The sequence below is a fragment of the Gopherus evgoodei genome, chromosome 7 (assembly GCF_007399415.2).
Source record: "Gopherus evgoodei ecotype Sinaloan lineage chromosome 7, rGopEvg1_v1.p, whole genome shotgun sequence".
NCBI classification, from domain to species: domain Eukaryota; kingdom Metazoa; phylum Chordata; order Testudines; family Testudinidae; genus Gopherus; species Gopherus evgoodei.
The window spans coordinates 59,115,213-59,227,274 of record NC_044328.1 but is presented as its reverse complement, the minus strand read 5'-3'; the positions used below and the strand labels follow the sequence as shown (position 1 = coordinate 59,227,274).

The following is a 112,062-nucleotide window of genomic DNA, read 5'->3' as shown; positions in this document are numbered from 1 at the left end:
AGCAACTTAGCTTCATGGGGGGCCCTATGTCATAGAGCCCTGGGCCATTGACCTGCTTGCTACCCCCTAATGCCGGCCCTGGCTTTTATATGCATAAAACCAGTTGTTGTGGCATAGGTGGGACCTTGTGTTTTTATCACATGTTGTGGGGGGGAAAGGGGCTCAGAAAGAAAAAGGTTGAGAACATCTGTGCTGTCGTACAGAAATGCTGATGTTATGTTGCAACTTTAGATTGTAATGTGTGTTTGATATGTGGTGTTTATCCTAAAGTCAAAGCTGCTGGTGCAGTGCTGAGAATCTCAGTTTTCATTTCAGATAAAAGTAAGTTTCTAGCCCTTGTGGGGAAATGAGTTTACAAATGTGACCCAAGAAAAGGCTCACAGCCGAGAACCTAAATACAAAGCAGGGTCTGACTTGCAATTTTTGAACACTTTGGGTCGGTAATATCAGCAAGAGCAGCAGAGTTGTGTAATTCTGTCTAGGAAGAAAAACTGGCAGATTTCTTTGCCCAGTGGCTTTAGGCTTTAAAGGCTATTTAAGGAATATTCCAAAGACCATTTGTATATTTCAAAACTGGCTGGTAGCTGTCATTCTCACCTGCATTCAGAGTTCTGGGTAAAATAGCCTTGATGTTTATCTATGTGCAATGCTCTCTGAATCTAGCCTGTGCCTCAGCCATTGTGCAGAGATTCGGGGGGCGGGGGGCAATAGTTGTGTATAATTTACCCCCATCTCAGGAGCATTTTACACTCACTTGGCAGAGATGTAAATGATTAAATAAGACCAGGGCTAGTAGAGAATCAGGCCTCTTCTGCATGTAGCTGCATCTGAAAATTAAAGCCAAAGAAACAGATTTAGAGGGGCTACGAGAGGCCTGGGCCAGGAAAAGGGAGAGAACTAGAGCAGTCTGGATTACAACATTCAGTACAAGTAGCCCAGCAACGCAATATTTGCTCACCAATCCCAACAATGTAACATTCAGAAGTGCAATTGTCTTCTGAAGGTTTTGCAAATGAATAAAAAAGTTCAGATTTATAATCCACTTGAGCTTTAGATTATTGCCAAACACATCCAGGTTGCAAAAGAGAGATCGGCCTAAATAGGGCCCTCGATCTGCTCAGCAGGCTGGCTTAGTGCTGAGCCACACTGCCGGGAGGCAGTTTTGCCCAGGAAAAGTGGCTGCTAAACCTTAACACTCACAAACTGCACCCACTCTTCACTTTTGAGAGGTTTCTTCCTTGGTGCAAAGTACATACCATCGCGGGTGTATTGCCTGGCTTTATGGGCAGAGGAGTAAACTTCTTCTAAAAGGGCACAGTTAGCAAATATCTACACTGGGCTTATTCTCTACTTTAGATGCCAGGATCATGCTGGTGAAAGCAGCTGGAGTAAAGCTAAGCACTCATGAGGCGACTTTAATCATAAGTGTAACGCTCTCTACAAGAAACTTAATTCTGTAGCAATATCTAACAATGCCATGTTCCAAGTTTCCCCTTGTTGATGTCCCCTGGTGAGACATGTCTCTTTCTTCACGTTTCATTCCCTGTAACAAATCCAAAGATTATAGCCTATTATGTAGACTGAACACAGCAATCTGTTTAGCTTTGAGTAATATGGAGGATTAGCCTTGGAGAGAGCAGTTGGCATGCCAGGCTGCAGGTGTGGAAGGACTCTGAGGACGCATGCTGACCAGAGATAGAGAAGAGAGAGGAAAGTGGCGTACCAGATTATTAGCTGGGAAAGTAGGTACCTGATCACTTTACAGGCTAATATGTGGCTATTGCTCTAGCACAAACTTTGGGGAACTCCATGGGGCCTAACACAATCATCTAGAAGGGCTGATTGTTTCATTATTAGTTTTAGGAACAGCTGTGCCTGTTTTCACCAATAGATACTCCCCCTGGCAGTTCCTCTAAGTGCCAGGGCCTGACAGGAAGTGTTGAGCCAGCAGGAAGGGCTCAGGATTTAGGTTGGACTGTGGGAGCAAGCCATGCTGGTCTCGTCCAGCCTGGCAGGGAGCTGCAGTGGGTCAAGCAGAAAGATGAGTCCCAGGTCAGGTTTTTATTGTGGAATACCTCCCTCAAATTTTAATGAGGGTAACATTTATACAGATCAAACGTGTCAATCATCTGTTTAATACTTCACAGCATTTCAGTCTCAGAATGTTAGCATCTGTGAACCAGCATACAACAACATGCAATAGTAATGTTTTCTACTCACCTATTTCAATGCGTCACCTTAGCTTGCCCTGTCTTCAGATTGAATAGCATCAGCATGGGAAATGTCAAAGTCGAGTACATACCTGTTTTTTCCATTTATGTTGCACTGAAAATAGTTATAGAGTGACCTTTTAATGTTACAGCTTTCTGTATACTGGTCTGTATTTAAATCTGATTCACTTAAGGTGTGTCCTTTATAAACTCCTTCGAGTAAACTTGATAGTAGAATCCTCTGTAAGGAGAGCTGAGTGCTGGAGATGTGGACATTGTTCTGAGAGGGCCTTGGGGCTATTTTAGGTATAACTTCGTGTGACAGATTTACATACACGTGTGGCACTGTGTGACTAAGAAAAAACTGTTTTAAAACTGTAGAAATGAGGAAATGGTGGAGGATCTATAAAAGAAACTAGATGCTTTACTGTGGCATGGTGAATTTAATGGATACAGATACACTGAAGTACTAGGGCCCCTGAACAATTAAGCGGTTTAATTTACAGACCACAGTAGTAGTAATAATAATAATAAAAAAAGTGTAAGAAGCACAAAAAGCATCATTACACTGGTGTTTTCATAGCTATAAATAACAGATCTTAGTAATTTCAAGGCTGTTTATTTTTATAGCTAAACTGCATTTTAGCTTTTTCTTCAATCCCTTCCTCTCAGAGATTGCCTTACTGAAACATAATTAAATAAAACATAAATAGTGTACATAATGACAGAAAACAAGTAGGAATGGTACAAGTAAAACATGCTTAATAAAGCAGTTACTCAAAAAGCAGTAAACATTCTTCCAGACATAAACCTCAATAGAGTTTTTACCTTCTTGCTAATTTCTGTTCTTATGCTTTTACAAACACTTAACACAGCAAATTACAGTTGCAAAAGTAACTTTTAATAAAGAAGACCATTTTCAGTTATCAAAAAAATTGAAGTATCAGAGGAGTAGCCGTGTTAGTCTGGATCTGTAAAAGCAGCAGAGTCCTATGGCACCTTATAGACTAACAGACATATTTGAGCATGAGCTTTCGTGGGTGAATACCCACTTCGTCAGATGCATGTCCAACGAAATGGGTATTCACCCACGAAAGCTCAACACTGAGACTGAATCTCATGTATATTAGTTTAAAAAATAATATTTTATATTCGAATAGCAACACTGCAGGACTCTCAGTGATGCAGGAAACATACTCAACTAATGCTAAAATGTTTGGTCTAGGCTGTATCTGCCTCAAATACAGGTCATCTACCAACAACAACAACAAAAAAAAAACAATGAGTCACCAGGATGATCAGCTGTCTTAATCACATATGGGTGAGGCAGGAGACTTGCACTGAAAAAAAAAATTAAAATAAAGAGCTTTGATATGGGCTGATATTTGGTACATGCTTAGCATACAGAAACAGTAATGTCATAGGTCAGAAGGAGGACTAGAGAGCCCTTTGAGCTCACAGCTACCTGACGAGTGTGACAACTGTGCAGCTGATAATCTGTGCAATGGTGTTCTTTAATGCTCACTGCTTGTGTACTTTGGTTTTGAACAGACCTATACTGATTTTACTGCCTGCAGTATGGCATTCCTTTACGTTGATGAGCCAATGTTAATTTGTTGCTTCATGGCCCTCTGCATTGGTGTTTAGCACTGCAGTAAATAGTGATATGTAGTTATAGATAATAGAAAAATGGGTATGTATTACATTTCTTATTCATGCCACCATATGCTAGTGCTCTGTGTTTCTCTGGGAGAGTTATGCTTTCCTGCCCCAAGCAAACAGAAAGAAAAGTCTGTGTGATTATAATTAACAAAATATACTGCTGTGGAATAGCTTTGATTTTTATGCTGTAAGGAATTTTGGAGGCCCATTTATCTTGTTTTTAATGGGCCTGGTAATTATGCCAACACAAAAAGGTCCAGATAGCGATTTGAAAGAATACATACTGCAGCACTAGCTATTAGGCAGCCTTGTCTCCCTCCCTGAACATAGGTGGCTGCATTTCTCAGAATGAATGTGATTATGACCTTGTGAACAACTAATGTTGGCAAAGTTGGTTTCTCACAGTTAATAGAGGGGAATATTTGAGTGTAATTTTCTTGAAGGTTTGGACCAGAAAAGGTTGGATAGTTTATAATACCTACCTCTGTGCCCCACATTCAGCCCTGCTCCCCTCCACCACGCTCCCCAGGAGGGAGTTGCCTTCAGATCCTGGAGGGGGTCAGTGTCAAAGAACTACTGCTTGCCCCCTTGAGTTATCCAGCTGGTGTGAAACTTTGAAGGCTAACAATCCTGTTAACTCCTCTGTCCACGGATGCTCACAGTAACCCATTAGGCACTAGAATAGGCTTATACTAGCACTTTTGTTAGTAATACTTATGTCACTCAGGGGTGTGAAGAAACATCCCCTTGACCAACATAAGTTACACCAAGAGAAGTGCTGGTGTGGACAGCGCTGTGTTAGCGGGAGACACTCTCCCACCAGCATAGCTACTGCCACTCATTGGGGGTGGTTGAATTATGCCGGGAGAGCTCTCTCCCTCTGTCACAGAGCAACTACATGGGAGACCTTAGAGCAGCACAGCTGTAGCGGTACAGCTGTGCTGCTGTAAGGTCTCTAGTGTAGACATAGGCTGAGTGTGCCTATGTGGAAAAGCAAAATCTTTTTAAAATAGCATTTTAATTTGATTCCCTCTAAAAGGCTATTGAGTACCAGGCACTCTGGTGGGGTAAACCTCAAATGTTTCATATTCTGGCGTGAGGATCTAAGCCCTGGTTTGATCGCTATCTGGGAGCAAAAAAGCATTGTGTCCATCTTAAGAAAAGCTTTTCTTTTTCCAGCTGGCTGTATCGTGGGAAGCCCTGGACAAATGCCCCCAAATTTGGATCACTGGCTGTATCTCATGGCCCCATAAGGCTCACTAAATTTCAAAGCAGTCCAAGTAACTGCATAGATATTTAGAGAGCTTAGAAGAGTTGAGCTTTAAACAGAAAGCTGGTCTTAGCCTTATTTCTACTGTAAAAACTACAAGAGACTCAGACTTACACCTGCTGCTGCACACTTGACAGCTATTATTCTTGTTTTTGCAAAGCCATGGGGCTGAAGTCAATAGATGCCATTGCAATCCATGTACTCATCCATAACATGTAAACAATGGCCAGTTAGACATATAATTGGCCACTTGTACATACAAGTGGTTGATTTGTATAGGCATTCTCAGTAAATGTGCCCCCAATTTAGTGTGTGGACTATTAAGCACTGAATTGAAATACAAGGGATCATATCCTATTGGCAGCTATTAATAATCATTTATAGTTTCTCTTTCCTGATTATGAAAACCTCATAAGCTTCAAAACTACAAATGAAATCAGTATAAATGATGCAGGAACTGATCCCCCTGGAATAATGAAATTAATTATCATATTAGTTAACTAGTTAATTAGTTGCTGTCTGCTATTATTAGGTTTCTAAGGGTTTTTTAATAATCTCTGTTATGTTAAGCAAACCAAGAAATGTAGTATGTTTCAATAAGCTATCTCAAAGCTACTTCTGGAGTTGTACTGGCCTCATGCAATAACCAAGATACCCTAATTCTCTGTGTTTTCTTTCTACTTCTCTGAATCTTCATCTTGTCTTTATCTGGTAGATGAGCTCTGGGGCATTTTAATCAGCTAACTTAAAAAGAAAACATTCTGCAGAGTTAAAATAAAATAGCCCACAGCTAATTTTTATAGTTGTAGCTGACACAGCCTACGCTACAGCATCTCCAGTGCAGCAATATAAGGAAAAATGTACTCATCAGCTAGACATCATCTGTCATTCTATTAAGGGATCCTTGTGGCACCATAAACCATAAGTGCAATATTCAGACATTGGGCCTTCTGCTCCAGATGATGACAATTTTGGGAAAAATCTCAGCCCCATTGAAGTCAATGACAAAATTCCCATTGACTTCAGTGGAGCCAGGATAATGTCCAGGAGGTTTTACCATTGATTTTAAAGGATAATAGGAATGGACCCTTTCTTTAGGGATGCTGCTGGATCTTTTTTTTTTTTCCTTCCATCATCTAAATATATGATTTTTTTAAAAAATCTCTCTACTTATGCTTCATGTCTTCCTCTTTTCAGTTTCCCCTCCATTTGCTTTTCACCTTCCTACTCATGGATATAAGGGGACACTTTCAAAGGCACAAAGGGCAGTTTAGGCACCCAGCTCCCACTGAAAGTTTGGAACCAAACTCTTATTTGTGCCTTGTGACTTTGAAAATTTTACCCTTGATCCTTTTCTATTGTCCAGATTCACAGATGAGAATTTAAACTCGATTTACCACCTGAAAAGTATATCATGATAATTTGGTGATAAATTTGCTGACATCACTTACAATGTGCACTTCTTTCTTCTCACATCTAACACTTCTGAATGGTAAGAGGCTGAATATGATCCCGACATAACATTAGGATTGTTTACAAATCCAAATGAAATGTTTCTTATGCTTTCCTGGCCTACTAGCATCTTATTCCCTGAGTCATTTTGTATTCAGCACAGAAACTTTCTATTAAAAATAGGGAATGTTCTAAAAAATAAGCCAGGACTTTGTTCTCTGTAATTCCTGTGGATATTTCCTTCTGAAAGAAAAAAAAAGGCAAGTAGATGATAAAAAATAGTCGCTATAGCAAGTACCATTTGAAATGCAGTGGTTTGAGAGGCATGAAAAGAAATGCTTCAGTTAGGTAGTGGCAAGATTGCACTCCAAGTAATGAGCCTAAATATATGGTTATTTGGCACTAATTTTCCCGACTGTGGGATTCTGATTCTCAATTAGCGCATTTTATTATCTGGATGGAAGTCCTTGCAATAACAATTAGCAAAATTATGAGGTAATATTTGGTGAGGGGCTAAGGAGACCTGGTACAATAAGCATTGGAAATAAATCCACTTATATTTAGGATGGGCCATATTTCCTTTTCTTTTGAAAGGATTCCCTTAATTATTTTTAACTTATTAATATACCCCCTTTCCAACTATGAAATGAAGCTAGCTTTATTTTTGTTGTAACTGCCCCTTGTATATTGTCTCAATTAGGAGATCACTAACTTAGACTAAAACTTTCAACCCCACAATCAACCATCAATGGAAATACAAGTAGTTTTGCATCTGGTGGGAATTTGCATGCACACCTCTGCATGGTAATCCTTTCAAAGGGTATGGCAGGTGGAGCAGCTGGAGGCAAGGCAATTAAGTGATAAAATTGTGACCACTGAAAATTTCATTTCACAAAATGATATGGTCCATTTTTTCAGAAGCCAAAAAGTCAATATTTCACAGCTGGCTGACTGTGCAAATCCTAGAAAATCATTTGCTTTGGCAACATTCATATGTTGCACTTGTTTGTGTGTAGTCAGGATTCTCAACTGTGGCCAGAAAGTGCTCAGTGAAACCCATGCGAAGGATGTGTGTGCATGTGTAAAAAATGCTGGCTTTTGCACTGCCCCAATCCCCTGGGCTGGCTGCCTGACAGGTCACTCCTAAGTGACAACTTAGAGGAACCTAGTAAGTTACTCCAGCTGTCCATAGACCCCAAGGGCCAGTACAGCAGCTAGGGATCAGTAAGAGATGGAAACCCTGGCCACAATCCTTATGCCAGCTCTATGCTGTTGCTAGACCCTTGCTATAACAGGGCGGCCTGCCATTTTAAGGGTTGGCAGGCCTTCGACCAGTCAGCCCCTGTTCATTTAGCCCTGCCCTGCTACGTCTTTGCAGGGTGTGAGACTTAAAGAGAGATTGGGTTCTGACTGGGGAGAAGAGTAGACAGGCTACCCAATGTGAGATAAAAAGCTGGGTTTGTGCTAGCCTGAGGAGCAGGGAAATCTGTGGGCATGTCTACACTCCATACTTTTTACTACATCCAGGATCTGACTCAGGTATAAGGCCAAAGCCCCTTTTCTGTTCACACACAAATCAATCTGACTTGGGTCCTAGGACTCTGCTAGAGGGGTGCATCAGAGACTGAGTCCTGCTGTGACTCAGGTCCAAGCCCTGTTATTTTGTGGTGTGGCTGCAACTCAAGCCACAAACCCAAGTCAGAAGGTCTGCCTAGTACAGTACAGATGTGTTAGCACAGCTGTAAGACCCAGCTCCAGCAATTGTAAACCCAGGTTTACAATGCAGTGTGGACTCTCAAGCATGGGCTTGGAACCACTGAGTCCACAAGCCTGGGCTTAGTGTGCAGTGTAAACACACCTGGGAAACCAAAGCCTGAATCCAGGAAAAAGCCTAGCCAGGAGGAAGCTGGTGAGCCAGGTTTGGGGAGATGTATAAAGACTTGAGCCCAAGAGGAGCCTGAGGCCTGTGGGCTGGACTAGAACCAGGGAGGAGGACTGAGGGAGGAAAGCCCAGCAGTTAAGGGCTGGCTGTAAGGAGAGCAGAAAGGCTGCTCCAATGTGAGGCAAGAAGCTGGCCTCAAGCTTGGAACTGGCTGAGGGCTATGGCCTGCCAGAGGACCTTGGTAGGATAGTAGACCTGATCTGGACGGTTGGGTTGATTGGAGCCCAAGAACCAGTGAATAGACCATGTTGCTCCTGGGAGCCTGCCAATAAGGAGGGGGGCTGATGGTTGAGCCCAGTGGGGCTGAAAACTGTCTTGTTTTGATATTGGTTTTGGGCTCAAAGAAGTTGAATGTTTTAAAGAGGCTCTGCCAGGGGGCCAAGTCACCTCTATGGCTGCAGCTGGCTGAAGATAGTTCTGGGGAAACTGTAAGCAGGAGGGCTGCGAAGCCAGGTATTTCTGTGAGGGAGTGCTCTCAGACAGAAAGTCTGTTACCCGCCTCTAGTAGGGTCATCTTTCCATAGCCGGTTAGGTCAGGGTTAGGGCTAGAATCCAGCAGGGGTGCAGTGGCCACACTGCACTCAAGGAACTGAGTCAATATCTATACTTGCAATGTTAATCACAGTGCCATCTGGAGTTGTATCCTCCATGGAGAATAACATTATAGGCTGGGTTAAACCTTTTTGAAACTGATGAGGTTAACAGCTGCACTTCATTCAGGTTAAATGAAAGAGACTCTAGGGGGCCTAAACCCAAAACACAAGTGCATGTCACAGCCCTAAACTAAGATATATGCAAGTCTGCCCAGAAAATAGAACTATGTGGGTAGAGTTTTGCTAGCTATTGTTTTTGGGTAGAGGTGGGGTAGGGAGAGCAAGATAGACAGCACACAAACAGACACAGAAGGAGCAGAAAGCCAGACAAAAGACTGACCAAGTACTGAGTGTGTGGTCCTGCAAAAACCTAGAGAAAGTGTTGTTGGGGCTGGGGCTGGCAAAAAGAGGTTTGGAGCTGTGAGCCCCTGTTTGGTTCATCCTGTGATCAGGGAAATAAGGCTTTGCACATTCTCATAAGTAAACAAGATCGTATCAAAGGTGCCAGATTCCATAATCAATTTCTCCTAGTAACTGAAACAACCTGCAAGACCCTGAATTTTTGGTTAGCCACTCAAGCCAACACAAATTGTAATTGCAAAGTGTTTCAGACTCAAATACAAGATAGATACAAGGCTTTCATGTGTTTATTAGTCAGAATCCATAAACTGACTGTGCATAGGCATTGCAACAGAAACAGCATATATTAACTGCTAAAACAGACCAATTAGCTATCTTGTATAGCATTCATTCTCTAGAAATTCCCTTGCCAACTGAAAATCGATACACCTATTTCATCTTAATTTTCAGCTTATAACATCAATAACCACCTCAGCACAGGATATTTTTGGGGAATTCTTTCTCTGATGAGGCCCCTTGATGGAAATTGTAAAGTAGTTTCTCTTTGCTATGATAATCAGGCTTGAACAGCAAGTTGGTGAGCTTATTTTACCATATAATTCATATTTACACAATGCACTTTCAATGTTCCCCGGCTCTTGGATTTCACACACACACAAAAAAACTATTGACAATGCCTTTGGACATACATTGTACCATACACTACTGCAGTATCATGGGCCCATTTTCCTCTGCAATAAGCAACCCAAGGGACTGGTGTAATGGCCTAAAAGGGCCAATTACCATCTGTGGAGTTGATTATCCTTATTTTAAACTGACAACAAATGCCAGGTGGTTATTTATGGGGCAAAATATGAAGCACAAACACACAGTCTCAGGCAGTCTTGCCCAGTGCCTGTTCAAGCATAAATTGATGGCTTCCCTAGATAAGATGAAGAGGGACTCTGTAAAGATCAGCTCCTTGGAAGTATAATCTGTTGGGACACTTCTGTGATTACTGGTATGCAGTGTTTTCCCTTAAAAGGGCAGCATTTACCCAGTTATGATAATTGAGATGCCATAGGTCATTTCCCCTGTTTGTAATAATTAGTATCTCCAATACTGCTGTGTGGCAATGCATAGCAATTACGAGCTATTAAAGATAGTCAGGGAGGCTCAAAAATGGCTTGGTTTCAGATTCAATTTAATTCAAACCATCAACCATGGGGGGCAGGATTCGGAGGAAAAATAATCTCATGTCTAAATTGCTCTGTTTTGTCAGTCTATCAAGTTCATTGCCAGGCCACTGCTGTAATCAATGATCACACATAATTAAGGTGAGGTAGTGGGTGTGAAGATTAACAATGGCTGTGGTTGGGGATTTTTGCCCACCTTACATTTTTTAACCACAGGGAGGTGATTATTTCATTGTCCTTCAGTTATGTAACCGGAATGAAAGAACATGAAGTTACAGTTCCTCTTTTAAAATGTGTTGCCATGTATTCTGCCCAGTTTCCTAGGAACACTTATGTATTTAAGTGTTGTTACTGGATTCTTTCTTCTGTAGCTGTTGATAGGTTTATTTAAACACCACTTTCAGAAGAAATCATTCGGGAATTCAAATACATTCCTAGCTACCCTGCAGTGCCAGGTAAACATAAGCCTCCACAATTATTGGTCAGGTAAAGGCTTTGGGGGTTATTATGCTTGAATCATAAGCAGTGAGAACAGTATGCAGCCATCTGACTGACTGAACTATATGTTCTTTTTCTTCCACAATAGTTTTTTAGCTTGATCTTTACTTGAAATTTCATTATATACTAAAACTTTACATGTCTGCAATTGTGGGAAACATCCATTGTTAAACATTTGATACATGGAATTATATGATGTATTTTACAGAAATGAGTCCTGCCTGCTTTTGAACCCACAAAAGCAAGGAAAATTCTAAGTTATAGTCAACCTAATTGTGCTTAGGAATAGCAACTAATATGGTTTGTAAAGTTATCTTTTTATTTTTAAGAGCCCCAAAAGAAGGCTACATGTTAAAATCTACCATACAGAGACTGAGTGGAGTAAGCAAAGGATGAAGCTATTACCTTAAGTCTAAATTCACATAGGGATATTTTTGTTAACCATCGATGTTATTTTAATGCACCTTACTGTAATTAATTTCCTTTGTTTTTTAACATACAGCATGGAACAAAATGCTCCAGATAAAATATATTTGACTGGCAAATTACCTGCCTTTCCTACATCATATCAGTCAGAAGGAGAACTATTTCTAAATTTTTTGCTGAATGTTTGGAAGTAGGAAGAGTTGGAGTTGAATCCCTGCTGTAGTTTTGATTCCAAGTCAAGCCAACACCAAAAATGGCTTTTTTTTCCAGTCAGAAGGAGCCAAATCATTGTGAAAATAGCTACTCACAAGATGGACTGAAAATACCAGGCTATAGTTTCTAAACTCAATTTAAACATTATTAATATTTATCATGATAATCTAACCACTGTTCTCCAAGGCTGCCCCAGTGGGCTCATTACAAAAGGACAGAATTCAGCTCTGAAGCTTGATTCAGAACTCCAGAAGTGAAGCTTGGTTGTCAGGGAAAGAGGACTGAATACCGTTTGTCACTTTTTCCCTGCTTGTGTGGACTGATGTCCAAAGTTCTGAGCCTGTTCTATAGAAGTCAGGGGGTACGTCTACACAGCAATTTAAGCCTAGGGTTAGTTGGACTCAAGTCAGCTGACCCATGTCAGAGAACCCTGGGCTTGAGCATCTACTCTGCATTTTAACCCTAGATTAAGGATTTTCAGAGCATTCAGCAACCCCTTCCACATTGTGCACTTCCCTCAGTGAGTCCACCCAGGTGGGGCTTCTGGGGAACCCAGAGGGCCCTGCACCCCAACTCTGCAGTCAGATGTGACTCTCAGGCACCCGGTAAAACAGAATGAAATTGGAATCAAAACTACAGCAGAGGTTCTGGTCATGGTTTATTAGTCGACAGGAACACAGCATGGAACGGAGCTTGCTATTACAGAAGTCAGTGACTTTCAGCCAAGTCCATTTTGAGAGTCCTGGGCCAGAAACCCTGGACTCCCCCTCTTCCAGTCCCACTATGCAGACTGCCAGCTTCCAATTACCTGTCCTCTGACACAACCTGTTGCTCCTCCTCCTCCTTTTCTTTGTCTCGCTTCCCGGGCAACAGGTGTCACATAGTTGCATCCCTCTCCTGGGTCTCAGGTTACATAGGTGTAAACAGCTGGGAAGCCTCACCTGCCTCAGGGGCCTCAGCAAAATCATGCACCCAATTCTCACTACTGAAGTATTGGTGCAGTACACTGGGAAACTGAGGTATACATAGTATTAGTACAGGACAGTAAGACTCCCATGCAACATAAAAAGATGAATAAAATCACACTTTGTCACATCTCTCTCTCCTACAAGACCGAACTGAGTGGGGCCACTTTAGTCAGTGGCCTGGGGAAGTTCCAGTCCCCCTCTCCTCTTGACATGAAGGTGGTCCATGTTATAATCCTGAAACTAGAGACTCCACCTCAGGATCTTGGCACTGGCCCCTTTCATCTGGAGTCGCCACGTCTGCGCGAATGATCAGTGTACACAATGAAGCGCCACCCAAATACATATGACTGCAGCTTTTTAAGGGCCCACACCATGGCCAGGCATTCCTTTTCTACGGCTGCATAGTTCTGCTCCCGGGGCAGCAGATTCCTGCTCAGATGCACGATAGGGTGTTTCTCCCCATTTCCATCAACCTGCATTAGCACCACACCCAGCCCTGTGTCTGAGGCATCGGCGAACACCATAAAGGGCTTCCATTTGCACTAGAGTGCAATAGACTACATCACAGATTGTCTGCATAGAGAGGACTAAACAAGTGGCCTGAAGGAACTCTGGGATATAATCCAGTCCAGAGGACTTCTAGGACCCAAGTCAAGCTAGGGCTGCATACACACAGGAAAGCAATAGGGTTCAGACCCTAGGTCCCAGCTTAACACAGGCTTGGAACCTCCAGCACCACAGGGTCCTGGGATCCTAGGTCCAAGCCCTAGGTTAACACAGTTGGTGTGTGGACGCAAGGGAGTTTAAGCTTGAGCGCTCTCATTGCTGTGTAGACGTACCCAAAGGATGCATCTCCGGTCCCCAAAAGCTAACGTCTGCCATGGTCCTGTGGTAAGTTTAAAGAGCCCATAAAAGAAGAAAAAACTCCCCACACAGAAATTGTCATGGAAAAATGTCTAGATATAAAGAATGAGAGTGACTGAAGAGACTATGAATAATGAGGCATTCAGTTATCATGATGCCACATGTGAACGTGGATGACTACACAGAGAATCATGTTGTGAGTAAGGTTTGATTGAGCTGGGAAACAAATTGGGATCTGAGGTAAAACTTACGGAAGTCAATAGGAGTCTTTCTATGGACTTCAGTGGCCTTTGGATCAGGTCTGAGATGTCATCCAAATATCACTAGCAGGAGCCAAAATGGCATAGATACTGCATGTGTGAGAATACACTCCATAAGAGCCTCTCTGAAATATGGATGGTACCACTGGCACCACCATCACTTCTGAAAAAAGGGAGTCTGCAAGAGTCTTATAAAGAAGAGTGATAAAGGGAACTTTAGCAAGTGATCAGTGTGTATGCTGTACATATACACCGTATTTGAAGAAGTGCTGGCCCACCAGTTGGATTTTTTGCAAGGTAGCTAGCTTTATAAATTAATCTATCATTTACTTTGTTTAGTACCAAGTAGTACATTTGACATCTATGCAAGTAATGTCCACCAAACTAACTCTCATATTGCCTCTGGAGGAACAAATTAATTTATTCTTTGCAAAGATGTCGCCTTTGAACATGTTCCATGTGTGACACAGGTTTAGATTAATGATCCATTACAGGAATTATTTCCCAGGTCAAAATCTTCTAGGTCATTCTGCGTTCAGTTGCTCCATCTATCTTACTGTGACTCACTGAGACAATGAACCACTTTTGTCATGCAGTATCCAGGCTACTTGAATTTGAGAGTTTAATGTGTGACTTCAAGGAAATAAGAAAGCAGGAAAAATATGTAATTCAAAAGCAAAGGACAAGTAGCTCTTCTGTTAATAAAGTTATATATTTCCTACTGCAGAGAAAACACTACCTTTTTCCACAGAAGCTGGAAAATCCTTATGCTGATTTTTTTTTTTTGGTTGATATAATTGGCATTTGTTTTTCCTAGAAGAGCAAATAGATGAAAAGGGCTGAATTTTCTAAGAGTGTCTAATTGCTTGAAGATTTTAATTTTTATGGTGTAACTGAAATGTTATGAAGTTTATTTTTATAAGTGCGATACTATGATAGAATACACCCCTACATGGTGTTTAGTAATCTTTGTATAAAGTATGCCTTTTAACGTATCTTTTGAAAACTCATAATTTGCTGGTCAGTACTGTTCTAGTAAAATATGTGGGGCAACAGTGTATGTGAAGTTATAATATTCCCCTGCATGGTGGTGATAACACATGTTCCAAACCCTGCAGCCCTGCCCAAACAGAAATTGGCAAACGGGTCTGCCCTAAACAAAGGAATATGTGCTCTACTTAATTTGCATATAAGCAGTAAACAGCATCATCATGCAGGAAGGGAAGACAAAAGAAGTTCAAACAGGTAAAAAAAAATGTCAGGGAATAGCCTTCCACATAGACTCTTTGGATCCTGGTTCTCAGCTGGAAATGTTTGTCAAGAGGGGGACTGAAACTATAAAATGGAGGGACAAACCCCCAAGACACTCCTCTCTCTCTCTTTCTCTCTTTTGTATTCACTGCACTCAAAGAGGCAAAGGAAACAGGCGCTGGACTCTGAAGGGAGTCAAACTTTTTTCTCTTAATCTAATATAGTTTGTCAGACATCAGTAAACGTTTTATCCTTATTTTTCTTGTACTATAATCATTTCTAATTTTGTCACCTCATTACTTGCACTTACTTAAAATCTATCTTTGTAGTTAATAAACATGTGTTACTCTTTTATCTAATCTAGCATGTTCAAGTTGATGTATCAAGGCAACTCTATTTGGGGTTACAAGTTGTGTGCATATTATTCCCTTTAAAGAAATAACAGACTTAATATATTCATACTGTTGAGGACAGGGCTGGGCAGGTCAGGAAGTACATTTCTGGAGGAAAAAATGAGACTGGAAGTGTGTTGGGGTCACTCTGTGGTAATCTTTAAGGTTGGTAAGAGCCAAGATGTGGCTGGCTGGAGGCAGCACACACACAGACATAGCTGGGAGACATTTACATGCTGGACACTATTTGTAAGCTGCAAGGAATTGTAAAGAGCACCACACATTACAGGGCAGGGGTAACACAGATAATCATTGGTCTGGATTGTACCCTGGTATGTCACAAATACGATGTCTGGTCACGAACAACAGCAAAGAGTCCTGTGGCACCTTATAGACTAACAGACGTATTGGAGCATGAGCTTTCATGGGTGAATACCCACTCCGTCGGATGCAACAGATGATCATAAATAGAATTTTTTTAAGTTCTATATAGTGATTTTTCTATTGTATCAAATGCTAAGTCAGTTTCTCAGGCCAGAGAGTAAATAGCAATGCATACTTCAAGGCCTCATCTAAACACCAAAGTTGTTCTGCTTTGACCCTACCAGTACATTTAACGTGGAATGATCCCTCCCAGTTTGGATGCAGTAATAGTGGTATAAAGGTGCCTTAACAGTGTAGCTTATTTCCACATAAGAAGAGGAATAAGGTATACCATCATGAGACATGACAGATGTTGTGCTGGTAAACTATGGCAGTAGAAGATCATACCCCTAAGCAAAATAGTTATACCAGAACAATACATGTGTATAGATCAGGCCAAGGGGCTTTAGGAAACAGGGCGAGAAAAATAAGGTGGCAACTGTTTCAGTTGGGAATGTCTGTTCCCAAGGAATTACTGGTTTCAAACCTATGAAAGAAATGGCTTTGGGGTTTAAAAACCATTTCAGACAGTTGTTAGATTACAAACTATAGGCCTGATTTTCTTCAGAGGTTCTGAGCACCCACAGCGCCTATGAAGTCAACTGAAGCAGTGAGTGCTCAGCACCTTTGTATATCAGACCCTTAGAGAAATTTTGTCAATTTTCCTGAATTACAACTAGGTGAGAAGGATTGCTTTTTATTATTATTAGCAGCCAGACTCTGTATTGTGCAGTACTGGAAAAATCTGACCCCCTCCTCCTATGGAGCTGTTGTACCATAATGGACTGTCCTTGTAACGAAGAACCCCTTTGGTCGGTGTAGGTAGTGTCTACACGGAAGTGCCACAGCTGCACATCTGCAGCTGTGCCTCTGTAGTTTTTTAAGTGTACACATGCCCTAGACCTCTTCTAGGCCTGCTAGATACAAGGATAGTCTCTCACATTTCAGCAAAACTGTAAAAGAGCCAATAAACTCTGTATTTCTGGGTAAAGAAACACACAAATTCAGGAAACTTTCAAACATTGGAGGTCATTATGGTTCACTGTTTGCTATTCTTTCCCCCTGGCACATTTCACTTAAATGGAGGTTTGTTGCACAGGTAGATTGCAAGTCTCTGTTACCTTGATTGTTTCTCTGTTTTTTAGTGATTGACCTAGTTGCTACCTGAAGTTTTTTTTTAAATGATTGTTTGGTGGCTATAGTGGTTTTGACACACAAACTCTATTATATGGGGAAATAATCTGAATCTAAAGTAAGGGTTATAAAGATGTACACAGATCAGATTTCTATTTCTTGTGTATTCTGACTTGTATATGGTTTGTGCTATACTGAAAATCAAAATACTATATATTACTAATATTATAGTAGCGCCTGGAATACCTAACCTAGATTGGGGACCTGTTGTGCCAGGTACTGTATGTACACATAGTAAGACAGTAGTCATGCCGTGATCTCTTCAGGCCAAGGACAGACAAGTCAGCCAAAGGATGGGAGAAAGAAAGTAGTATTAACATAATTTTTCTGTGCCTTAGTTTTCCATCTTTAAAATGAAGTGCCTTGCCCAGGTTATCAGTGGAAGTCTTTAGCAGAGCCTGAAATGGAACCTACACCTTATGAGTTCTGGTCCATTGCCTTAAAAACAACACCTGGGCCTTAGTGATCATTACCTGTAGGTCTCAAAGGGTTTTACAAAGGAAATCAATATCATTATTCCCCTTTTATAGCTGGGGGAAACTGAGGCACAGAGAAGGGGAAGTGATTTGCCCAACACCACCCATCAGACCACTAGCATAGCTGGAACTAGTGTCCTGTGTTCGTGAGTCCCAGTCCGGTGTGCTACCACTAGGCCACACACTCCCTCCCTTAGCTACCTGCCCATCCTTCCTTGTAATCTTTTGAACAATAACAAGGTTTATTTAGAAATGAGATGAAAGTTCCATGAAAACTTTGTATTCTTTGAATTAACTCCAAAAACATCTTTAGAGATTACCTGTTCTGCTTGAGTTTTTTTTCTCCATTAAAACATAACTTATTACTACAATTGAGGAAACCAGCTTCTCACAGTTCCTGAAATTTTTCTAAATATTTGTGTAACAAATTAAGTGTGTGAACAAAACAAAAAAGAATCATTCAAATTATACTTATCAAGCCTCCACTTTGGTATGCAGGTGTGTGTTATCAAATAGCATATTATATAAATGAGACTTTTGAGGACTTTTTTTTCATTCTACTTCAGAGAAGAAGGGTGAGTGAACTCTTTATAAAACAACAAAGAACTTCACTTAGGCCATGCTGCATTTTCTATTATATTTTCAAATGCTTTTCTATATTTACCTTTATTGTTACTATTCTAGTCTACTCATATTAGTGATTTCATCAGATATGGAGTTGCTTGAAAAATGCTGGGGTTTTAAGAATGAGGAGAGAGAGAAAGAGCAAGAATTAGGGTATCGCTACACTGCAATTGGGACACAACATGTAGGTGTACCAGAGCTAGCTTTGAGCCAGCCAGCTCACTGAAAACAGCACTGTAACCACAGGGCCATGGGCAGTGGCATTGACTCGGTAAATGTCCGGGTTTATTTTGGTGGGTGGAAAGACAGGGAAAAAGCATTCAGTAGATTAATGCTTTGAATTTCGTTCCTCCATGTGGTTTGCTTCAGAACTAAAACAGAACTCAAAACACAATGCCACCTCTGAGTTTAGAAAACAATATATCACTAATCCCCAAACAAAACTTTTCATTTGAATAAACAGTTTACTGTTGTAGATTTAGAACTATTACCCTATAAATATTTCATTTAATAATTGGGCCACACCATTTGTAAGCCATACACTCAACTTCATCCTTTTCTCCTGTTTTGGGATTTTTTTTAACTTTTGAATACTTCTGAAATGTATTCAATACAGATTTACATTTTCTTCCCATTTTAGTGTGTCAAATCTTGAAAGCATTAACTTCTAACAGCTTGAAATGTGTACGTGGTGGGTGAGATTCATCAGGATACTCAGATGCACAGGCACTTTAGAGCTTGCGTGCATGTCTGCTTGTTTATTGAGTGTATCCTCTAGACTAATACATAGCCTTACTTCAACAGGCAGGTTTGCGTATACACACCGACTAATGTATTATCATAATATATGTATCTCATGCTATGTATTGTATTTTCCTAATAAAACAAGTTATTTTTATATATTTGAATTATACAAAAGTAGGATGAAAAATCAGAAAAAAATAAATCATACTTTTTGTAAAACCAAAAATATTTTGGTAAAAATCAGTTGAAAACTAAGGGACTTAGCCACACATAGAATGATAATCAATCCGGCTTGCAAGTTAATGTTTGGAATGATGCATTTTTCAAAACTGCCGTGTAATATATTGCATTTGATTTACACGCACCAAATTAAGAAAAAAAAGCATGATTTATGACCATTGCCAGCAAATGACTAATTGATCTTATCTCTCAGGATTGGGTCATTTTAGGGATGCTTCCATAACCTCAATTTTAAATGGAGAGGAGGTGGGGGACAAAACTTGAAAGATTTAATCCCAAATTGAAGACTTCATTCAAGGTCAAATTTGAATCTAACAATGACCACTTCTTCATTATTTCCAGTTAGCATAAATCAGCTCCTATTTTTCTCAGTGCAGAGTTGCATGGTAAATACAATTTGCTTTTGTAGCTGGCCTGAACAATGCTGTCACTCCAGTCACTTCACATATTTGCAGCAGCGGTTTTTTTTCTGGTGACGTGTCATGCTGAGGAGAAGTGTGCAGGAACTCCTGGAATCCCTGGCACCCCAGGAGCCAATGGACTGCCTGGAAGAGATGGAAGAGATGGTATGAAAGGAGACCCAGGCCCACCAGGTATGGTCAGTGGTTATCTCTCCTTTTAAATGGATGTATTGCTGTGTTGACTAATATGCTTAGTAAACTAGATGGTTTATCACCTGTTTCCTTGAGTCAGATGAAATAAAGAAATGGTGAGTTCTATTTAATCCACAGGGTGAAGTCAGTAAATACAGTGAATTTCTGCTGAGAGTGAAATTTGTTCTGTAGTTCCAACTTGTAGTGAACTTCTGCTGCTGCAACAACTCCCCATGGTGTGGAGTAGGAGGAACATTAATGTTGTGGAAATGAGAGGGAAACAAAAGCAGTTCTTTGGCAGAAGAGTGAGAAGCTGACGGAGAAAATGTGGCAATTTTATTAGAGCTGGTTAGGAATTTTCTGACAATTTTTTTTGTCATAAAATGTCAATTTGTCAAAACCATAATGGTTTGACAAATCTCACAATTCAAAAATGATCCAATTTTCATATTTTTTACAAGAAAAGTTTGGGTTTTGGCTCAAACTCAGTTTTTGTTTCAATTTTTTTAGTTGAGTTGTAGTGCAAAAAAGTGAGGGGCATAAAAAGGTCAAAACGAAAAGGTTTTGAAATTATAGAAATAAAACACTTCAGTTGACATGATCCAAACTTTTTTTTTTGACTTAGTTCTGATTTCTACTTTTTTGTCCTGATTTCGGACAAGAAAGAAAACTGATATCTCAAAGACTCCTGTGGAAACAATCTCCCACTCAGCTCCAACTGTTAATTTGTCTCCTTCCATGTGACAAGCTTCCCTTACAGGTTTGTGGCTCCTTCAACCATTTTTAAACCTGCTTCCCAGTGTAAAAGTTGAATGGGATGCTGGTCTATAGTCCACATTCATTTTTTTTTTGCAAGAAAATTAGATGAAAGTGGCGTTGAGCATAAACTACAACTGATTTCTTGGTCATAAGAGAGAAGGCAACAGTACAGGGTATTCTTAAAATAAGAGAGAATTAGGGCAGAAAATTGATGAAGCATTCACAAGCATAACTTTCCCCATCTCTTTTCTATTACCCTTTCAGTTGGGAACTACTTTTCATGCAGAAGGATACTTTCTATAATACTCAACAAAACTGGTTTTTAAAATGAATTCATGAAAATGTAATACCAGGAAGCAATTACAAGTCAGAGTATTAATTAGGTTCCTGATGCACTTCTCAGGTTGTTGAAGCCAACGGGTGGTATGCACCATCAGTCGATTAATGCACCACCTGCAGGTGCTGATTTTTGCTTTGTGCAAGGTTCCTTCCATGCAAAAAGGCAGGTCAGAAGTTTTCTCCGGCTCAGTCACCAAAGATGCTCCAAGATTGAAGTAGTTGGGCTCCTAACATGCATTTGGTTGCTCATTCCAGGGAGCCAGTGTTTTGCCTCTGTTATGAAGCCAACAGTCACCTGAGGCTTGTGCATTAATGAAGTTATTCAGAAGCACAATGCAGTTTATTGCTTTGCTGGCCAGCATCTGTTAAACCTATGTTTATTCTGAATTTCCTATATTTTGTACATTTTTCATTTGTGTGCTTCTCTTCTCCAGGTCCTCAGGGGCCACCAAGTGGCATGCCAGGTCTTCCTGGAAGAGATGGGGTTCCTGGGATGAAAGGACCCCAGGGTGAAAAAGGCAACAAGGGGGAGAGAGGGGAGCCTGGACTACAAGGTGAATAAGACAAATCTTTGTTTAGTCCAAAAAAAACTGGACACTTGTGCTGTGTATAAAGCTGTCCAGGGGAAAATAACTGAGTCTATTTAAGTGAAGTTCTGCTATTAGAAGAGACTGTAAAAATGGTGCCTTTGTTATTCAGCTGAACTGCTTCCTGTACCTATCAGATCTCCTGACTGTATTGACTCAAATACGTTTTACTACCTTTTACTCGTCTTACAAAAGCAGAGCCAGCACAGCTCCGAGACACTGAGAAGGAATCTATTCCTCCTTGTGCAGCAGCAACAGAATTCTGTATTGAGTTCCAATCAGGTTACAGTTATGCTACCCCGCTGATGGCAATGGGACTGTACAAGTGTCACTGATGGCATAATTTCACCTGCGGAAGTTTTATTACTGGTGATGATTTTGTATGAAAAAAACAACCAGCTTGATTCTCAGATCCCATTAAAAACTTGCATGCTGGGAGTTTTTTTGGTTTTGTTCTTAAAATATCTGTATCTATAAACTATGAATATGTCATATGTCATCTTGGAAAGAACCTACAATGACATTTTTGCAGTCACCATTCAGATAGAAGCATACTGAAAAACTATTAGTTTAACTGACCATAAAGGAAACAGAGAAGAAAATTTCAGTTCTGTTCAATATCACAGGAAGTCCACCCCCACAAAAGTTTTAGATTATGGCTGTCAAGTTGCAAATTTAAATCAGAGCAAGTTCTGATTGGTTCAGCCTACAGTTTCTAAAATATTAACACTTTCATGGATTTCACATACACAAAAGACTTCAGATTAGAAAAATTGATCTTATTTCACATGTAATGTGCTTTAAGTAACTACTCTCCAGTAGTTGAAACTGTCTGGAGTTTCAACAGGCATATACTTTATATATTATGTATAAGAACAATCAATATGTGATAGGGTTTCTTTGAAAATATATAAATTCAGGGAAGTAGAATTTTCCACCACAGAAAATGAAACTGACATACATCAAGGGCAAAACAATTTTGGAAAATTATTATTAATTGTATACGATGCATTTTTCATATCAGTGAAGTCGATTGTATAATTATTATTATCTCTAGGCCTGCCTGCTTCTGTCGATCCTGAAGTGCAAGAAAGCCTCCACGTTTTAACACATCGAATTAGCAGACTGGAAGGAGGTAATCTTTCTGCTTTTCCTCACAACTTGTGTAAAATGCAATGTACAAAATGAACCATGATAGCCCAACTTAAAGTAAGTTACATTTCAAAAATTGTATGCCATTCTAAAACTTTCCTCACCAAAATTTACTTCCAAACACCAATTTAAGTATACTGAGATGTTTGTTGCACATTGGAAGGACAGGAAAGCTGATCCAGCAGCCCAGCCTGAGATGTGGGAGACCAGGGTTCAGTACCTGCTCTGCCCCAAATATCTTATATGACTCTAGGCAAGTCACTCAGTACTATAACATGGGGATAATAGCACTGCCCTGCCTCACAAGGGTGTTGTAAAGATAATTTGTGAGGCACTCAGATATTACAGTAATGGAAGCCATGCAAGAAAGATTCAGTGTGTGTGTCTATGCAATATATAGTGCAATGCAAAAGGCTGTCCATAAGATGGGACATAGACGGGTGCTTAGAACTATACAATATACTGAGCATTCTGCATACTCCATGTATGAATGGAGTATCAGAACTTACATAGACTAGAATCAAAATGAACTAGGCACAGCATAGTGCAAAGAACTGTACTGTGCATGTCCAGCATGTAGGGCAGCACGTGGAGATACACATCAAGCAGGCTATTGCAGTTTCTCTTGCTTGTACATGTTGCTTTGTGGGAGTAGGTTTCCCTCACCATGACGAACTGATTAATGTGCCACTCTCACTTTAAGGAGTGGAATCTGCAAGTCTTAACAGAGCAGAAAAGTTACCCCCTTTTGTCTAATTCTCCATTGGTTTATTTATGAGAAGGGGCAAGAAACATGCAAGGTGAGGTGTGCGGCTCAGTACTTTTTGAAACAGATCATCTGGAGAGGCTACTCACAGGAACTGAGCTCCATCTGGAGAAGCACAAATCCCTAATAGGAGACTGCTTAGGGCCCGTTCCCTCAGCAAGAGGATCTACATAGGTTTCTTACAGTTGTTCTCCAAAGCAGATGAGACCTCTGCTGAGCTTACACAGGGCCTGATTCTCCCCGAGTAGCAAGGACCTTTAAGGAAACACCACTCACATTCATTCAAATTGCTTTAAAAAATCTTCTTAGAAAGGATTTTGTTGTGTGTTATAGTTGAACTCTTGGGAATCCATTGAAACTGAGGCAGTTGTATGATGTCAGTAGTGCTTATATTCTCAATACACTTTGGGGTAGTGTAGTCATTAGAGCTGTTGGGGAAAATTGGGGAGAAAAATCAAAGATTTTGTCAAAATTACTTTCCTTTTCCCTTGTTAAAATTTGATTGCACATAACAGAGCAGGTCTGAAACTGTATTTAGTATATGGGAGTGGAGCACGTTTAGGTTGTAGGAGGAGAGACAGATGTCCATAGGTGAAGAATTATACAGACTCACTGAAAAAACTAATGAGTTGGTACGATTGCGACAGAGGTAGCTCCTCCTTTTCTCCTCTTCACTCTTTTCCTCTGTCTCTTTTCAATTTTCTTTCCTTCCTCCCTTTATATTTTCCTCCTTCTTTCCCCTTTCTATTTGTAATGTTCTCTTCTTTTCCTTTCTTTCATTTCCTCATGGTTTTTCTCCCTTCCCAGGAGTATAGTAGGAACATAGACAGTATAAAATAAGATAAAAAACCAACCAGATCTTTTCACTTTCCTTTGCAGTCCTTACTTTGGAAGGAAAAATAACAGAAGTGGGGGAAAAAATTCTCGCTACCAATGGGAAAGAAGTCAATTTTGAAACCACATTAAAAGCATGTGAACATGCTGGTGGCTCCATCTCCACCCCCAAGAATCAGGAGGAAAACGATGCTATTTTGGATATTGTGAAACAGTTTAACAGATACGCTTATCTGGGCATAAGGGAGAGTGATGTTCCAGGTGAATTCCGGTATCTGGATGGGAAACCTCTGAATTATACCAACTGGCGTGCTCATGAGCCAAATGGCAAAGGAGGGGAAAACTGTGTGGAGATGTACACCGATGGAGGCTGGAATGATAAAAAATGCAACCAGTACCGCCTCACTATCTGTGAATTTTAAAGCATTTCCTTTCAGTTATTTCATAGTGCAGAGTCCATGCAATATTCTGTGTCTCAAACATAAACAGGAGTCTGTTCTCTCAGCAATATAGCTAACGTCTTCTGTGATTATTTTATCTGAGAGAAACAAAATCATGATGTAATATTTTCCTTCCTCATGCTTACTAAGGAAACAGTAACTACTGAAGGTGATCAATTTGTAACTAGAACTATACCTAATTTGAGAGAGGGTTAATTATAGTAACCAAACTCTGCCTTGTCTCACTGTGGCTGATTAAGCTCCAGATAAGGACTTCAGGGTTTGGCTTAGTGTGTTTGAGGAGTCCCATGCTAAGATAACTTTGTACATTCCATTGTAGTTACATGCCTAGATAATGCAGCATATACTATGCAACAACATTAGAGGAACAGGTTTCAATCCTGGAAGGAAATGCACACAGGCATACTTCAGTGGAGAAATACATGGTGGATCCACCTATATGCATCTCTTTGCAAGACTGAGGCCATACTGTGTAATATGAAACCCTGCAATAAAATTCAACTCAGTTATTATAAGGGGAGACCACAACGAAAACCCTGGAAATCATAGATCATTTAGCTATACTGCAAGCTGTTCATTTTGTATTTGTGTGTCAAATACCATGTTCCCCTATAGCACTATAGAAATAGTCATTTACAGTATTTTAGTTCTATCAAGACTCTTCTATATCATACTAACCACTGGACAAACAATATCATTCCGATGTGTAAACTGAATAGATTTTACACACCCACACAAACCACGTGCACATCTGACCACCATCATCAGACAAGCAAAGGCAAGGTTTGAGAAGAGGGGGGTAAGAAAAAAGCAGTAAGAGTAAGAAATTTCTCAAATGCTTCCCCATCCTGTGGAGCCAGAGTGGAGCAGCTGTTACCTGAGGTTCTTTCAACCCAAAGCTCCTGGTAACTTTTACTCTGTGCGAGGTGGTGTCAGGAAATAAATCAGGGGAGACATAGCTGTCCAAATGATAGATGACTGGCACAAACAGGACAACACAAGAGTGCTTTCACTTAAAGCTAAACTTTACTTAGTCTCAAGCACTTACACATCTGCAACAGGTTAGTAAAACACCCCAACAATTACTGAAGCTAAGTGTGGCTCTCGAGTGGCATAGCAGCAGGCTTCCGGTGGCCAAATCTTCCATCAGCTAGTGAGGACCGCAAGATGTATCCAGAGGGAGAGTCCAGAAGAGTCCCACTCCCTCAGAATTTCCCCCCTTATTTATATATTAGTTACACAATGACATGTCCCTTAAAGAAAACTTGTTAAGCAAGCAGTTTCAATGGTAAAGCAAGAGGTTTCCTTCTGATCATTGATTAACCAGGTGCGGGTTTTTCCGGAGAGTTCGCAGCCTTGAGCGTTAACAAACATTCCTGAGGGCACATCCTGCTCTTCTAAAATGCATGTATCAGCAATTTCAAAACAATTCTTATCAGGAAGGATGTAGGGTCAAGCTGCCTTTTCTGTGGCACCCAAAACCCCCTCCCCTCCTGTCTTAGTCAAGCTGAGGCTGCTGCATGTCCATTTTACGGCCTACTGACTTGGCTGCTTTTAGCAGTGAGCAATAGTGGTTTCAGGCACTTTACTGGTTTGCCAAAAATCTCCCTGTACACAGCTTCCCAGGAGTGTCCTCAAACCATTCTCTCACCAATTCAGGGAGAAAAGGAGGTACAACAAGATATACAAAGTAATAGACACTGATCCTAGCTTCTTATTTTCCCAAGATCATGCTAGATGTTGCTACACAGGGAGCCTGCATAGTGTTGGACTCTACACCATGTCGGGAAGTGATCTTTTTCATATCCCACACTGTAGGGACTCCTCTGTATGGCCAATTCATACGCTGTGTTTCAGCAAAACTTTTGCGTTCCAATATTAGGGAATGGAGTAGTTTTTGTCAGTAAAGAAGGGGTCCCTTGTACAGGCCAATACACAGCAAAGGTCTCCAGCCAGTCTAAGAATGTGCAACATGACTGCTACTTCAAAACTGGCATAGAATAACAACTCTTGATATGTCCATTATGTGAACTTCAAAATGTTGAATCTTCACTTGCAAAATAACCTCTATTGTTGAACAGTTGTTTTGGCTAAAAATGTGCTGTCAAGTTTCCTTCCCCACTCTGAACTCTAGGATACAGATATGGGGACCCGCATGAAAGCCCCCTAAGCTTATTTGTACCAGCTTAAGTTAAAACCTGATACTCTGCCACCATGAAGTGATTTAAGAAGTAGAAAGTGGGGGAGTTCCTCGTCCCCCAAATTATCCCCCCAAGCCCTTACACCCCCTTTCCTCAGAAGGCTTGAGAATAATATCCTAACCAATTGTTACAAAGTGATCAAAGACTCAAACTCCTCAATCTTTGGACAATGGGAAAATCAGTCAGGTTCTTAAAAGAAGGCTTTTATTAAAAAGAAAAGGTAAAAATCATCTCTGTAAAATCAGAATGGAGAATAACTTCACAGGGCAATCAGATTCAAAGAGCCCAGAGGAACCCCCTCTAGCCTTAGTTTCAGAGTTACAGTAAAACAAGGATAAACGTCCCTTTAGCAAAGGAACATTCACAAATGAAAAACAAAGATAAACTAATATGCCTTTCCTGGCTATTACTTACAAGTTTGAAATATGAGAGACTTGTTCAGAAAGATTTGGAGAGCATGGATTGATGTCCGGTCCCTCTTAGTCCCAAGAGTGAACAAAACAAAGAGCACAAACAAAAGCCTTCCCCTCATTGCCCTCCACAAGATTTGAAAGTATCTTGTCCCCTTATTGGTCCTTTGGGTCAGGTGTTAGCCAGGATACCTGAGCTTCTTAACCCTTTACAGGTAAAAGGATTTTGGTATCTCTGGCCAGGAGGGATTTTATAGTATTGTACACAGAAGGGTTGTTAACCTTCCCGTTATAGTTATGATATATGCCAATTAGAATGGCATAGATTCTATGAAGAAGGAAGATTTACTCTTCTGCAAACAAAATTCTCTTGGCTTTATCTATCTTTGATTATTACAGCATAGCCACTTAGTTGATTTTACCATTTGGTACACAGCTGGAAGGACTTTCCTTTCTTATATGACAATTGCTGGATAACACCTGTCCTTCTGATAAATAGGTTTAAGAGGGGTTATACTTCCAAAATCAGACACGGACCTGGAAAAAGCAGGAAATCTGCCCCTTTTGTAGGATTTCAACATAGTACCAAAACCAAAGTCTGATGCTGAGGCTGCTGTGGGTGACTTAACATAGGGTTCAGCCTGAGTACCTGCATCTCCCCAGTGACCTTTTTTCTTTGCTGTGGATGCATGGGATACCATGAAAGAAGTGATGTTTTGTGGTGCTTTTTAATGATGCAGCTACTGGTGTGCAAAGTAATCTGCCTGTTCAGGTGCTGAAAAACACCTAGGGAGACAGTGTGGTTCACTAGGCTGAACTGGGACTTGAGAACTTGGGAGAAATCTTGGTGCCACTGAAGTCATGGTTCTGTTTCTTGTTCTGCCACTGACAAGCTGTGTGACTTTGGGTGAGTTGTTTCCCTTCACTGGGTCTGTTTCCCCTCCCATTCTTTGCTTTTCCTGTCTGTTTGGAATGAAAGCTATTGGGCACAAAGGTTGTCTCTTAATATGTGTATGCGTCTCGGTACTAATGTAATGCAAAAATAGTAATAAGAAAAAAATGAAGGACACTCTAGATCTCAGAGACCCAACTGTCTATATCTGAGATGGACAAGGTTTATTGTACTGTTCCTTTTTGAACCTCCCCAAATGTGCCGTTTCTTGACTCCTAGAATGCACTGAAACGAATTTGGATAAACACTTGAAGTTCAGAGGCCTTTTCTAATCTTTTTCAGGTTCAACCATCATTAATACGATTATTACCTTCTCCTGGTCACTACTGGAGTGGTTGTTATGTGAACTGATGTATTAAAGTTTATAATTTGATATTTGCCCTGTAATTTTTGAGACAAAAGCACATAAAATTTCGTATTGGTACTCAGCTGTGTAAAGTTTAATTAAATGTTCCAAGAAGCATCAGCAAGCAGTGATTAAATATTTATTCAAAAGAGATTTTTTTCAGAGAAAGATTTGATAATCAGGAAGTTAAGTGTATTTGACTTCTAGTTGGGAACCTGTCTAGCTTTTGTTATCTTTAATGACAGACCTCTATTATGAACCAATAGTTATAATAGGCTTAATTCCAGACTGATCTTTGAATTTGCCTATTTATAGCAAGCTCACTTTCTAAAACTTTCATACACTATGATAATAATAACCAAATAGGTAATATCTAGTCTGTTGTTCAGGGTATCATGACAGGGTTATCCCCAATAATGGTGTTTCCCAAACTTGGGACACTACTTGTGTAGGGAAAGCCCTTAGTGGGCCAGGCCGGTTTATCTACCTGCTGTGTCTGCAGGTCTGGCCAATCGTAGCTTCCACTGCCTGCAGTTTGCTGCTCCAGGCCAATGGGAGCTACTGGAAGTGGCACGAGCCGAAGGACGTACTAGCCACTGCTTCCAGCAGCTCCCATTGGCCTGGAGCAGCGAACCACGGCCAGTGGTTCTCCAGTGATCTCCAATTGGAATTCCAATCCAATTTGAAATATCTAAACCAATGGTACCTTCACCACTTCCCTTGGAGACCATACACATTCAAATAGAGTCAAGATTAAGAAATGTTTCCTGCTATTTAGCCCAAATTTTCCCCTGTGCCAGACTTCATCCCATTACTCCCAGTTGGACCGGCTCTAAACAACTCCTTTTCCTCCTTAGTGTAAACACCCCATCATTGATGTGATTGAGGGCCTTGGGCAGGCAATCCCCAAAAACTGGTTTATTCTTTAATTAGATTCACCCAACCAGTAACAAAACAGCTTCTGCAGTACCACATTGTTTAACCAGAAACCAAACTTTATCCCCCGGCTCTGTTCAATATCTTCATCGACAACTTAGATATTGGCATAGAAAGTACGCTTATTAAGTTTGCAGATGATACCAAACTGGTAGGGATTGCAACTGCTTTGGAGAATAGGGTCAAAATTCAAAATGATCTGGACAAATTGGGGAAATGGTCTGAGGTAAACAGGATGAAGTTTAATAAAGACAAATGCAAAGTGCTCCATTTAGGAAAGAACAATCAGTTTCACATATACAGAATGGGAAGAGACTGTCTAGGAAGGAGTATGGCAGAAAGGGATCTAGGGGTTATAGTGGACCACAAGCTAAATATGAGTCAACAGTGTGATGCTGTTGCAAAAAAAGCAAATGTGATTCTGGGATGCATTAACAGGTGTGTTGTGAGCAAGACATGAGAAGTCATTCTTCCGCTCTACTCTGCACTGGTCATGCCTCAGCTGGAGTATTGTGACCAGTTCTGGGCACCACATTTCAAGAAAGATGTGGAGAAATTGGAGAGGGTCCAGAGAAGAGCAACAAGAAAAGGTCTAGAGAACATGACCTATGAAGGAAGGCTGACAGAACTGGGTTTGTTTAGTATGGAAAAGAGAAGACTGAGAGGGGACATGATAGCAGTTTTCAGGTATCTGAAAGGATGTCATAAGGAGGTGGGAACAAACTTGTTCATCTTAGCCTCTAAAAATAGAACAAGAAACAATGGGCTTAAACTGCAGCAAGGGAGGTTTAGGTTGGACATTAGGAAAAAAGTTCCTGTCAGAGTGGTTAAACACTGGAATAAATTGCCTAGGGAGGTTGTGGAACCTCCATCTCTGGAGATATTTAAGAGTAGGTTAGATAAATGTCTATCAGGGATGGTCTAGACAGTATTTGGTCCTGCCATAAGGGCAAGGGACTGGACTTGATGACCTCTCGAGGTCCCTTCCAGTCCTAGAGTCTATGAATCTATGAATATGAATCTATAGGAATTCCAGCCCTTAGCTCCCATGTGGGCATCCCAGTCTAATATATTGAGAGGTTATTGAAAACCCATTTCACCATATGTGAGGTTCTTTCTAAGCCCAAAGGATCAGACCCATATCCCCAGGTCAATATATAACACAGATCTTAACCAAATGTCATGCTGTCAGCCAATCCTTAGTAACTAACTAAAGATTTAATAATAAAAGAAAAGAAGAGAATGATAAATGGTTAATAGATCATATACATGCAAATGATTATGAAGTCCTTGTATCATGTCTGTAACACTGATTTTATAGACTGCTGGCTTGCAAAGTCTGTCTGATCACTTCCAAAAGATTGAAAGGACCTCAAGCCATAGTTCGAGATGCTCCTTTTAGTTATAAATCCACAGTCCATAGCAGGAGAGTGGCAACATGGAGCTGTTTCAGGTGTCTTCTTATATCCTCTGCCATATACATGGAATATTACCGTCCCAAACAAAGCAGACAGCACCTTTATGCAGAAAGTTACTGACCCAAGATGGAGTCCAGGTTCACCTGAGCATATCACATGCCCTTACATGCTTTGCTGAATCATGTAGGGTGGCCATTGGCCTCTTGCTGTCTGAGGCCAGGAAGAGCTCTGTGGACAGAATGAGAGTTTGTCAGGGGCCCATTGTGAGAGTGGATTGACTGGGTGACTAGGCAATAAAACGGCAGATGAAATTTAATGTTGATAAATGCAAAGTAATGCACATTGGAAACCATAATCCCAACTATACATATAAAATTATGGGGTCCAAATTAGCTGTTACCACTCAAGAAAGAGATCTTGGAATCATTGTGGATAGTTCTCTGAAAACATCCACTCAATGTGCAGTGGCAGTCAAGAAAGTGAACAGAATGCTGGGAATAATTAAGGGGATAGAAATTAGGATGGAAAATATCATGTTGCCTCTATATAAATCCATGGTACACCCACATCTTGAATACTGCATGCAGATGTGGTCTCCCCATCTCAAAAAAAGATATATTAGAAAAGGTTCAGAACAGGGAAATCTCTCTGTATGAGGAGAGATTAATAAAACTGGGACTTTTCAGCTTGGAAAGAGACTGCTAAGGGGAGATATGATTGAGGGCTATAAAATCATGACTGGTGTAGAGAAAGTAGATAAGGAAGTGTTATTTACTACTTCTCATAACACAAGAACTAGGAGTCACCAAATGAAATTAATAGGCAGCAGGTTTAAAACAAATAAAAGGAAGTATTTCTTCAGACAATGCACAGTCAACCTGTGGAACTCCTAGCCAGAGGATGTTGTGACGGCCAAGACCATAACAGGGTTCAAAAAAGAACTAGATAAATTCATGGAGGAGAAGTCCAATCAATGGCTTTTAGCAAGGATGGGCAGGCATGGCGTCCCTAACATCTGTTTGCCAGAAACTGGGAATGAGCGACAGGGGATGGTTCACTTGATGATTACCTGTTCTGTTCATTTCCTCTAGGGCACTGGCCACTGTCGGTAGACAGGATACTGGGCTAGATGGACCTTTGGTCTGACCCAGTAGGGTCATTCTTATGTTCTTATGGAGTGTCCCTGACAGATGCGTCTGTGCTTATCCTAAATAGGCCTGGATAGGAACAGTGGAAGAATAAGGCAGGATTTGGGCAGGGAGTACATAGGAAGAGAGGGGGACAAACAGGCTTGTGGGAGGGATGGGGCAGATGGGTTGTCAAGGTCTTTTCCCCTCTCTGAAACTTAGCGTCCAAAAAGTGGGCACCTGCATGATCACTTTTAAGCTTAATTACTGGCTTAAATGTACTACGCTGTCACCAGCCAAAATATAGTGTTTGGCACACTTCTTGTTCCCCCAAAACCTTCCCTGGGAAACCAAAGACCCAAACCCCTTGGGTCTTAAAACAAGGAGAAATAAACCATTCCCCCTCCTTTCCCCTCCCCCAGACTTTCCCCTCCCTGGGTTGCCTTGGGAAACTATACAGATCCAAACTCCTTGGAGCTAAAACAAAGAGGAATTAACCATTCCCTTCCTTCCTCCTCCCCACCCCCACTAATCCCTGGTGAGTTTAAACGCAATCCCTTGGATTCCAAAACAAGGAAAAATCAATCAGGTTCTTAAAAAGAAAGCTTTTAATTAAAGAAAGAAAAAAGTAAAAATTATCTCTGTAAAATCAGGATGGTAAATGCTTACAGGGTATTCAGATTCATATAGACTAGAAAGACTTCCCCCAGCCTGAGATTCAAAGTTACAGCAAACAGAGGTAAAAATCCTTCCAGCAAAATACACATTTACAAGTTAAGAAAACAAACATAAGACTAATCTGCCTTTCCTGGCTAGTTCTTACTATTGTGAAACATGACAGATTGATTCAGAAAGATTGGAGAAAACTTGGGTGTACGTCTGGTCCGTCTTAGCCCCAAGAGCGAACAACGAACAAAAAAACAGCACAAAAAAAGACTTCCCTCCACCAAGATTTGAAAGTATCTTGTCCCCCCCATTGGTCCTCTGGTCAGGTGTCAGCCAGGTTCACTGAGCTTCTTAACCCTTTACAGGTAAAAGAGACATAACCTTTAACCATCTGTTTATGACAGGGTCTATTAACACTAGAGGATTCTCCCCTTCAGAACTTGGAATGAAACCCAAGAGTCCTGACTTGCTATTTCTAGCCCCACCTCAAGGCCGGCCCACAACATTTTGGCACCCGAGGTGGGGAGCTCAAATGATGCCCCCATGCCCCTAGCTTGGGCCAAAACTTTGAAAGGTCTCAATTCTGCCTTCTTCCTGTCCTACTACTCTCATGGTACTGCTCTACTACCTACCCCAATAAAGGAGAACTAACAATTTAAAATACCTTGTCCAAAAATTTTAAGTAACACTTAACTTTCAAATGCCTGAACAGCAAATGTAACTTTTTTTGTGTGCATAGTAAACACTGGCATTTTTATCTGTTTGAATAATCAAAGTGGTGCTTTCCATGCCTTCTTGGTTGCAAAGATTTGAACTGCTTCCTGAAGATCCACAATCTGGGCCATCTTATGCTCTATTGAGATAGTTGCAAGGCCAACCAGCCTCTGGTGTATCATTGTGGAGCGTAGATGTGTTTTCATTAACTTCAGCTTGGAGAAGCTGCACTCTCCACTGGCAACTGTTACAGGAAGTATTAGAAGTATGCGTAGAGCAACAAAAGCATTTGGAAAGAGAGTAGTCATCTTATTTGTGCACATATGTTCCAGAACAGCCTTTGGAGTAGATCCTGCTGAAATTTATTTTGAAAGGGCTTTCAGTTCATCGCCTAAATCACTCGAATCAATATCATGCATGTCATCATGTGTGAACACTGTCTCTAGTGCCCTGCATTGCTGGTGTAGGTCTACTTTAGGTATAGTGAGGAGTTTTGGGATATCATACAACATCCCAAATATACTTCTGTGTTCCTTGAGCTGCATGAAACATTCTTTAACTGACTGTATTGCACAATCTAGAACCTGGTTAAAGAATTCAACTTTGAATTGTTGTTTCGAGTCTCTTATGGGATTATCCCATGCCTCATAATCAAAATGTCTTCTTCTTCGGTGATTCTTGTATTCTTGAATGGGTGGAAAAATAGCTTCAGTGTGAAGTTCCTCTGCCAACTTCTATGCACTCTTCAGAACGTTTTGAAATCCCTCATCTGACTGGTAAGACTGTAGGTGTGACTTTGCTTTGTCCAGTTGTTCCATTGCTCCAGATATATCAAGGTCAGCACCTTGGAGTCTTTTGCTTACAACATTTATTTCCAACAGTATGTCATGCCACAACACTAAGCCACACAGAAATTTGAAGTTATGTATGTTTCTGGTGATTCCATTTCCCTCTGCCACTGTTCTCCCACCAACGGTTCCTGTCATAGGATTATCCTCCATAATGGCAACTATGGCATCATCTATCTTCCCAATTTGGTGTTTGATAGGCTTTATCGCCTCCACTCAACTTTTCCATCGAGTGGCACTCAGTGGTTTCAGTGTCAGAGAGGATGTTCCCAGATGTTGCTTCAAAATTTGCCATTGATGAGCTGATGCAGAGAAAGATACATAGCTTCTTTCAATTACATTAAAAAATTCAGCAGCCTCACTAGAAGTCGACACTGCATCATTGACCACCAAGTTCCATGAATGAGAACTGCATGGGACAAAAAAAGCTTGAGAGTTTTACTCTCAAATCCGTGTCTGCAAGCCTCTGTTCCTTCCTCTCATATTGGCACCATTATCATAGCCATGACCTCTCATGTCAGCTATCACAATTCCCGTATCTTCCAGCTTTTTAAGAATCACATTTTTCATACCAGCTCCTGTAGTATCATAAATGTCAATAAATTCTAGAAAAATGCTCTCTGACAGTCACCATTTCGACATATTCACTAGGTTCTCTTGTTGTTACAAAACACACCATTCAAGTCATTTGTTCTGTTGTGAACTGGACCACGATCAGTGACTCATTTAATATAAATCACTAAATAGCCACTAGAAGGGAACAACTTTTACCAGGGACATACAAATGTAAGGTAATATAAAGAGGTCTTCCATTTCCAGTATGTTTCCACCACTTGTAAGGCCTCTGTGCACTGCCAGAGCTGTGTAAAAGGAATTTAATCTCAATATGAATCTGGCTTCCTGTTTCGTGGGTGATATTTCCCCCCTCATATTATCATGTTGAACTATACTTCTTAGTGGGATATGGAATTCCCCTTACAATATTATGTGGTGCATCTACTTATAGCTTAGTGCATCAATTTAATTTCCTATCTGGGAGTTACTCTGAATAGGGCACAGGTGAAGATGGTGTATCCTGTTTTGTATGCTTTGTCTCTATTATGTTAGATTGTGCTTACTCATGAGCTGTCAGCTCCAGTCACTCATGGGCATATAACACTTTTACACTATGATATATGAGAAAATAATATGTATATAATAAAAGTCATCTGTGTTCTCGCTTATTTTTCTTCTGTGACATTTAAAATCACAATGAAGATGTAATTATTTAATATTTAGAATAAACAGAAGATCTATGGAAACGTTATATCCTGCAAACAACTCATGACAGACATCTCTGCAATCATCTATTCTTATGCTCCAAGACTGTTTTACCCAATTAAAATGTAATATCTTAGCTCAACAAAATAGGAAAGCATCAGTGCATGTTGACTTTTCAAATGTTCTTGCATAAGGCTTTAAACATAAAGAAAATCAAAGCAAAAAATCATTCCAGGTAACTTATCAAATGTCTGTGTTGCTGGCCAAATGTATAGCCAATTACACACACGATACATTTCCAATAGACACAAAAATGTATCTCCAATTACGTGCCCTATAAATTGGCCCTTTATCGTGCTCCTTTTTGCATTTCACATTGGAGCTGAGAGGTAAGTTGAACTTTTTTATAAATTACAAAAAAATAAATCTAGTTCAAATATAACAAAGTCTCAGTTTAAACTTCCCATTTTAGGTGCTTTTTCAGAGTTTCTTTACATTTCCAGTCTGTTTTTACTGAGGAAATCACCACTGATACAAAAGTGTTTATAAGATGCTATATGACAAGTCTGAATGGTTGCTTTTCCCTTTTAAAATATAAATAATTAAGACTAAGACAGTGTACCCAGAGTAATCTTGATTGTTTTTTTCTCACTGTAGTGGACATGCCTACCTATTGCTGAATAAGTAATACACTCGTTACACTTGTCACACAAGAAAAAATGAGATAAGTTAATCAACAGCTTTATAAAAAAAAATTGCTGTCTAGACAGATGAGTATATTTTGTAAAGCTTTATAGCTACATTAATCATCTTAGTATTACAGGGGGGGAAAGACTAAGCTAAAAACATTTCAGTTCCAAACAGAAAATGTTATTTTGAAATAAAGAATTCATACTTCTCAATCATTTTTAATTTTGAAAATAACCACTCAGCACTGGGTAGTAAATACTCTCTGTTTTACAGCTGGCCTCCAACAATGTCGCCCCAATTATTACATGTAGTCACAGCAATAGCCTTTTTGCTAGTGACCAGCCATGCTGGGGACCACGATGAAGGAATATAGAGAATCCCTGGCAAACCTGGACTGAACAAAGTGCCTGCAAGAGAAGGAAAGCTGGTTTAAAAGCAGAACCAGGACTGCAAGGTAATTACAGTGGCTACTGGCCCCAGATATATAGATATTCTGCTGTGTTTCATTATTTCTATCTGATAAACCGAATTCTACTTTGTTGCACTTTCTGTCCCATTTTGAAAGAGACAGAAATTTAAAGCCCAAGTCTCATTGAAAGTTAGTGCTGCTTGGTTACTTAGGTGTTTTTCAGAATGTTACTCCACCCCCTTAGCTATAAAACCACCACTAATGTAATTATGAAGGAGTCAAAATGTGTCTACAGGGATGCTGAGGGCGAAGGAGTTGTTCCAAACATGTTGAGCTCATTTTCAGTTTTTAAAAGTCCCTTTTTTGTCATTTACACATAATCTCTGCATATTGTACAGAAGAATGAAAATCTGGAATTATTTTCCATGTGATGTGAATACTACAATTCCAGCTTGTAGTGAACTCCTATTTACAGAGCCAAATCCTATTTGTCTTTATGTCAGTGGGACTTCTTGGGCAAATGAAGTTGCTCTGGAATATCATGATTTCACTATAAAAGTAACTAAATGTTAAAGACTCTAGATGCCTTTCCAGCCTGGTCAGTAGCGCTGGAAGTGAGAACCAATCACATGGGGCCTTGGTGTTCAACTTTGCATCTAATCCAGGAACTCTTGAAGTGAACACCAACCCGTGTGTGTGTGTGTGTGGCCTCTCTAGCTGATCATTCTGGGGAGTTGGAACATATAAGTGATACTGCCTTTCTTAGAACTTCCCCAGGCTCCCTCACCACTTAGCTCTATTGGCGATTGTGTGATCTTCCTTCCAGATTAGACAACAGGTGAGCAGCTTCCTCCAACCCAACCACCAAGGATGCTGCATGAGCCAGGTTTCTAGGCACTGAAAGTGCATTTGCTCTTTCATTGTAGGGAGTAAATGTCCTGCCGCTGACATGCATCCAACCTTCGCCTAAATCATGTCAGGTAATGAAAAGCTATTGAGCTGATGTAATGCAATCTGTTCCCTTGAAGGTCAGCAGCAGTGTTTATTCTGAATTAAATGCATTATTTGAGAGAATCTCAGCAAGGAGTTTGGCAAGTTTTCACTCATGTATTTCCCTTCAGCAGGTCCCCCAGGGCCACCAAGTTCCATGAGAGGTCCTCCCGGAAAAGATGGGCTTCATGGGCCACAAGGGCCTAGGGGTGAACAAGGCGAGAAGGGAGAGCGAGGGCAGCCTGGACAACCAGGTGAAAAAGAACAATCTGTTCATTTAGCCTTATGGGTGTGGCGGTGTCTGTCTGTATGTGCCTGTGTCTCTGTCCAAAGCAACCTAGAGAAAATGGTCATAACTGAGTTTAACTTTCAGTTCTACTCCGAAAAGTGACTGTGTAAAAATGGCATCTTCTTACTCAGCTGATCTTCTCCCTGTGTCTATTCAGTTGTGTCTGCTGGATTTCCTGGCTAGGGTAACTTACTGTGACTTACTCCTGGTATTGCTACAGAAGTGATGCAGCTAAAAATGAGAGAGCTAGGACTGCATTGGTGTCACTGGGTGCATTTCAAAACCTGCAGCCATGAGGCTCAGAACTCAGGCCTACGGACATTTGGCCTCAGGCTCTGAAGCCCATGGCAGGGGCGAGTTTCAGAGCCTGAGCTCCCAGCCTAAGCCTGAATGTCTACACAGCTGGTTTTAGCACAGTAACATAATACCCACAAGTCTGAGTCTGTCGACCTAGGCTCTGAGACTGCTACTGTAGGTTTTAAAACAATGAGTCGACATACCCACTGTGGGCATAACTGGAGTTGCAGAACCTTCACGCTTACGGTATATCTACAACAACTCGAGTAGCCACACCTGTCCCCCTCTGGGGTCCTAGGTAAAATGTAGGTGACTAGCCCAAGCTACTGCCCATGCCACCACAGCCATACTGCTATTTTTAGCATGCTTACTTGAGCAGAGCTGGTGTGTGTTTGCCTGTCTGCGCTGAGACACACCCTCCCAGCTGCTGGTAGGCATAACCTTAGAGATGATGTACCAGTAGGAAAGAGTGCAGCTTGATTGTCTGAGACTAGGTTGGGTTTGCAGCACTGGAAGTGAGAACAAAAATATCTCTCTCTTTGTAAAAGAATATGTTTAATACAGACATCCCAGAAAGACTATAAACCTGAATCTCCAAAAAGCCATCATTACACAGTCACTCTTCAGAGGACAGTTATACTTTTAGCCTAAGAGATTAATTTAATCAAGCTAGTTGACACTCTACAAGCTGACAAGAGATGATTACATTTCTGCAAGGTTATCCACAAGGTTTAAAACCATGACCAACAGCACTATCATCCATTATTACTCTTGGTTCTGCTCCACCACCAACACCTCACATGGTCAGGGCTTTCCAGAGCAGCTATAAAGTCACAAGTAGTATCTCATCACAGCAAAATCTACTTCTGTGACCATACCCTGAGTGCAGACCATCCTTTATCATTAGCAGGCTGCAGACTAGTTAAAACTAGCGATTATAGCCCAGATTCTCCTGACCAACCAGGTCCCAGGGGGAATGGAGGTGAAGGGTATGAGTGCTATAAAGATGGCTTTTAATCTATTCAGCTTCCCAGTGCTGTGGCCAGGAAGCATTGGAACAGCCTGAAGGATGTTATATCCTACACCATATGTCAGTGGTCTCAAGGATCCCATACAGTATTTTAGCATCAACCAGGCACAGTGGTATGCCTGCCAAACCCTCTTTTGCCTGGCTTGGTACTGTACTGATGCAAAGCACCGGTGGGGCATTAAAGACTCTAACTCAAAGATCTCATTTTTAATTCTTCATAAGTGGTTCCCTTCTTAAAAGTTGTTTCCATGAGCTTTGTTCTTTATCAGGATGGTCAGCATATGGAAAGGCCCTTCATTTAACACACTGAGATCAAATTATTTCACACAGAAAATCAAACAAATGTAACTCAGTCACAAGTGTTTTAGAAAATTGCTATTAATTTTACATGACGTCCATGTAATTGGACCGTGCCATTTGTAAGCCATACACTCAACTTCACCCTTTTCTCCTGTTTCTTTTTTTTTAAACTTTCAAATACTTCTGAAATGTATTCTGATACAGATTTTCATTTTCTTCCCATTTTTGTGTGTCAAATCTTTAAAGCATTATCAGCTAACAGCTTGAAATATGTACATGGTGGGTTTGAGATTCATCAGGATGCTCAGATGCACATGCACTTCAGAGCTTGCGTGCATGTCTGCTTGTTTATCGAGTGTATCCTCTAGACTAATACATAACCTTACTTCAACGGGCAGGTTTGCATATACACACAGACTAATGTATTATCATAACATATGTATCTGATACTATGTATTGTATTCTCCTAATAAAACAAGTTATTTTTATATATTTGAATCACACAAAAGTAGGGTGAAAAATCAGAAAAAAATGAATCATACCTTTTGTAAAACCTGGGAATTTTTTGTAAAAATCAGTTTAAACTAAAAACAAAGGGACTTAGCCGTACATAACATGAGAATCAATCCTGCTTGCAAGCTAATGTTTGGAATGATGCATTTTTCAAAACTGCCATGTAATATATTACATTTGGTGTACACACATCAAATAAAAAAAGAACATGATTTATGACCATTGCCAGCACATGACTAATACCAATAAGCTTTTTTATATATATTATTTTATTTTAATATTATCTCTTAGGCTTGGGTCATATTAGGGATACTTCTATAACTTCAATATAAATGGGGGGGACACACCAAAATTTGAAAGATTTACTCCCAAATTGAAGTCTTCATTCAAGGTCAAATTTGAATCTAACAATGACCACTTCTTCATTATTTCCAGTTAGCATAAATCAGCTCCTATTTTTCTCAGTGCAGAATTGCATGGTAAATACAACTTGCTTTTGTAGTTGGCCTGAACAATGCTGTCACTTCACATAGGGTACGTCTACACTACAGGATAAATTTGAATTAGCTTAAACTGATTTTATAAAACAGATATTATAAAGTCGATTGTGCGCGTCCACACTGGGCACATTAATTCGGTGGTGTGCATCCATGGTCCGAGGCTAGCGTCAATTTCTGGAGCGGTGCACTGTGGGTAGCTACTGTAAAAGAATGAGGCCAATAATGTAGATTTGCGTCCACACTAACCCTAAATCGATATAGTAATATTGATTTTAGCGATACTCTTCTCGTTTTGTAGGAGTACAGAAATCGATTTAAAGAGCCCTTTAAATCGATATAAAGAGCAGTGTAGTGTGGACGGGTGCAGCGTTAAATCGATTTAACGCTGTTAAAATTGGTTTAACAGCATAGTGTGGACCAGGCCATACTTGCAGCAGCAGTTTTTTTTTCTGATGATGTGTCATGCTGAGGAGAAGTGTGCAGGAACTCCTGGAATCCCTGGCACCCCAGGAGCCAGTGGATTACCTCGAAGAGATGGAAGAGATGGTATGAAAGGAGACCCAGGCCCACCAGGTATGGTCAGTGGTTATATCCCCTTTTAAATAGATGTATTGCTGTGTTTACTATTATGCTTAGTATACTAGATGGTTTATCACCTGTTTCCTTGAGTCAGATTAAATAAAAAATGGTGAGTTCTATTTAATGCACAGTAGAACCCTCTTATGGTGAAGTCAGTAAATACAGTGCATTTCTGCTTTAATTTCTAGAGTGAAATTGTCCTGTAGTTCCAACTTATAGTAAACTTCTGCTGGTGCAACAACTCCCAGTGGTGTGTGGAGTAGGAGGAACATTAATGTTGCGGAAATGAGAGGGAAACCAAAGCAGTTCTTTGGCAGAAGAGTGAGAAGCCGAAGGAGAAAAAGTGGCAATTTTAATACAGCCTGTTAGGAATTTTCTGACAATTTTTTTTTTTTGTCAAAAAATGTCAATCTGTCAAAACCAAGGTTCAAGTAGTTGGGTTCCCAACATGTATTTGGTTGCTCATTCCAGGGAGCCAGTGTTTTGCCTCTGTTATGAAGCCAACAGTCACCTGAGGCTTGTGCATTAATGAAGTTATTCAGAAGCACAATGCAGTGTGTTGCTTTGCTGGCCAGTGTCAAAGTTAGACTCAGGACTCACAGTTTGTCAGACCACTCTGTTTTATTAGCACAGTGCTCTGCTAATAACACCCAGATAACGTGAGCACCATACAAGACACAAATTATCTTATTTATACAGATAAAAGGGCGAGCACTTAACAAGATAACAAAGGAAGCAGAATCTGATAAATTTACCTGGGCTAGGCATGCATATCTTATTTCCTTACTAACTATTACTGATCTTCTGTTAATGTTCACCATTAGCACCCTTGTTTATGCCTAATATTTCTTTTCCTGGCACCTGTATTTCAACATTTCTTAATTCTGCTTAAAGGTACATGCAACATTTCTTTAATCCATTCTTATTTTTACAATATAATTCATTCTACTTTCACACCAGCATCTGTTAAACCCATGTTTATTCTGAATTTCCCATAAAATGCATTGGTTGAAAATAAATGTTGTACGTTTTTCATTTGTGTGCTGCTCTTCTCCAGGTCCTCCAGGGCCCCAGGGCATGCCAGGTCTTCCCGGAAGAGATGGGGTTCCTGCGGTGAAAGGACCCCAGGGTGAAAAAGGTAACAAGGGGGAGAGAGGGGAGCCTGGACCACAAGGTGAATAAGACAAATCTTTGTTTAGTCCAAAATACTGGATACTTGTGCTGTGTATAAAGCAGTCCAGGGAAAAGTAACTGAGTCTATTAAAGTGCAGTTCTGCTATTAGAAGTGACTATGTAAAAATGGTACCTTTATTATTCAACTGATCTGCTTCCTGTATCTATCAGATCTGCTGACTCTATTGACTCAAATACGTTTTACTACTAACAATCAGGTTACAGTTATGCTACACCACTGATGGCAATGGGACTGTACAAGTGTCACTGATGGCATAATTTCACCTGCGGAAGTTTTATTACTGGTGATGATTTTGTATGACAAAAAACAGCCAGCTTGATTCTCAGATCCTATGAAAAACTTGCATGCTGGGAGTTTTTGTTTTTAAAATCTCTATATCTATAAACATACTTATACTTCATCCTGAAGAGAACCTACATGGAACCCTACATTGACATTTTTGCAGTCCCTATTCAGATAGAAGCATACTGAAAAACTATAAGTGTTTAACTGACCATAAAGGAAGCAGAGAAGAGAATTCCAGTTCTGTTCAATATCACAAGAACTCCAAACCCACTAAAGTTTTCCATTGTGGCTGTCAAGTTGCAAATTTAAATCACAGCAAGTTCTAATTGGCTCAGCCTACGCAGGATACAATTTCTAAAAGATTAACCCTTCATGGATTTCACATACACAGAAGACTTCAGATTAGAAAAATAGATCTTATTTCACATGTAATGTGCTTTAAGTAACTACTCTCCAGTTGAAACTCTCTGTAGTTTCAATAGGCATATACTTTATATATTATGTATAAGAACAATTAATATGTGATAAAGTTTCTTCAAAAATATATAAATACAGAGAAATAGAATTTTCCACCACAGAAAATGAAAGTGACGTTGTCATAAACAGATAGTTAAGGGTTAATGCCTCTTTTACCTGTAAAGGGTTAAGAAGTTCACCTAGCCTAGCTGACACCTGACCAGAGGAACCAATGGGGGAATAAGATGTTTCAAAAGGAAGGAGGGAAGTTTCTCTTTGTTTAGAGGCTCAGTTTCAGCCAGAGTGAAAAAGATCAAGGAATCAGCCTCTTATCAGAGTAGTAAGTTTTAGAAAGGGATAAACAGGTTTATGTTTATTTTCTTTGTAACTTGTCTCGGTACCATTAAGGGAATTATCAAATTTGGGTATTCTTGTGTGTATTAAAGTTTTGTCCAGGGGAACATCCTCTGTGTTTTGAATCTGTTGTCTGTGAGAGTAGCTAGTATGCTAATCTCTCCCAGAGGGTTTTTCTTTTACCTTTCTTTTCTTTAATTAAAAGCCTTTTTCTTAATACATGATTGATTTTTTTCTTGTTTTTAGATCCAAGGGAGTTGGATCTGGATCCACCAGAAGTGGGTGGGAGAAAGGAGGGGGTATGGTTAATTTCCCATTGTTTTAAGATCCAAGGGGTTTGGATCTGTGTTCACAGGAAATTGGTGAAGTCCCTCAAGACTACCCAGGGAAAAAAGTAGTGCTTGGGGGGAGTGGCAGAGATATCAGATCTAAGCTGGTAATTAAGCTTAGAAATGTCCATGCAGGTCCCCACATCTGTACCCTAAAGTTCAGAGTGGGGAAGAAACCTTGACAGACATACATCAAGCACAAGACAATTTTGGAAAATTGTTATTAATTGTATATGATGCATTTTTCATATCAGTGAAGTCGCATTTAAATTAATTGTATAATTATTATTATTATCTTTAGGCCTGCCTGCATCTGTCGATCCTGAATTGCAAGAAAGCCTCCAGGTTTTAAAACATCGAATTACCAGACTGGAAGGAGGTAATCTTTCTGCTTTTTCTCACAACTTGTGTAAAATGCAATGTACAAAATGAATCATGAGAGCCCAACTTAAAGTAAGTTACATTTCAAAAACTTTATTCAATTTTAAACCTTTCCTCACCAAAGCTTACTTCCAAACACCAATTAAGTATGTTGAGGTGTTTGTTGCGCATTGGAAGAAGAGGAAAGATGATCCAGCAGCCCAGCCTCAGATGTGGAAGACCAGGGTTCAATTTCTGCTCTGCCACAAACTTTTTGTGTGACCCTAGGCAACTCATTCAGCCTTTCTGTACCATAACATGGAGATAATAGTACTGCCCTACCTCACATAGGTGTTGTAAAGATAATTTGTGAGGCGCTCAGATACTGCAGTAATGGAGGCCACATAAGTACCCAAGAAAGATTGGTCAGTGTGTGTCTATGCAGTATATATGGCAATGCAAAAGGCTGTCCATAAGATGGGACATAGATGGGTGCTTAGGCTATACAACATGCTGAGCATTCTGCATACTATATGTATGAACGGAGTATCAGAACTTACATAGATTAGAATCAGAAGGGACTAGGCACAGCATAGTGCAAACAACTGCTGTACGTGTCCAGCATGTTGGGCAGCACGTGAAGATAAACATCAAACAGGCTGTGGCAGTTTCTCATAGATTCATAGACTTTAAGGTCACAAGGGACCATTATGATTGTCTAATCTGATCTCCTGCACAACACAGGCCACAGAATCGCACCCACCCACTCATGTAATAAACCCCTAACCTATGTCTGAGCTATTGAAGTCCTTAAATCATGGTTTAAAGACTTCAAGGTGCAGAGAATCTTCCAGTAAATGACTTGCACCCCACACTGCAGAGGAAGGTGAAAAATCCCCGGGGCCACTGCCAAACTGCCCTGGAGGAAAATTCCTTCCTGACCCCAAATATGGCTATCAGCTAAACCCTGAGCATGTGGGCAAGACTCACCAGCCAGACACCCAGGAAAGAATTCTCTGTAGTAACTCAGATCCCACCCTATCTAGTGTTCCCTCACAGGTCATTGGGCACATTTACCACTAATATTCAAAGATCAATTAATTGCCAAAACTGGGCTATCCCATCATACTATCCCCTCCATAAACTTATCAAGGTTGAAGCCAGGAATATAGTAGCAACATGGACAGTATAAATTTAGTATAAAATAAGAGAAAAAATTTCTCTTTCCTTTGCAGTCCTTACTTTGGAAGGAAAAATAACAGAAGTGGGGGGAAAAATTCTCACCACCAATGGGAAAGAAGTCAATTTTGAAAGCACATTAAAAGCATGTGAACATGCTGGTGGCTCCATTGCCACCCCCAAGAACCAGGAGGAAAACGATGCTATTTTGGATATTGTGAAACAGTTTAACAGATACGCTTATCTGGGTATAAGGGAGAGTGATGTTCCAGGTGAATTCCAATATCTGGATGGGAAACCTCTGATTTATAACAATTGGTACACTTCTGAGCCAAATGGCAAAGGAGGGGAAAACTGTGTGGAGATGTACATTGATGGCAGCTGGAATGACAGACAATGCGACCAGTACCGCCTCACTATCTGTGAATTTTAAAGCATTTCCTCTCAGTTATTTCATAGTGCAGAGTCCATGCAATATTCTGTGTCTCAGACATAAACAGGAGCCTTTTCTCTCAGCAATATAGCTAATGTCTTCTGTGATTATTTTATCTGAGAGAAACAAAATCATGATGTAATATTTTCCTTCCTCATGCTTACTAAGGAAATAGTAATTACCGGAGGTGATTGGTTTGTAACTAGAACTATGCCTAATTTGAGAGGGGGTTAATTATAGTAACCAAACTCTGCCTTGTCTCACTGTGGCTGATTAAGCTCCAGATAAGGACTTCAGGGTTTGGCTTAGTGTGTTTGAGGAGTCCCATGCTAAGATAACTTTGTACATTCCATTGTAGTTACATGCCTAGATAATGCAGCATATACTATGCAACAACATTAGAGGAACAGGTCTCAATCCTGGAAGGAAATGCACACAGATATACTTCAGTGAAGAAAAACATGGTGGATCCACTTATATGCAGGGCTTTGGAGCTGTGCTCCGGCTCTGCTCCAGCTCCAGGCAAAAACCTGCAGCTCCACTTCTCCGGAACTGCTCCACTTTCCAGCTCCAGGCTCCGCTCCAAAACCCTGGTTATATGCATCTCTTTGCAGAACTGAGGCCATACTGTGTAGTACAAAACCCTGCAATAAAATTCGACTCAGTTATTATAAAGGGAGACCACAACGAAAACTTTGGAAATCATAGATCATTTAGCTATGCTGCAAGCTGCTCATTTTGTTTGTGTGTGTCAAATACCATGTTCCCCTATAGCACTATAGAAATAGTCATTTACAGTATTTTACAGTTCTATCAAGACTCTTCTCTATCGTACTAACCCTTAGACAATATTGTGCCGATGTGTAAACTGAATAGATTTTACACACCCACACAAGCCACTTGCACATCTGATCACCATCATCAGACTAGCAAAGGCAAGGTTTGAGAAGAGAGCTGCCAGCAGTGACATAGGGCCTGATCCAAAGCCCACTGAAGTCAATGAGAGTCTAGCCATTTATTTCAAAGAGCCTTGGCTCACACCCCCACCACCACTACTACTACTTGGCATTCAGCTTGCATAAATAGGCTGGGCATTGGGAATCCTCACAAGCAGAAGAGGGTAAGAAATTTCTCACACACTTCCCCAATCTGTGCAGCCAGAGTGGAGCAGCTTCCCAGGAGTGTCCTCATCACTATCATCAATGCAAAGAGAGGAGGTATCACAGGGTATACAGAGCAATAGACATTCTGGTCCTATCTTCTCCTGTTCCCAAGATCTTCCTAGATGTTGCTATACATGGATCTTGCATAATGTTGGACTCTACACCATGATGGGGAGTGACACTGTAGGGACACTATCCTACACTGTAGGGACTCCTCTGTATGGCCAATTCATACACTGTGCTTCAGCAAAACTTTGAGTTCCAATATTAGGGAATAAAGTCTTTTTTTGGCAGGAAAGGAGGGGGTCCCTTGCATAGGCCAATACACAGCAAATGTCTCCAGCCAGTTTAAGAATGTGCAACATGACTGCTACTTCAAAATTGGCATGGAATAGCAACTCTTGATATAATGTCCAGTATGTGAACTTCAAAATGTTGAATCTTCACTTGCAAAATAACCTCCTTAAAGTCCTTTTGTTGGAAAGTTGTCTTAGCCAAAAATATGCCAACTAGAATGGCATAGATTCTATGAAGAAGGAAGATTTACTTGTCTACAAACAAAACTCTCTTGGCTTTATCAATATCTGATTGTCACAGTGAAGCCACTTCGTTCATTTTATCTTTTCATTACACAGCTGGAAGGACTTTCCTTTCTTATATGAAGATTGCTGGATAACACTCGTCCTTCTGATAAATAGGTTTAAGAGGGGTTATACTTCCAAAAATCAAACACAGGCCTAGAAACAGCAGGAAATCTGCCCCTTTTGTAGGACTTCAGCATAGTACCAAAACCAAAGTCTGATGCTGAAGCTGCTGTGGGTGACTTAACATAGGGTTCAGCCTGAGTACCTGCATCTCCCCAGTGACCTCTTTTCTTTGATGTGGATGCATGGGATACCAGGCATAAGGACCTGTCTACTGTCAAGAGTTTCTCTTATTTTCTCCTCTTGTGTTACAGCATCTGGATGAGTGGGTTCTCTTCTCTTAGAGGCCATGAAAGAAGTGATGTTTTGTGGTGCTTTTTAATGGTGTTTAATGGCGGATACTGGTGTTCTAAGTAACCTGCTCATTAAGGGGCTGAAAAACACTTAGGGAGACAGTGTGGTTCACTAGATTGAACTGGGACTTGAGAGCTTGGTTGAAATCTTGGTGCCACTGAAGTCAATACCAAAACCTGGTTTTGTTTCTTGTTCTGCTGCTGACAAGCTGTGTGACCTTGGGTGAGTAGTTTCCCCTCTCCGGGTCTGTTTCCTCTCCCATTCTTTGCCTTTCCTGTCTGTTTGGAATGAAAGCTATTGGGCACAAGGGTTGTCTCTTAATATGTGTATGCACTGTGCAGCTCGGTACTACTGTAATGCAAAAATAGTAATAATTAAAAATGAAGGACACTCGATTTCAGAGGACCAACTGTCTATATCTGAGATGGACAAGGTTTCTTGTACTGTTCCTTTCTGAACCTCCCCAAATGTGCAGTTTCTTGATTCCTAGAGTGCACCGAAACCAATTTGGATAAACACCTGAAGTTCGGAGGCCTTTTCTAAACCTTTTCAGGTTCAGCTATCATTAATAAAATTATTACATTCTCCTGATCCCTGCAGGAGTGGCTCTTATGTGAACTGATGTCTTAAAGATTATGAAAACTGACATTTGCCCTATAATTTTTGAGACAAAAGCACATAAAGCTTGGTGTCTGTACTCAGCTGTGTAAAGTTAATTAAATGTTCCAAGAAGAATCAGCAAGCTGTGATTAAGTATGTATTCAAAAAAAGATTTTTTCAGAGAAACATTTGAGAATCAGGAAGTTAAGTGTATTTGACTTCTAGCTGGGAACCTGTCTCGCTCTTGTTACCTTTAATGACAGACATCTATTATGAAACTTAATTCCACAGAGATCTTTGAATTTCAAGTGGTGCCTATTTATAGCGAGCTCAGTTTCTGAAGCTTTCATACGCTATGATAAATAGTAACCAAATAGGTAACTAGTCTGTTATTTAGAGTATCAGGACAGAGTTATCCCCTATAGTGTGTTCTCCACTGATCTCCAATCCAATCTGAAATATCTAAACCAATGGGGCCTCCACCACTTCCCTTAGGAGACCATACACATTCAAAAAGATGTCATGATTAAGGAATGTTTCCTGCTATTTAGCCTAATTTTTCCCCTGTTCTAGACTTCATCCAATTACTCCAAGTTGGACCAGCTCTAAACAACTCCTTTTCCTCCTTGGTGTAAACAACCTATAATTGATGTGATGGGGTGACTCATGCAGGCCACTCTGAGAATGCCACATTCCGGGCAGACGATCCACCCAAAAATGGTGGCTTATTCTTTAATTAGATTCACCAAACAAGTAACAAAACAGCTTCTGCAGTGCTACATTGTTTAACCAGAAACCAAACACAGTTCCCATGGACATTCCAGCCATTGGCTCCCATCCAGGCATCCCAGTCTAATATATTAAGAGGTTATTGAAAACCCATTTCACGATATGTGAGGTTCTTTCTAAGCCCAAAGGATCAGACCCATATCCCCAGGTCAATATATAGCACAGATCTTACCCAAATGCCATGCTGTCAGCCAATCCTTAGTAAACTAACTAAAGATTTAATAATAAATGCAGAGAGTTATAAATGGTTAATAGATCATATACATACTAATGACTGCAAAGTCCTTATATCAGGTCTGTAACACTGATGTCATAGGCTGCTGGCTTGTAAAGTCTGTCTGATAACTTCCAAAAGATTGGAAGGTCCTCAAGCCATAGTTCAAGATGCTTCTTTTAGTTGTAAGTCCACAGTTCAGAGCAGGACAGATGCAACATGGAGCTCTTTTAGGTGTCTTTTTATATCCCCTGCCATATGCATGGAAAATTACTGTCCCAAACAAAGAGAACAGCCCCTTTATGTGGAAAGTAACTGGCCCAAGATGGAGTCCAGATTCACCTGAGCATATCACATGCCCTTACACGCTTTGCTGAATCATGGGGGTTGGCCATTGGATTCTTGCTGTCTGAGGCATCCTCAGGAAGAGCTATCTGGACAGGATGAGGGTTTGTCAATGGCCCACTGTGAAAGTGGAGTGTCCCTGATAGGCCATCAACACACCGCTGTCTGTTCCACATGTAACTCTATCTGGGAGGTGTCACTGAGGAATACATCGCATGTTTAAGATACATGGGCAATATTAATAACTTCAGATACAAAGGTAATACATGCTTAGCAAATAGTAACTGTTCCATTGACGCCTTCCGTGATATACTTTGTTCAAGATATGCTTCAATTTTATAACAGTGGCAGCAACAATGATTCAAATGGTTATTTTTCTTATACACAGCATCACAGATTATGTGATTTCATGTGTGTGTGTTACTGCTGGTGCAGGTAGCGATACCTGTAGGTAAGGTTACCCAACACTTCCCATTACAACCTGGGAACCAGTTTTCAGTTGCTTATAACTTTGTCAAACTTTAACTATTCAGGTTTGTCTGCTTCAGTCAGACAATTTTTTTAAAAGTCTTACCAAAAATGGTTCAGCCATTTCTGAGAGTGAGATTAGGTGAGGAGAACATGCATTGTTTTACCCATTTTAACAAATTATCTTTAAGAAATGTTTTAGACATTCTGGCACTTCTGTGCTGCGGAATAGGAACTTCAAATTTGGTAGGGGTATTGCCCTGGTGTCAGGGAAGTGCCATTTGCTGTTCCCATGATCAGACTCCCAAATTTGGCCATGTTTTGAGCCTTTGAAATCTCCACTGTTTGCACATGCTCAGTAGAGCAACTGATTAGTGTTTGCCTGCTTAATTCTTTGATGGTTATGTCAGTACTGGGCATATGTCATCTGCTCAGAGTTCCTACATGTGACCAGAGTGCACACGCCCCATCCTCCGAGAGCAACTGAGCATACCCCATCCTGGGCTTCAGGATCTGAGCAGGACTTTCCCTGAAGTTGCTGCTCTGAGATGTTGTGGCACTGGGCACCTGAACTGAAAGCCTGTAGACTCTTGTGCTCTCACTGCCAACCCCACCAAAGAATCATAGAATATTAGGGTTGGAAGAGACTTTAGGAGGTCATCTAGTCCAATCCCCTGCTCAAAGCAGGACCAACACCAACTAAATCATCCCAGCCAAGGATCTGTCAAGCCTGACCTTAAAAACCTCTAAGGATGGAGATTCCACCATCTCCCTAGGTAACTCATCCCAGTGCTTAACCACCCTCCTAGTGAAACAGTGTTTCCTAATAGCCAACCTAGACCTCCCCCACTACAACTTGAAACCATTGCTTCCTGTTCTGTCTTCTGCCACTGAGAACAGCCAAGATCCATCTTCTCTGGAACCCCCCTTCAGGTAGTTGAAGGCTGCTATCACACACCCCCTCACTCTTCTCTTCTGCAGACTAAATAACCCCAGTTACCTCAGCCTCTCCTCGTAAGTCATGTGCCCTAGCCACCTAATCATTTTCATTGTCCTCCGCTGGACTCTCTCCAATTTGTCCACATCCCCTCTGTAGTTGGGGGACCAAAACAGGATGCAATACTCCAGGTGTGGCCTCACCAGAAAATAGAGGGGAATAATCACTTCCTTCAATCTGCTGGCAATGCTCCTACTAATATAGCTCAATATGCCATTGGCCTTGGCAATGAGGGCACACTGCTGATTCAAAACCAGCTTCTTGTCCACTGTAATCCCCGGGTCCTTTTCTGCAGAACTGCTGCTTAGCCAGTCAGTCCCCAGCCTGTAGCAGTGGATGGGATTCTTCTTTCCTAAGTGTAGGGCTCTGTACTTGCCCTTGTTGAACCTCATCAGATTTCTTTTGGCTCAATCCTCCAATTTGTCTAGGTCACTCTGGGCCATAATCCTACCCTCCATCTTATCTACCTCTCCCCTCAACTTAGTGTCATCTGCGAACTTGCTGTGGGTGCAATTAATCCCATCATTCAGATCATTAACAAAGCCGGTTGAACAAAACTGGCCCCAGGCCCGACCCCTGTGGCATTCCACTTGATACTAGCTGCCAAATAGACATCGAGCTGTTGATTAGTACCTGTTGAGCCCGACAACCTATCCAGCTTTCTATCCACCTTATAATTCATTCATCCAATCCATACTTTAACTTGCTGGCAAGAATACTGTGGGAAACCGTATCAAAAGCTTTGCTAAAGTCAATATGTATCACATCAGCCACTTTCCTCATATCCACAGAACCAGTTATCTCATCACAGAAGGCAACAGGTTGGTCAGGCATTACTTGCCCTTGGTGAATCCATGTTGACTGTTCTTGATCACCTTCCTCTCCTCCAAGTGCTTCAAAATGGATTCCTTGAGGACCTACTCCATGATTTTGTTGGGGACTGAAGTGAGGCTGACTAGTCTGTAGTTCCCCTGGTTCTCTTTCTTCCCTTTTGCAAATATGAGCACTATGTTTGCCTTTTTCCAATCATCCAGGACCTCCCCCGATTGCCATGAATTTTCAAAGATCATGGCCAGTGGCTCTGCAATCACATCAGCCAACTCTGACATGGCACCTTTGGATGCATTAGATCTGGACCCATGGACTTGTGCACGTCAAGCTTTTCTAAATAGTCCTTAACCTGTTCTTTCACCACGGAGGGCTGCTCACCTCCTCCCCCTACTGTGTTGCCCAGTGCAGCAGTCTGGGAGTTGACTTTCTCTGTGAAGACCAAGGCAAAAAAGCATTGAGTACTTCAGCTTTTTCCGTATCGTCTGTCACTAGGTTGCCTCCCCCATTCAGTAAGGGTTCCACACTTTCCTTGGCCTTCTTCTTGTTCCTAACATACCTATAGAAACCCTTCTTGTTACCCTTCACATCCCTTGCTAGCTACAACTCCAATTGTGCCTTGGCCTTCCTGATTACACCCCTGCATGCTCGAGCAATATCTTTATACTCTTTCCTAGTCATCTGTCCAAATTTCCACTTCTTGTAAGCTTATTTTTTGAGTTTAAACTCACCAAAGATTTCACTATTAAGCCAAGCTGGTCGCCTGCCATATTTGCTATTCCTTCTGCACTTCGAGATAGTTTGTTCCTCCGCCCTCAATAAGGCTTCTTTAAAATACAGCCAGCTCTCCTGGATTCCTTGTCTCCTCATATTAGCTTCCCAGGGGATCCTGCCCATCAGTTCCCTAAGAGAGTCTAAGTCTGCTTTTCTGAAGTCCAGGGTCCGTATTTTGCTACTCTCCTTTCTCCCTTTTTTCAGGATCCTGAACTCAACCATCTCATTGTCACTGCTGCCTAGGTTGCCACCCACTTCTACTTCCTCTACCAATTCTTCCCTGTTTGTAAGCAACAGGTCAAGAGGAGCACGGCCCCTAGTGGGTTCCTCCAGCACTTGTACCAGGAAGTCGCCCAGGGAGCAAGAAGGAGGGGGAATCAGCCTGACTTAGATTTCAGAGTGTTGAGGAAGTGGAAGCAGGACATGGGGAAAAGGGGTTGCAGGAAGGGTGAAGGGTGGGAACAGGACAGTAGCCAGACATAGGGGTGGGAAGCAGTAGGAGACAGGATTCAAGGGGAGAGGCAGTGGCATAGGACCTTGAGAGAGGGGAAGGGAAGAGAAGGGTTAGAGAAAACTGTACGGATGCCTCTGTGCTCATCCTAAATGGGTCTGGATAGGAGCAGTGTAGGAATAAGGCAGGATTTGGGCAGTGGAGCACAGAAGAGGAGGAGAGGGGGACAAACAGGTTTGTGGGAGGGATGGGGCAGATGGGCCTATTACTAGTAGAGGATTTTCCCATTCAGAACCTGGAATGAAACCCAGAAGTCCTGACTCTCTACATTCCTTACAGATGGTTACAAATCAGATTTTCTATGCCACAGGAAATTCCAAGTTTATTTGTTTTTTCATTCTGATTGGAACAAAAATTCCAAAATTTCATTTAGGAAAAAAATCAAAGCGACATTTTGTTTTGACTTTATCAAAATGTCTAGACTTAATTTAATATTATGCATTGTAATATAACAGAAAAGTCAAAATGATAAAGTTGAAATAAAACATTTCTACCTTATAAAAATCAGATTTTCAAAGACGTTTTCATTGAAAATTGATACGTTCCCAGGAAGGTTTCACTTTTGTTGAAGCAGCATTTCTGATGGAATTTTTTTCTCTCAGAAAAATTTCAACCGGCTCTAACTTTCCTTTTCTATTAGTAAATAGGTATGAAACCCACTGGCCCAGTATACGTGTCTTTCCCCTCTACTGTCTGATCCACATACTAAGCCTACTACCACTTTGTTACCTCAAGAGAAAGAGTTCTGTGGTGTGGATGTAAAGGCCCAAACCTTGCTGATGACCCAAGCTGGAGGTTCAATATAGTTCCAAATGATGGAATTTCTGAGTTTTCAGTGTTTGTTTTTTTAATTAGGAAATTAATCCAAAAGGATTGTTTCAAAGTATGTTAAGGTTCTAAACTCAAGCACTCAAAAGCAAGAACTTAGCAAATTTCAGATTTAATTAATTTCCCTCCCCCAACCTGCTGGGTGGTTAGGGGTAGGATGCATCTGATGAAGTGGGTATTCATCTCGGGCAATGGCACTCTCACTGAAGGACGGTCTGGATATGTGGACTCTCCCCTCAGACCCTACGCCACCAGCACTCCCAGCTGTCTCTGTGACACCTCTGATTTCCTGAGAAAACTACAATGCATTGGTGACCTTCCAGAAAACACCATCCTAGCCACCATGGATGTAGAAGCTCTCTACAGAAATATCCCACACCCAGATGGAATACAAACGGTCAGGAACAGTATCCCTGACGATGCCACAGCACAACTGGTTGCTGAGCTCTGTGACTTTATCCTCACACACAACTATTTCAAATTTGATGACAATATATACCTCCAGACCAGTGGCACTGCTATGGGTACCCATAGGGCCTCACAATATGCCAACATTTTTATGGCTGACCTGGAACAATGCTTCTTCAGCTCTCATCCGCTCATGCCCCTTCTCTACCTAAGCTACATTGATGACATCTTCATCATCTGGACCTACGGGAAGGAGACTCTGGAAAAATTCCACCACGATTTCAACAGCTTCCATCCCACCATCAGCCTGGACCAATCTACATGGGAAGTCCACTTCCTAGACACCAATGTGCAAATAAGCGATGGTCACATTAACACCACCCTATACCAAAAACCCACTGACCACTATGCCTACCTTCATGCCTCCAGCTTCCATCCCGGACACACCACACAATAATTGTCTTCAGCCAAACACTGAGGTACAACCACATCTGCTCCAACCCCTCAGACAGAGACCAACATCTACAAAATCTTCACCAAGCATTCTCAAAACTACAATACCCGCAAGAGGAAATAAGGAAACAGATCAACAGAGAGACGTGTACCCAGAAGCCTCCTAGTGCAAGACAAGCCCAAGAAAGAACCCAACAGAACTCCACTGGCCATCACATATAGTCCCCAGCTAAAACCTCTCCAATGCATCATCAGTGATCTACAACCCATCCTGGACAATGATCCCTCTCTTTCACAGGTCTTGGGTGGCAGGACAGTCTTCGCCCACAAACAACCCGCCAACCTGAAGCATATTCTCACCAGTAACTACACACTGCACCATAGTAACTCTAACATAGGAACCAATCCATGCGGCAAACCTCGATGCCAACTCTGCCCACATATCTACACCAGCGACACCATCACAGGACCTAACTAGATCAGCCACACTATCACCGGTTCATTCACCTGCACAGCCACCAATGTAACAAATGCCATCATATGCCCCTCTGCTATGTACATCGGCCAAACTGGACAGTCCCTATGGAAAAGGATAAATGGACACAAATCAGATATTAGGAATGACAATATACAAAAACCTGTAGGAGAACACTTCAACCTCCCTGGCCACACTATAGCAGATTTAAAGGTAGCTATCCTGCAGCAAAAAAACTTCAGGACCAGACTTCAAAGAAAAACTGCTGAGCTTCAGTTCATCTGCAGATCTGACACCATCAGCTCAGGATTAAACAAAGACTGTGAATGGCTTGCCAACTACAAAAGCAGTTTCTCCTCCCTTGGTGTTCACACCTCAACTGCTAGAAGAGGGCTTCATCCTCCCTGATTTAACTAACCTCGTTATCTCTAGCCTGACTCACTCTTGCTTGCTTATTTATACCTGCCTCTGGAGATTTCCACTACATGCATGTGACGAAGTGGGTATTCACCCATGAAAGCTCATGCTCCAATACATCTGTTAGTCTATAAAGTGCCACAGGACTCTTCGCTCATTTAAGATAGATCACTAAAGAGCCACTAGAAGGGAACAACTTTTACCAGGAACATACAAATGTAAGATAATATAAAGAGGTCTTCCATTTCCAGTATGTTTCCACCACTTGTAAGGCCTCTGTGCAATGCCAGAGCTGTGTAAAGAGAATTTAAACTAAATGAGAATCTGGCTTCCTGTTTCATGGGTGATATTATCCCCCTAATATAATCATGTTGATCTATACTTCTTAATGGGATACGGAATTCCCCTTACAATATTCTGGGTGCATCTACTTATACCTTAGTGCAACAACTAAATTTTTATCTGGGAGTTACTCTGAATAGGGCACAGATGAAGATGGTGTGTCCTGTTTTGCATGCTTTGTTGCTATTGTGTTAGATTGTGCTTATTAATGAGCTGTCAGCTCCGGTCACTCATGGGCATATAACACTTTCACACTATGGTATATGAGAAAATAATATGTATATAATAAAAGTCATCTGTGTTCTCGCTTATTTTTCTTCTGTGACATTTAAAATCACAATGGAGATGTAATTATTTAATACTTAGAGTAAATAGAAGATCTATGGAAATGTTATATCCTGCAAATAACTCATGACAGACATCTCTGCAATCATCTATTCTTCTGCTCCAAGACTGTTTTACTCAATTAAAATGTAATATCTTAGCTCAACGGAATAGGAAAGCATCAGTGCATGTTAACCTTTCAAATGTTCTTGTGCAAGGCTTTAAACAAAGAATATCAAAGCAAAAATCATTCAAGGTAACTTATCAAATGTCTGTGTTGCTGGCCAAATATATATCCAATTACACACACGATACATTTCCAATAGACACAAAAATGCATCTCCAATTATGTGCCCTACAAATTGGACCTTTATGGTGCTCCTTTTGCATTTGATATTGGAGCTGAGGGGTAAGTTGAACTTCTTTATAAATTACAAAAAAATAAATCTGGTTCAAATATAACAAAGTCTCAATTTAAACTTCCCATCTTAGGTGCGTTTTCAGAGTTTCTTTACATTTCCAGTCGATTTTTACTGAGGAAATCACCACTGATACAGAAGTGTATATAAAATGCTAAATTTATGACAATGAAGTGAGAGAGGCAGAAGAAGAATAAAGTCTGAATGGCTGCTTTTCCCTTTTAAGATATAAATAACTAAGATAATGTACCCAGAGTAATCTTGCTTGTTTTTTTCTCACTGTAGTGGACATGCCTACCTATTGCTGCATAAGTAATACTGGTGTTACACAAGAAAAAATGAGATAAGTTAATCAACAGCTTTGTAAAAAAAAGTTTTGCTCCCTAGACAGATGAGTATATTTTGTAAAGAATTAATTGTTTCATTTTGGTGCACTGCAATAATCATTCAAACACCAAACACTTTATAGCTACACTAATCATGTTAGTATCACAGGGGGGAAAAAAGACTAAGCTAAAAAGATTTCAGTCCCAAACAGAAACATTAATTTGAAATAAAGAATTCACACTTCTCACTCATTTTTCATTTTGAAAATAAGCACTCAGCACTGGGTAGTAAATACTTTGTTTTATAGCTGGCTTCCAACAATGTAAGCCCAATTGTTTCACGTAGTCACAGCAATAGCCTTTTTGCTGGTGACCAGCCATGCTGGGGACCACCGTGAAGGAATGCAGAGAATCCCTGGCAAACCTGGACTGAACAAATTGCCTGTAAGAGGAGGAAAGCCTGGTTTAAAAGCAGACCCAGGACTGCAAGGTAATTTCAGTTGTTACTGACCCCAGATATATAGATATTCTGCTGTGTTTCATTATTTGTATCTGATAAACCGAATTCTACTTTGTTGCATTTTCTGTCCCATTTTTGAAAGTGACAGATATTTAGAAGCCCAAGTCTCATTGAAAGTTAGTGCTGCTTGGTACTTAGGTTTTTCAGAATGTTACTCCACCCACCAGCTAATGTGATTGTGAAGGAGTCAAAATGTGTCTACACGGAGGCTGGGGGCAGAGAGGTTGTTCCAAACATATTGAGCTCATTTTTTTTAAAGGTCCCTTTTTTTTTGTCATGTAGATAATCTCTGCATATCGTACAGAAGAATGAAAACCTGGAATTATTTTCCATGTGATGTGAATACTACAATTCCAGCTTGTAGTGAACTCCTATTTACAGAGCCAAATCCTATTTGCCTTTATGTCAGTGGGACTTCTTGGGCAAAGTGAAGTTGCTCTGGAATATCATGATTTCACTATAAAAGTAACTAAATGTTAAAGACTCTAGATGCCTTTCCAGCCTGGTCAGTAGTGCTGGAAGTGAGAACCAATCACATGGGGCCTTGGTGTTCAACTTTGTATCTAATCCAGGAACTCTTGAAGTGAACACCAGTGTGTGTGTGTGTATGTGGCCTCTCTAGCTGATCATTCTGGGAAGCTGGAACATAAGTGATACTGCCTTTCTTAGAACTTTCCCAGGCTCCCTCACCACTTAGCTCTATTGGCGATTGTGTGATCTTCCTTCCAGATTAGACGACAGGTGAGCAGCTTCCTCCAACCCAAATGCCAAGGATGCTGCATGGGCCAGGTTTCTAGGCACTGAAAGTGCATTTGCTCTTTCATTGTAGGGAGTAAATGTCCTGCCTCTGACATGCATCCATCCTTCGCCTAAATCATGTCGGGTAATGAAAAGCTATTGAGCTGATGTAATGCAATCTGTTCCCTTGAAGGTCAGCAGCAGTGTTTATTCTGAATTAAATGCATTATTTGAGAGAATCTCAGCAAGGAGTTTGGCAAGTTTTCACTCATGTATTTCCCTTCAGCAGGTCTCCCAGGGCCACCAAGTTCCATGAGAGGTCCTCCCGGAAAAGATGGGCTTCATGAGCCACAAGGGCCTGGGGTGAACAATGCGATAAGGGAGAGCAAGGGCAGCCTGGACAACCAGGTGAAAAAGAACAATCTGTTCATTTAGCCTTATGGGGGTGGCGGGGTCTGTCTGTATGTGCCTGTGTCTCTGTCTAAAGAAAACGGCCATAACTGAGTTTAACTTTCAGTTCTACTCCGAAAAGTGACTGTGTAAAAATGGCATCTTCTTACTCAGCTGATCTTCTCCCCGTGTCTATTCAGTTGTGTCTGCTGGATTTCCTGGCTAGGATAACTTACTGTGACTTACTCCTGGTATTGCTACAGAAGTGATGCAGCTAAAAATGAGAGCTAGGACTGCATTGGTGTCACTGGGTGCATTTCAAAACCTGCAGCCATGAGGCTCAGAGCTCAGGTCTACAGACATTTGGACTCAGGCTCTGAAGCCCAGGGCAGAGGCAATTTTCAGAGCCTGAGCTCCAGCCTAAGCCTGAATATCTACACAGCTGGTTTTAGCACAGTCACATAAGCCCCACAAGTCTGAGTCTGTAGACCTGGACTGTGAGACTGCTACTGTAGATTTTAAAACAATGTGTCAACATACCCATTGCGGGCATAACTGGGATTGCAGAACCTTCACACTTACGGTATATCTCTACAACAACTCGAGTAGCCACACCTGACCCCCTCTGGGGTCCTAGGTAAAATGTAGGTGGCTAGCCCAAGCTGCTGCCCATGCCACCACAGCCATACTGCTATTTTTAGCATGCTTACTTGAGCAGAGCTGGTGTGTGTTTGCCTGTCTGCACTGAGACACACCCTCCCAGCTGCTGGTAGGCATAACCTTGGAGATGATGTATCAGTAGGAAAGAGTGCAGCTTGATTGTCTGAGACTAGGTTGGCTTTGCAGCACTGGAAGTGAGAACAAAAACGTCTCTCTCTTTGTAAAAGGATATGTTTAATACAAACCTCCTAGAGACTATACAACTGAATCTCCACAAAGCCATCGTTACAGAGTCACTATTCAGAGTACAGTTGTACTTTAAATGTAAGAGTATTTTAATTAAGCTAAATGGCACTGTACAAGCTGACAAGAGATGATTACATTTCTGCAAAGTTATCCACAAGATTTGAATCCATGACCAACGTCACTAAAGCTTCTACCTTCCATTATAATTACAAGGAGATACAACACCCACTTTACAAGTTTGTTACACTTGATTCTGCTCCACCGCCAACACCCCATGTGGTCGGGCTTTCCACAGCAGCTATCCAGTCACAAGTAGTATCTCATCACAGCAAAATCTACTTCTCTGACTATATCCTGAGCGCAGGCCATCCTTTATCATTAGCAGCTACAGAGTAGAAAACTACAGATTATAGCCCAGATTCTCCTGACCACCCAGGTCCTGGGGGATTGGAGGTGAAGGGGGTGAGTGCTACAAAGCTAGCTTTTAATCTATCTTTGCAGCTTCCCAGTGTTGTGACCAGGAAGCACTGAAACAGCCTGAAAGATGTTGTATCTTACACCAGCTGTCAGTGATCTCAAGAAGCCTATACACTATCTTAGGCCATGTCTACACTTACAGTTTTGCAGCGCTGGTAGTTACAGCTGTGTTCGTACAACTGTGTAGGGCCAGCGCTGCAGTGTGGCCACACTGACAGCTATCAGCGCTGCAGTGTGGCCACATTTGCAGCGCTGTTGGGAGTGGTGCATTGTGGGCAGCTATCCCAGCATTCAAGTGGCTGCAACGTGCTTTTCAAAAGAGGGGGGTGGGGCGGAAGGTGACAGGGAGCGTGGAGGAGACAGACAGAATGGATTTTTGGAGTTGACACTGTTCTCAGCTCCATGCCTTGCAAGGTCTAAGGACTGTAAGATACACACTGCCTACCTTCAATCATTTTAAAAGTTCTAACTCCCTTCCCCCACTCCTCTCTCATTCACTAAATGCAAATTATGTACTGCTAAATACCCATCAGACCAGATAAGCAACTGCTCAACACGGACTTCTCCCTCCCCCTCTGCCGTGTGAGCGTGCTGTTTCTCTCTTCAAGCAAACAGCTGTGAACATTCCAAAATAATTCCCCTGCCTGCTTCCGCTCGCTCAGCAAACAGGAGCTCTGGTTGTTTTTTAAATAAGCAGTTTGGCTGAACTCCGAGCTCTCCCTTTCTTCCGGTTTGTTGTGGACAGGAATTTTGGGATACCTCCTTATACCCCAGAGGTCAATAAAAGCGCTGGTGGGCGTCCACACTTGCTGACCAGCGCTGGATCACCAGCGCTGGAATCCCTACACCCGAGGCTCGACCGGGTGTACAGCCAGCGCTGCAACCAGGGAGTTGCAGCGCTGGCCGTGCTTTGCAAGTGTGGCCACATCCTAAGTTGCAGCGCTGTAACCCCCTCACCAGCGCTGCAACTCTCTAGTGTAGCCATGGCCTTAGCGTCAACCAGGCACAGCAGTACACCTACCAAACCCTCTTTTGCCTGATGTGAAGCACTGGTGGGGCATTAAAGATTAACACAAAGATCTCAATTTGAATTCTTCATAAATGGTTTCCTTCTTAAAGTAGTTTCCATGAGCCTTGTTTATTATCAGGATGGTTAACATATGAAAAGGCCCTTCATTTAACACACTGAGATCAAATTCTTTCACATAGAAAAATCAAACAAATGTAACTCAGTCACAAGTGTTTTAGAAAACTGCTTTTTATTTTGCACAGTGACTTCCACATTATCGGTGAAGCCTGGTCCTAACGCTTAAACTTAAGGGAATTTTTTTTTTGTTTGGTCTATAGGCCTTACCTGCTATTCGTAATCCTGAATTAGAAGAAACCCTCAAAGGATTCAAAAATCAAATTGCCAGACTGAAAGGAAGTAATCTGTCCGCTTTTGCTTTTCGCCTCACCCATAGCTTGATTAACAAGTGTGGAAAAAATAAGCCATGAAATACCAGCTCCTTAAAAATAGTCTGAGTCTTGTTCCATTTATTTTTACATTCTTTTTATACAAAGAAACAAGGATCTTTGGGGATGGGCAATGATACATTCTGTATTGTGTTAAAGAGGTTAACTTGCGGACTATATAATTAGTTACTAGGGTTCCTCCTAGCAGCCCCAGATAACTGTGATAGGTTGAAACACTGATGAAAACAAGTCAGAGGTGGCTTATTGCATAATCCCTTTCTGTGAAGAAGTGCTTTCAGGAGTATCTCTCTGGGTCACCCGAGTTCTGTGAGTGACGCTGATGGCCATCACAGTTAATCTGTGGCTACAAAAGTGACAAGTGTCATATCTAACTAAGGCCTGCAAAGATTTATGCATGTGCTCAACTTTATACACTGTGAATAGTCCCAGTGAAGTCAGTCCCATTACTCAGTGTATGCAAAGTTAAGCAGGTGCACTAGTCTTTAAAAGATAGGAGCCTAAGGAGCAAAGTGGATTTTCTTTATTTAAAATTCTTCTCTCTCTCCTTCATTTCTTCCCCTGCCATCCACATTCCCTTTGACTCCTTTTCATTTTAATTTCTCTCTCTCCACTTCATCATATTCATATATTTCTCCTCTCTTTTCCATCTCTTTCCCATCTCCTATTCTCTTCTAGTCTTATAACTCTAATGAATTCTCCTCCCCTTCTCTTTTTCCCTTTTCAAGTCCCCTCCTCCATTCTCCTCTCTTCTTGAGTTTATATTCTCTTTGTTCTGAAGTCACTAGACAGGAGCAATAGTCTACTCAATTTAGCATGTCATTGATGTTACATCCAGCAGAGGGCAGTGTTTGGTAGGATAGCATGACATAGCCTATGCTCTGGGGTTTTTTAATCTAGGGGTGGGGAAGGAGAGAGTTGTATGAAGTTTGCAATTTGTGTTGCTTATTTTATTTGGAAGGGTTATTTTATTATAGAAGAATACAGAAAGAGGGAGTCCCACTATAGTAGTAATCGTGAGAGTGTAAAATGATTCAAAAAAGTTTAACAAGAGCTTTTGCTTTATTTTGTGTAGTCTTTGCTTTGGATGGGACCATAACAACAAAAAACGTTTGCTATCAATGGACAAGAAGTCGATTTTGAGACCACACTGGAAGCAGGCAAATAAGCGGGTGGTTCCATTGCATCTCCCAGGAATAAGGGGGAGAATGATGCTGTTTTCAGTATTGTGAGGTTATTTAACAGATATGCATATCTGGGCATTAAGGGGGGTGGGATTCCAGGTAAATTCAGTTTCCTGGATGGAACAGCCGTAAATTATACAAACTTGCATGCAGGTGAGCCCAGTGACATAGGGGAAGAAAACTGCATGGAGATGTGCACTGACGGTGCCTGGAAGAGCACAAGTTGCAACCAGAACCGCCTCACTATCTGTGAATTTTAATCCTTGCTCCTACCTTTCCTTCAAAATGTCAGACATCTGTAGGGTCCTTTGAATTCTCTCTTTCATCCACAAACAAGAATCTGTTTTCTCAGCATTGTAGTTAGTGATTTCTGTGATTATTCTGTATGAGAAAATGAAAATCAATAAAGTCATGATGCACTATCTTCCTTCCTCACAACTCATCGAAACATAGTTTAATTTTGACCAAAATTGGCAGAAAACTTCTAAATACAATTAATGATGCAACTATGTACTCAAAATTCTACTGTTTGGAAAGTTTGGGAAATATTTAGCTCCAGACTATCTACTTTATGCATTTTCCCATACTTTGCCTTTGTCTGTTGTGACACAAAAGTATGAACTTGTTTATACCGTACATCAAACTTCTTGTCATTAGCTCTAGAATAGACTGATTTGAGAACAGTTTTTTTCATCTGCTATTTTTATGAAGTTATGTAGACAATAAGACCCCAGCCACCTAATTATAGAAAAAATTTATTGGTTAAACCAAAGACACAAGTCTAAAGTCCACATGGTACACCTGTAATTATCTCTTTACTATCACTGAAAACAATGACAATACATGTAAGCTACTTATATAACAGTAATGACTCTTAGTAGAGGGCTGTAGAATGTCTTGTATAAATATATCGTGTGAATTACAAAGTGTAACTATGTGCTGTTATGGAACCCCAACATATAACTACGAGCTACTGAATGTCTGATGCAACATTACTACTCCAGGGACCATTACTACTTTTCTGCAGCTGAGCACATGTACTGCCACTTTACTGTCGGCACCAATCTCATGCCTATGGCCCAAGCCCAGGGCAAACAGGCATTGTGCTGCCTTTCTTCCCTGTGGGACTAGAGCTGGTTAGTAGACTCAGCAGCCGCCTAACACCACAAAACGTGGTCAAGAAGGAGACAGACCCGTTAGCTCAATGAGTAGGGTATTTACTCAGGACACTAGAGTGCATGGGTCAGGTTCTTCGCTTTCCCTGTTGAGGAAAAGGGTTTGGAGGTTGTGGGGTCTGTCTCCTCCCAGATGAGAGTCTGAGAGGAGAAGCAGTGCTCCTGCCTCACCTTTACCCAGTGGTTAGGGTACTCACCAGGCGCAGGGGTCGATGCTGGTTCAATCTCCTGCCCAGTGAGCGGCAGCCAGGCTTAGAACAGGGGTATGCCAGCTCGCAGGTGAGTGCCCCAATCATTAAACTAAGGCATAAGCTGATGTGGGCTACTCTATGGCTATTGGTAAAGCTATTCCAATATTATTCAATAATTATTGGGCCATAGTCTGAGGCCCTCTCTAGTCCAGGGGTTTGAGTGCTCACCCAGCAGGTAATAGAGTCAGATTCAAATCTCCTCTTTGATTGAGGGAAGGGGATTTGAACTGTGGTCTCTTACCACTCAGGTGAATGGCCTAAGTACTAGTCTATGAGGTACACTGATGGGTTGTGCCCTCAGTCAGTCTTGTTGAAGCTGTTCCACATTAACTACCCCTTAATTGGGCCAAAGCAAAGAGGAGAAGCCCTCTATGATATGGGGGTAGAGGCCCCCACATGGACAAACCTGGGTCAACTCCCCTTTCTGCCTGTTATGAAAGGGTTTGAACAGGGGAGCTGCAACCTTAGGTGCATGCTCTTGGCACTGGCTCTTCCACTTCTACTTAAACATTAATTGGGGCCCCAGAAAACATGCAAATTACCCTTTTGTTTCCAGTGGTTAGAGTATTCACCCAGGCTATTAGAGACCCCACTTGAAAGTACTCTGTCATACAGGCGTTTATGAATAAAGTGGAACAGCTTCCACAGGCAGGCCTGAGGGAGTCCCCCCGCCACACACACACCATGTATATAGCCCACACGCCTGGCACTAAATGATTCCCTTCAAACAGCTTCTTAACAGGAATGGGTGGTTGGGGATTTGACCCAGGCTATCCCATACCTTAGGTTAATGGTTCTCAACAGTGGCGCTGCAGCCCCCTAGGAGTCCATGTACCCTTTCAGGGGGGCCATAGGGTCCCACAGCTGAAACCCAAGCCCCAGTGCTCCCCATGGGGCAGAAGCCCTGAGCCCAGGGACAGAGTTGAGGTGCATGGGGGGCAATGCCTCCCCCAAACTGCATTGCAAGATCAGGGTAGTCCTAGGGGCAGCATCTCCCCCACATCCCTCCTTCGCCACCCCCACATCCTCCTCCCAAGGTGGGAAACCAGACCTGGGCGTGCAGAGTAGCTGCTATTCTGGCTGGTGCCATGGAGCAGGCAGCTGCAGTGTTCACTCCTCACTGCTGATGCCTCAGGTTAAAGCTGCTACCAACCTCCCAGGGGAACTGATGCCATGGAAAAGACGAAGCCAGTTATGCATAAAGCCTGGGAGATATTTCAGCCTGAAGGGTTAAGGGCTATAGTGAGAGAGCAAGGCTAACTCTGCAGTCACTCTCAGACAACTGGGGTTATAGCTATGGAGCGATCCCTAGGGAACAGAAAGACCTGTGGGGTGAGACGGCCGCCTGGGGAAGGAGGCTACCTGATAAAACAGGCCCGGAGCAAGTGCTCGTGGCCACCCCTGGTGCAAGGGCAAAACCTGGAGAGAGCTCTGGGAGGTGCAGTTTGTTATAAAACTCCCATGAAGACAAGAGGCTTGGGAAAAGGCCTGAAGAATGGTTAATGGTAGGAAGGATTCCAGGGTGGTAGATATCCGATGGAGGAGAGGATCGGCCTGGGTTCCCCTGCCAGTCACTGCGAAAGTGGCGTGGAGCACCCTGATGTGAAAGAATGAGCACAATTCAGAGCGCAGAGCTACAGGTGTGACAACACTGGGCCCAGAGTCAAGGGCAGAGACTTGGCACAAGGGCTTGGACTTGTTTGTTGGATGTGACTCTCTGTTCATGCCCCTCTCCTGCCCCACTCCTTAAGGGAGGGCACTAGACCATGCTGGGGACAGAGAACCAAATCACAAAGAGAGGAGCAGGACCAGAGCAACCATTGACAGGAGGCAATGCTACGTCACATGCAGTCATGGGGGGGAGGTGGAGAGGGTTCTCTAGTGCTGAAGCCAGTCTACCACAGGTGGTTAAAGCTGGACTTCTAGGCCATGGCTACACTAGAGAGTTGCAGCGCTGGTGAGGGGGTTACAGCGCTGCAACTTAGGATGTGGCCACACTTGCAAAGCACGGCCAGCGCTGCAACTCCCTGGTTGCAGCGCTGGCTGTACACCTGGTCGAGCCTCGGGTGTAGCGATTCCAGCGCTGGTGATCCAGCGCTGGTCAGCAAGTGTGGACCCCACCAGCGCTTTTATTGACCTCTGGGGTATAAGGAGCTATCCCAAAATTCCTGTCCACAACAAACCGGAAGAAAGGGGGCGCTCGGAGTTCAGCCAAACTGCTTATTTAAAAAACAAACAGAGCTCCTGTTTGCTGAGCGAGCTGAAGCAGGCAGGGGAATTACTTTGGAATGTTCACAGCTGTTTGCTTGAAGAGAGAAACAGCACTCTCACACGGCAGAGGGGGAGGGGGAAGTCCATGTTGAGCAGATGCTTATCTGGTCTGACGGCTATTTAGGAGTGCATAATTTGCATTTAGTGAATGAGAGAGGGGTGGGGGAAAGGGTCAGAACTTTTAAAATGATTGAAGGTAGGCACTGTGTGTCTTCCAGTCCTTAGAACTTGCAAGGCAGGGAGCTGAGAACAGTGTCAGCTCCAAAAATCCAATCTCTGTCTCTCCCACGCTCCCTGTCACATTCCACCCCACCCCCCTTTTGAAAAGCACATTGCAGCCACTTGAATGCTGGGATAGCTGTCCACAATGCACCACTCCCAACAGCGCTGCAAATGCTGCAAATGTGGCCACACTGCAGCGCTGGAAGCTGTTAGTGTGGCCACACTGCAGCGCTGGCCCTACACAGCTGTACGAACACAGCTGTAACTACCAGCGCTGAACCAGGATCTAGTTCTGGTTGAACAAACTGGTGCCTGTGTGACTCCTCACATCGTCTGGTGGATTCTCTTTGGCAATACTTGTATCCCTTGCCGTACCAATGATATTGTTTATATTACATAGCACTGTGTTTCCATGTGATCGGAACAGTGCCATTAACCCACTTGATTGCTTATTAGGCTGCAGAAAAATACAAGGGGCATGATCCATGGCTTGCCCTGTGCACCTGTCATAAACAGATAGCTAAGGGTTAATGTTCTTTTACCTGGAAAAGAGTAACCTGAAACACCTGACCAGAGGACCAATCAGGAAACAAAACTTTTTCAAATTTGGGTGGAGGGAAGTTTGTGTGCGAGTCCTTTGTTCTTGTGTCTGTCCCTCTCTGCTATGGGAAGGATTTTTCTGTCTCCTGCTTTCTAATTTTCTGTTTCCAAGTTGTGAGTACAAAGATCATAAAACAATAGGGGTTTTGTTTTTTTTTCTTTTGTATTTACATGTGTGTAGTTGCTGGAGTGTTTGGAATTGTGTTCGTTTGAATAAGGCTGTTTATTCATTTTTCTTTTAAGCAATTGACCCTGTATTTGTCACCTTAATACAGAGAGACCATTTTTATGTACTTTTTCTTCCTTTTTATATAAAGCTTTCTTTTTAAGACCTGTTGGAGTTTTTCTTTAGTGGGGAACTCCAGGGAATTGAGTCTGTACCTCACCAGGGAATTGGTGGGAGGAAGAAGTCAGGGGGAAATCTGTGTGTGTTAGATTTACTAGCCTGACTTTGCATTCCCTCTGGGTGAAAGGGGGGAGGGGAAGCTTGGCTCTCTCTCGGTACTTCTATTTCCAGGATTGGAAATAGGGAGGGTGGAATCCCTCTGTTTAGATTCACGGAGCTTGCTTCTGTGCATCTCTCCAGGAACCCTGGGAGGGAACACCTGGAAGGGAGAAGTGGGGGAAATGGTTTATTCCCCTTTGTTGTAAGACTCAAGGAATTTGGGTCTTGGGGTCCCCAGGGAAGGTTGCTGAGGGGACCAGAATGCCCCAAAACACTCTAATTTTTTGGGTGGTGGCAGCTTTACCAGATCGAAGCTGGTAACTAAGCTTCGAGGTTTTCATGCTAACACCCATATTTTGGACGCTAAGGTCCAAATCTGGGAATATGTTATGACATGGTGTGCAGCATTGTGGAAAAGATAGAATCCAGAAGCCAGTAGGAATATTATATTTTTCTTTTCTCTGCTAGGGGCTTTTAAGCAGAGAGGGTTTGGTTTTAAAAGGAATCAGAGAGAATTTTTTTTATGCTCTCTCTTGCAGTTTTTGGCTTGCATATTAAGCAAGGAACCATTAAGCTGTGACAAAAGGGTCTTTTGTGACACAATTGCATTCCCATTGTGAGACAAGTATCCAGCAATACACATGCAAATAAAGTGGTTTTTCCTGGTTTACATTACATTTAAAAGATTAGCTAGAGGAAGAAAGGGAAAAAGGCACTGTTGCTAGGCAGACCCCAGAAGGCAACAGAGAACCTGCAGTTCAGAAGATAAACACCGGAGGGCACCCCAACACAAGAAAACAGGATGTCACGAAAACCAGACGCAGTGCAGCTGGAAGCAATGGAAAAACAGATAGAACTGCTCAGAACACACATGGCCAGAGATGAGGCAACTCACAAACAAGAGATGGAAAGGCTACAAAAAGAACAAGATGCCAAAAATGCAGCCCACCACAGGAAACAAGAAGAAGAAGAGGCAGCCTACAGAAGACAGATAGAACTCCAGAGGGAGACCCACCGACAGGCCATGGAATTAGAAAAGGCTAAGCAACAGGCTCCAGCCAATCCTAACAACCCTTCACCAATTATGGTTCCACATCCCAAGAAATTTCCCACCTACAAGGCAGGTGATGACACCGAGGCCTTCTTAGAAAATTTTGAAAGAGCCTGTCTTGGGTACAGCATCCCTGAAGACCAGTACATGGTAGAATTGAGGCCACAGCTCAGTGGACCTTTAGCAGAGGTGGCGGCTGAAATGCCTAAGGAGCAAATGAATGACTATAAACTTTTTCAAACCAAGGCCAGATACAGAATGGGGATAACCCCGGATCATGCCCGTCGGCGTTTCAGAACCCAAAAGTGGAAACCAGATGTGTCATTTCCCAAACACGCCTACTACATTGGAAAAATTTATGAGGCCTGGATATCAGGGCACAATGTTAAATCCTTGGAAGAACTGCACCTCCTCATACAAATGGAGCAGTTCTTGGATGGTGTTCCTGAGGACATAACACGGTACATACAAGATGGAAAACCCAAAAATCTCACCGAGGTGGGGGAGATTGGAGCCAGATGGATGGAAGTGGCAGAAAGCAAGAAAGCTACTGTCAGGGGGAACAAATACCCCAGGGGGCACACCGACCATAAACCCTACAACCGAGGACAGCCAAAGACCCCACATACAACCCAAGTAAAGCCACAGACGCCCTATTCTTCCACCTCAACAGTCTCCAGTAACTCACCTCGACCCAGTGACCAGTCAGATGGAAGATGTTTTAAGTGTAATGAACTGGGACATATCAAGGCCAACTGCCCAAAGACTGCCAACCGAGTGCAGTTCATTACACCACCATCACACCAAAGATCCCCAGGCCCAGATGCCTCTCAAATACCCTTGGAGCGAAGGGAAAATTTGAGAGTGGGCGGAAAGAAGGTTACTGCGTGGAGAGACATGGGGGCACAAGTGTCAGCTATCCACCAATCCTTCGTAGACCCCAAAGCCATCAACCCAAAGCCCCAAGTGACAATTTACCCCTTCATGTCACAAGCTGTAGACTTGCCTACAGCTGAACTGCCTGTCCAGTACAAAGGCTGGTCAGGAATGTGGACTTTTGCAGTCTTGGAGGTTTTCATGCTAACACCCATACTTTGGACGCTAAGGTCCAAATCTGGGAATATGTTATGACAGCACCTAATCAGGGTGCAGGAATCAAGGTGCTAATTTCCTCTCAGATCAGCTCCTGGGGCAGTGCAGCTACTTTGGGCAGATTGTGAATTGACACGTCAGTCCCAGTGCTGTCAATCACTGTACTGTTATGGTTAACCCTACTGCAGCAATATCGGTGGTATCATGATTTGTTTCTCTATAACAAGTAGGAGCCCCAGTCATGGACCAGGACCTTACTGTGTTAGGTATTGTGCACACACAGCACCAAAAAAAACAGCCCTGTCCCAAAGAACTTACAATTTAAGAATAGGCCAAGAGTCAACAGGTGGATACAGATGTTCCACCAGGGGACCATGTAGTAGGGGATAATGGCTTTTTCTTGGCTTCCCTACTCTACCACTTTTCCAGGCCATGTTTTAGCACTTATGACCATCATTTCCCCTGCCTATGGCCATGAGCCTCGCTTGGCTTCTCACTTTGAGGCTGGAGAAATGATGGCCTGGACAGCAAGGGAATAGGCAGCAATTGCTAGATTGTTCTCTTTCTTATACTAGTTTTACACTCATGTACCTGCATTGAAGTCAGAGTTACTCCTGAGTCTGCCCCACCTGAGAAGAAACTTAGGCTTCAGTATTTTTAAGATTAATCTTTTTTAATTTTAATTTGGTTGACAAGGTGGCTCAAGAAATTGGTTATGCAAATCAGAGCTTCCCTCAGATTCTGGGCCCAATCCAGGTCAGGTCAGTAGTCACAGAGATTCATTGCAATATATGAGGGTTATTTACTGGCAAAGAGAAATGAGTTGCTGGTTAAAGTCTAGTGTTCAGTAAACATATACACACCTCATACAATGTACATGCCACCTCATGTCTCAATATCACAAAGTGCCCATGCATCTTTGTTGTCATTCTTAACTGAGCAACTAAATTCACTTAGAAATGGTTTTGTTTTAAGTTGGCGTATGCATATAGAACTCATAAACTAGGGTGAAGGATTTGTGTCAGCAAATGCCAGACTAAAACCCAACCCTGAAACCTTATTTATCTCTTAAGTTTACATAGCTTTGATGAAGGCAGCCAGCTGGTTTAGTACCCATACTTACTTGCCCACACCTTCAAATACCAGCCTGCTTCCTGGCACTCCAAATGATGCCATGTAATGTTTGAAACTCAAGTAGCTGGATGTGTTGCTTCCAGGAAGGACATGTTAGTGTCACTGTGCCTCAGTGGGTCACCACTGAGGCTGTCAAATTGAGGACAGGCCCCTGAGAAATAGGATAGACTCACCTCAAACTGGTGTTTACTCTATCATTAGCTTATACCAAGCCAGGAACAAAAGTGAACTTCTGTAATCACCACACTGGCCAACAAGAAGTCAAAAATGTAATCTCCTTAGGCATTCCAGCCCTTGGCTCACCACCCGGACATTAGAGTTCATGATGAGAGGTTACTGAAAACCAGTTTCACCAGTTCTAGGGTCCTCCCAAGCTAAAGGGACCAGCCACCTAGCCAGGGCAGTATATAACTCAGATAATATCCAATAATCACCCTGATGCCAATCCTTTAGTAATTAAAAACTAAAAGGTTTGATAAAAGAAAAGAAGAGTTATAAACGGTTAATTGATCATATACTTACATGTGATTGCTAAGTCCTTATATCAGGTTTGAAGCAGTGATGGAATAAACTGCTAGCTTGCAAAAGTTGCTCTGCAATTGCCCAGAAAGACTAGGGGTCATCGGTTCTTGTTCAAAGCCTCCTTGTTAGAAATCCAGTCCAGAGAAATGAAGCCCAAATGGAAGTGTCTCAAGTGCCTTTGATTGATTTATTTTTTGTTAGTTCATAGCTAATTTGCACTTAATATTTATTTTCTATTTCTTTTATCTGTTCACACACAGGTTAGTCTTTAGCGGCTAAAGTGATGATAATGTGTGTCCAAGCCAAGTCTCTGAACAAGAGTAAAGATTAGGAGACTGGATCATGGATCCCCAATCCCCCATAAACATCTTAGCATCTCTAATGTGCATACCAATTTACAAACATTAAACATCTTTTACCATTTATGAATTGCTGTATCTGCCAAATTATATATTGGAAAAAACATATTTACACAATATGGTACCCATTGAAGTTAATCTGCTTCATATTTTATAACTCAACCATGCCTTGTTCCAGTTACATCAATAGCCCAAACTTCACATTTTCACACCTTAACACCGCTGAACTTGCATGCTTACTTGCTTTTATATATCTATCACATTTATGGAATGTTGAATCAAAAACTAAATAACCCCCTTAGGGGGAGGGATAGCTCAATGGTTTGAGCATTAGCCTACTAAACCCAGGGTTGTGAGTTCAACCATTAAGGGGGCCATTTGAGGAACTAGGGTAAAAATCTGGGGATTGGTCCTGCTTTGAGCAGGAGTTGGACTAGATGACCTCCCAAGGTCTCTTCCAATTCTATGTGCACAGAATTTTACTGTCTCAAATGAAGCCTACAGGTACATGAGAAATTACTGACCCAAATGAAGTTCAGAGTCACCTGAGCATATCACATGCCCTTATATGCTTTGATGACTCACAGAGGCAGTCATTGCCCATATTCTTTCTGAGTCATCCACAGGAAAAGCTTACTGGGCTGGATTAATTTCTTCAATGGCCCATTTTGCATTAAATGTCCTTAATTGGCCATCAACACATAGAATTTACATTTGGGTAAGACAGCTATCTGGGGATGCTACCCAGGATTACAAACATGTGTAAAATGCAAGTACATAGCCAATATTCATAATTTCAGGTACAAAGATGATACATGGCTTTAACCAGGATAATAATCGTATTTGATTGACTGTAACTTTTCCATTGATACCATACATGATACACTTTATAAGTTTTATGAAAATTGTGTAACAATGGGTTCCTTTCTTATACACAGCATCACAGTTTGCCACATTAAAGCTAAAACAGATTGTTCACTACAGACCTCATTGAAAACAAGTAAACATACTTTTAAGCAAATGATCACTTGGTTTGAAATTTTCCATGAAACAGACAAGAAACTGACCATCACCAGTTAATATATTTGAGAAGATATCGGCATTGCAGCTAGAAATCTGGACCATTAAGAGCCAGATGCAGAGTGTAGTGCTGTCTATGGAAAGAGTCCCATTGACTTCAGTGGGACTGGATCAGGCCCTAATGGGGCAAATCAAGAAAAATAAATCAACATATAGCTGTGTGTGATTAGTAAATAGGGTGACCAGATGGCTCAATTTTATAGGGACAGTCCTGATATTTGGGGCTTTTTCTTATATAGGCTCCTATTACCCCTGACCTCCTGTTCCAATTTTTCACATTTGCCATCTGGTTACCCTACTAGTAAGTGATGATGTTGATGATTTATTTAAAAATAAAATAAAAAGTACAAGCCATTTCCCTGCCAAGAAGGCCTTAATTAATAATCAACAAGTGACTCTTAATATAAAGCTTTTTACAGTATGCAAAACCACTGCCAACCATTTCACCGTGTTTCAGGACAAATCATCAGAGGCACCTTGGTGAAGACAGATTAAGCCTACTTGAACATTACTTTAAAAGGATCATGTCACTTTAAGACCAAAGTGGGAGGTGATAGAGGTACCTACAGTACAACTAATCAGCGGTGCGTATTTTAATGTCAGTCTTACTTGATCCCTCTGTCTCACAGGCTAATCATGCTCCCAGCTAGCTGCCTTTGTCCGATATGCTGAACAACTTTTAAGAAAAACTTACTCTATTTCAGGCTGGCAACGAGGAATGGAATCCCATGCAAAGCAACTTGATGGTATCAGTGAGATTTGAAAGGTACATCTAAGACTTTAATAAGAAGGTAAGATTAGACAGGAAAAAACAGAATTGCTAATGATATCATACATCATGCTTTCTTAGTTGCCTGTAAGAGTAGAAGAAGAAACAGTGCCTGAACAATTCAATCCAGAACATTAGTTTATTAGCCAGGTTGCAAAAATAAGTGACAAATATGGTGACAGTTAATACTGGGGTTTCTAATTTCCTTTTTTGATCATTTTAAATTGCTCATTTTGTCATTCAATGTAATAATCTTGCTGCTAACTCAGTGTAGTCTATGATAACTAAATGGACGTGGAGTAGGGTCTGCAAATACATTGCCCTTGACAGTCCTTTATTATTTGAAACAAAGCTCCTGTAATGTACAAAGATACTAGATTCTCAGCCAGTGTAGACTGGCATAGTTTCATATTGATGACTTCAGCTCTAGATTGATTTACTCTGCTGCTACTGGTTTCTGTTGCTTCCATTTTAAGTATTCTCAAAATGTACGAAAAACTAATTATAGACGTTCTATCATAGGACGAATTACTGTCCTACATACAGTATATGGCCCCTACTTACAATAAGTACAGGAGACAGGTGGACAACAAACATTGCCACAAATTCCAAAATACACACAAAACATACCTGGATCAAATATTAAGAAAATGCTAATTTTTAATATTCTACAAAAAGACCCACAAACTTTCATTGACATTTGAAATAGTAATAGAAAAATCATGGGTCTATTTCAACTAATACAGTGCTGCTGTTTATGTGAGACAACAAGCTGAATAATATCACAATAACGGGGAAAAAATACATTTGTCAGTGAAGTCCCAGTGGTCAGAAATTGTCTTTTATTAATAGTATGAGATAAAATGATCAAATATACCATGTAAGTGTATTGTTTCATTTAGTATTTTTCTTTCCTAATCCTTATTTTCATTTAATCAAAATATATGTCAACATCGAAATTTCATATTGTTTATAGAACCCCATCAAGCTAATTTTACATTAGTTTACACTGAAATTACCAGTTTTATTATTTAATACTGTGACTAAACAATGAAGTCATTTCCCTTTAAAAAAATAAAATTAAATTGCAACAGTATAATATGCTCAAAAGGAATTCCAGAAATAGATTGAAATATTTATGAACAACAACTAAGAGCTTGATCTTACACTTAATACCCTTGCTGGATGGGAATTTTTCAAGAATAATTTTTCAGTGGAAAATGCCAGTCTGTTGAAACCAAAACTATTCATGGGAAAGAGGCATTTTTTATTACACTTTTGTTGGGAATGGTTTCTCATGTCCAGGATAGAATTTCTGGAGAGACAAAGAGAGAACACTCATGTCAGATGCTGAAGAGTCAGAAATTTCTCCCAAACATGCCCTAACCTCTGGGCTACCCGCTATTCTGGGTTGGCTCTCTGATTTTCCACAAAAAGGGTATCCAAAGTTTTGTTTCACCCCAATTGGAATTTTTTTGAAGTCTCACATTTTTGCAGAGTGGGAAAACGGTTTCCCACCCTGCTCTTTTACTACCAGTTTTAGTACTTGTTATTGTAAGTAGTAAAAATGACTTTAAAAATAATGGGACTTCTTATAGCATAAATCATTCTGCCCAGTAGTTAGTGTTTTCAGGATAAGGGTGTTTGTTTGTGGGGGGATTGATTGCTGAAGAGCATAATTTCCATTAAAAAAATTGACAGGCATTTAGTCTCACTGGAGATCAGTGAAATTTAGGCATCTCTGTCACTTCAGTGCTTTTGAAAAATATATTTGTAGGACTTAACTCAGGAGTTGAACATTTTTTGTCAGAAAGTGGCCCTTTTTAAAAATGGAACTTTGTTACATAAAATTTCAGATCATCAACATTTTCTGGCTCTCCAAGTTTTCTACCAAGTTTTTGACTGATGTGTTTGCCAATTTTTTCAGAAAGTTTAATCAAAATAATTTTAACATGTTTCATGGCACATTCATTTTCCTCACTGAAGAGCCCTGCAAAACAAACTAAAAATTTCAAAACATTTCACAAAATTGTTTCCCTGTTTTGACTGGCTCTAGTTATTGTGTCTTACTGTTACAGAGACGGCCCAGGAACCCAACTTCTAACTGGTATATGCCTCAGTGGACTTGCATAGTGTAGCATAGGCCCTTTAGGAGTAATTACTTTCTTTAGAGGAGCTGTATAAATCCATTCGGTTGTTGTAACTATTAAAATATGGGTTTGGCAAATAGTAACAAAATTGACATGCAATGTAATATGTAGACCATTAAGTTGAAATAATTAAATCATAGTAAGTTAATGGAGACTGAATTAGATGAAGCAGAATCAGTATACAATGGTTATTTTTAATCCATTTTACATTTTTTCCCCATGACCTATTTTAAAGCACCTATCTCCACACAAGAAAGGATTTGTATATCCTTAATAAGAGACTTTTAAAAATGTCCCAGTTCTCCAGCTGATGTCAGAGCAGAAGCAGCATAGTACAGAACAAGTCCATATGCATACCGAAACTCAGACTTACATTAAAAAAAAAAAAAGTAGCTAGGGAACGTTGCTCATTGGAGAACGTTCACCAGCAAAACCCATCTTAAGTTAAGTGTTAAAACACCTTTACCCTCCTGATTGTTTAGGCTTCAGAAAATGTCACATCCACCTTGATGTGAATGCCTTAATTTGTTATTCTCCCCACTACTAATATTGCATGCTTTATTTTTAAGCTGGTATGTAACATTTAAATTACCATTAAGTACTCTAATATGGTAAACCAACAATTTAACTTAACTCACACTGTTTCCATAAAGGGATGGCCTAGTGATCTAAGCACCAGGTTTGAAATACTAAGACTATTTAAATTGATAGAGGGATAGATAGAGAATGTTCAGGCAGACGAGACCGCAGTCTTTCATGCCTCAGAAAACTGAATTCCACGATTGTGTCCTGTTTGCTTTATGTGCACCTTATCAACCCCAATGAGTTTTTTTTGTAGGAGTCGGAAGTTGCTTCAGTGTCCTTGTATTAAAGTTTTTCTCTCTTTCTTACTTTGCTGATTGTTTGTCTGGCAGCTAGCTTCTACCTGAACTGGCTACATTTCACTAACTTCTAGGAAATGAACAAAGGATGGTGCTGCTGAGACAGTGACCACTGGCTGCTGCTCTCCTTTACAAAAGCTCACATGAAGCCACATCAGATGGGCTTCTACTTGGTGGTTATGCTGCTGCTGAAGAGGTGAAATTCCATCCTTCCACACAAACAGAGGGAGCGCTCCCTAAAGAGGGAACGGCCTAGGCCAATAGCCTAGATCCAATATATATTTTATTCGGTTGTGACGTTTGGATTAATTGTGCTGTCAGCACTACACTTAGCCCATCAGGGCAGTGAAGAAAACTCAGGATCTTGTTAAACCTTGTAAAGCTTTTTTTTTTTTTTTAGGTGGGGCGGTGGGAAAATCATGGGTGTAGTCTGACTTCTATATTCGGCGGGGGCCAGAGTAGAGGGATTTAACCAGGGCCACAGATGGCTAATGAGCAGGAGCCCTGATCCAGCGCAGTGAGTGCCTTGAAAGCTACATCTGGCAACCACACAGGCTCCAGAGGGAGAGGGGGCCAGGGAAAGTGTGGAGGGGTAGCCACCCGACTCCCATGCATGGGTTTCCTGTTGACTCAGAGCCAATCCCACTTAGGCACATGGTGCACCATGCCCACTCCCTGTGCAGCAGCTAGCAGAGCCCAGTCAGTCAAGTCACCACTGAGCTGCACCGCCAGGGTAGAGGTGATTGTATGGATATTAAATTAGCAGTTGTTTTCTGTGCATTGATTTTTATTTATTTCACAGTAATCTTGTTGTGCAGTACATGTTTGCTTCCACAGTCTGCTGATTGTATAGGAATTAGTATGTTTACAGCAGCATGGGAACATCTGAGCAAGTAGTCTCATGAAATTGTCCCTTACCAGCCAGGCTGCTCTGCCTGCAAGCTACCATGCACAGCTGATAGAGCTCATTGCTATAAAATAATCTAAGAGAAAACATTTATTTACAGCAAATGCTTCCAGCCCTGGGGACTAATCCTGCAATCCCCTACTGATTGATATAGTGGGAGGAGTCCGACTGAAGTCAATAGGGCTAGCCTCAGTGGGGTTTGTAGACGTGGGCCCCTTCTTCTGTATGTGTTGAAAAGCAGCAAACACCTTTCTGTAGGTGGCAGCGAGGAAGGATTCTCCTGAGCTCAGGCTCTCCATACATCACCCATGGAGCTCTCAGTGCTATTGAGAATGGGTGATCCCAGCAGGTTGCATGCATCCTACAGGAACTTAGGTGGGATCCCTGTGGTGGGGCCTAGCCTCACCAAACTGGGGCCAGCCAGTAGGAAGTAGAGCTCCCATTCAGCAGAACTGGACTTTGCTGCTATTCTTGTGTCATGAAGCATAAACCCCTCACCCCACTGGGGATCTACCAAGCCTTGCCATAGCCCGGAGTCATTGAGCTGCTGTGGTAGCTACAGCGACTGTAAACAGCAAGCATGGCCCCAGGCAAGGGAAGCACTGTCCCATCTCTGTCCATGCCTCCCGATGCCTTCAGCGAGAGCCTGCCCTGAGGAAGGTGGGTTGGGAACTCACTGATCACCTGCAGAGTCCCAGGCTTCACATGCCCTGACTGGGCAGGAGCAGGGAAGCTGCCCAGGGAAGACAACTGCACTGAGTTTCTATAACCTACAAGAACTCCTTCCCTGTAAAGGTAAATGACACTCTGGAAAAAGAAATCTGTTGCAAACAGACTGGAATTAATTGGAATGATAGATGCAAGATAACAATCCCTTGCTACATGCTTCAGAGAGGGCAGCAAAGCAGCAGAGCCGCTCAAACAGGTTCTTCCAGTCAGGTCCAACAAATATTGTATTCTTGTTCATGAAACAAAAAATCTTCCAGAAAATGCAGCTAAACTATAAAAAAATCCTCTTGGCTGGCAGTACAGTGGTGACAATATTCAAGAAACTAGTAATTATAAGCTCTTCAGGGCAGGGACTGTTCCTTACTGTGTTTGTACAATTCCTAGCTCAATGGGGTGCTCTTCTCAGTTGCCCTTCAGGCACTACTGTAATAATATTGAGACTTGGATGTCAGAGCCCATTCCAAGACAAGGAGTTAAATATTACAGTCAGCAGCTTGGACATACTTCACTAACCAAGTGCCTGCTAGTTTCCTTGGTACCTCACTAATACTCACTGCTAAAAACCCACACACAAGCTTCAAAGCTAAGGTATGTCCATATTTGCTTTATAAACCTTTAGCAGTTAGTTCTTGCTCAATGAAACACAAAGCATCAAGCTAATTCACTGGCAGGGATTTTTTTTTTCTCTATTGTTGCAATGTCTTGTGGTCTGTCATTTAAGGGATGATGTTTCTCCAGGAGCTATTCAAGAGCAACAATTACACTGAAACCATTTCAAAAAAAGCAGCCATATGTTTATTCACAAATGTCCTGTACATTTCCAGCTGACTGACTGTTAGCTGCTAGGTGCTATAGGAGTAGCATTAGACACTAGTTGCTAAGGGAATATCCTGGTAGAAATGAGATCACAGACTTGGTTATATTTGTTGTTATGAATACAACAATAATCCGCCTCCATGGATTTTGGGGCCATTATTTCATTTGGTCATTGTGTCAAGTTCTTGACAGCGTTCCCCAAAGAGAATCCCATGTCAAACTTGCTTTGTACTTTTCCAGAGACTAGTCGATAGTGTAAGATTTGTAGCCTTTCAACACTCTACAAAAGTTACCTAAATATTATGAAATCTAAAGGACAGAATTATGAAGCACTTGGAACTGATCATAAGAACAAAGCTAAGAGTAGGGCACTAGGTTATATTCACCGCCCCCTTTGTGAAAGCCATTTTAAGATGTATCTGAGAATAGAAAACAAGAAACCCACACAAGCTAGCTACTCTCATTCTCCATTTCACTTTCCCTAGGCCTATGAACCCCTTTTGACCAGCTGCAATAAAGCGATTATTACTGCCAGAGACAGAAACTATATTAATGTGCTAGAACCTGCAGAAGGCTAAGAAAAGTCTTTTACATAGGTGCTGGTGGGAAGGTGCTGGTGGGAAGACACCAAGATGGGTTCCTTGAAGGGTAAAGGTGACTGGGAACTTGTCTCCTTTTCCTCCTGCCCTTCCCCTCCACCCCCAAATTGCTCTCAGGAGTGCCTTGAGTTATGATGATTAAGGGCACCAGGATCATCTCTGTTTCCCACATGTCAACAAAGACTAAGGATACATCTATACTACCCACCGGATTGGCGGGTAGTGTTCAATGTATCGGGGATCGATTTATCGTGTCTCATCTGGATGCAAGTCTTCAGACCACCTAGCCCAAACATATTCCCATCTGGTGTTTAAACTCTGTAAATTCATCATAGACTGTAGATTTTCAGACAAGTACTAGACTGCAAGTATACCATAAAACAAGACCTTTCATCAGTACTTTGTGTTTCTGCAGCCCTCAGCAATGATTTTAAAGGCTATGTTATAATTATGAGCTGCAAAGGAATTCTTAGCTGTTTGAAAGAATGGAAGCAGTTCATCTTTTCAAGGCAGCCTGCTCTTTCAAGTTTTAAATTAGACGGTTAGTCATATGCAGTCAATGAGATGTATAGTTTCATTTTGACAGTGACGACAATAGTCCTATTTGCTAAGGATGAGGAGACAAGTTTTAAGTTGTGGTTGGCCAAAGAAAGAGTTTTGTTTATCTGGTGGCAATTTAAACGCTTCCATGGGGTACCTTGTTCTAAAAAATGAATAAATAATGAAGCTCCTGAAACTACTGCCCCTTTAGGGTTCCAATACAAATATAGCTTCCACCAGCTATAGTCCAAAGACAAGTGTGGCTAACTTCAAGCAAGTCTGAAGTAAAATGGCTAAAGTGTAGGAGCCACCTCTCAGATACCCTTCTCTGATCAAGTTTAGCTCTTGCTATTTCTCCTAAAACCCCTCCCTCAAAGCATTTGTTGCCTGCTGCTATTGAAGAGTCATCAGCTGTCCTTGCTAGAAGCTCTTGCTACTCCATCTATGCTGGTCAGCAGATCTCTAGGATGCATTTCTCATGAGTGTCCCTCCTTCCAAGGGATGTTACTCATTAGCATCCCCAAATCACTTATGTTCCAGACCAGTTTAGTTTCCCCTCAGTTCCATTGACAATGATTTACTTCAGAAATAAAGAGGAGGTTATGGACAGACTTTTATTTAAAGGAAAAATTCCATCATATTTTATGTTCCCAGCATGAACATTTTACTGTGACTGGCATCTAACACATTGTGGTCCTACATTTGAGACTTGGCAGGTTGGGAAATATGCAGGATGGTTGCTTGTTTGAAGAGGTGTTTTAAACCTATTTCTACAATATTCTGCATGCAAGGTCCCTTCACCTCAACACAAAGCTGATAGAAAATGGAACTGAAAGTGGTTGTAGGCCAATTTCAAAGGCAGTGGATAAAATATCCAAATGCTGACTGACATGTCACAATGAAGCCTGTTCAAATGGACATTGTCAACGTTGGGCGGCGGGGGAAGAGAATCACATTGCCATCTGCAACTTCTGTATCTGCTAGTTACAATGAACCCGGATTTTTTTAGAACTGACAGGAGTTAGTAAAGGAGTTAGTAAAAAACTTTCCATTTGCCCCTGCCATCATCATAATACAAGTTCCTTATGAATTTAGCCCACTTATAAGACACAATTGAAATGATCGGTTAATCTCATTTTGAAATGAATACAAAGGTAAACTGGAATAAAAGGGTGAGAGTTAACTCAGCCACACAGCACCATTAATTCTTAAGCACCTTCCCCCGAATATCTTACACTCCATCTTTTTCTGCTCCATGTTGTATAGGTCATTTGAAGTAGGTAATTACTGGGATAAATTTTTAATGTGCTCATTTAATCGCAGCCAAAATTTAAAAGAAAAAGTCAGTGCTGCTGTTTCTGTTTCCACTGTGTGATCAGAATTGCTGTGCACTGTTACACTGGCTTTTTGTTTCCTCTCCTAATTAGCAGCTGAGGGGAGCTATAGAGCATTAAATGGGAAAATAAACTTCTGGTGGAAAAGAATGCTGCAGTTGAAAATTGTCTGCATGTAGGGATTGTAGGGGGAGAAAAGCAGTACACTAAAATAGGGCGAGAAAAAATGGAAACACAAATGGGAACAGAAAAACTGTGGAGGAAAAGCAAGTGTCCAGGTAAAGGAGGGAAAGGGAAAGAAGCAAAAAAAGAAATCAAAGGTTAAGACAAAACCTGAAGGAAAACTGAAGGCAATAACGGAGTGAAGAAAGCACTATTAGCAGAAGAGACAAAACAGGTTAGCAAAATGAAGGAGAGGGGGAATAGTCTGATAGAGAGGTGTGCGAAGGCCACAAGGCCAAATTAACCAGCTCCTGGACAGAGCACACTGTACTCCTGCTGTTCTGACTCAATTGAGAGTCAGTGCAGCATTAGTCAGAGCAGCTAGAGTGGAGAAAGATGATCTGTGTGAAGGAGGAAGTGGAGATAAAAAGGAAGAATCAAAACCTACAAGCCAGAAAACTTTTTATGAGATGTGTATTTTATACAACTGGTGGCACAGGACATGATACAGCTAGCTATACTGAGAGGGGAAATAGCCTGACTGGTTGCATTCCAACAAAGATGACTATTTAACTACAAAAATTCAGCTAAGATAACAATACAGGGAATAATCACATTCATGCTTCAGGTTGTAAGCTGATCTGCCAGTCATCTGGACAGAATTTCTTACTTCTCTGTACAGCATTGCATAATTTACTACAGGTGAAATTAATTCATCAAGTTACACTTATGTGGCTGAAGGGGAAGAGAGTGGCTTTGCTATGTGCTAGGGAGCAGCTCTCCAAACAGCATTACTTAGACCAGAGGAGGGGGATATAAGATTGGGGTTTATGGACTTGAAGTTCAAAACTCCCTGCATACGGGGAACAGAGTGGGTGCACTGGCACTCCATTGCCCAGAATGGAAAGGAAACTCCAGCTCACCAAAACCCGTGAAAAATTCTTGGATTGGAAGCAGGGTTCAGGATTTGGTCCTCAATTAACAGGTTCTGTTTCCTTTTGCCTAATGGCAAAATGAAGTTCCATTTGGAATCTGCTTGATGATAAATCCCAATGTTCCTAAAAAATGTCACCAGCAAAATCCTGCTAGCATTCATTAGCAAGTCAGCTGTGTCAGATACCGTCTCCACCCATGGGTCACAGGATAAGATCCTTATTACAGATCCTTTGCCCTAGCCTTCAAGGTCCTGCACAGTTTAACTCCTGGCTACTCCTCTGCTCCAATCTTGCTCTTTTATTGCCCTTTGCACCAGCTGAGATACCTGACTTACCACTCAACTACACTTTTTTCCAGTGCAGGCCCCTTCAACAGACTCTGTCCGCTTGTCTTCAAGTTTCCCCTCAAAAGACCTCCTCCTTCAAGGAGGTCTATATATGCTAATCCACTCTTAGTATAAATAAAAACAGAGCAGCATTAGGACACATGCTAGACACCACATCTCACTCATTTGCTTTCTGCTGCACCATATCCCTCACCTGTTGTCTATTTAGGCCCTGATCCTGCAACCGGTACAGTGAGGGCAGACCCTGGAATAGATTCATTGATCATTGCAGAACTGGGTCCTTTGATTATAAGATCTTTGTGGCAGAGATCTCATTCCCTTACTTGCCCATAAAGTGACCTGCACAATTTTGTCACTATATAAATAGAGACGATCAAAACTATCAAGAGAATTTCAGTGGAAATGGCTTTTGGATGGAATGAAAGTTTGCTTGAAAAAAATCCATTTTCATCAATAAGTTTGGGGGTTTCTTCAAAAAGGAAGAAAATGCCAAAAACTGGAAAAAAAATGGGGTTTGAGTTTTTGGACAAACCCCCACAAAATTAAGAAAAAGGTAAATAAAAGGTAGGAAAAACGTTTTTCCATCTACATTTTTCAGTGTTTTTCAGTGTACAAAACCAGTATTCTCATTATTAGTCTCTCTTTGAATTTTAGCATGTAGTTACAGTGAAAATTAATGTATTTTCTACTATCACATATTTGCATGTCAGTATTCAGTACGTATGAGGTTTTGGCATTTTATACATGATGGGACAAATTCTCATTCCCTGTGCAAAGTCTAAGTGAGTGGCTTTGTGGAGGACTGTGGTGGGTTGTGTCTTGTCCTCACAAACCTTTTGGTATGGTGTGGAGAATCAGCACTGCTACTTTGTAGCTCCTACAGCAGCTTTACAGCTGGGTTAGCAGATTCAGCCCTCTATGCTCTCCTGTTACAGGGAAGTTTGGCTCAGTGGATGTGCATGATTTGTGCATTACCTAAAGTGATATAAACATAACTGGCAAGTGGAAAAGGGTAACTCAAAGATTAAGACTTCCATTCATCTGTAATTTATTAAATCAACCTAAGAAGGGGACTTTAGAAATGAACACTGCTGGAAAGAGCAGGTTCTCATACCTCCGTAAAAGGAAGTCTGCCCTCCTGCAGGAGTGTCTGACCAGTAGATTGCAATTCCAGGAGGAATGCTTCTATAAAACATCATTTTACTTCTGCTACTTCTGACCCAGCTTCGCTTGTGAGAGATAATAACATGATGAGGCATAACTTTAAAGTTCTGAAGCTTTAGTTTCATCTTCAGAGCCTGACCTAGCCTGTAAACTATCAGCCTGTAGTTTTATGATAAATGTATAAAAAGTACTGTAGTGCTGACACATAACACCCTCAACATTGCAGGAGCAGAGAACAGATTTGTTTTAAACACCAAACTATATTGCTTCTCCTAGAGCTTTCCCTATCCAGTAAGCTGTTCACATGAGGGTGACAGTGTGCTATATTACAATGGATATCATTAAAGCACTTGCAGGGCTAATTGGCAGCAGCCTATGCCTTTTTGAATGGATGGGTGGGAGCTAGGGTTTGCAGTTTGTGCATAGCCAGACTACTGGGTTGAAATATATGTCTTACTGGTCTACACCCAAAAGTTGTGATCTCACACACACACACACACACACACACACAAACAAGGTTCACTTACCACTGGGGCACTTTCTTGTAGCAGGGTCTGAAGATCAGGTCTCATCCTCCATTCTGGCACCCCCTTCCATTACTTGCTTGTCCCATAACCTCCCTCTGCAAGACTCAGACAGGTCACCCTATAGTTTTCCCCTTCCAGGGTATGAAAGCCTCCCCAGACAAACTGTCTGACACCATCTCAGATAGCCCTCCATACCAATTCTAAATCCAGGCCACTTACCCAGTGGCTGATAGGGGAACCCAGGCCTGCACACATTTCCAGCCCAGGGATCCTATAATCAGCTGCCAAGGTCTACAGATTCTCAACCTTTACCGCTCTTTTCCTGGGCTTCTTCCTACTATGCCTTCCATATGCTTTCTTCCCCACAACTTCTCAGGGTAAACTCTTCTCACAGGGCTCTTACTCCCCCAAGTTTCTGCCTGCTAACTCACCTCTCTGTACCCAGAGAATAACTCCAGACTCACTCCCTTCTGCTCTCAACTTCCTGGCTGTATACAAGCCCAGCCTGCTCCTGCCTAGCAGGACTTCATCTCCAATTAATGCTTATCAGTCAAGCCTGACTCCCCCAGAGTATGGTTGATAATCTTAATTGGCCTCTTCTGAGCCACCTTCACCTCTTCAGGCTCAGGTGGGGGAAACACCCCATCTCTCTCGCTCCAACACACACACCATCCGTGCCTACCTCCCTGCAAGGTGTCTTCCTTGGGAGGCGCTGCTTCACACCTCAGCATTGTGGCTGGTGAGCAGCATGGCTGTGCACAGCCTATTGCTCACTAATGTGAGCTGGCCCAAGCAGAATCCCTCCAGCCACTCAAATCAGGTCTGAGTCTTCCTTTAAAAAAAAAGTCTCAGTCCTGGCCAGCCATGTAACATCTCTCCTGTTACTATAGCTCCTACCTCCCAAGAGAGGGCTTCTAGCTCAGCTGGGGATGCAGTATCTTCACAGGGAACAAGTTTACACCTAAACCATGTATAAATATCAACATGGCTTCCTGTAGCTCACCTTCCTTCACCTGCCCTGGGGTGCAAATGCTTAATTATAGGATGTAGGTAATGTGTCCTCTGCTCATTTCCTCATACTGTCTCCCTTAGGTCACGCCACTGATTTATCACTCTGATCTGAGCACACAGCCAGCACTCCCTCCCTCTGCAGCAGAGCTCTCTCCTTTCCTGGCTGCACTTCACCCTACCTTGGGACCTAAAAAGGGCAACCTTGATTTTTCACTTCTACTGTTTTTGTGATATTGGAGACTGTACCTTTAAGGACTGAGCTAGCCAAACAGGGAGTCTAGACAGGGCTTTTGTTATTGTTGTTATGCAGCAAGTTGGATCTTGGAACGGGATACAGGATAAAGTAGGGCTGTAAAGTGATTTTAAAAATTAATCATGATTAATTGTGCTGTTAAACAATCATAGAATACCATTTATTTAAATATTTTTGGATGTTTTCTACATTTTCAAATATACTGATTTCAGTTACAACACTGAATACAGCACTGACGAAGTGGGTATTCATCCAAGAGAGCGTATGGTCCAATACATCTGTTAGTCTATAAAGTGCCACAGGACTCTTTGTCGCTTTTTACAGAATACAAAGTGTACAGTGCTCACTTTATATTTATTTTTATTGCAAATATTTGCACTGTAAAAAAACAAAATAAATAGTATTTTTCAATTCACCTAATACAAGCACTACAGTGCAATCTCTTTATCATAAAACTTGAATTTACAAATGTAGAATTAGGTACAAAAAACCCTGCATTCAAAAATAAAACAACGTAAAACTTTAGAGCCTACAAGTCCGCTCAGTCCTACTTCTTATTCAGCCAATCACTCGGACGAACAAGTTTGTTTACATTTGCAGGAGATAATGCTGCCTGCTTCTTGTTACAATGTCACCTGAAAATGAGAACAGACATTCTCACAGCATTGTTGTAGTTCATGTCGTAAGATATTTACATGCCAGATGTGCCAAAGATTCATATGTCCCTTGATGCTTGAACCACCATTCCAGAGGACATACATCCATGCTGATGATGGGTTCTGCTCAATAACAATTCAAAGCAGTGCAAACTGATGTATGTTCATTTTCATCATCTGAGTCAGATGTCACCAGCAGGTTAGTTTTCTTTTGTGGTGTGGGTTCTGTAGTTTCTGCATCAGTGTGTTGCTCTTTTCAGACTTCTAAAAGCACGCTCCACACCTCATCCCTCTCAGATTTTGGAAGGCACTTCAGATTCTTAAATCTTGGGTCCAGTGCTGCAGCTAGCTTTAGAAATTTCACATTGGTATCTTCTTTGCATTTTGTCAAATTTGCAGTGAAAGCGTTCTTAAAACGAACAATATGTGCTGGGTCATCGTCTGAGACTGCTATAACATGAAATATATGGCAGAATGTGGTAAAACAGAGCAGGAGACATACAATTATTCCCCAAGGAGTTCAGTCACAAATTTAATTAAATATTTTTTTAATGAGCGTCATCAGCATGGAAGCATGTCCTCTGGAACGATGGCTGAAGCATGAAGAGGCATATGAATCTTTAGCAGGTAAATATCTTGCAACACTAGCTGGGCTGGTGCAACCATTTAGGCAAACTAGGTGGCCGCCCAGGGCGCCTAGTGGTTGGGGGTGCCTAAAAGTCCCCTCAGGCAAGGAGGTGGAGTGGAGGTGAGCTGGGTGAGGGGGCGCCCGGGGAGGGCTGCCCGCAGTTACTGGGGGCGGGGGAGCGCACAGAGGAACAGCTCCCCGCCCCAGCTCACCTCCACTCTGCCTCCTCCGCTGAGCACATAGCCCAGCTCTAAGTCTCCTCCAATCAGCGCTGCAAGCCTGGGCGGGGAGGAGAATTAGAGCAGCGCCGGCATGCTCAGTGGAGGAGGCGGAGCCGAGGTGAGCTGGGGCGGGCTCCCCAGGCAGGGTTAGCTGCCGTGGCGGGGGGAGGAGAGGGGGGGAAGTCTCCCCAGGCAGGGTTAGCTGCCATGGCAGGGGGGGAGAGGGGGAAAGTCTCCCCAGGCAGGGTTAGCTGCCGTGGCGGGGGGGGGAAGACTCCATGGGTGGGGTTATTTGCCGTGGGGGAATCGGGGGGAGAGGGGTTAGCTGTCGCAGTGGGAGGGGGTAGCTGCTGCTGGGGGGGGCTCCCCAGATCGGGGGCTGAGTTAGTTGCCATGCAGGGGCGGGGTTAGCTGGGTGGAGAATGCAAGGTGGAAGTTTCACCTAGGGCGCGAAACTTCCTTGCACCAGCCCTGGACACTAGCTACAACAGAGTCAGGTGAACGCCTGTTCTCATCAGTGCCGCCCGGGGGGGGGCAAGTGGGGCAATTTGCCCCAGGCCCCGGGCCCCGCAGGAGCCCCCATGAGAGTTTTTCGTGGGCCCTTGAGCGGGGTCCTTCACTCACTCCAGGAGCCCCGGAAAACTCTTGTGGGCCCAGGCCCCCGGAGCTTCTTCCACTTCCCCGCCGCCGAATTACCGCCGAAGACCCGGCAATTTGGCGGTGGCTCCCTCTTTGGTGGTAATTCAGCAGTGGGGGGCCCCCGCCGCAAGTTTTCAGGGCACTTCAGCAGCGGGTCCCGGAGTGGAAGGACCCCCCACCACCGAATTACTGCCGAAGCAGGGGCCCCCTGCCGCCGAAGATCCCATGCCCCCTGAATCCTCTGGGCAGCCCTGGTTCTCACGTTCAGGTGACACTGTAATTAAGAAGTGGACGGTATTAGCTCCCATAAATGTAAATAAACTTTTTTCTCTTAGCGATTGGCTGAACAAGAAGTAGGACTGAGTGGGCTTGTAGGCTCTAAAGTTTTACATAGATTTGTTTTTAAGTGCAGTAATGTAACCAAAAAACCTCCATTTGTAAGTTGCACTTTCAGGATAAAGAGATTACACTACAGTACTTGTATGAGGTGAATTGAAATATACTACTTCTTTTATCATTTTTACAGTGCAAATATTTTTAATAAAAATAATGTAAATTGAGCACTGTACACTTTGTATTCTGTGTTGTAATTGAAATAGATATATTTGAAAATGTAGAGAAACAGCCAAAAATATTGAATACATTTCAATTGGTATTCTATTGTTTAATAGTAAGATTAATCACGATTAATTTTTTTAATCACGATTAATTTTTTGAGATAATCCCGTGAGTTAACTGCGATTAATCGACAGCCTTAGAATAAAGCAGAGCTCTGGCAAGAACCTTAAACACTGAGTGATCATCACAATTTCTTGTTGCTTTCTCCTGCTTTTTTGAATAAGGTTACTATTATCTCAAAACAACTGAGGTCTGGAGGTGCTTGGCCTGAATACCAGAGAAGCTTATGCCCAAATAAATTTGTTAGTCTCTAAGGTGCCACAAGGACTCCTCGTTGTTTTTGCTGATACAGACTAACATGGCTACCAATCTGAAAAGAGTTCATTATTCCAGCTATATGCCATTTTGATGGGACCCTATCATAAGCTGGAGTGTGTAGGACAGACTTAACCCACAGCACTTGACAGACGGCTTCTTTCCTGCTGAGTCAAAACCCCAGAAGTAAACCAAAGCACCACAATGAAGTTGGAGCGACCATACACTGCCTGAGCTGCTGCTGTCTTTCTGACAGGTTGTTACAATGAGGTGTTGCCTACTTACAGACCCATTCGATCTCATGGATCTTCTTGACAGAGTAGGAAGTATTAAGTCTGGTGTTGTGGATAAATTCTTCCTTTTTCCATCATTTCCACTCTAATTTGAATCAGAAAAAGTATCTTTGCCTCTTGTCTTAGATTGTTACATGGTAGTGCTATCTGATATTAGACAGCTTCACCCGGAGGTAGCTGCATTTCACTGGCGGATGAAGGGATCCTTGGGGACCGTTTGTATTTCATTTCATATTTCAGGTTGTAAAGTACATTGGAATCCTTTTTGCCATGAAAGTTGCTGTCCGCATTTAGAATTATTGTTCTCATCCTGCTCTGCTAGCAACCAGCTGTGTCACCATGGCTATATGGTGACACCCTTCCCACCCTTTGACTGTCTTGTCTCATTGGTCCCTGCCCCAAACAGCTTCCAGTCTATCTCCACGGGCTTGTACAATGCCTCGCACAATGGGGCCTGATCTCGGGGGAGCCTCTAAGCATGATCCCGTTACATATATACCTAATAGTTATTCTAAGCTAGTGTTTAGTCCCCTAGAAACCATCTGTTTTCTAGAGGTGCATGGCTAGCACTGACAAATCTGAGTGGGATTATGAATGAACCTTGTGCATGTAAAGCAAACTCCCAGCCAAACTAGGGCTGGTCGCTCACCTGCTGCGATGAGTTAGGGCAGGTCTATACTAAATTGCTACAGCGAAGATGCTACTATGCCAACAGGAGAGCTTCTTCCATCAGCGTAGTTAATTCACCTCCACGAGAAGCAGCAGCTAAGTCAATGGGAGAAGCTCTCCTGTGGACATAACGTTATCTACTCCAGGGGTCAGGTCAGTATAACTACGTCGCTTGGGGTGTGGATTTTTCAGCCCCCAAGAGACGTAGTTATACTGATGTAAGTGTGTAATGTAAACCTGGCCTCAGCACTCATCTGGGCCTTCAGTGAGTCAGCCCCCAGGCACGCAGGGGCAGCCTATCATTGAGCAGAGCCTGGGTCAGATGACCCCAGGATCAAGTATTTCCAGAGCCCTTGCAGAGCTGCAGTTCAGGCTGAGCAACAGCACGACCTGCCCAGGAATCCTCCTGGTGCCACACAGTGCATCAGACTCCAGCTACTCCCAACCTCCTCCTCAGCCTTGCCTGAGCCCTGTCCTTACCCGGCACTAGCTTCACTCTAGCCTCATCACTGACCTGCTCCAGCCTTGTCTCTACCTCCTGATCCACCCACCCCACACCCTCAGACTCTGACTATCTGGTTTTCAACGTTAGGCATGTATCTGGACCCTGGCTTTGGTACCAACTTGGTTTGTCTTTGTACTCTGACCACCCAGCTTTGACCTCTGGCCTGCACCTGGACTCTGGATCTCAATTCCACGTCCACCGTTGGCTCAGGACTAATCCTCCATCTAGCTGTGACCTATGCTCCAACCGCTAGGCCTGATTGTTGGGGGGCAGTGCCTGCCATTATGTTTCTTTCTAGAGCCTAGTGTAAACATTTTCCAAACTCTGATTTGGCTCCACTAGTCTCAGTGACATTGGGTACCACAAAGTAGATAGACCACTGACATCCATTTCAGGTAATGCTGTTCAGAGCAGGTCTAACTGATGCAGTACTTAACACCAATGGAAGCTGGCTACTTGTTAAGATCAATGAAGGTGACGTAGTGCTGGCACCCATGGGAAATGTTTGCATATGTTTCCCTGTGTAAACAAGACTCTCGTGTGCTGGGGACTGAGATCCGGGATTTCTTTGTTCTACGTTTAGATCTGATTTACTGTGTGGGCTTGAACAATACTTGTCTACCTCACAGGGCTGTTGTAATTATTTACTGTCCTGAATTTGATTGTTTATGGAACAATAAACACTGTTAATCTGAAATAAACTCCAGAAGATTATGAAGTTGTGATCCAGTGCAGCATGTGCTAGGCTGGCAGTCAAGCATTCTGGATTGTAGTCCCCTCTGGGCCATTTGTTTGCTGTGGTAGTTAACCCAATCTGTAAAGCAGGGCTGCTAATGCACTTTACAAAAGTGGGCAACATCTATGGATGAAAAGTACTAACTTTATTAATGAGCTATTACAGACAACAATGATTCTTGCTATTCAAACTGAAGTGTTCTTTCTCAATGTCATGTCCTTACTCTAAGTAATGTGAGTGCAATGTCTCTGGTACAGTAACTCTTCACTTAAAGTCATCCCGGTTAACATTGTTTCGTTGTTACATTGCTGATCAATTAAGGAACATGCTCATTTAAAGTTGTGCAATGCTCCCTTATAATATTGTTTGGCAGCTGCCTGCATTGTCCACTGCTTGTAGGAAGAGCAGCCTGTTGGAGCTAGCTGGTGGGGGCTTGGAACCAGAGTGGACCGGCAGCTCCCCTATCAGCTTCTCGCTCCCCTAAGTTCGGTGTGCAGCAGCTGCCCAGCAGGCTATCAGTTGCAGCTGTCCCTCTCCCCACTGCCATGTGCTGCTCCTGCCCTCTGTCTTGGAGCTGCTCCCTAAGACTCCTGCTTGCTGTGCAGGGAGGAAGGGAAGGAAGAGGGGGGCTAATGTCAGGGTATCCCCTTTCCCCCTGCTCCTGCACCCCACTTACCCCATCTTCCATAGAGCAGAGGGGACACACAACAGGGCTCAGGATGGAGGAAGTTTGCTGGCAGCAGCTGCAGTCTCAGCAAGCTGATCTAATTAACAAGGCAGTGTACTGAAGGGTAGGGTCAGCATACTTAAAGGGGAAATGCGCCCCTCTCTCTCTCTCACACACACGTGCACACACACACACACACACACTCTGTGTGTCTCTGTCTCTGTCTGCGATGCTGCTCCCCTCCCCACCCTCCATTTGTGCTACCTTGTAGAGTGTGAGAGTTAACCCTTGAGGGCTCAGCCAATTTCTAGTTCACCATTTAGTGTAAGGCACTCCCTGGGAAATATCCCACCCTCTGACTCCTCCACCTGAACCAAGCTTCACAATCATCATTGCTGTGTACCAGTATTAAATTGATTAAAACTTATACTGTGTGTGTGTGTATGTGTGTGTGTGTATATATATAGTCTTTTGGCTTTTGAAAAAAAAGTCCCTGGAACCTAACCCCTTCATTTACATTAATTCTTATGGGGAAATTGGATTCACTTAACAGCGTTTTGCTTAAAGTCGCATTTTTCAGGAACATAACTACAACATTTAGTGAGGAGTTACTGTAACCTTCAAGCAGACTTTTTAGAAAAAGACTTAAGTGTGTTTTCTCTTTACAGATTCAGTTCTTAAAAGTGAGGAAATCATGGTGGACACTGTCTTGGCACCATGGACAATAATCCTGGTGATCTTTGCTTCAGTGATGATAATGAGCTTTCTGATGTTTCTCCCGCCTGTTGCCGTGGTGATCTGGAAAATGAAGCATATGCCCCAGATCTCTTTGCATGGAACTGTATAACCAGGCCTAATGGACAAAGAATCCTGCAACTAAACAAGCTACAAACTTACTCACAAATAGCAACTATTTAATAGGATCCATCACAAAAACTGAGCTTTTCCCAGGCCTATAGCTGCTGAGGTTCTGCAGGACACTGTATATATAACTTTATATTAACTTGCTATAGTTCCTACTACTCTTCCTACATCTAATTGACTGCACTGTACTTCATATCGCTTGTGTCTTGGATTGTGCTTTTCTTTATGACCATAACTGACCAACGTATGACAAAAAGAAAAACAAGTAGCACATACCTTTGTAGTTATGACCACTTGTAAATAGCACCAAAAAGACATAAGGTAACTATATTAGTCTGAAAAGCATGGTAAGTCCTGAGAGCTATATATCTATATCTATCTATCTATCTGTCTATCTATAGTTTGATAGAAGCTGAATATATTTTCCCTCAAAGGGAACAGCGCAATGAATGGCATAGTCATTGCTATTAATTAACCACAGTCTTGTGTCTGTTTGGTTTGAAAACTCGTTCTTCTGTTTTGACCATTTCTTCTTGTTGTTGGGTTTTTGGTTGATTGGGTTTTTATTTAATTTTTTCATAAAATTCCAAATGTGACAACATAAAGCTATCCCCATCCCTTGGCTAGAATTCTTATGTGCTTTATAACCCAGTGGTCAAAGTTCAATTGTGCAAATGTAAAACACAAACTGTGGCAAGCTAAAACACACATGCTGCAGGAATTTCCCCTGAATTGTAGTGACCAAATTTACTATGGAAAACAGAATGTGATTATTTAGGTTTAAATATGTCCTGAAGTTTGTGTGCCTTAGCACTTCTCAAACTGAATATTTTGGAAAGGAGGGACTAGGACAATTAAAAGCTTATTAGCACTCCTATCAGTAAAGCAACCTCCAGCATTTTATGTCAAACATACCCAATGTCATAAAAGACTGTGGGCCTGATTCTTCCCTTCTCGTGCTGCATTTAATAGGATGATTTGTGCTATATGTGGTTAATGCTTTCCACTACCATGCAGGTTTGCTCTGAGCCACATTCTGATCTGTGTAAATCTGGCATAAACATGTGCCACTGATCACACTCTGTATAGTCTGTCCCTTTATTCATCACTATTATGTCAACTTTAAATAATAATAATAATCAAGAGGCTAAGTCCTGTTGTTCTTAGTCAGGCAAAAGTCTATAAGAGTTTTGTCTAAACAAGGCTCAAAGACTAGATTTCTTTATTTTGATGAAAAAAGAGAGAAACAAATCTGCTTCTTTTGAAAGGAGATAGCAATATTTTTTGTCTCACATGTAGGGAATTAAGCTACTGCCTGCACTGTAACTGACTGAACCAGAAGACTTTTTTCTCTTTCCCTTGGCATCCTTTTCCACTTCCATCTAATAAACAAAGGAGAACGGTTCTGTTTAGTTATTGGGCTGAAATCAAATATTCTGGATAATTTTACAGTCTGGTTTTTTATTTACTGACTTTTTAAAGCTGTAACTTCACTTCTCAGATGCACAAAGTACAGTTGCCTTAAAATGACCTTCAGTGTCCTTGATGATAATGGCTAATGAGAGGGAAGGCTAGTGAGCAGGGCCAGCTCTAGGCTTTTTGCTGCCGCCCACCCCAGCCCTGGGCTCCCCCACACACACACTTCCTGCCACCCCCAGCGCTGGACTCCCTCCTTTTCCCCTCTACCAAAGCCCTCCCCCCACCCATACTCCCCTGCCGCCCCAGCCCTGGGCTCTCCCCCGCCTGCTATCCCAGTCCTGGGTCACTGGTAACTCGCTCCCAGGGCAGGTCATTCAGCAAGAATTTTGGATGTGCACAGAACACAGACAGGATTGGTTCCCATGTGGTTACAGAACTGGAGTAAAGTGGAACAGTTTTCAGCTTGTGTGACTGAAGGATATCTGGATGCATATTATAAGACTGTCCTACATAAATGAGGATAAGCTGAGGTGGCTTTATTATTCTTTTGTTCCACTCTTTGTTTCTATGGTGAATTTGCCAATGCAATATTACTGTCTTCCTTTTAAACAAATAAAACTTTTTTAAAAGGGAAATAGCTGTTGAAAATAGCAATTCCACTCCTAAAAACCACTGGGAAGCATTTCTTGCTTCTTCATTTCTTATCCTACTTTTTCTACAGCAAGTTACAGTGGATCAGTATGTTTGATTTGGGAGAAATGAAGTAAAAGCTGCCCAAATTGAGTTTGAGCACTCCTGAATTTTGAGGGTGTTCAAATCTGGAAGGCAGGTGCTAGATTCCCTTTCTGAATATTAGCTAAATCTGGAAAGGAAAAGTCAATTTCTGCTTCCATGGCTCAGAAGTGGAGATCCTCCTACGTGCCTGGTACTGTATCTAAAGCTGCTGAAGTCCCCTAGAAGAGCCCCCCCCCTTACTTTTCATTTTAAATTCTAGTTGGATCCACGTACCTCCTTTACTAAGCTTCAGATAGAGATGTGCACTGTCCATTTAGTCCACTCAATTCCTTCTTTGTGAGCTGCAAGATAAGGTCACACCAGTATCCCTAAAGCAGTCTGGGGAAGTCTTCTGAAGGGGATATCTGGGGCAAAGCCTTCTACTCCTTGGGCACACTTGTTCCCCATTCACAGTGCCACCCCTTTTGACTCGCAGCATGGATCAGCTACCTCACTCCCTACCCCTGCCTTTCCTGTTGATTGCTGTCAAGGGATTGCTGGGAAATGTAGTTCTTTCCCTTCTCCAGGGCTGGCTCTAAAGGCAGGGAGCTAGGCAAGGAAATACAGCTCCCAGGGTCCCGTGGGTTCTCAGCTCCCGTGCTGGATCCCCAGCTGCTCCCTGGCTCCGCTTCTGCAGGGTTGTGAGAGGGGAGGAAATGAGTTTAAAAAAAAACTGGCCAAACTGCCACCCCCTGGAAATGTACCGCCCCAGGCACCTGTTTGTTTTGCTGGTGCCTAGTACCAGCCCTGCTACTGAGGGTTAAGTGCAGCATAACAATGCCCTTTCTGCTAATAGTCATGAGGATTGGAAAAAGGAACTGATATGAAAAAGAACACAAACTGTGGGGGTGTCTGTTATCAGAGCTGTGGACATGGTGTACAGTCAACAAAAAAAATAGAACAAAAACCTTCCAGACTCAGATTGCTTAGAAAACTAAGTAGCCACCAAACCCTCTGTTTATGTTTCATAATTGTTTGCTCTCATGTTCTGTAACTATGTCACCCAACACAGATTAGTGCCGTCTTTGAAAAGGACCTGGGATTGTTTTCTCGCCTTCTGCTTCAGGTGACCAACAACTAAGTATTCTTTTCCTCTTCATGTTTCTCATTTAATTTGCTAAACGGTGATTAGATTTTTAGCAAAATGGGCTTAGCCTCAGCCCTTCTCCAAACTTAAATGAGAGATCAAATCATTGTGTGTCTCTTCTACCAAACCTGCCTCAGTATTGGACTGGATTCAGACAGGGAAGTATAGAAGGGGTGTGGTTAGAAGCTTTTGAAATCTTCTTTCACGCAGCTAAGGGATCTGTACCCTCTCTGAAGGTAATGCATGAGCATGGGCTACTGCAAGCTCAAGGCCAAGTGTCTCAAAACTCTTACAAGTTACATCATCAACGGTGCCTAGAAAAGTTCCATGCTAGCAGCCCTCTGTGGTTAAATCCTCTGAAAAAGAATTTAGTGCCTAATTGAAGGGTCAAGGTAAAATAACCAGAGACATTCATGATCCTAGCAGGGCATGGAAAAGTCGAGCATTCTCTCCCAACTGTCTAGCCTTTGTGGGTGGCAAAACTAACTTATGCTGCTTGCTTATAATCATCAGTTGAGTTCATTACACAGTCCATTGCTAAGGCTAGCTAAATAACGGGGAAAGGAGAAATAATGACACTTTTTTCCTATGCGAAACTCAGAACTTACAGACATTTTCAGCAAGGCATGTCCATGGGCATTTAAAGTATATGAACTCTCCAACGTTCTTGGCTATTGAGTATCATTAACTTTGCTCCTGCTCTGTTAAAAAAATGTAGGCAGGAGTTGGAGGTTTCTGTGACATTGGCCATAGTCTAGAAGTTAGTGCAAGATGTCCATTTGTATCTAATCTGTTTAAAGGAATAACTGCACATGGGTCTTCACTAAAAACAGATATATTTGCATAGGTTTTTTAATCCGTTTTTCATTATCTTATGTAAGCTACTATTTGCTCTGCTGTGTTGGCAATGAAGTTGAAAACCCAGCTAATCTCATTTTATCTGTTTATCAAAAAGTCTGCTAGGCTTGACCAAACTGAGTAAATAGCTTTTACCACAGTGGTCTGTGACGCATCTCTAAACGGTTAATGCAAAATTTCCAAGCTGTCATTTAATTAGACTTGCTATATCGTTATACCATTGATGGGACTCCAGGCACTGTTATATTATCACTTTTCTATGGCACACAGTCCATTTTGAAACACTTTTCAGGGTTTTTTGCACTCTATTTGTAGACCAGGCTATTAAAAAAGACAAGCTTGTTTTACACACAGAGACGGGATAGCTTCCTGAAGGGACAGTTAATATCTTATAAATAAAATATAGAATTTTTAACAAAATGACCTATTTAAAAATGTGTCTTCTTTAAAAATGTAATTAATATCTCAGTGCTATCATTCCATATTCACTAAATGGTCTTAGATTTGACACATAAGTAGTTTCAGAATCTTCACATAGATGGCCTTTGTTTTGTTATTTGGTTGGGGTGAGTTTCAAAAGCACTTAAAAAGGGCTTAGGAGTGGTCTCAATTTTGCCACTTTACTAGGGTGAGTTTGGTATTTAAGTGGTTGCAGGGGTAACTTTTCCATGGAAATCATCCCAGTTTTGCCACTTAAATGCCAAAATCACCCCACTAAGTGGCAAAATTGAGACCACTTAAGTGACAAAAGTCACCATACTGAGATACTTAAATGAGTTCTTTAATGGGATGATTTATGTGGCAAGTACCCCCTTAGACTTCTTAAAGTGGCAAAACTCTCCTAAAGTGGCAAAACTGAAACTATGCAAGTACTAAAACTGGAATATCTTAAGTAGGAGAAGTCACCTCAGAGTTAGCACTAATATGGTACTAATAAGACACTAGTAAGCACTAGATAATACTAGTAAGGCAACAAAAGTGGCAAAACCACTCCCCCCCGGACCAATTAAATAGCAATCACATCCGAGACCACTAATGTGGAAAAAATGGGACTCCCTGAGTGGCAAAAAACACCTCTTAGACCACTAAAGGGGTAGAACTGGGAACATCTAAGTGGGAAAAGTCATCCCAAAGGCCACTAAAATGGAAGAAGCGACCACACTAAAATGGCAAAACAGGGGCCATTTAAGTGGCTAAAATCAACCAAGAGACTGCTAAGGGGACCACTAGTGGTAAAGATCACTTAAACAACAAAATCAGGGTCACTGAAGTGGCAAAAATAACTTATGAAACCACTAAAGTGGATGACACCAAGCTGGGAGTGGTTGCAAGCACTTTGGAGGACAGGATTTAATTTCAAAATGACCATATAAATTAGAGAATTGGTCGGAAATCAACAAGATAAAATTCAATATATTTAAGTGCAAAGCAAATGCACAATTACAAAATAGGAAATAACTGGCTAGGCAGTAGTACTGCTGAAAAAGATCAGTCCAGGATTGTCAAACTGACATGAGGAAAGTTTGCACATTCACTACTCATGCACTACCAGTTCCCTAGATAAAGAGAAGACTTCGATCTCCAAGGCTGTCAATTAAGTATCTTTCATCAGCACTGAACAAATTTAATCTACATAACTGAACACGTTCTTTATTGCATAATACACATATTGGGAAATAGACCGTACTGCCTTAGCTTCAGCTCTGAATTCTATGCAAACTCCATATCTGTGAGCGTCTAAGGGCTGAAGTTAGTTCAAATGATGGATGTGCTCTTCAACCCTTCCTAAAAATGCCACATGTTCATTGATCTGAGAACTATCCCATTAGTTAGATATGAATTGACCTGCCTTTAGCTTTTACAATATCCTATGGCAATTACAAATATAGTAGCCCACCTGCCTGCACTACGTTTGTTGAACCATACACCTAGTTACCACACAATATACAATCAATTGCCATTTCACGTTTCTGAGAGACATCCTCCTCAGCCTCAGCAAGTTCTCCGAGGAAGATTTCTATCTGCTCGCTTTCAGCAGTGGCATTGGCTATTGTTTGTTGACAGCACATGTGAGCGGGGAAGTATGCAGACTTGACTCCACTCACGGCAATGGGTGAGGCTGTAAAGACAAAAGGAGATTAGTTAATAAGCTGAAACCAATGGACTAGGCATGGCAGGGGAGTTTGCGTAGTGGCCCCAGAGAAACTATATCCACCCCTACCAAGTGAAGCTCAGGAATAGCATTTGCTGTCTGAAATAAAGCTGCTCCTTTTTTTGACCCTCGCAATCAGCTCAAGTAAGAGTGAAATGAGTCTCCATAGTTAAGAGTGGAATGCTTTCACCAAACACAGGAAGGATGGCCTTGTGGGCAAGGCACTGAAGTAAGACTCAAAAAGTCTGTGTTCCATTCCTGGCTCTCTCACAGACTTCATGTGTGACACGTAATCTCTCTAGTCTTCATCTGTAAATGGTAGATTATACTGCTTTCTGCGTGCTCCCCTTTGTCCATCTTATTTATTTAAACTCTTTGGGGAAGAAACTGCCTTTTTATAGTGTTGCACAACAGGTCCCTGGTTTGGTTTTATGCACACTAAATGGCAATCCCTCCTACTAATATTATTCCATGCATTGATACACTATCTACAGAAGACGTTAGAATCCACACATTGATCACCAAGCACACAAAAACAAAGTAGAATATATATTCAGGTATAATGTCATAAAAGGTACCGCATGCGCCAAGATGATTACTGGCTAATAAATGTGAAAAACTATCAAAGTTGAAACACAAAGTTGACCTTTCCTTTACTGTGGGTTTAAAACTAACAGTATTTCTAAACCTGCAGTAAATAAAACAGTACTAATACCAATATTGGAATAATTGCTAATTAGAATTTTGGGAGTTTTCTTAAATCAGTTGTTTCCAGGGGGCCGCAGACTATATCTAAGATTTCTAAAGGGTTCTCACCTCCATTCGAAATTTTTTAGGGATCCATAAATGAAAACAACTGTCTTAAATAATAATAGGTTTCAAAAATACTCACAGATACAATCAGCCAGCCTGTTTTCACCAACTAGTTGTGTTGTCCAGGAATAACCAGTAGATGCTCCACATTTCTCATATACCCTACTTCGTCTCAGAAATCCAAAGTCATAACCCTTGTGTAACATGTATGAAAGAAATTCTTTGAATTAGATGACATAACTGAATCATGTTTACTACAATAAACTGTAATGTTAGTCCACTGGATTTCAGTGAGAGTACTTGTGTTAATAAATTTACACATTTTTGCAGAATCAAGGCCTTCATTCGTATATATGTGTGGTTATATATCAGTAGTTACAATATTAATTGGAAAATTGGAAGGAGTCAGAAGAAAGCCATTAAGAAGGAATTTAAAAGGATCTGAAACTATGATAAAAAAGGGAAATATAATCAGATGGCAATTATAGGATAACAAACCTTAGGAGGAAATAACATTAAGGAGGCATGATTGAAGGTGTAAAATTAAGGAGTATTGACTTAGAACTAAAACAAGGAACAACAAGTTAAGTATCAGGACTCCATGAAACAACAAAGGAGGTGACTAGGTGTTTAGAGTCCAACAAATCCAATAAAACCAAGCATAATGGGAAGTCATAATGCAAGCTTCCTTCAGACAGGTCTAAAAAAAATACAGCACGATTCTGTTCTGCAAAATTCTTCCTATTCCAAGCATCATTCTCCCCAATATAGACAATAAATGCGCAGCAATATAGGGACATATGTTCATACAAAAATTAGGCTAAGGGTAGCCTTCAAACTTAACACTGTGATCTAAGCATTCAAATATGTCTATGATGAGTGCAGAAAAGAACTAGAAAAGAAGAGGAGAGATAACACCAGAGGTTTCAACACATACGTTTCAGGGTAGAAGGGCTACTGTATTAATGCACTGAGTTACTATAATACTAACTGTAAAACATGTACAATACCTGGTTACACATTGGCTTGCAGTAGTGGACACTGTCAATGCTGACACACACAAGACCACCATTTTTGGGCACCTCTGGGACAGTGCAATTTTTTGTCATAAAGGCATTGCAAGCTTTAGAAAGAGAAAATAATTCAGAGCATTGGAAATTTGGCAACCTTACAAAATTATGCTGTATGTTACAGGGTCAGGCCAGACAGCTAAGGAGAGTACAGGGAAGAAAGGTAGCCTCAGAATAAGCAGGTCCCTCTTCCCCTGGTAACTGAGCAGGGGTTACTCCAGGTTAATTAGGACACTTGGAGCCAATTAAGAACCTGCTAGTATGGGTTAAAAGCCTCCCCTCCTCCCATCAGTGTGGGTGATAGTGTGTGAGAGTGAAGTTGAGTGGTGTGGTAGCTGACAAGGACCAGGGGAGAAACCCACAGGTATAGAGACTGGGGAGAAACCCTACCCTAAATAGGAGCTAAGGACCCTTCTAGGTCCAAAGACCTGAAGAAAAGGACCCTGCAACAGGGGAGAGATTGAGCTGTGCATTTGATGTGGTGCTGTCACACCTGGAAGGGCTACTAGAGACTAGGGCCTCTCTCTCCCCCAGCAGGAGGGTCGGGAGGAACCCTGCCCAAGCAAAGTGGGAACAATAAGCCAAGCGGCATGGGGAAGTAACCCAGGGAAGCTAGCAGCTTTCCTGGGAACTGACAGCATGAGGCTGTTACTTGTAGGTTCCTGGGTTGGGGCCTGGAGTACAGGGTGGGACTGCCCCCAACCCCCTCTTTTCCTCTCACTGCATGTCCACCGAGGAGGCCAGAAGTCCCAGTGAAGCAGTGAGGGCTTAACAGGCCCAGAAATGGGAAGACCACTTGGAGACAGAATTTACCTGCCCACTATACACTGGGGGAGGGAGGGATTCTGAGAGACAAGATGCTATCCTAATCCACTGCTAAAAAGAAGCACAGGACCCATTGAGGCAGAGAAGAAGCCCTGTTACATGTGATTGAAACAAGTCTTAATTGCACTAAATGCAATTATCACCATCAAATCTAGGGTACACATTCTCTTCCATGCTTTTGTCTCTCTGACTTGCTCAGGAGGCTCAGAGCACACACTTTTCATGAAAATATTAGCTTTGTCAAACACAATTTTCCATCAAGAACTGTTTTGATAGAATACTCTCGACCAGCTCTAGTTGTTATGTTTTAAAAGTGCATCATGTTGTGTATGGCTCAGGTTGGCATTTACAATCAGTGCAGAGAAATTTGAAAATGTCACATTTAAAATAATTCAGATATTACACAGTTTTATGGAAAATATGGTAAACTGCCCATTACTCAGTGCTGCAGATTCAGTAGACCTACCTACTGCAGCTACTTTCATTTCCTATAACATGAAAGGCTAGAAACATTTTGTTTTTAATAACATCCTAAGGTTTAGCTACATTGGTGCTGAAAAGTTAGTAATATCCAGTTCAAGGAGAAATATTCACACTAGCTCTGATCAAGCTAGCATGCTAACTAGTATCTCTAGTGTTGACACAGCAACACAAGGGGTGGAACTGGCAAGCTGCCCAAGTATGTACTTAAGGTTTCAGACAGGATCATACTCATAGTAGCTAGTCCTTCGCATCATTTGCACCACCATGGTTATATTTATATTTTTAGCATGCTAGGCTGATCAGAGCTAGTTGCACCTTCCAGCTCCAGTGTAGATTCTGTAGAAAATGATCCCCAGAATAATACTCTTCGCTACGTACTCAGGGGCATAACCCCAACTTTGAATACCTCTGGTCTAAAGCCAAGTTGTAAACACTAATATCCTCCCATTTTATGTAGATTGTGAGAAAGGACTTGTTGGGAGAAATGGACAATATTGCTTCCAAAATCTCAGTAAACATCATTGCATCATCTTCTGTGTTTGGACTTGGCGAAGGAGGTGACCTGGACCCAAGGAATATATGTATCTGGAAGGAATCCGTACCCCTATCCAGGCCCATAGCGATCCAGACAAGAATGTAGGTACACACATGTGTGCAGTGTGTGGAGCTGCATAGGAGAACATCTCTTGCCTCTCAGATTCCCTTTGCATCTCAGCCTACTGTGAAGTGTCTGGAGGGCAGACAGAACTGACGAGGCCCTTTTCCCTTGCTGGGGTTAGGGACACTGGTGGCAGATCTTCCTTTTCCCCTCTGTCCCCATGAAGGAGAGGGAGACCAACAAGGGGATAGATCTACCTGTAGAAGAAGGGAGGCTGTTAAGGGACTCAGAGCTTGGACAATTCTTCTCCAAATCCGGTTCAATCTCTCTCGCTTCCTGGGTAGAAATTGAGGCAAAGGCTTCTCTGAGGTTGCTGGCGCTACACTTCTGGCTTTCTGGTCTGATTTCAAGGATTAGGCCTTTGTGATGTCGTTGACTAACCACATCTAAGCTTGCTTGTCTGAGGTCAAGGGACAGGCTGTTGTGAGATCACTGGTTCAGCATCTATAGCTGTTGATGGCACAGACCCCCGTGAAGTTCCTTAGGCTCAGATCTTAAAAGGTATTTAGGTTTAGGCTTAAGTACCTTTGAGGAGCTGGGACTTAATCATGATTTTTTTCCTGCTGCTTCCACTTCAGACCTGGTACGTTCTCATTTTGTCAGCCAGCAAAGAGCAGGAGAGGGGGGTTTGGAAGAGCTGATGGGGGTTGAATCTGACATTCTGGTTCAAGCCCATCATTAATGATGCCCAAATAATTCCTCTGGCTACTATACTATGAACATAGATTCCCCTTCAGGTAAAAGTGAAGAGTTTTTCCAATAAAAGATAAGATCCTCACCTTTCCCTTGAACCTCTCTTAGGCGATCAAGTACCTGTTGCAATGACCATGCAAGGGAATTGATTTCAGTTCTCTTATCATCAGGAAGCATTTCAAGGAAACACTGAGAAAACTTCTGTGGAGGGAGGAAAGAATGGACTGTTAGTGTGGGAAAGGCTTGTGACATTCACAGAAAAGAGAAATGTCATTATGTTTTTCATTATCGTAACAAAGATATTTTTTCCTAAAAATAATTAACCTAAACCTGAAATTTGTGTGCTTATAAACAAATCTGCACAAATAAATGCAGAGACTTGTGTGCTATTGTCAGAGAGCTCTGGGATATTGACCTTGGTTGTTTTATTTATAGTTTAAGTGATTTTAAGCACAATTACCCCCACTGCCACAACACACAACCTCTGATGCCTTCAAAATTACACAGAATTTGCAAAGAGAGGTGAGACAATAAGTAGGTCCAAATCTGGGTTGGACAGTTAGAACAACCATGCTCTGCTTTCCTAATGGCCTAAGCACTAAGAGTATGTCTACATTGCAATATAAGCCCAACAGCTGACTGGTACTGGGGAACCTGGGCTTAAGCATCCACATAGTATCTTAACCATATGTTAAGACTTTTCTAAGCCATGCTCAAACCTAGGGCTCTGGCATCCACACTACAATGAGCAGACCCCCCAGAGTCCCTAGCATCCTCCCCAAAATGTGGCCCCTCTAGACCTATGACCATGGTGCACTGTGGGAAAACTTTACTGCCTGCCCTGCTCATTACCAGGAAGCAGCTCACTTTCCAAAAGGTTTGATCGGTTAATTCTCCATTGCGAACCTGGGAGGCTCTCTGATAGCGTGCTTGCAGATCTGTGGTCAGAACAGTATGGGTTAATGCTGCCCTGAGCTACTCATTCACAGAGGATAGGGGGTAGCTTCCATTTTCAAAAGAAGGGATTGCAGATTGTTGGAATAGAGAAGACTAAGAAAGTTGTCCCATAGAATTGTGGGATACTTCTGGAAACTCCCAGGACCCAAGACAAGCAGGGCTGCATCTACACTGCAAAGCAATAGGTCTCAGACCCTGGGTCCTGGCGTAACTCAAGCTCATACCTTCCAGTCTTATAGGGTCCCGGGATCCTGAGTCACCCCTCAGCTAGTACAATTGCAGTGTAGATATAAGGGTGGTTAGGCTTGAGCCTGGGCTTAAGCACGGGCTTATGTTGCAGTGTAGACATACCCTAAGACTACTGTGGTGCCAAGGAGAGCTGCAGGTGGCATGAGTGGAAGGAATAAAAAGCTGCAATCCATGGATTGTCAGCAGAACCACTCCTCACAACTGCAGCTGTCAGTATGGTGGGTATGCACCTTCTTTATGGTGAAAATGGAAAGAAGAGCAAATGTATTTGCTTATCTGCCTGCCCCATCCCAGCTCCTCCATCTCCCTTCCTCTGCTCCACCCTTCCTCCACAGTGCGAAAGGAGTCTTCTGCACAGATTCCTGACATTCTGCCCCACCATTTCTTCACTGAGTGATTTGTTCCTAATAATATTGTTAGTCCATACAAAGATGAGGCACAATTCCATGCAGAATCCTTCAGCCCATGGCTGCATTTATGCTTGTCTGGTACAGTCTTACACCTGAGGTGCAAACTCCCATCTGTCTGATTAGTAGGCAACAGCTCTACCAGCTGAACAAAAAGTGACCCTCTTCATTCTGGTCTAGTTGCAGACTAGAGTACAATGTAAATCTCTCTTCTTTATACACCTTAAACCTCATCAGCTCCAGCCCCGTACATACATACAGCTACGAGACCACAGAGTGCATAAAAACAGGTCTTTACCTTCACGTGATGATTCAAATCACTTAAATCAGCATTTTTACAATCAGCAGTTCCAGCTTCAATAAAATCTAAAAACAAGCAGACAGGACAGCATATTTATCTGTTGATGCTCCTAAAAATAAAAAAAGTACATTTTTCTCTACCTGTTGGAATATCCTAGTGGAGCACTAAGAAAAGATGAAGGAGGAGACGTTATTCTTATTATATTTATTATTACATGCACATTTTTTGTCCTTAGAGATTCATATCACAGTTACTAGCATCTGTTCTCAATATTTTCACAACTAAAGAGACACTCAAACAGCGTAGGCCATATAACGCACTATTCTGAAAGGAAGTTAAATCCAAAGCAATGCGCTTAGTAGAGGATGACATCCTGATGCAATTATCAATGTTTTGCTCACCCCGTTCAGAAATACTTTGTGCCATTTGTGGTGGATAGATTTGAGACCTAAACAGGTAAACTGTGTCCTTTTACCAAATGGGACCAAATTCTGCTCTTAGTGATATGGATGTAAATCTAGATACAGACTATTAATTTCAGATGTGTTATTGTAGAATTATGCAAGTGTAACTCAGATCATAATCTGGCCTATAAAATCCACTGGGAGGAGAGGATTACTACGGCAATGGCTACTAGACTTTTGTCTTTGGAGACCTGGGTTTAAATCCTGGTTTAGATCACAAGCAAAACTGAGCTTTACTGGATTTACTCAAATGTCTCTTCTGAGGAGGGCCTTCTAGCCCTCCAAGCCTGTACAGTAACTCCTCGCTTAAAGTCATTCCGGTTAACATTGTTACATTGTTGATCAATTAGGGAACATGTGCAATTATAGTTGCACAATGCTTCCTTATAAAGTTGTTTGGCAGCTGCCTGCCTTGTACATTACTTGCTGGAAGAGCAGCCCGTTGTAGCTAGCTGGTGGGGGTTTGTAGCCAAGGTGGACCAGCAGCTCCCCTATCAGCTCCCTGCTCCCCTAAGTTCCCTGTGCAGCAGCCGCCCAGCAGGCTACCAATTGCCAGCAGTTCAGCTGTCCCTTCCTCCACTGCCATGTGCTGCTCCTGCCCTCTGCCTTGGAGCTGCTCCCAGGAGCCTCCTGCTTGTTGTGCAGGGAAGGAGGGAATAGGGGGGCTAATGTCAGGGTGTCCCCTCCCCCCACTCCTGCCCCCCCACTTACCCCTTCTTCATATAGAGCAGGGTGGGGACAGGACAGGGCTCAGGATGAAGAGAACTGGCCACAGCTGCTGTCTCAACTTCCTGATCTTTTTAAAGGCAATGTACTTAGAGTGGTGTCAGTGTACTTAAAGGAGCAATGCACACCTCTTTCTCTCCCACACACAGGGTGTGTGTCTCTGTCTGCCATGCTGTCTCCCCTCCTTCCATTCTTGCTGCCTTGTAGAGTGTGAGACTACATTAACAACAATGTGTTAACCCTTGAGGGCTCAGCTGAGTACTAGCTCATCATTTAACAGTAAGGCATTCTCTGGGAAATATCCCACCCTCTTCCACCCCCTGACTTCACCACCTCAACCAAGGTTCACAATCAGCATTGCTGTGTACAGTATTAAACTGCTTGTTTAAAACTTATACTCTGTGTGTATGTGCGTATATATATATATATATATATATATATATATATATATATATATATATAAAACTTATACTCTGTGTGTGTGTGTATATATATATATATATATATATATAGTTTTTTGTCTGATGAAAAAAATTACCCTGGAACCTAACCCCTCTATTTACATTAATTCTTATGGGGAAATTGAATTCACTTAACATTGTTTCACTTAAAGTCACATTTTTCAGGAACATAACTACAACATTAAATGAGGAGTTACTGTATATGCCAATATATTTGTTGGTCTAATGAAAGGTATCACAATACCTACCTTTAGAGTTACAAACCCTCCAGGATTGTCCTGGAGTCTCCAGGAATTAAAGATTAACTTTTAATTAAAGTTAATGTCATGTGATGAAACCTCTAGGAATTCAGCCAACCAAAGTTGGCAGCCCTACCTACCTTGTCCAATGTTTTGTTAGCACCAATACTGTCTTTAGCCACACAGGGGCGGCTCTAGGCATTTTGCTGCCCCAGGCATGGCATGCAGGCTGCCTTCGGTGGCTTGCCTGCACCGAAGCTGCGGGACCAGCGGACCCTCCGCAGGCAAGCCGCCGAAGGCAGCCTGCCTGCCGCCCTCGTGGCAACCAGCAGAGCGCCCCAGGGTGAGATTTGGCCTAGTGCAGAGGGTTGCACAAGGCCCTTTGCACCACCTAATTCAGAATTCTAATGGTGCACAGGGCTTTGTGTGGGGTCCTCAGCATTGGGGTGAACTTCATCCTGAGTGGTTAAGTATGTGTATTCCCTTTAAGGGGGGCACAGAAAGATCTTAAAGGGGCCCCTGATGTCTCCCCGTTGCCTTGTGTAAAATAAATCCCATAAAGCCACCACAGCAGCTCCTACCTCACTCTCTGATACCAGTCCCTATCTCAGGGAGCATGTTTGAGAGAAAAGTGGTCAAGCCGGGGAATTCTCACTTCCTGGGAATCTCTGGCTGCTTGATCCAGCCTTAATCAGCCAGGTGTAGGTTAGACTGAAGCTGCTTTAAGTTATGCTGAGGACTGCTTTTGTCCCTGGCCATCCTAGGTTTAGATGAGGAGATGTAAATGTTGCTTAAAGCCACCTTTGCCCCCCTCCCTCACTTAGCTGCACGCAGGGCAGCTCAGACAGCCCCACAGCATGGTCTTCTTGTTAACTCTTCTCCTTATGCATGACTAGTGTATCTCCCTTTGAAATTACTGCTTGGTCCCAAGCTCACCCACTACCTCCCCTGAAAAGAAATGACAAACTGTGAAGAGTAAAGGTGACAAATGGAAAATAGGAGGTTTAAAACAAACAAACCTTTCCTGTCAGACAAAGGGTGTCAAATAAATAATCTTTATCAGTACAGTAAGAACAAGCAAAGCAGAAAGAACAGAAAGAATCTTGTGTGCATTTTTGCAAGATCAGATGGTTATGATTCAAATTCTAGCTTGGATAGCTGAGAATATCAATTTTCAAATTCAAACCTACTGCAGGAGGTGCTCAAATGCCCATTTTAGACACCGCTTTGTCTATTTGGCTGCCCGAAGGAAGTCGCTGCCTATTTCGGGTTGAAAATTGTTTTCAGTAAGGTATTATTAAAGAATGGTCACAACTTACCTGTAATAAGCCACACTGTACTGATGAAAAACAGCATTCGCCAGAGCAGGTGGGAGTTGTACTTCATCTCTGCTACCGTGGAGCAGGTAGTAGTTATTCTTTCCTTGTGAAGTCAAAAACAGGCACAGGGGAAGCACAGACAGGGCTGTATTTGCACTGGGTCACTGGTTATTTAGCTTGTGCTTTGTCCAAAGTTAACAGTGTTCCCATCATGGAGTATGCGCATTGCCCAAGCTCCTGGGAACCCTCTGGAGACCCTGCCAGGAATGCACCTAGGAAAGATGTTTATTTACATGGTATTGGATAGGGGCGCCCACAGTCCCTGCCGCTGCTGCCACAACTGGGAAGTCCTCTGACTAATTCACTAGTTTGCTGTAAACCTTTTGATCACTTATTATTTTCTAAACTTCAAATGCCTGGTTTGTCACCTTTAAAAAGAAAAATATCAAAAAATTGGCTCATTCACTACTAGTTTTCACCCACCTTAGCAAAATGGGCCAGACTCACAGCTGGTTTTAGCATACTGCAGTTAGCTAAGGGCAAGAGGTAGTTGAATCATTCATGGAGTTATTCCTTTGGGGACTGATTTTCCACTGCTTTCTGCCCTGGGTAGCAAGCTACAACAGTGCAAAGTGAATGGAGAACAACTCTAAATGCTACCACTGTGTAAGCAAGTGGATAATCCTGATTTGTCAGCATTTTGCATCTGCTTTGTACCTATGTAAATGGCTACACAATTTCAAATACAGTGGAGAATCAGACCCTTTCTCTGGGAATCATTCACATATTAATCCTGATTTCTGCTATTTACTTCTAAGTTTTTGCCAAGTTCAGACAGTTTATAAACTAAAGTTTGTTAACAAATTGCTTGCTTTGACTATTTGTTATTCATTATTCATGTTGTCTGAGCAGTCAGCTAAAGCACGTAAGATTGATTCTGCTCCCTCATTGGAGGACTTTATAAAAAGGTGAATTTGATGGTGAATAGCATATAATAAGTTGCAAACAGCAAATACCCCTTCTTTCCATGTGAAAAGAGATATCCATGCCAAAAAAAGCCCAACCACACACTCTCCAAATCCAGCCATTCCCAAAACTTTCATGCAAAGAAAAATCTGTTCATATTAATGAATGCAAGTAGAAAATTAAAAGGAACATCAGCATGCTGGACCCAGAGAGCCACTAGGAATTTGAAGGCCTGATGGAGAACATTGTTTTTCAGGACTCTGCCTGCTCTATTTAAATCATTCTGGTAATATGCAGAAAGCCCTCACTACCATCACGCATGTGGCTATCTTTTCTGTGGATAAAGAAAGGATGGCTTCAGCCTACAGGATTGCCAAGCCAGCCCTTCACTAGCGCTAAATTCACCCTGATAAATCTGCTAGCATAGCTTCATCTAGATGTCTCTCGTCAGTTGCTCACTTGACCTCCTGAGGCCCAGAGCTTCAAAGGTATTTAGGTGCCTAACTCCCATTTATTTCAATGGGAATTAGGCACCTAAATACCTTTGCGGAGCTGTGCCTGAATATCTAACTTTCACATCTCATGGGAAACAAATACAGAAGCAATTTGTGAAAATGTTGATCATGGTTTTGATGATTTTGACATGACTTCTGCATATGGGTTTCCAACCCAACGTAACAAACAAATGAGCTATTGTTTGCACTTTTATGGCAGCTTTGCAACTGACTCTCAGGACTGTCTGTTTAGCGTGGGAGACTCTGAATGTGAGTAGGCCCACAGCCAAGAGGAACGGTAAGTGTCTTAGCAAAGCATATGCCTCAGGCCAGATATTTTCAGGAATTAGGCACTGACAGACAAGGCGCCAGATCCTTGTCTCGCTTCAGCTGCTTTGTGCTGGTCTGACAAAGGAAGCCAGCCACAATGCTAGTTGATCCAGTTGGCTGAGGCTTCCCCTAGAGTGAGGGGACTCCCTGGATTCTCCATGACAATACTTCCCCACCGCCATGCTGTAGGGGTCGTCTCCCCAGGGTGTTCTATCTGTGAAGTGTCTATGTCTTGGCAATCCCTAGCCGCTGGGACTCGCCCTTGGGGCTATAGACAGCTGGTGTAAGCTAAAGGAGCCCTGAGGCTGCTTTGATTTAAGCTAGAGACTAGCCTAGGGATGGGAGGGTAAAGTTTGTGAATAATGATCTTTGTCCCTCTCCCTTCCAACTTGAAGCGAGACCAGGACCAGGACCTACAGAGTGAGATTTTCATAAATGCCTAGGGGCCAGATTTTAAAAAGTATTGAGGTGTCTAAAGATGTGGATGGGTGCCTAGAGGGATTTTCCAAAGTTAGGCACCTCACTGATTTAGGTTCTTAGAAAAAAACCCACGAGTTGTCTACCTGCACCTTTAGGTATTTAAATACCTTTGTAAATTTGATCCTGGGGTGAAATTTTCTAAAGTTCTTAAGCAAATGAGAAGCCCAATTCTCACTGACTTTCAGTAGAAGCTGGGTGCCTAGTATTCTTAGATGCTTTTGAAAATCCCACATTAACTGACTTAAGGCCATATTTTAAAAAGTTATTTAGGTTCCTAGTGGGATTTTGAAAAGTGCCTACCCAGACAATGCCCATGGAACCTAGAAGTCAAGGCACTTTTGAAAATCCCAATGAGTGCACATCTACATCTTGAGGCTGTCCATTAATTGATACATTAGGGTGGATAAGTGGGTCTTGAAAAATCACCCACAAAAGTGTTATGGAATTTATGGAAAACCCTTTAAATGTCCCAATACCTTTACAATTCTGACCCTTAAGACCTTGTAGCAGGGCAGTTACTCCACTCCAGTAGAAAAAGG

General features: G+C 41.9%; 3 protein-coding genes and 2 long non-coding RNA genes across 7 annotated transcripts; 2 read left to right on the top strand and 3 right to left on the bottom strand.

Annotated features, from left to right (window-relative positions):
• Positions 1-18,834: 18,834 nt before the first annotated feature.
• LOC115655447 lies at positions 18,835-39,970 on the bottom strand. The gene is made up of 3 exons (XR_004001391.1): positions 39,793-39,970; positions 21,525-21,531; positions 18,835-18,849 (listed from the first exon to the last, which is right to left on the bottom strand). It is a non-coding gene; the product is annotated as an uncharacterized LOC115655447 (long non-coding RNA).
• LOC115655441 (pulmonary surfactant-associated protein A-like) lies at positions 19,618-24,779 on the top strand. Its single transcript, XM_030570890.1, has 4 exons — positions 19,618-19,830; positions 21,363-21,482; positions 22,573-22,650; positions 24,313-24,779. Exons 1-4 carry the CDS (start codon positions 19,659-19,661, stop codon positions 24,687-24,689), a joined length of 747 nt encoding a protein of 248 aa, XP_030426750.1. The 5' UTR covers positions 19,618-19,658; the 3' UTR covers positions 24,690-24,779.
• Positions 37,862-63,343, top strand: LOC115655442 (collagen alpha-5(IV) chain-like). 3 transcript variants are annotated; one of them, XM_030570893.1, is made up of 7 exons: positions 37,862-37,949; positions 41,031-41,197; positions 42,261-42,341; positions 44,124-44,201; positions 57,820-57,963; positions 59,018-59,139; positions 61,852-63,343. In XM_030570893.1, exons 2-7 carry the CDS (start codon positions 41,077-41,079, stop codon positions 61,999-62,001), a joined length of 696 nt encoding a protein of 231 aa, XP_030426753.1. In that variant the 5' UTR covers positions 37,862-37,949; positions 41,031-41,076; the 3' UTR covers positions 62,002-63,343. The 3 variants fall into 3 exon arrangements, with proteins under 3 accessions (XP_030426753.1, XP_030426752.1, XP_030426751.1); XM_030570892.1 differs by having other exon boundaries at positions 42,261-42,377; positions 59,021-59,139; XM_030570891.1 differs by having other exon boundaries at positions 42,261-42,377.
• LOC115655446 lies at positions 45,833-96,007 on the bottom strand. The gene is made up of 3 exons (XR_004001390.1): positions 95,726-96,007; positions 63,435-63,542; positions 45,833-46,438 (listed from the first exon to the last, which is right to left on the bottom strand). It is a non-coding gene; the product is annotated as an uncharacterized LOC115655446 (long non-coding RNA).
• Positions 96,008-98,857: 2,850 nt separating this feature from the next.
• LOC115655444 lies at positions 98,858-109,340 on the bottom strand. The gene is made up of 6 exons (XM_030570896.1): positions 109,254-109,340; positions 106,042-106,109; positions 104,217-104,331; positions 101,412-101,524; positions 100,481-100,595; positions 98,858-99,555 (listed from the first exon to the last, which is right to left on the bottom strand). The coding sequence occupies exons 1-6, from the start codon at positions 109,318-109,320 to the stop codon at positions 99,365-99,367; spliced, it is 669 nt and encodes a 222-aa protein (XP_030426756.1). The 5' UTR covers positions 109,321-109,340; the 3' UTR covers positions 98,858-99,364.
• Positions 109,341-112,062: the final 2,722 nt, after the last annotated feature.

Bases quoted from the DNA above. Each gene is read 5' to 3' on its own strand.
- LOC115655444 (XM_030570896.1), bottom strand. From the start codon at position 109,320: ATGAAGTACAACTCCCACCTGCTCTGGCGAATGCTGTTTTTCATCAGT. The intron at 104,332-106,041 runs GTAAAGACCTGT...CTCCCTCCACAG, and splicing joins ATTTGAATCATCACGTGAAG to AAGTTTTCTCAGTGTTTCCT. The intron at 99,556-100,480 runs GTGAGTATTTTT...TTGTCTTTACAG, and splicing joins CAGGCTGGCTGATTGTATCT to CCTCACCCATTGCCGTGAGT.
- LOC115655442 (XM_030570891.1), top strand. From the start codon at position 41,077: ATGATGTGTCATGCTGAGGAGAAGTGTGCAGGAACTCCTGGAATCCCT. The intron at 41,198-42,260 runs GTATGGTCAGTG...GCTCTTCTCCAG, and splicing joins AGGAGACCCAGGCCCACCAG to GTCCTCCAGGGCCCCAGGGC. The intron at 59,140-61,851 runs GTGAAAAAGAAC...TTTGGTCTATAG, and splicing joins AGGGCAGCCTGGACAACCAG to GCCTTACCTGCTATTCGTAA.
- LOC115655441 (XM_030570890.1), top strand. From the start codon at position 19,659: ATGCTGTCACTCCAGTCACTTCACATATTTGCAGCAGCGGTTTTTTTT. The intron at 19,831-21,362 runs GTATGGTCAGTG...TCTCTTCTCCAG, and splicing joins AGGAGACCCAGGCCCACCAG to GTCCTCAGGGGCCACCAAGT. The intron at 21,483-22,572 runs GTGAATAAGACA...TATTATCTCTAG, and splicing joins AGGGGAGCCTGGACTACAAG to GCCTGCCTGCTTCTGTCGAT.